The 136,439-nt window shown below is 39.6% G+C and overlaps 4 protein-coding genes across 5 annotated transcripts; 1 reads left to right on the top strand and 3 right to left on the bottom strand.

The window, feature by feature from the left end:
• The first annotated feature begins 18,586 nt into the window (after window positions 1-18,586).
• Window positions 18,587-68,950, top strand: OGDHL (oxoglutarate dehydrogenase L). Of its 2 annotated transcripts, XM_062579887.1 has the most exons (22): window positions 18,587-18,793; window positions 25,366-25,545; window positions 30,076-30,178; window positions 34,499-34,614; window positions 36,059-36,213; window positions 38,878-39,024; window positions 39,624-39,714; window positions 40,253-40,432; window positions 40,799-40,927; window positions 41,336-41,515; window positions 41,745-41,897; window positions 43,377-43,479; window positions 43,905-44,033; window positions 46,524-46,674; window positions 50,004-50,131; window positions 59,249-59,427; window positions 62,040-62,111; window positions 63,434-63,559; window positions 64,707-64,779; window positions 67,023-67,186; window positions 67,805-67,959; window positions 68,696-68,950. In XM_062579887.1, exons 1-22 carry the CDS (start codon window positions 18,587-18,589, stop codon window positions 68,817-68,819), a joined length of 3,045 nt encoding a protein of 1,014 aa, XP_062435871.1. In that variant the 3' UTR covers window positions 68,820-68,950. The 2 variants fall into 2 exon arrangements, with proteins under 2 accessions (XP_062435871.1, XP_062435872.1); XM_062579888.1 differs by lacking the exons at window positions 18,587-18,793; window positions 25,366-25,545; window positions 30,076-30,178; window positions 34,499-34,614; window positions 41,336-41,515 and having other exon boundaries at window positions 36,077-36,213.
• A 12,624-nt stretch (window positions 68,951-81,574) lies between these two features.
• On the bottom strand, window positions 81,575-84,822 carry C7H10orf53 (chromosome 7 C10orf53 homolog). Its single transcript, XM_062580462.1, has 3 exons — window positions 84,726-84,822; window positions 82,605-82,724; window positions 81,575-81,645 (listed from the first exon to the last, which is right to left on the bottom strand). The coding sequence occupies exons 1-3, from the start codon at window positions 84,820-84,822 to the stop codon at window positions 81,581-81,583; spliced, it is 282 nt and encodes a 93-aa protein (XP_062436446.1). The 3' UTR covers window positions 81,575-81,580.
• A 3,888-nt stretch (window positions 84,823-88,710) lies between these two features.
• CHAT (choline O-acetyltransferase) lies at window positions 88,711-122,133 on the bottom strand. The gene is made up of 15 exons (XM_062580461.1): window positions 122,061-122,133; window positions 118,968-119,112; window positions 117,563-117,754; window positions 115,206-115,324; window positions 113,714-113,767; window positions 110,842-111,022; window positions 109,681-109,858; window positions 103,508-103,677; window positions 101,319-101,419; window positions 100,991-101,119; window positions 99,735-99,857; window positions 98,136-98,277; window positions 94,942-95,004; window positions 90,710-90,847; window positions 88,711-88,980 (listed from the first exon to the last, which is right to left on the bottom strand). Exons 2-15 carry the CDS (start codon window positions 119,028-119,030, stop codon window positions 88,711-88,713), a joined length of 1,923 nt encoding a protein of 640 aa, XP_062436445.1. The 5' UTR covers window positions 119,031-119,112; window positions 122,061-122,133.
• Window positions 122,134-123,903: 1,770 nt separating this feature from the next.
• SLC18A3 (solute carrier family 18 member A3) lies at window positions 123,904-126,031 on the bottom strand. The gene has a single exon (XM_062580278.1). It carries the CDS (start codon window positions 126,029-126,031, stop codon window positions 124,442-124,444), a length of 1,590 nt encoding a protein of 529 aa, XP_062436262.1. The 3' UTR covers window positions 123,904-124,441.
• Between the last annotated feature and the right edge of the window lie 10,408 nt (window positions 126,032-136,439).

The following is a 136,439-nucleotide window of genomic DNA, read 5'->3' as shown; positions in this document are numbered from 1 at the left end:
TCACTGAAAACATTTTCCATAGCTAATTTGCCTAACAAAAAACATAAACCCTTAATTTTCTAATGTAAAGCAAACATTATTTTTTTTTGGAATATGTAAGTGCACCGCTTTGCTATTCAAGTTTTCAGGGCAATGGAGTATAATGAAGGCCTTCTTTCATTGGGGGTAACTGACTATATAGATGTTACTGAAAATCCATAGATATCTTCTTGCCACAAGCAGTAAATGTTGGATTGTATAAAGCTCATCTTGGAGAGCTCCTGTAACTGCAAAGGAGGCAACTGCTTTGTACGAACTTTCTGCAGATACTTTTTCTACTCTGTTTTCAGGTATATTCCTGTGGGAAGTTCAGTTCAATGACATATTTTTTTCTTCATTATGTAACTACTTGACGTTTTTATTGGTATTATAGCAATTACTCCTTTTGCCATAATTATTATCAAAATAGGATTCTGCACAGATGAAAATGATGTTCTCTAAATGGAAGGAGAGCAAAAAAAACAGTGGAGCAGTTATTGTTTGAAGTCCATGTTTAAAGTTTACTAAGAATCATAATGTAGTGCCATATGAGATGCTTCCATTTTTGATATAACATAGTTGTCCATGTATTAGCACTTAATCATTGTACCTAGGCAAACTTTAATTCTGAAGTCTATTTTTGTAGAAAGGTTGTTATAGCTAACAAACAACGTACTGTTTCTTTTAATGGTACCTTATTTACTCACTTTTTAATCTGTCTGATCTTAGCTAAGGGTTAATGTTATTAGTAATATTTTTACCTGAAAGTGTGATGTTTGCTAAGTTTTGATTTTAACATAAGCTAGAAAAAATGTCCTGACCGCATGGGAAGTACAGCCTCTCTCAGTCTGGGCTGGATGCGCTCTTTAATAGCTATGGAGCATCTGAGAACTTTTCAGTGTGTTGTATGTTAAGAGAGGTAAAAAGGGAAAGCTTTAATCCTCTCACTAGCTCAATCCTCTCACATTAAACCTAATTTCACCTAGCATTTTCCCCTTTTAGTCTCCTTTTACAGAGCTAGAAATTATGTTGTTGGAGAAAGGTTAAATTTATTCTCAGAAATAGTTAGAATTGTTCAATAGTATGGAAACAAAGCAGGGGGAACCAAGGTTAAATTTCAGCACTTCCAGATTACTTTAATTTGCTGTGATTATATTTCCAAAATATAATGCTTAGATTTCTCTCAGCAACCATTATCAAGACTAATTTTGGGCTGTGAGGTGTGTGTCTGTTTGTTTGTTTTCCTCAAATCAACCTTTACTTTGCCAAGATTTGCAGAGAGGGCAGAGTATACTTCAGGGAGGCAACTGAGTTTTGTTTCTGTGTTCCCATTTCTGGATTGTCATCACCAGCATGTTGGTGTCCAAGAATGAGTACCTGTATCAGTTACCTTAAGTGCCTGTCTGATGAATGTTTCTGTTTCTGAAAGACTGTCCTGATTGCCTGTTTTAGTCTGGCTTAGTTTATAAGAAGAAAAACAAAATAAAACAGAAAAGGGGATATTTTTCTGCAAACAGAAATCTGAGCTCTGACCAGATCCAGGTAAGTCACACTCATTTTGGAGTTCAATGAGGAAACAACAAGGATAAGCACCTTATGTGGACATGACATAAGGTACATGTGCTGCCTTCTAATTAGCAATCAGATTCATGGCAAATTTTCTCTAGGCTGGCTTGTTACGGTAATTTTTTTTTCAGTTTTGTGTATCTGGAATACAAAAAGAACCAGGTTCCTAGTGAGGTATTTTCACCTCCTTGTGCATCTTCATGAGTAACAAATGTTCCGATGTTAAATCAGTCCCGAGTAGCTTTATAATCTTCAGCAGCTCTGCTGGTAAGAAATTGTACAGAGAACCCAGAGTGTTTCCTCTTGCAGGCACTGGCTTTGCAGGACTGAATATAAAAATCTTCTCCCATTGCAGGAGTCTGAGGAGCTGCTCCACTCAGATAGGAGATTCATCTGTTGAATTCAGCTGTTTCACTATTTTCACATTACGTGTACTTACACAGGAACATTCAGGCAAGTTAATTCTCTTCAACTGTGACATTTATGTGGGTTATACCTAAACAGAATGCAACTTTGTTTACTTCCCATTGGAAGTGAAGGAAGCCAAACCAAATCAAATTTGAAGCATGTCCACTTAGGATTTAGATGTAGTTTATCTAATCTGCTTTAGAGATGCATTTAGGAAACCTTTCTGTATGTCCTTATATGGATGAGGACGTCACTCTTTTTCAGAGGAACACTGTGCTTTAAGCTGGAAGTCAATGGGCAGTGCTAAACGTGTCCATTTCTTTCATTCATCAGATCATCTTGGCACACCAGATACAATAAAGATACTGTATAAATCAAAGTGTTTGGCCATGGCAAGAAATTCACTGTGCTAAGATTTGAAGACTTACATTTCCAAAATTGAATGTTAAGAAAACTGCTTTGAATAGCTGAATTCTGCTATTGAATGATGACACGATTTTCCTTAATGTACTAGGAATTGATTGGATCTAAACCAAAATGTCATGGAAATAAATTAAGATAATTGTAAATGTTTTGCATCCTTTTCTATAAATGACAAGGTCCTAACAAATTGTATTTTCAAATTCAGAGCTAACTCCATCTTCAAAATGCCTGCATTGTAAGGTAATTAGCCTGTTCAAGTTTTAAGTCATTATTTTGCCTGTTGCCTGAGGAATTTTATGGCAGAACAGTATTAATAAGATGCCAAGAGTACAGATTTCTTAAGTTAATCTCTGTCATGAACAGAAATCATACAAGCAAATTGGCATTTTCATTCATAATTACTTGACCTACTATAAATATGGGTCAGGAATGAAAATATGCTTGATTTTATGTTTTATGAAAAATGAAAACTCTTACATTTTCAGGAAAAAGACAAAAATTCATTGTTTCCTGAGAAAGGATTGAACATACAATTTTGAGTAAAGGAGACTTCTAATTCTTCCACCTTGTAAATCTCAGCTAAGTGGCATTTGGACTTTAATGTTGGTGATGACAATTCCTTCAGCATTTGTGATGAAAGAAAGACCTACTGATTGGGGCTGTGTGCGCCTCATTCCACCAACCCCACGTATACCAAAATAACAGCCAAAACTAGGAGGTTAAATTTAAAATGCAACAGATCAAGAGGTTTTTTTGCTATCTGAAATTCAAACATTTTGATTGCAGGCAATCAAGAGGACTAGTTTTTTTTTTTTTTTTAATGAAAACTAAGTGCCTCATAAAGTCATTTGACTTCAGCATCTGGGCTTTAAATCTTTTGACTTATTTCTTCCTAAGTTTTTGAAGGCTCTAAATCATTTATCAGTCACTGGCATGTGAGATTTGAAAACAATTAGATGATCTTGCACCTTCTGCATGTCGTTTTCAAAGCTGTTATTTTTAATATCTGGCAGCAGGAACCTCCTGTGCCTGCTAGGAAGGCTTTTGGCCCCAATAGTTTCAAGGCTGATCAAATTCTGTTTCCTTTAAACAAGCATCCACCTCTTTTTGCTTCAAATCTTGATTACATGTGGCCTTCAGATAACCTCAAAATGTTAATAAATCACTTCTAGATTGGTTTCTGCTACAATCCAGTAAAAGCTCCTGTGTAAAACTGTACCCATGAAAGATGCATAGTCTGTGACCAAAGTAATGCATTTATATACTTAAATGAATAGTATACGGCTTTGCTGTTCTGAAAATTCATATGGTCATGACATGATAGAACTATGACTTAAGGAAGTTAAAGCCAAATTTAAATTCTTATCTCTAATAAAGTTAAGTTAATGCTTTACTGAATGATATGCATAGAAATGGCTGGATCGCAGGGACCAGCATCTTGAAAGAATGAATCCTGCTAGATATTCTCTGTTTTCTTGGTATTTCTTTAGGGCTCAGAGACATGATGCAATCAGTAACTATCAGCCAAAGTGTCATAATGATATTTAATAGGTCATATATTAAAGCATTTACAAAAATGAATGTCCAAGTCATCCCCATGTACTGGAAATTAAAGCAGGCTGAGTGAGAGAACAAGGCAGAAGGAGGTAAGGGACTTAGGCTGGTCACTTGATGAGTCAGTGTTAACAAGGCACAGGTAGTGTCTTTTTCTTACAGAAGTAAAACATGTGAGAGGCACAAAATGAGACTTCATGGATGACACCCACAGGTGTTTTGCCCATGCTTGAGAAAGTGTAAATCGCTTGTTCACAGAAGTGCTTTCTTTGTCTCTGTGCTCTGTACGATGGCCTTGTGTGCCCGCTCCTCCGCAGCGTCTAGCCAGTGATCTCAGCTCTGTGGCCTCAGCAGTTCACTCTGTCTACAGGAGGATTCGTAATTCAGTCTCCCCGCTCACTCCCCCTAAGCCTCCACCGCCAGTGGTGACAGCATGTGCCAGCTACACTTAGTGGCTTTACAGTAGTGGGTGAACTGTCAGCTTCAAACTTATTTACTTAAGACCTGAGCTAATCACAGTCCCCGAAATGATGTACAATCCTTGTTCTTCAGCGCTAGATCTTTCTCTGGCTACAATGTGCAAGGGTGGTAATGAGCGAGTATCATGGTTTGCTACGTGGATTGAGTAAGAAATGACAAGTAGGATTTATTTCTGACTTTCCAAGCAGCTTTACAGAGTTTTCACATTTTTTTTTCGTAATTGACTTCAGTGACAACCTTCCACAGGCATGGTGCAAATCCAAGGGAACTGGTACTATGCAGGAAAGGTCTTCTATTCTTTAAGGCAAGGTCTGTAAATGGCTTAGACTGACATAGGAGTAGGACTAAAAATCCAAACCTAACATTGTTATGATCCAAAACTCATCCCACTGTGGCTCCTGCCTTTTGCTTAATGTTCTTCTTCCTCATGTAGTACATTGAAAGCAATAATATGATTAATCAGTCTAGATCTTCACACACAAGCAACTCAAAATGCTTTAAAATGGAACTGCAGTAGAAGTATTTTCATGTTACTGAAATAAATGTCAGAAAGGCATCCATTGTTAGCTGGCCTGAAGAGAAGACCAGAGAACTGAAAACCACTGCAGTTCTGTATCTCCAGCACCACAACTGCCTCATGTTAATAAGCACTAATATAATACAATGAGCGCAGCACTGATGGATGAAGAATTTGCAAAACAGGAGAACTTCTGTAATGAGGCGGCTTGAACTGTGGAGCAATTTAGTCTGGAAGAAACTTAGAGCAAACTTAGAGCAATTTAGTCTGAGTTGATAAAGCAAGCATAAAAGAACATGATTGCATAAGTTTTGGGTGAGTTGTTGCATTTTTTCTAAAACATCAACCTTATTTTTCCTAAAAACTATTCAATATATGGTGGCTGCCAATGGATCTGTAATTCATATGAACAGTAAACTCACCTTGATAACTAAGATACACAACCTATTCCCAGTTCTATGGGAGAAGAATTTTACAGTAAAATATAGGCAACAAACATTAAAGAAAGCATAGAACTGTTTCAGCTGTGAGTAAGAATCACTCTCTAATATTGTCTAGCAACTTTCAGCCCTGTGAACATAATGTTCTCAGATGGCCACTGTCGGGAAATAAGAAATGATTGTTACTCTGCTTGAAATAGATTTGATATTTACACCTCACCCTTGAACCCCTGGATGTTTTACATTAACGCTTACTAGAGGTCCCTTTGGCTCAAGCAACTGAGGAGAAAGGTTGGGGGTTGCAAGAGGAAAGCACTAGAAAGAAATTATGAAGTCTTAACTGTACAACAGGCTTGGAGAGCAGCTTCAAAGGATTCCATTAAAAAAAACAGATTTGGTGCCAGAACAAAAGTAAACAGAAAAGGCTGTTTAGTTATTGCAGAATAACTCAGTAGGGACTGTGCATCTAAGAGAACTCTAGCTTTGAGGCACAACATGGTGTTGATTAGTGCAAATAAACCTCATCAAGAGTCACCTTTCAGCAATTACAATCAGACACTGCCACTGGGGCTTCAAAAGCTTCATTAGCAAACTCTCATCCCAATGACAGCTACAAATCTCAGGTACCCTAGAAGTTTTAACTGATCGGGAACTGTCTTGCCTTATTTATTTTCCTCCAAATGAAAGAAATAGCAAGATAATTACACATCCCCTAATTAGGATAAATAGCATTAAAAATCAAAATAGACACTCTGGGATAAAATGCAGCCAGTGCTATAGAATAAGAGATGAGGGTGTTTTTTTTTTTTTTTTTTTTTTTTTGCCAATGACAAAAAAAAAGGCGTTTTATTTTCATCTAAAGGGACAATCTAAGAAAAATGCAGTACAATTTGGATGTAGCTGAAATAAAGCTAATCAACAAATAAATAATGTTTCTTGTTTTATTAGGATTTTCTTATGAAATACCTGCAAATATTGAAAACATTTTTCTAGCAATTTTCTCCTCATCCTTTGGTAAAATAGAAAAAATATTTGCAATCCTTTCCTGGCTAAGAAAAAGGCAGTTGACACTGCTTACTGCATTATCAACATGTCAAATGCTGGTAGGCTTTTTTGCAACACCAGTGTTGATCTATTTCCATGGTAAGTGGGAATACTTCTTGCCATTTCCCCTGCTAACTTACATACTCACTAATAAAATATTAGGACTAGTTAAGTTTAGTGCTCTTGCCTATTTTAACATGAATTCACATTTGGTAGTTAAAATGATGTACTTCCCTAACCTATACCTTTTTATTGACTTGCTGCTTTGTATACAATGTTGTTACATGTTTATTCTCATATCTTAATGATAATATAGTGAGATACTAGAGAAATAATTAGAGCAATGGCTGTTTTTGTTCTTCAAAGAAATAGGCAGTAGGAAGCTACATTTTGCTTATTTTCACTCAATTCCACTGCCTAGCATGTCTCTCTCTAACAGATCCATGACCAGATTGACCAGGATTCCTACAGCATGATTCTATCTAGAAATTCATTTGGAGAATAAAGTTACTTAAAAATAACCTGTTGGCAAGGATCAGTTGGGGAGCAGTCTTCCAGATCTGTCTATTTGGTCTTCCAATAAAACACTCTGTACTTTTAAGATACTGTTTCCCCTGAAGTAATACAGCCTGAAATTTTAGAATAGAGAATAATTACAAACAAATACACGCAGCATCTCTATAAAGCTACTGATACGAGTTTAACTCTTGAACATCTTGAGCACCTAATGACCTTGGATCTCTCGTGACTTGTGGAGTGTAATTTGTATGAATCATAGCATCTTCACTGAGGTTTGGAGGAACGTTGGCAGTCACCCAGCGCAAACTGCTGCTCCAAGCAGGGTCAGCACTGAGGTCAGGCCAGGCTGTGCTGCGTTTTGACCAGCTGAGTCTTGAAACCTCTGAGGGTGGAGACTGCACACCCTCTCCAGGTCCCTAGTCTAGTGCTTGTTTATCCTCAGAGCAAAAAAATGTTTTGCTTTTTCAGCGAAACAGTGGCTCCTGTTTCATTGTCCTTCATCCTCCACTTTCAACTCAATGAAGAGCCTGACATCTTGGTGACATCCTCACTGGTAAGGGAAGTTAGCTCTTAGTTCCCCCAAAGCTGTCCCCTCCCCAGGCTGTGTGGCTGACATGCTTTTAATCTACTGCATACATGAAGCAGAGCAGAATTCGGACCAATTTCTGTGTCCACCAGGCATCTGGCAGACCACGTCTCCTTTACTACAGGAAGTTTATTCTGGGAATTTAGGGATGTTATGTTTGTGGCAAACAAAGCCAGGCTTTATGCAAGCAAATGGAATGAAAACAACCAATATGTGAAATTCATCACATAAACTTATCTTCTGGAGGGGTCAGAGGCAATTAAGATGCTCCTCACATGTTAGATAGAGGAGGGAGAAAAGCTTGATAAACAATACCACTTGACCTAAAAGGAAGATAAAAGCAGCTGGGGGAAATCAGTGAAGCAAACGGGAATCTGTTACTGATTCATCAGGGTCACGGTTTCACTTGCTGACTTTTGTCTTAGTGAACAAAGTCTGCTGAACTTGGCTGTGTACCTGTTACAGCAAGAAACAGCAAGGGGTGATCCCATATACGGGAATCCACTTGAACACACAATCTAAAGCATTAGTATGAAATGTGCTATTTCGAACAAGTGTTCCGACAGTATCTAAGCATGTGTCATTTTAGGGAGTATGATAAAATCACAAAGAAATGTAGTACTGTTACAGCAGTTGCATATCGGTACAAAGCAGATCTGTATTTGTGCTATTGAGAAAGAAACTTTTCTCACTTAATGTAGATATGTCTGCTAGAATAAAAGTAATAGCTGTGGAGCAAAACCAGAGAAGTTCAGATTAGGAATCTGCCAGAGAAAGTGCCTAGTAGCAAGAGGCAGTTGTCAGTTGCTGCTAAATGTAATTTGATAACATGGTATGAACTCCAGGCTGAAAAGTATGTTTACAATTAATATCTTTTCACACTAATGGACATAAATGGAGCACTGACAGCACAGGGTGCTTAGCAGCAAGCACAGCACTGAGCACTGCACAGGGAAAACATGGCAAATGATGACAGTGTGGAGTACTGGATCAGGGATGGAAGACGAAAGGCTCATGTTAAAATACATTTGATTTTAAATGAGACTTTGTGGTTAGCGTCCTGTGTGAGCTGCTCAAGACACACTGCAGTTCCGGGAGGGGAAGGGGCCAAAGCAGCTATGAATAGCCCAACTAAGGTACCTTGTCCAGGGAAAGCTCTCGTCACATCTTAATTTCAAATATCCCAACTGGGAGGGCTGCAGACAAGGGGGAGAAATGTGGTCCAAAAAAATGGTGCAAATCCCAACTGACAGAATGAGTACCCTTTCTCTGCTTACAGGTATTGAAGAAGCTTTTTTAGCCCTTATCTGAAACATCTACATACGATAAGCAGCATGAAACAAAAAAGTTAGCTTTGAAAACAAGGGAGTGAATCATTCTTTGGAGCTGTTTAGTCTAGAACATTCAAGTATTTTAAGCCTCAAATTTAAATATTAAACCAGCCTAATGTCCACATTCCTGTAAGATATTCACTGTTTTTTATTGTTCGGTTCAATGTGAGAATGTGCTTCACCATTTCCAAATTGCTTTATTTTAAGAAGAGGTGCAACTCTAGATTTTCATCTATGTTAGACCGTATTCTTAATGCGCAATAAACACATTGGGAAATAAAAAAGTAAAATGGAGTCTCTGTGCTTAGTCAAGGAGAACTTCTGGTAAGCATTGTTTCTAGCAGAATTATATTATAAATAACAAGGAAGAGTTGCCAAAAATGTATAAATATATCTATCTCAGGAGGGGGAGTTATTAATGAGATTGTCCTTCTATAAGTAATCCTGTGCCCAGACCACCTCCTATGAGATTACCCCTTGAAGAAACAAGCCTACTGAGAAGTCATGCTGTGTTATAGAGAGAGTTGTGTGAAGCAATTAACCACGGGAACTATGATGCTGATTGCAAGTAGCTGCTGATCCAGCAAGGAAAACCGATGTACCAAAAAACTAGCAAGGACACAGGTAAGACATTACAGGAGTGGCACAGTATTACATGGTAGGACAAATGATGGATCAAGTTGCACCCTTTATTGTTTGAGTGAACAGATGGGTGATGTGGTGTATTTCAAAAAACGCTCTGATCTTAGTTTTGTTAAATTACATGCCTGAGAGAAGACATAAAAGAGACAGAAATGAATAAGGAAGCATATCAGCTTAAAACTGACATGCTACAGAAAATAAGGATAAATTTCAAACTAAATCACGATGAGAAATTGTGTCCTTCCACACGTCAGACAATGACACATTTGGCTTCCATTTCAGGGGTACTCTCATGGCTGCCCTAGGTTACATATTTTATCCAATGTCTCCTGTGTTCTCAGTATTGAGCTGGTGTGACAGCAATGCTAAGCAAGCTTGCTCACTGGGCTCTGTGTCTGCTGTGAGTTGCAGTTTCTGCAAGTTTTCTTTCTACTGATGGACTTCCATTCCAGCCAATTTCAAAGTGTGATAGTTTAACAGGAAGCAAACACAAGATATTTATCTTTTTAGGGGTTGGGAGAGGAAGTTAAGGGTTTAAGTGGATACATAAACAGGCAGGTAAACCGAGAATTGTAATTGGAAAATGTAAGAATTAAAATTTAAATTATAAGAAAACAGCTCATCAGCTGTCACAGGGGCTCGCTAGAGAGCAAACAGATCAGTCACCAAGGCTTAGAAGGTCCAGAATGGTGGAAAAGTGACAAAAAACAAATAAAGGAAAAGAAGTAGCAGTAATGCAGTTTCTTAGAAATTAAGAGAAGATGTAGGTAGGTGCTGAAATTTGATTCTTACAACAGTGATGTGTGGGGGAGATGTGAGGGAAATCAATATTTAAATATTGGAGAATTTGTAAGATGATCCAAAGCACATTAAAACAATTAGAAGTTTGCTGTTCAAGCACACAAATACCTTCTGTGTGAAGAATAAAAAAAAAGGTGAAAGACAAACAAAAATGTTCTGAAATTATAAAGGCTTCAGGGAGCAAAACATGCACTCAAAACATACTGTAAGACCTTAATGCCTATTCAAGCATATTTACCCTGTTCAGTGCAATGGTATTCAAAGTCAGATTTGACATGTGTGTTTCCCTCTGAGTAGATGGGAGGTCTGCTTGTCCTCACTGTAATTTTTAATTGAGTTTATGTTCACTTAGCATAACATGATTGCTCTAAAGATGGCTTCTGTCTGTTCATAATGAGGTTAAAACTCAATTAGTAGCTGTAGCATCTAACAATATTTCACCTCTTGCCAGAAGGCTCAACTAGCATATGGCTAGCTGCATGTAACCTGTTCAGCATGCATTTCATGGAAGAATAACAGAGCTCAGAGTTGTGATCAACACCACAGAGTCTAGCTGGAGGCCTGTAGCTAGTGGTGTCCCTCAGAGGTCAGTACTGGGTCCAGTCTTGTTCAACTTCTTCATCAATGACCTGGATGAGGGGACAGAGTGCCTCCTCAGCAAGTTTGCTGATGATACAAAACTGGGAGGAGTGGCTGTGATACCAGCAGGCTGTGCTGCCATTCAGAGGGACCTGGACAGGATCGAGAGCTGGGTGGAGAGGAACCTCATGAAGTTCAACAAGGGCAAGTGCAGGGTCCTGCACCTAGGGAGGAATAACCCCATGCACCAGTACAGGCCAGGGGCTGACCTTCTGGAGAGCAGCTCTGCAGAGAAGGACCTGGGAGTGCTGGTGGATGACAAGTTGACCATGAGCCAGCAATGTGCCCTTGTGGCCAGGAGAGCCAGTGGTATCCTGGGGTGCATTGGGAAGGGTGTTGCCAGCAGGTCAAGGGAGGTAATCCTGCCCCTCTACTCAGCCCTGGTGAGGCCACATCTGGAGTCTTGTGTCCAGTTCTGGGCTCCCCAGTACAAGAGAGACATGGAGCTACTGGAGGGAGTCCAGTAAAGGGCTACAAAGATGACTAAGGGACTGGAGCATTTCTTATGAAGAAAGGCTGCAAGAGCTGGGCCTGCTCAGCCTGGAGGAGATTGAGAGGGGATCTTATCAATGTCTACAAATACCTTAAGGGAGGGTGTAAAGAGGACTGGGCCAGACTCTTTTCAGTGGTACCCAGTGACAGGCCAAGAAGTAACGAGCCCAAGCTGAAACACAGGCAGTTCCACCTGAACACGAGGAAAAACTTCTTTCCTGTGAGAGTGACAGAGCCCTGGAACAGTTTGCCCAGAGAGGCTGTGGAGTCTCCTTCTCTGGAGATACCCAAAACCCATCTGGACGTGATCCTGTCTAATGTGTTCTAGCTGACCCTGCTTGAGCAGGGGGGCTGGACTAGATGATCTCGAGAGGCCCCTTCTAACCTCAACCAATCTGTGATTCTGTGATTCATTTTGCAGTAATGACAGGTTCCCCTCACCAGCGTGGCAGCTGCCTTCCCTTGTAGCTCTGTGTCTTGGCCTGTCCCACAATGCCTTGTGTGCAGCTTCCTGGGCAATCTAAATACCGTATCACAAGAAACATTAACACAAAAAATTATTCACATCTTCACTTTGCAGTATTTATCAATTTCTTGAAGATACACAACTGCTAAGAAAACGGCTAAGATGATAAAGACTTTGATTTGAGGACTAAGATTTCCTTTCCAGAAGAAAGAATTTTTATTCAAATTAGCTAAATTTCATCAATCAACAGGCCTCATGAAAAGCTAGGTGATCATTATGCTACAAAGCTATCATTAAAAACCATTGTGCTCCTTTTTAAGGTTTTTACTTGTCATTTCTGCCTAGCTGACCCTGATAAAATCATTTTTGTAGCATATCCTTTGCACAAAATGAATGATAGCTCTCTTCCACTTCGCCTTCCTTTTAAGGCAAGTCCAGTTTTCCCATTATTCACATCTTCACCTATAAAATTATCAAGTATGTTGATATTTATGGGATAGTGCCAATATTTACCTGAAATACCAGTTTCAGTGGCAGTACAGACAATTGACCTTGGTTATATGTACAGTGTATCTTGTTGAAGAGTAGGTAAACAACAAATCTGTCATGTTCTGAATTGTCATAGGAAATTCAGGTATTTGTAATTTGAAGATATTCAAGGGAAAAGTTGCCTTAGAACATATAAATAAATACACTGGCAGCAGGAGGTAAATTGTGAATTGTATTGTCTTGTATGTTAGAACATAATCTGGGATAATAATTCTCTGAAATAAAAACGGCTTAAACACAGTTCCAATCATTTTGTCACTTTATACACTAATTTTGGATAGAAAGTATAAACGTCCTTGAAAATTTTGTATCTCCTTTATGAAACTCCCAGTCATTCCTGTACAACAGCTGTGTAAGCCGTGCAACTTGTATAAACAACTTGTATTTTAGATCTTTACACTGCTGTTTTCCTTCCATGGTCAATTTAGTTATTCATCTGGTCAGTCCACTTTTATATCCTATCTTTAATGAAAAAACTGTTGGGAAGGGATCATCAAAGGACTCCACCGTGTACCTGTTAGTTTAATGGTGTCCTCTGTCACTAATGTCAAGGGCAATTATTTTTTTGTTGTGCTGTTATCTTTATAGGTCTGCAGATAAGTAATGCTAGGAAGGCGTAGCATGCCATCTCCAAGGATGGGATAATCTTTATGTCCTCAGGATGCCTAATACTGTGCAGCCGCAAGGGTGTCCACTTTACTGCCAATTTTCTTGATAACCCCCACAGAATCTCAAGGGTGAATGTCACTGTTTTTCCTTACTTTCCTTCTTGCCAGGTAGTTCTTCTGTTGTGAGACATTTTGATACAGACTGCCTTTACTGACACTATTGCTTATTCCAGGTGAACCGCCGGATGTCCCATGTGAGCACTGCACCAGTTCTGCCCTGTTCCCTTCATGACATCTGAGCATGACACTGCCCAGTGCCATATGCTCTCATCTTGCACCAAAAAGCAGATAGCTGGTGCCAATGCATGGGTTTTTCAGAAATTCCTGATCTACAGTTGGAGCAAACCAACATATGCCAGCTGGTCACGGGCCCGGAAAGCGCTTGCCCTTGAGAGGGCTCACCGGGCCCCAGAAGCACTCCTCGCGATCCTCCAAGTTTGCCCGTGTGGTTGGTGCGGAGCCAGCAGCGCAGGTATGGTGCAGCTCACAGAGATGCACGTTGCCCCGCGAGGCACCACTTCTGCCGGCCCGGCCACCCCGCGCACCCTCCCGCCGGAGGCCCCGACCCCTCGCGCGTCGTACCGCGCTGCCGCTCGGCCCTCACCTCGCGGAGGCCGCGCCGGCGCGGCGCCGAGCGTCGCCCGCAAAATGGCGCCGCGGCGCCGAGGGCCGTTGTGGGCGGGGCGCCGCGGGCGGGGCGAGCGCGCCTGCTCCAGCACGGCCGGGCGGACAGCGCCCCGCGGCCCCGCCCCGCCCCGCCCGTGACATCCGCGCGCGCACCGGGCGCCGCGGCCGTTGCGGCGCGCGCGCCTCACGTGACGCAGGTAGCGGTCCCTCGCCCGGGCTGCCCTGCTCCCCCTCCCCCGCCGGCGCGGCCCGGCCCGGCCCCAGGCCCCAGCCCCCGGGCGGCGGCGGCGGCGGCGCTGTGCGCGGCGGGCCGGAGCCTCCCTGCCCCGCAGGTCTGTGTCGTCCTGGCAGCGGGCGGGGGAGCGGGAGGCGCTGAGGGGCGGGCGGCGGGGCCCGGCGGCGGCGGCGGCGGCGGGCGACCCCTCCCGTGCCGGCGGCCCGTCTCGACCCGGGTGAGCGGGGCGCCGCGGTGGCCAGGGGAGGCGGCAGAGGCCCAACGACCCCTTCTGTCCGCCAGGGTTTCCCCTGTGCTGCGGGAACTTTCCGAGAGCCCGCGCACGTCACCTCTCTGCAGCTGCCGCCCGCTCCCTTTCTCTCAATCTCTGTCTCTCTCTTCTTTTCTTTTCTTTTTTTTTTTTTTTTTTTTGTAGTTTAATTTATTGTTATTGAGACTTGCGATGAACTGTGGTGAGTGCATAGCCTGTGAACTTCTCCCAGCCCACCTTTGTGGGTGGAAAATGACGCATCTTTGTATCTTTATGCAGGATGGCACCCCTGCTGGAGGGAAAAGAAACGTTTAGCGTGTAGGTGTATATTCTGGAAGCAGCCTTATTTGCTAAGGCTACTTCACCACCACTTTGGTTTCAATTATCTGAAATTTCAGTTATCTGAAACTTCTTCTGAAGGTCCTTTATTACCTTTGCCCGTTTTTCATTTCCTGAATTACTCTATCTTGAGATGAGAATTATTCTGTCTTAAGAACTTTAGGAGGGAGTTGTATGAGGTATACAGGAGAAAATGGCCATGATAGTGGATAAATGAGGTTTTTGTGAAGTATGGATGAGGCTTACTGATGACTTCCTCTGCACAGCATAGGAAGTACTTATTAGCATTGATATCAGGACTCCATATGTGTCTGAGAAAGTCAGTAAGGATACTGGCAATACCCAAAGAATATTGATTCGTGTGAGACTTTACAATGTAATTATGTTTAATGTGATCTTGAAAACATAATTGGATATGATAAACATGCATAAACACTTCTAACATCAGAAGTGTCTTGCTGTTATTTTTTTCTTGTGCTTTCATACCTCTGGAAACTAGGGTAGAATAATTTACAAGACTGTCCATCACATTAGCTCACTTCTTGAGCTGAAAGTGCTAAGGTAAAAGCTACCTCATGGCTCAAGACACACACACGATACTGTAAAACAACTGTAGAGGTTTTCAACTGCTTCACTTGCTTTCAATGTTTTAATGCTGCTTTGGTGCGTTAACTGTCAGGATCTCCTGGTTCACTGCTGCTTTCTTATTTTTGACTTCTGGTAGAGATTTAATTAATTCAATTAATCTTTTGGTTGCTTTTAGCCCAGCTTCATTCCTTGCCAGTTGCTGTTTTCATTTCAAGGTTGATTTAGGAAACATACTGGAATGGAACAATCCTATTTCTTTCTTCTGTCTGCTGTCCTTCATGCAGTTTTTTTGACTGATAGTCTCAAGACCGAGTAGGTTGGAGTGGTCTGTGATCATGCTGGTGGTTAGTGTTGATGCTGACATCTGTGCTGAAGAGCTGCAAGCACAAAAGGAAGAACCAGGAAGAAGATGATTTTATTGACTTAAATTAATCTGTAGTTGAAATATAACTGTAACTACATCAATGATGGCTTTGTCCATTCTGTTTTATATATGCACAAGTTGAGGCACTACTTTTTCTTGAGGTAACACCTCAAGAAATAACACCTGTGGTACAAGTTTTCTTCACCAGGGGTCTTTAGATCTTCACAGGAGTGAAGCAATCCATATCTGATTTTACAGATCATGTATTTAATAGTTATCATTTTCAAATGGGACCCTAACCCCATTTTGGAATTTAAACGGAATTGTAGGGAAGTAGCAGGTACCACTTACGAGCTCTTCATTTCAGTTATATGGATATAAGTATTATACAGTTTTTGCATCTGTTTTCAAATCTCCCTGACAAACTATTGTTTTCCTGTTGGTTCTTCTCTAACTGCTGGAAGAAAGAGCTACACATCCTTCAGGGAAGAAACTTATGCAAGAGACAATGTGGAAATTATCTGCGCTTAAGAAGCTTGCCACTGTAGCATGATAAACTAAGATAAATGTTCTTCTTATTCTTTTCTCTTCAGCCTCTTGCACTTCAAACAAGCGCTTTGAACAAAGGTTGGTAACCATTTAGAAAAGATCTGGCAGTGCATATCCAGCTGCTGAAGTATGTGTACAGAAGTTTGGAAGTAGAGAGTGAGATTCACATGGAATAAGATGCTAGATAATCATTTTTAGCAGAAACAGGGTGAGGTATAGAGTCCTAGGTGCCGTTGTGACATCTCAGTTTTTACTGTTCCAATGCATTAAAATCTTATGAAGTTGTGAGAAATGCCACGATGCATATGTATAGTGTTTTTGGTGTCATTCTGTCTTAAAGAATGTAATATGTATAGACAACGTATTTTTAACACTGCCAGTGTTGCCCCAGTTGCTCTGAGTTTGAAGAGGACTTAATCTGTTTTCAAAATAGTGCTGGTAGCATTTATATTCCTATAGCTACCTAGGAGCCCTAATCACAGATGAGGTGTTAACACAGGAGGAAGTCAGTGTTGTAATAAGCTTTGAATCTGTAAAATGAGAAATGACAAGTGAATATAGATAGATAAGGAAATAATTCTGATCAGCAAAATACATTGGGGATTCAACAAAGCCTAACCATTGCCAAATAGCTGAAAACACCAAATGGGTAGAGAAGAGTGTAGGAGGGCATTGGAGAGTTGGTTGAGTTTCTTTTTTTTTTTTTTTTTTTTTTTGCTGATTTGAAGGAGCATTATGTACTAGTTTTGGTGATACTCCCTTTGCAGAATACTTCCCATATACATGGACACTGTGGAGAATGTGTGCAAGTACTTGTTTGGAAAAATCAACAAATGGATGATGACATTAAGAGCTAGGAATCACTTATGATAGTGGATGAGAGCTGAAAGGCTGCAGAAGTCTTGAAAGAGGAGACAAGCAAATCTGGTGTGATAAAGGAGGAGAGTTGGCTGCTGGGATGGTTACAGTCAGTGACTTGGAAAGTGGCCCTGTCAGCAGCTTTCAAAATAGATGCCAGTGGGTCAGAAATGGCTTTGTGATGGCCAGAGAGGAGTGTGCAGTGATGTGATTTTTAACAGTTAAATCATAGTTATCTGACTTCTGGGCTTTTTTTTTAAAAAAGAAAAAAAACCCCAATGATATTTATGCTAAACTCAGAGGATGAACAAATAATTTTTCCCGTTCCTTACCAGTTTAGATTATGATAAGGGTTATGATAAGTTTCCTATTTTATATTTCCTGATTTTTTAAAAAATGCTTGTGTTTTGGGGTGAAAGAGAAAAAGAAGGAAGTATTTATCTATTGCTTCTTTTATTAGCGATAAAATAATCTTTGCATATAATAGGTAAAATAGAATTAGATCTATAACTTAAATTGACAGCATTGTTTCTAAAACACTTTAAAGTTAATATGACAGTTCAGTACTTTTGTTTTTAGGAATTGTTTAACTGGTCACATTAAACAACAAATAATTTGTATTTTTGCCATCTGATCAAAGAAATTATTTCTTGTAATAGACAAATGAGGAATGCATGTATGAGTTAACTCTTAATTTTTCGTATTTTTAATTTGTATCTTATCCTTTATATTCTTTCCCAGATAGCTCTAAAGTATAAACAAAATTAATAATTTCACATTATCGGTATTCTTTTTGCTATTGTAGCATTTAGAGGATTGAGGTTTAGAAGGTCTAATTGCAAGCTACTTTTGTGAAATTTATTTTGAGAGTGAACTTTGATTCCTGTTAATAGCACCAGAGCTGATGTTATTCAGTGTACCCAAGATTCATTTTTTTTCCTGATATGAGGAATATACTCACCTTGTAAAACAAGTAGGAGGCCATTATTTCCAGTTTTTGGTAACAGAAGGGCAAGATAAATGTTGCTAGTACAAATTAAACCGAGCCTCCTCTTAATGAAACCCTAACTGATTCAAGGCTAATGTCAATGTGAAGGCTTGACTAACACTCTTAATAATTATTTTGTCAGCTCCATTATACAGGGCACCATAATTTTGAGGCAGTGGGTTGTTTTCAACCATTGCATGTGCAGGTTGAAGCTGTTCATTGAACCTACCCCGCTTGGGCTTTATAAAAAGCCACTGTTTTCTTCAACTGTAAGACAGTGGATAGAGTTGCCAAGAGCTCCAGAAGAGCAACTGGTTAGCAATCTCATGTGCTCCCAGGGAAGCAGGACTCAGGGATTGTGTGGTACAAGGGGTGTCATGATTGCTGTGGAAACCTGTGGATGTGGTGGTGACCATCAGCAACACTTCCACTGTGGTGAGTACAACTCTACAGGCAATCATGGAACGTCCTCTGTCCTGAAGATAACTTCATGCCAAGGCCTGAGTGTTGTTAAAGAGTTCTCTAGCCAGAAGCCTCAATTTTGACTTAGACACTGAAATGTGCCTGTAATTTAATGACCGTTTTTCTGATTAGATTTGCTTTTTCCTTATTAATAGACTTGGATCTTCTGTCTAATAAACAAACATGAGTCACCTGAAGTTGCTTGCAACTACACTGAAGTGGCATGGCATTAAACTTCTAGAAAAGCATGATATAGCCAGAAAGGTATTTTTCCGTGGCCAACGATATGTTTCGTCAGGAATCTCAGAACCATTCCTGAATGGGAGTAATTCCAATTATGTGGAGGAAATGTATTATGCATGGCTTGAAAACCCTAAAAGTGTACATAAGGTAAGTCTTAAAGCTAACTGAATATTGTATTATTAGGTTGAGTGGAATTGATTTTTTTTTCTATTTTTAACTTTTTTTATAAAAAGTCCAGAAAAAGCTTTTGTATGAAATGAAAAATATGAAACTAATTTCCCATGTATTGATTGTTATAAGATGTGATGTTATAGCAAAGCAAAAGTACAGAGTAGCCACAGGCATGGTGAACTCAGGTAAAAGAGCGAGAAGTCCAGACCAGAAGTAGTAAGCTGCTGAATAACTTTCAGAGTTCTTATGTTGAATAGGCATTGAAGAAGTCTGTTAAAATGCTTTGAACATTTTGGTTTACTTATTGTAATATGGTTGTATTATGGGATATGTTATAATCAACCAGTATATATTGTTCTAAACTGCTTAAAGGTGAATGTTCAGTTCCCTTCTCTTAAGAAGGTGTAAGCTTTAAACTGACTCTAAAGTTGTCAGGAAAGCCTGAATTATTCTGAAAAGTGTTTTGTTCATTGTCTCTCTCTAGGCTTTTTTTTTTTTTTTTTTTTTTTTTTTTTTTTTTTTTTTAAAAAAAAAAAGCTTTAAATCATTTTTTCTAACCTTTCTTGTGGGAAAAACACATAGACTTTTTTATTTCTAACAAGTTTTCTGCTGACAATAAAGACTCTCTTATGGTGCTACTTATGTATTAGGAAGTTGATGAAAAGTCCAGTAAAGTCTAAGACAGATAAGACAGTCATTTTCTATAGAAGTAATGCAAATTATGCCCCAGTTGTTATAGCAAATTTGTTGTGTAGTCCTTTATTCTTGGGGTAAGTATATCAAAATGTCACTTAGAAGTTGATTTTTTAAATCTGATAATCTATCTAGAGAGTGAGAAAGTGATGCACATTGAGGGGGAAAAGGACAACTTTGAAGAGTGCATGTTGCTCACACAAGAGGTACCATGCCTTTTGTGTTACGTCTTAGCTTAAAACAGAAGAGACCTTTTCTGGGAGTGGCTCCTTTTCTCACCTTAGCTTTGATTTCTCTTCACGACCCTGTCAAGTTTCCAAATAGTGTAGAGCAAGGCAGCATGTTGCATGAATGCTTTGAATTAGTTTGAGAAGTCCTCAGCACATGCTTGTTCTGAAAGTTGATATTAACACTTTATTGTAAGGGCACTGAAGGAATGAACTAGTGTTTAGTAGCGTGTGGGACGGCACCTTGTTTTTGCTCTTTAAAGTTATGTGGACTTGGGACAACCTTTTTTTCCTTTAGGAAGAAGGGTATTTCTTGTTCAGTTCCTTTACAGCTGAATGAGTTTTGCTGCTGTTCTGTTTTTGCTCTAATGGGGCATAAACCTTAATAAGTAACATAAACGTTGTGCCTTTAAGTGAATCATAAGGCAGTAGGTCGAGACTGCTAGAGTCAGGATGTCTGCAGGCAGGAAGCTCGAAGACTTCCTTCAGAGACCACAGGGAGGGAAAAGGGAAGGGGAAGGGGAAAGGAAGAGCAGCCTCTGTCTGGAGCTGACCGTGGTGCTCCAGGCGACGCTCCACTGCCCGCGCTGAGCTCCTGTCCTCCACTGAGGCAGGAAATGTTCCCGACACAGCTGCCCTAGGGAAGGAGACTGTTCTGCTAAATAGTCGGTTATTTGGGCTTGTTATTTTGCTAATACTCGGAGATGAATGGACGTGGTAAAAATCCTGCTGATGGACTGTCCAAATTATCTGACGGGTCTAGCACAGTTAAGGAGCAGATTCTGAGGAGGGAATAGAGTTTGTAGTTTGAATAGCAACTGATGAATTAACAGAAGTGAATTCAGGGGAAAGTAGACATCCTGGCTGACTAGTGTGTGGCCTAGAGAATGTATCTCAAATATTTCTAAAATACATTTGAATTGTGTGAATTCTTTTCCAGGTTAAGCATATCCCAGCATAATAAATTGAAGTGAATTCATTATGTGTCTGTTTTATGAGACTTAAAAGGAAATGAATAATTATGCACTTCTTTACAAGTATCCTTGCCTAAATATTGCGTTTGTTCCAGTCTAAAAACAGGGTAAAGGGGAGGCAGCCGTGATTAATTTGGCTTTGTTTCATCAGTTAATTTCATTTTTAGTTTCTTTAAAGCCACCTCCTTTTTTCAGCTAAAAACTGTAAGTACTCTTGAAAGATTTTTAATGGACAGAAATTGTTCAACTTGGGCTTAAAATAATAGTAAAAAAAAAAAAAAAAAAAAAAGGCAAAAAGTTCTGAGAATTCAAGTAATCCTGTATATTCTTAAATATACAGAAAAATGCATATCATAGTTTCGTGGCTCCAGAGGAAGTTGTGAATTCATCCTTCTACTACAAAAAATTGGGAATGAAGGAAGACCATGACAAGAGACCTATAGCTTGTGTGGTGTTGATTATGGTTGTTAACGTTTTCAGTCTCTCTGCATGCCACTCCTATTTTATTATGTTATCCAATATGTCCATTGTGGTTTAGATATATAATCTGTGTTAAACTTTTAGACATTACAGTAAGACAATAAATTTTGTTCTGCCTTGTTTTCCTGCTGTTTCCTCTTGGATATCTCCTGCTTATTGGAGGGAATGTGCCTCCTTCTAGTTGATGAGGGGAAGTGTTTATTTTTCTTGAGCTTTTAAAATCCTACTTTATTCAGTCTTACTTATGAACTCCAGTTAATGAAGCCTCCTCAAATTATTTCCCCCTCAGAAGATTTTTTTGGATATGTCTTTCCATAGATGCATACTTAAAGCTGCTGTATGAAACGTGGCTGCCATATTCAGATGAACACATTCAGTGTTACTAGTGTTTGTCCTGTAAAGAAAGGAGATCTATGTACCATATTTGTGTATCTAGGAGTACATATCTATATCCAGAGGAGCTTTTATTCCTTGCGTAAATCTGTTCCTACTGATTTCCTGGTTCTCCCTGTCTTTTGTATTTCCTTTCCTTAAAGTAGCCAGAATAACAGTCAGAATAAAATGACATGGGCTCTGAAAAAGGCATCATTATTTTTGCTCAGAGTATGGTGTCAGGGCCATAGATCATAACGGAGAAGTGTGACAAGGCTCTGTTATTACTATCACAAGATTAATTACAAAACTGCATGGTTGGATATTGAGTACATAATGCCTACCATTTTATACTGTATGCAACCACTCTACCGTGAGTGTGTAATCACTTCCTCGGTCTCTGTACTTGGAAAAAGTTCTCTTTTTTTATTTTGATCTTTTGTTTCTTTTTTTCACGACTAATGATGTAGCGACACTCACTTTGTGTACTCTAAGGCTTTACTATCCTCTCTATAGTTGGCATATATTGTCACTAGGAAAAGCAAACCTTCAAGATAACTAATACATTATTGTTTTTCTGTGTGTAGTGCTGTTTATTTTATGAAAGTAAAACATTGTTGCTGAATCATTTGAATTGTATTAATTCAGAAATTTAAAGCAATATTAATTACAAAATAAATTTGCTGACTAGAAGAAGAAAATAGAGGAATGTATCATGTATTGCTGTGTTATTTTATTTAATCCTTTTTTTTCCCCACAGATTTTTTTTTTTTTTAAAAAAAATCTATTGCAAGTCTCTCTTTCATACAACTCTTGTCTAACTCCCAAACTTGTGGTGCTATCCTTTTCTTAAAGAACTTTATTAATTTAGTTGAGAAGTCTCCAGATGTGCTGGACATGTGTCTGTTCAGTCACATGGCAAGTGCTGTTGCCAAAGACTGACATTGATACAAAAGACTTGAAGACTATAATCAGTTATCAATCTTGAAAGACACTACAGAAACTTTTAAAGGCTTTGATGGATGTGTGTCTAGAAAAAACTAATTTTCTGTAGCCAAATGATGTATTTTCCCTCCCCTCTGATTAAATGTCAAGCCTACCCAACAAATCAATACTTTCAAAAATACAATAGGAAAAAATGGTGTGGGTTCCTTCTGTCCCAGCTGGCTACATCTTCAGATGTAAGCATTCTGAAGCTGTTTCTTTGTGAGTTTGTCTGAAGAAAAGATGCTATGCTTATGCTCCTTAAATGTGTAGCCTGTTAGGCAAATCTATTTGAATTGTGTTAGCAGCTGTCCTAGCACACTATTTGTCCAGAAACATGTTCAGCTGTCTGTTGGCCTGTACTCTGGTAACTTTTTTTTTTTTTTTTTAATGTCTAAATCCAAAATTTTTGACACAACAAAGGAATGGTTGTATTATGATGATCATTGTCTGTGGAAAAATTGAGGAAGGAACCTTAACATAAACAAAGATATTCTTTAATAAAATTATGTATGAAAAGTGAATGTCAGATTTCTCGTGGTGAATGGCCAAATGTGTATTGAGAACTTCTTAATTTAATGGAAGTTAGTAACTGTATGCTGCGGAAATAATTCCTTCAGTCTAAGTAGCCTTAGTTGTACCACATAAAGGCTCTTGCTAGTTAGTACTGCAAACTGTCAGACTGGGTACTGTACAGGCATAGAATAAAAATACTGTTCTTAATTTAGAGTGAGAAGGTATGTACAGAGAGTATCAAAGAAAATGCAGTTATGGTTCATGTAGACCACTTACAGCATGTTGTATAAATGTAGGCTGTATCTAAGTTGGGCCGGTAAGGTGTCAAGGGAAGAATAATATAGGAAATAACCCTCAGTGGGAGAAAGAATGAACTCTTCATTGCTCCCACCCCCACCAACTTTCACAACTTAATCTTGGAAAGCTGGGCAAGGTTTAGCCCTCATAGGTTGGCACTCTTAGTGAAAGCTTGCAGAGGCTACAGTAGGAAGACTCTTTCTGTTAGTGAAAAGACAATTTTATAAACTTACTTCTGTCATGTTGGTTTTACATGATCTTTGATTCCTTTGTTGTATTTCATAATGAATAAGTTAAGTAAAGTTCTTCTAAAATCAACTATCTGGAATATTTTTTTGTCTTTTCTGGAACTGGTTCCTTGAAATCTGTTAGTTCCTGGCACATGGCGAAGGTGAATAACATGCACTGTAAAAAATGTGAGATTTAATTTACTTAGTTCTTCAGTTCCATAGTTCCATAATCAGAGGAACTGGATAAGAATACCTACAAAGCTTTGGTCTTTCTGATACTTTCTTAGGGATAGACAGAGGAGACTTACAGACTCTGTCTGTATCTAAATCAACATCTAGAGACAAACATCTATGAGTTGCTATCTGGAGTAGATGACAAGGTGAGAACTTGAACTTGGCAGGAACAAAACATTCATATATAGTTACTGGAAGCCAAGTTCTTATTGCAGCTTTTTTCTTCTTGCAATATTCTTAAAATGAGATGAGCCAGTTTGCTACAGGTATTGCATGTGGGCCTGTCTCAGAGGGAAAGTATCTTCCACAATTACCAGGATGGTGAAACATGAGGTGAAAGAATTGGGGAAGACTGATTGTAACACTTCCATAGAGGATTGGGGTCTTTAATAGATATTGCTGTTTGAAGGGACAGGACCCTGCCAAATCAGTCTGCGCTAATTTAAAGGTAATTCCAGTAGTTTTCCAGGCATGTGTATGTAGTGTGTTGCACAAATATTTATGTCTCTTTAATAGACAGACTTTCTGCTTCTCATTTGAACCCTACATATGCTTCAAAAGGAAATAATTCAAATGTAAAGGAATGTCATGCTATGGCACTTAACATGCATTATGACAAATCTAAAAGCTTCTCTGTGTAAACATGGAGGCTGTCTGTTGTAGTAATACTATCTGATAGTAATACTTTCTTTTATTTTTTTAATTGGACAACAACTTGTGGAGTGGTTCTGTCTCCAGCATTTGCTTTGAATGTGATGGGTGATACTCTACTCTGCTGTAAGACTTCTCTCAGAGGGTATTGTGACTGGTTATCTGTAAGGCTCTGAATTCCATACCGTCATATGGAATGCTACTTAAATATTTTGCGGGTTTTTTTCAGTCGTGAAATAAACCGGGGGAAGTATTTAATGACGTTTCATGACTTTTTATGGAAAATGTAGACTAAGCATTAGACCACTACTGATACAGGCTTTCTTCTTCATTGAGTGTAATAATCCCATGTGTTTTGTTCCCTGCTGCTGCTGCTGTCTATTGGTATCGATGTATTTAGTGTTGTTTTAGCTTGAGACAGTGGCTACCAATTAAAATAGAAACCATTTAGGAAAGAATGGATTTGGGCATATGTGAAGAAAGCGGCTTGTGTAAAAGTGCAGGTGGAAATAAAAAATCTTTGATCTGTTGTGATTTGATTTCTAAAATACTTATTTGTTGCTAGTTTTTGTCACAGGTTTTAACTTTGGACATAATTTCTTTCATAGTAAGATAACCTGAGGAAGGGATCCTAGACCAAACACTTCCCTCAGCAAAGCCGTAATTGTTTTTAAACTGTTTCTTCAAGAAAGTCTGTTCAGGACTGACTGTGAATTAGCATATCTTGAAGTAGCATGAATTCTTTAAATATGATTAAAGGAATGGATTCATTTTATTTGTTAAGATTTTCAGTTTTTCAATACCTACAGCATAATATTGCTTTTTTTGGTTGTAACTTTTCTTTGAGATAATTTTCTTCCTTCCTTCCTTCCTTCTCCATACACGTCTAGTCCTGGGATTTGTTTTTCCGAAATGCTAATGTTGGCCAAGCACATGACACACGCTTACCAGATCAGTTAGAAAGGAAGGCATCGTTTCTTCAGAGCCATGGCCTGGCCCAGACTCCAGGTAAAGCTGAGAAACTTGTTGAAGATCACCTTGCTGTGCAGTCTTTGATAAGAGCATACCAAGTAAGTATACTTCCAGCAGTTCTGGGAAGGCATCTCCTTTGCAAATGACCTACTTTTTTCCCCTTTTATGTCCTTGTTTATCTTCTGTTCTTAACTTCTGCCTCTTGTTTTGCTCCGGATTTTAAATATCTTGAACTAGACAATCTTGTGCCCTCCCTGCAGGGTCTGAACACTGAGGTCCTGGATTCAGACTGGGATCCCAAAGTGTTATTGCACCTCTGGCCTAGCAAACTGAGGATTCTGGTTATGTCTCATGCTGGTCATTGGACCTAACCTGGTACAGCTGCTTCAGCTGAACAACTGGAGCCATGGGGTGCCGACCACTTGGGCTAACTCCTCCACATTCTTACACTCTTTACGGAGCTAGAGTGGCATGCAAAAGGAATGTCAATCTATTGGCTTCTGCCCGTTGACTGAGTGCATGAGCCTAATGTGTCACATCTTGGCCATTGCTGCTCTTTTGGCTCACTTGACTGTAGTTAAGATGCTTTTTTCTTTGATCTCTAATTAAGTAAGTTATGTGACCAAAATGGAAAACTAGATAATAGTTATTGGAAATAATTTTGCTTCATATGAAGAGAGTTTTCCTGGATATACAGTGATACTGTCTGAAGCAGTGAAATCTAATGAATGTTCTGATGTGTGCAGTGAATTATGAACTTTTCCTTGTCTTCAACAGTGAGCTTTTCCTTGATCCAAATCTGGGAAAGCTTGTGTTATCGTTCTAAATGTGCTACCTTTTTGAAGAAAGGAGGAGATGTGTTTGCCTTCTCATGTCAAGTTAGTGTAATTTCTTGAGAATCCTGATTTTGGTAGGGTTATAGATAGAAGAGAGAAGAAATGATGAATTGATCAGAAGGTGAATTTTAGGAGGCTAAAAGTATGAATTTGGGTCAACTTTGAATTTCTTCTAGAGAAATTGTTCATCAAAGTTGACTTTGTTTCACACTCTTACACTCTTTTTTTTAAACCCTTCTATTGAATTAAGAAATTAAAGTTTAATTTCCTTCTCCACCCTCCCCCCCCCCCCAAAAAAAAAAAAAAAAAAGATGTTGGAAGCATTAGTGTTTTTTGGCTTAATGTTTTCTAAATTGTAAAACAAATTTGAACATTTTTCATAGACTCACAGAATCGGTAAGGTTGGAAGGGACCTCTGGAGATCATCTAGTCCAACCCCTCTGCTTAAGCAGGGTCACCTAGAGCATGGTAGACAGGGTTGCATCCAGGCAGGCTTTGAATATCTCCAGAGAAGGAGACTCCAGAACCTCTCTAGGCAACCTGTTCCAGTGCTCTGTCACTCTCGCAGGAAAGAAATTCTTCCTCATATAATTCCTCCTCATATCTCTTCTCACACTGTGGTTGGTGAAATGGTACACAATACCCACTTAAGAATGGTACCGTGTTGTATGAAGTGATGTCTATATCAAAACATTAAGAGACAAACCCCTTCAATTTTGGAAGTGTAAAACTGGAAAAAATCTAAATTGATTTTGGGCTTTCGTTAGTTGGAAAATAGAGGAGACTTCAACTTGAGAATATTAAAATAATTATAGGAAATGTTAATGCACAAACTGCTGCAATGGCCTGCAAAACATCAATTTTGTTTGCAAGGCATTATTAATTTTTGTTCTTCACTGTGTGTTAATTTCTAGTAACTGATTTTTATTCAGAGTAGTAATATATTTATATAATAAATCAGGTTACCCAGAGAGATTGTGGATTCTCCATCCTTGGAGATATTTGAAAGCTGTCTGGGATGGGTCCTGGGCAACGTGCTGTAGGTGACCCTGCTTTGAGCAGGTGGATTGGACTAGGTGATCTCCAGAGGCCCTTCTGGAGGGGACCATTCTCAACCATTCTGTGATATTTCTCTTCATATTAAGTGATCTGTCAAACCAGGAGCAGTGTAAAACGTGGTTCACATGCATCCCTAAAATATTCTGCTCTGAAACAAGAAAGAAAAATAATGCAACTGTTTTCTCAGGAGCTGCGTATTGCTTTCCAAACGATGAATTGACCTGTGATAATAGAGAAATACAGTAAATTTCTTTCGATGGCCATGCTTTCTGCATATAACTCTTTTTTTTCAGCCAGATAGCTTTGTGATGCTTTGCAAGTTACCTGTCAGGTGTAATACTAATACAGTATTTAATTAATTATATTTTAGAAAGATTGACAGTGAACAAACTGTCACTTCCATTTGCTTGTTCTGCCTGGTGTTGTTCAGTCCAATTAGATGAAGTCTGCAAACCGCATAAAATTGATAGCACTATGGAGTGTGTATACCAGAGCACAGTCTCTCAAACTGTACTGGCAGGATATGCTATCCTTAACGGTAAATACTAGGATAGTCAGAAGGTGAATAAAAATGAGTCTTTCAGACTAACTCCTGATTGGAACTTAAGCTGTGATAGATCTCAACAGCATCAGTGTTTAGCACTTCATTACCTTTAAAAATCTGGGAGTCACTTGTGTGAATCCTTTTGCCTTGTTGAGTCCCCCGTGGAGATGTGTCTTTTCCTGACTGAACAATGGTACGATGCAGCGGAAGGGAAGTTCCCCAGCCTCGGCCCGGGAGCGTGTACAGGCTGTCTTATCTGACACCCCCTTGCTTTCCTGCAGCTGACCGTTCAGAGGGTATATAGCTTCATCCGTGTGTGTTAAATTTGTGTTAAACATACTTTACACAGGAATTCTTTTCCATGGACTAGCTTTGGCAGAGATATCTCTGAAAGTATGGAAAATGCTTCCAGTACTAGATCGTTGTAGTAACAGTCTCTAAGTATTGTTACTTGTTACGAGTTTTGTCATCTCTGTGATATGTGTAACCTCCATTAGACTAGTGATAAGAAATCGTAGAGCTTTGGGACTTTTAAAATTGCCTGCTCCCCACCCCAGCTTGACGAGTGTAACCTCTCTTGTGAAGATCAATTTCTCCCCACACAGCAGCTTCCTTTTGGCTTTGTTCATCGTTGACAATAATGACTGTTCTGAAATTAGAGCATGGCTTTTATTATCTAGCTTGCTGGTAAGGATACATGGGTAGAAAAGAGGATAGTTTTGATTTTCCCTAGCCTGCGCTATTGAATCTTATACTTGTTTTTGTATTGTGTAAACAAATCAAATAAGTGAACGGTAGAGAACTAGATTATTGTGTAAATTTTCATGACACTACAGTGCTTAGTGTTAGCTTACACATATCTGTTGCAGAAATTGTTTGCTAAGTTTCCCTTTTCAGAGTATAGAGTTATTAGAAAGTGACTTGAGATTATGGGATATACGGTATTTTAATTAAAACACAGCCAGTTCTGGTGTGTAATATGTACGTTTTTTTTATAGGCTTGCTCTTTTGGGTTTTGGAGTTCTTACTAACACTTTTTTCCTCTTGATATACTGCAGAGCAGAGGTAGCTTAGGGAGGTGAGTTCTTTCCTGTTGATGATGCTTGAGACAGAATTGTTTGCTTAGTTCCAGTCAGATACACTTCATGCTGCTGTAAACAATGAGGTGGCACGGATGTTGCCAAGGGCATCGTTTGGCCTGTTGAAGCTTTATTACTGGTGATTCATAAGACGTAAAGAATCTCAGGCCAGGCTGAATTTACAGCACCGGTGTGTGTGGGTTTATTTTTATTTTTATTTTTTATTTTTTAAGTCTTATTTCACGAGAACATTTGAAAATCACTTCTAATATATGTCACACTTCTACACACTAATGAGCAAGATTATCATTATGAGCAATGAAGCTGCAGTTTATTAGTATTTTTTGCAGAGACAAAATGGAGAGAACAGTCATATTTACCTACATAAAAACTATATAAAAAGCTTTTAATGACCTAATGTGGTATATAAGAAGCATACACAAGGGGAATTAAAAAAAAAAAACTTTTATTTGTGTCTCTGTTGGACCAACTAGTTCTTCCTGCTGTAGCAATGTTACACGTTAATATAAAGCACTAGTATATAGCAATCTATGGCTTGTATTGACACCAGTATTGTTAAGTGACAATTGACTAAATTCCCCATTGAGTTAGTGTTCTTTGATGTCTTCAGCTTCATACATACTATACACATGAAATTCCCAAACTTTCTTGAATGAAAACTAGGTTGACTGTATTATGGAGGTTACTATCTGATGGGGAATGGAGCTCATGCAGATTGATCCCTTCACTTGCAATAGAAATCTCTGTCACCAGTGTGTGTTTTAGGTTAGCAGTGCTGTATGTTGGTAATCTGCACCTACTGAAAGGAGGATTCAGGCAAAAATATGAGACAACTGAAGTAGCAAATGATAGAATCTATAGATTAATCACACTTACATAATTTTACCCAGAAAGTTGAGTACAATCTTCAAATTTAAAATTTTCCTTTATTTAGACTTTAATGTAATTCTGCTTTAAATTGCATGCCTGTGTCTACTTATTTTTGACTTTATGGCTGATCTACATGCTGTAGAAAGAGATCAGTCCTCTTTTAATCTTTGTCTGACTCTCATTAGCCTGATTGTGTTTTTCACTCAATTTCCTCTTCAGATTCGTGGTCATCATGTGGCTCAGTTAGACCCTCTTGGAATTCTGGATGCAGACTTGGATTCATTTGTTCCATCTGACTTAATCACTACAATTGATAAACTCGGTGAGTAAACAATACTGTGTCTGAAGAGAGGGGAAAAAAACTGTTGTCTTCATTATTCTATCCTATAGGAAAAAACTGGTTTTAATGAAGTGATCCTTAACCTTAAATGATTTTATAGTGAACTGGTTGCTTTCGTTTTACTCATATTTTGATTTGAGTAACCACTGATGACTACAGAAGAAATGACTATAACATTCTTTTGTTCTTGCCGCATTTGGGTGGTACACATTTTTTTTGTTTGTCTGTTTGTTTGAAAGAAACAGCTGCAATTTGCTTGTACTAATGTCCTGAGCTTGGGAACTCCTATAAGTTAGGTGCTGTTTGGCTAGAAAGATGGTTATTTGCAATGTTTTGGGTTTTTTTTTTTTCTTCTTCATTGGGCTGAGGTGATTGAATGAGGGAGGCTTTTGGGGGAGCTTTTTCCTTTTCAGCTTGATGATAACACTTAACTTCTTCTTTGTGCTCCTGTAAGGAGGCTCAAATTTTCAGGACAATGGTATTTCTACTCTGAAATCAGGAAAGGTTCCTGTGAATCAACCTTCTGATAAATGATGATTGTAAACAATTTTTAAAGAATACAAAATTTTTGTTTTTTTCTTTTTGAACCACACGAATTAATACTAATGAGTGTATTAAACCAAGATCTGATGGTCAAAATTACTTCGTACCTTTTTGCTTCATATTTATTCTTGACTGAGGATGTCTGAAAGCTAGTCAATAGGAAACACAAGCAACAGATAAATTCTGGATGGAGGAATTTGGTATAAATTTCATACCAAATTTGAAGTCTAGTCTCTGATACTAATCCTGTTTGTAGTGCTCGAAGTCTGTTTGGAGGTATCAGAAGAAAATATGGAAAATGTAGAATTCTTGAACTGTGTATAATCCAATGATCACTTTGCTTTATCGTTGCAAGGTTATAATACACTGTAGTCTGCTTTTGCAAGGGTTATTCTGGTTGCACTGACCCTGACCTTTTTTTTTTTTTTCCTCCTGCTACAACAAAGAAATATCATATTGATTTTTTCCCCCCTTCCACCACCCCCACTATTCAATCTGCCTTGTTTGTTTAAAAGGTAATATACTATTTGATAAAGATGCTGCATCAATTCATCTTTGGTAGGTAGGGAAGCTTTTTGGACCAAACATAAAACACAGTACAAGTAGTAGATAAAATGCATTCTGCTTGATTTTATTGTAATTGCATCTATTGCCTCTTTGCGTCTTTGTTTTCTATTTCTGGTGATACGGAAAGAAGCAGTTCTGGCACTCGATCATAGAAAGGCAGTCAAGCACTTAAGTCTGTAGATAGAGAGGTGTTTACAGAAATTAGAGGTTCACTTTGAAGTGTTATTGGTTTTAATTAGAAGAAATATCTACTAGAAAATACAATGGACGTTTACTGAATAAATGTAATTTGTTCTCAGATACTGACATCCTTGTAAGTAAGGCTAATGAAATAAATTCTTGAGTTAAGCAAGACAGAAATAGCATATGTTATTCTGAGACAGGTGAAATTTAGAACTGCATTTTGTAACCCTCCATGCCTTTGGTATTTTTGATCTGTAATATTCTGATCACTGTATGTAATTTTGATAAAGCTCATTAGAAAATCTTGTAGTTAAATCGTCCTTAACTAAAAGCTTTTGATTCAAAGGGACTATGCAATGCTTCAGGAATGCTCACCTCCCCGGAGAGGGACATTCTGTTCCCTTCCTTCTGTAGAAACAAAAATTCCTCAATTTAAAGGTAGTGATTAACACTATTTCTGATGCTAACAGTTACTGGCCCTGAAATCAAGCTGTGTTAAATGTGGTTAAGTTGAATCCAATAGGCAGAATGCTTGCTCTCAGTATGGCTTTCTTCATAAGCTGACTTCTACACAGAAAGTTTACTTGGAACCCAAGTGTATTTTCTTCACTTTACTTGCAAGAATCAAGCAAGAAGGCTTTACCAGCAGTAAACGGTGTCATACTAGAGTATTAAAAGTGGTGGAACCTGCTGGAGAAGAGAAGGCAAGGAGATGCTGTTAGATGTTCAGAGCGTGGGTGATTGTTGGCATGTCAGTACAAATTTCCTTAAACTTTAAAGTTTAGTTCAGAGTGTTGTGACTGGCCAGAAGGGATGACACTGACCCTCAGGTGCATAGGAAAAAGATACCAGAATGCTGAATCAGAGGATATATCTGAGAATGTACCTGGGGTGAAATTCGAATTTGTGATGGAAACGAAATTTCTAACACAGGATTTGTGCTGTTGTCACAGCAAAAAGAGACAGGGATCTTAAATGTTGTCTGCTCTCAAAAATCCAGACCATGATAGCTTGAGTGTTCCAGGCAGGAAATGTGCGAAAGGCCTCTGATAGTACAGAAAATATTTTGTTATTTGACCTTCCTGTGTGTTTTTTCTGACCTGGTTTCATCTAGAAATCTTCTGGTAGGAAATTTCTTTTGGCAGTTGCTTCTAAAATGCAGCTCTAAGTGTGCATACTGCACAATAGGACTTCCAGAATTGTTTTCAGGAGCTCTTGGAGTTCAAGAAGACTTTCTCTTTAAACATGAAATGGTGCTTCAGTAAATAAGCAGTGCTGGAGTACAAAGCACAGATGTTCTGTTTGTGCCTAAATAACTTGTACATGTCCTATTTTTTGCATGACAGCACATGATGAGCCTGCAAAGTGTGAAAGAAAGCAAGGAGAAAAAATATATAGGATAGTAGTACTGCTTTGTTTAAACTGACATTCAGAAAACCTGTTTTTTTGCGTTATAGAAAACAGAAATAACTTGGTTCTGGAAAAACCTATTAAAATAGGAAAAAATAGTGGTACACAGTGGTGTGTGTACACTGACGCAATAGTGGTACACAGACAGCTGTTATGGTCACTTCAGATCTGTCATTTAAAATATAGTATATTTAAATATAATGTATTTAAAACACAAAATAATGTTATTACTGATAGTGGTGTGTAGTAATAGTGGTTGCAACACACTCTATGACCTGGCTTCTGTCTGTCTATCTATCTATTGGCTTCTATCTATCTATATGCTAAGTTCTGTGGTTCTTTAATCTTTGAATTGCTTTTTTTCTCTTTTATTTTCAGGAAATCAATTTAAACAGGAATACAGAGCACTCCTCTACATTAAGTAATGTACAGGCTGTCAAATCAGTGTTAAATATGTGTGTGCAATATATCCAGAATTAAGATAGAAGTCAAAATTAAAAATAGAGACACTGTTTTTAGTTTTTAAAATATTTTAGCATGCGCCTGTGCGCAAACACACACACACACACACACACACATGATTTTTATCTAATTTCTATAATCATAGATACTGTATACTTATGCACTTTGTGTATAGTAATAAGACTTTTTTTTTAACATTGAAAGAAGCTATTTTTCCTTTGTCCATTAACAGGTCAAAATTAAACTTTGTCCTGCAAAGCCTTTAATGTGCATTGACATCAATCTAGTTGGTTTTATATTTTTGCTCATAAATCTATTGTATTTAAGTTAAATTTCTTTTCTTAAATCAAATTTGCAGCCAGAGTGAGTTTAGGGATCTCTAAATCAAGGTGGGATGGTATGCTTAAGTAAGTCCTTGTTTTATGGAGCGAAAAAAAAGTCTGTATGTGTTATAAGGTGCAGCTGATACAGGAAATAGTACTGTACTGCTAGTTACATTGCTGTTTCATATCAACTTTCCTATATATTCCCACATAGCCAACTGTCCATGAGGAAGAGAAAATGGATGAGGAGAGGTGCCTTGAAAATTCTACCAATGTGTTAGCACAGAAACACATTGAGCTGTTCTGTGTTTTCTCTTAGTCTAGCTACTAAATTTTCGTAAGTTAATCTAGTATATATCCAACCAACTGTGTCTGTCTGTGGAAAGTTGGTTTTTGTGTTTGTTTCTCATGATAGAGCAAGGAAGAAACCAGTTCAGTTAGTTATTTCACTTAACAGTGAAGTATAAGATATAATATATTGAATTGATGGCATGTATGCTGAAATAATGAAATGTAAAAATATTTGGATTAACTTAATTTTTCTATCTGTGCATTTTACAAAGAATTATTTGTTTCCTCTAGTCAAATAAAAAGGATTTAATGAAAACATTTTTCTTTTTTAAATCCATATTGAATTACATTATATGAATGGATGCATCCAAAATATTCACACATTAAATCCTTAATCTACTTCCTTCTTTCTTAACATTGCTTTATTAAATTTCAGTTGGTGGGTCTTTAAAAAAAAACATGATGCTGATTTGTTTTTTTGTCTCCTGCCCTGCTTCTCAAACTAATTATGCACATGTTGCAGGGTTTTATGGTTTGCATGAATCAGATTTGGACAAAGTCTTTCAGCTGCCCACAACCACCTTCATAGGAGGAAGTGAGACCAGTCTTTCTTTACGAGAGATCATCAGACGGCTGGAGGTCAGTGTGACGTTTCTGGTTTGTGACTGTCCAAACAGAAGTGAACTTTTTCCAGAAGCTGTCCGCCACAAAACTTACTGTTAGTTGTTAATAGAGCATATAAAGACTTCAGATGGCATTAAAAAGAGCCATTGCACTGTTACCAGAGATGGCAGCAGCACTGGTTTCTTCTACTGGATGTCCCAGATACATTGTTTGGATGAGTATAAAAGAGGAGAATATGGTAGACTTAATAGTTTTGCAACAATATTTGTGCTATTTAAGAGCGGTAGAACTTGGAACTCTTGTTGTTGTTTTGTTTCCTGTGACAGACAAATTTCCTTTGCCTACTGTACTCAAGATGTGCAGGGTTTGGTCTTGCCACCGTAGCTCTAGTGGGACTTTTACCTGAATGTGAGGGTTGAGTACCAAATTCATGAAAACCCATTTCTAGCTTTTACCTACTAATGGTCCTTGCCCATTCCCTTCCTAGAGTCTGGGTCTCTGACAGGTGGTACAGTTATACCATGTGAGGTCATCAAAGCTTGTAGACATTTAAAAGAATAATTATAATTGGAAGGGAATGCCAAACAGCAAGTAGTGCTAATAATGAATTTGTGAAGTGCTGAAGTACTTACTAAATATTCAATATTCCCAAAAGTGGTTTGTTTAGGATTTTGTAGTACAAAACTTGTGAAGATTTTGGTGACATGGTAATAGAATCCATTGCAGTAAAAGGGATTAGGAGTAAGGAGGATGAATTACAGAAGTGAATTGTGAGAATGAAAATGAATTACTGAGAATATAGGAGTCCTTGGCTTTGACCTATTATAAGTATGAGAAATATGTTGACTTGCGCATTTGACCCACTTTTATTGAGACTAAAATATCTAAAGATTCTTGGTGTTCTTTCCCCTTCCACCTTCTGCTCTCAGCTGCTTGGGTTCATTTTCAGATTTCCAACTTTCTCAGACTTGCCAGTTATCAGATAATGTGCATGAGACTTCATAACAATCTTCTGACTGTCTTTATTACTTACCTCAGGTGACATTTAAAAAAGATTGGATAGATTTTGGTAAATGACTTGAAATCTGCTTATGCATCCAAAGTAAAGACTGTATTTTGCCCATAAGAACAGTTGTGAGTTAGGTGAAATACGCCAGTCAGTTTAAGGCAGGTGTTTTGGCCTACTTTAAATGTAATACCAAATGAGAATCTTCCAGATTCAAAATTCTGAAATGTTACTTTTATAAAGAAAACTGTTTATTTACTGTCAGAAAAAGTAAAGGTTCAGTGAAATAATTTAATTACTTTATAGGATTAATGTAAGGAAAATATAGGGCAAGAGGGAAAAGACAACATAGCTTTCAGAAAAGTAATGGAAAGTTTACTTTTAAAAATACGTTTTGTTTCTTCATAGTCCATTAATTCCTAAAGCTTCTATATTGGTGGTGTTATCTCCTAGAATACCTACTGCCAACACATTGGCCTAGAATTTATGTTCATCAATGATGTGGAGCAATGCCAGTGGATCCGACAGAAGTTTGAGACACCAGGTGTTATGAAATTTACTAATGAGGAAAAAAGGACTTTGCTGGCGAGGCTGGTGCGCTCAATGAGGTATGCTGGGGTGGTGCTGGGAGACTGCTCTGCTCAGCAATAACCGAGTGTAAGCTGACGTGGGAAGTTGGTGTGCTCAGTAAGCTCCGCTGGGTGGAAGTGAAATCTGGACTACAAGTGGGTATAGTTAATCTGGTTGCAATATCAAAGGAAGTTGTGTGCTGTGGGCTATGTCAGGGTTTGTCTAGTGACATTTTGTATTCTCTTTTCTTTAGAAGGAAGGCTGTGTTCTTTATTACTTGCACAGCTTTAGTGGCATATCTGGCAATGTTTTCATTGGCTTGTGGTGGAAAAATAAGGAAGAAATTTGTTTCAGCAGACTAGTGATGTTAATCTGTGTTAAAAAAACATATTTGTTTCTGAAAATAAGTGTCAGAACAACTCTAGATACCAATCTTCTGCTATATTCTACTTTACATCTTTCTGGTAACATATGATCAAAAGAAGCCATCTTAATTGTCAAATCGAGGAAGACTTTTAGATGGATGAAATGTTGACGTAGTCTTTGTCTGGCCCACTGCGAGGTAAACCACCTTTTTGAAACACTGTGCCAGAACGAGACCAAATTTTGGTGTCGTAATGCGATTTCAAATCATGTTTTTGCCTTTTTCTTTTGAGGCATGCCAGAAGGTGCTGTCCTGTTGCATTACCTGACAGCAAGAGTTTTTTCTGCCATGTGTGGAAGAATGTCCAGAAACAGCTGACTTACTGCTGCAGTTCTGGCTATCTGTACAGGGATACTGTGATCCCAGAGCTGTCTCTCCCCACTAGAGCAGGAATCCCTGCTCAGGCACAGTATTTGTTCCAGTTCTCACAGCCTGAAACATTGTGCATATCCTTCAGTAAACACAAGAGTTAGAGATTTATAAAGAAACATACTTTTCATAAAACTTCTCTGTTCAAAACTGTTGAAAATCAAGTTCCCGTAGGAGATGCCAAAGATATTGTTGCTATGTGTTTTGTTTGCCAATATTATAGCAAGATCATTTATCTAGTTAAAAATTTAATTTAAATAGAAATAAAAAAGGCACTTCATGGTTAAGTAATATGGCACTTCTGTAAGTTTCTTTAACAAGCCCTCACTATGAAGCATCTCCATCTATCTTGAGACATGAATTTATGCTATTACTTCTGCTTATCTAAGCTGTGGAAAGATGTGGAGTTTCTAGTACCATGAAAGAGCCAAGCACTCATCTTCTGCCAAATTAATTGTCCATTGAAAATGGATTTACAGAAATTTCTATTCATCTACCTTTGACACGTTTTTTTTCTGAAAAGTGTTCAAAGAAGAATCTTTTGTGAAAAACTAGCTGTGTTGTTGAGATTTGTGGTTTTATAAAGCAGATGGACATCATTTTGCAAAAGAACTGTTTTTTTTCAGAAAATGTTAATTCCAACTACTACATACGTCAGGTAACTCAAGCTCAAGTAACTCGGACTGAGTTTTAAAGTAGGATTTCTCCTCCTTTGTGGTATATTTACTGACAGATTATTGAACAAGATCATTTTTAAGTCTTCCCCACATAAAGTACTCATTGTATATCTATATGTTTCTATGTGTATGTATTACTAAACATGTCAATGTTAGACCCTGTTTATGTAGTCTGATCCATGTGGGCATCTTAGGCCTGTGCAGGGTCAAGCCTTTCTAGCTTCTCCCTTCTATAAGCAGCTCTCTCTCCTAAGACTTGCTTCTCATTGGGCACTGAGTACCTGCAGCCCTTGTGAACTGTGGCATGTGGACTTGCAAGATGTGAATGTGAAATACTGTAATTCTACATGCTTAGTGGCAATTCACCCCAGATGTTAAATATTCTGCTTGTGCAGTACAGGGTCAACTTGCAGCTACAAAGAGAAAACTGTGTGTACAACCACAACTTTGATTTGCCCTGTGGGGTATGTTTGAAATGGGACACCCCCCCCTTCCATTCATACAAGCTGGCGTAGCCCCACTAACTTTAGAGGAGCTGTGGCAGCTTATTTTAGCTGAGAATCTGACTTGGTGCTAAAATGCATGAGCTGTAAAGGTATTGTTGGGTGAGCCAAGGTGGCGTTGTTGTCTTTTGGCAACATTTCATTTCATTACTTCTAAGACTTCAATCTAAAGAGGTAAATGTCAGCATCTGAAGTGAGGAGTAAACCTGCATCTTAATAGATTATGGCTGTGTTATCAGCCCAGACATTACATAAATGATGTAACCAATAGTTATGTTCATGAAGATTTATTTTCCTTTGCATTCCACATCTCCAGGCTTTACAACAAATAATCCTTTCAGTGTTTGTTAAAAGGCACTTTCTAACCACTCGCGTTGCCTCTGGCACAAATGCATTAAAGAGAGAAACAACATAGAACTGTCAAGTATTGACATCTTTCTCTTGCTCTAGCTGAGGCAGATTCCAGTGTCCTTGTTCTTGGCAAGGTACCAACTGTTACATCACATCGTCTGAGGAGCTGTCCCATTACAAAGGGCATGTGAAATAGGCTCATCTCCAGAGGTCTAAAAACACGTGTTGGCAGATGTTTTAAAACAGCCTAAAGCTGTTTGATTTGCTAAAAGATTTTGATAACAAAATTTGCTACATTTTCTTATTTCTTAATACGAATGTGTGCTCTCTCTCTCTCTCTCTTTTTTTTTTTTTTTTTTTTTTTTTTTTTTTGCAAAGATTTGAAGACTTCCTTGCTCGCAAGTGGTCTTCAGAAAAGCGATTTGGTTTGGAAGGATGTGAAGTAATGATTCCAGCACTTAAGACCATCATTGATAAATCCAGTGAAATGGGAATTGAATATGTTATAATGGGAATGCCTCATAGGTAATGTTAGTTGAAACCCCCCAATGAATGATCTCACTGTCTTAAGACAAGTTTTGGATTGTAGAATTTTATTAATAAAAGTCACTATTGGAGAAGCTAGGGAAGCAAAAGTCAGTTGTAGTGAGTAACAGGAACACAGAACTGTAACAAAGATACTTGTCAATGAGAGGTTAAAGGCACTGCTGGTGAAAACTAGTGAAAGTCACTTCAACATACTTTGAAGCAGCAAGCATATATGGCAGTAGCTATGTTATTTACCCCATTGCATGAATGTCTAGAACTCAGAAAGGAGCAGGAGATAGTATCACACTTACTAATGCAGTCTACATTAATAATTGATGTTGTCGTGTTGTAACTATTAGATAGCTTTAAAATTCATTACTCACATTTGGATAATTAGGTTTTATAACGTGTTAGTGGGAATGCATTGGAGGAAATTTGCAGTTGAAGGGAGAAAGGGAGAATAAAGTGTTTAAAAGTTTAAAGTGAACTTCTTAACTGCAAACTTCTGAAATAGATGGCTTGCCAGTTTTATAAGTTTCATGCTATTAACACAGATTACCCTGACTGAGCCATAACTGTGTCTGAATTTTTCTTAGAGGTAGGCTGAATGTATTGGCTAACGTCATCCGAAAAGAGCTGGAGCAAATCTTCTGTCAGTTTGATCCCAAACTTGAAGCAGCTGATGAGGTAAGATGCTTTGTCATTTAATCTGTACAGAGAGGTCAACATTCAAAGTAATTATTTAGATTTTAGTGGTTTTTTTTTTTTTTTTTTTTTTGTCATGGTCATTATCACTGCAGCATTATCATCTGCTGAAAAGCACCATCTTTTTTTCTGGTTTGAGAGATACAATTTTATGAATTTTGATACGGAGTTTAAAGACTATGCCTGACTTCTAACATGCAGGAAGCATCTCATTTTTGAAGTCTAAAAAATGACTGTAGGCATATAAGTTCCTGGTTATTTGACTGAGTTTGTACTCCCAGCTATCTTTCTTTGTTTCATATAAATGAAATGAGTATCAATATTCTGTAAATATTAATCAAGTGTTCGATAGGGACACTGAGATAGGAACAGTGTTCGAATGTGAGAAACCTAGAGTGTGTATTGATGCATAACTAGCTAGATCCATTTTTCAGAATGATGGATAAATTTTAGACATACTGATTTGGAAGCAATTTGTGTGAATGACATGCCTGAACCTTAACAACCTCTTGCACGTTAGGGATCTGGGGATGTAAAATATCATCTGGGAATGTACCATGAGAGGATCAACCGAGCAACAAATAAGAAAATCACTCTGTCCCTGATGGCTAACCCTTCTCATTTGGAAGCAGTGGATCCAGTTGTGCAGGGAAAGACTAAAGCTGAACAGTTTTATCGAGGGGATACAGCAGGAAAAAAGGTAGAAATGGTTTAATGTTGTGATAATGCTTCCTGGTAGGGTTTTATAGTATTTTTAATAAAGTAGTTTACCAAGAATTTTGTATTGTGGAGAAATTTTCCTCTTTTCCTGCTCCACAAAATGGTTATACCGCTCATTGAACTAGATAAATTGTTTGACCTCTAGGGTAGCTTCAGGAAGTGGGTTTATAACTTTCATTTGAATATTGACCAAGGCAGGCAGAATGCAGACCATTCTATGGTTTATGATAAAAGTACAATTCTATTCTGTAATCACTACAGAAACATAGAGCAAAGAGATCCTTCTAAGGAGCTTAAATTGCAGTTTTTGATTGCTAATATATGTGTATATAATCCTTCCTCTTAGGTTATGTCCATATTATTACATGGGGATGCTGCATTTGCAGGACAGGGAGTGGTTTATGAGACATTTCATCTTAGTGACCTCCCATCTTACACGACCAATGGCACAATTCATGTTGTGGTCAATAACCAGGTAATAAGTGTAGCATTTTCTAATCAATTTATCTGCTTAATAGCTGCTGGCATATTTCTTTCTTTCTTTTTTTTTTTTTTTTTCTGTTCTTGTTGTTTATTAGCTGGGTATGCTGTCCCGTTTTTAGAATGATTAAGATGTTCCTGCAAATGGTCCTAGTATCTAGCAATTCTGAATAGGCAGTATTCTATCACCTACATTTATTTATTTTATTCACTTGGTAACATTTAATTGGATTTGATTTGCTTTGTTTGTTTTTAAGGAAGCAAAAAGAAGCTCATATAGCTGCTAAAATGAAAAGCTCAGACTACTGCCATGTAGATGACTATTAAATGAAAACCTCAAGCATTCAAAGCAAAGTAGAGGGAGATGCCCACATAATTTTAATGTAATTTCTGGGGTTTTTAGATTGGCTTCACCACAGACCCCCGAATGGCCCGTTCATCTCCATACCCTACTGATGTTGCTCGTGTGGTAAATGCTCCCATTTTTCATGTGAATGCTGATGACCCTGAAGCAGTGATGTATGTGTGCAGTGTAGCTGCAGAATGGCGAAACACATTCAATAAAGATGTTGTTGTTGACTTGGTAAGTCTTGAGTTTCTTAATTCTTTGCATTGTATACTACTCTCATTTTTGTGTAACTTAGAAGATCTGGTCAAGGAGCGTATGTTCTTCATTTAAAAAATCAAATGCCCTACAAAAATCCATAAGCATTTCTATACTATAAACTTTTTAAACCTCTGTAAGACCATAACATTGAAAGATTTTATTTGGCATCTTTCCTTACCAACAGAAACAAACTTTTCCTTTGTAGGTTTGTTACCGTAGGAGGGGGCACAATGAAATGGATGAACCAATGTTCACCCAGCCTCTAATGTACAAGCAGATTCATAAGCAGGTGCCAGTGCTGAAGAAGTATGCTGACAAACTGATTGCAGATGGGACTGTAACACTACAGGAGTTTGAGGTACAATACATCAACAGAATTAAAAGCTACTTATGGAACTATTTGCAGGAAGAAATAACTGTGTCCATTACATGCTGTCTGCTTAATAACCTTTCTTCATTACTGTGATTGTCTTCCCTCTTTGACACTTTCTGATTCAATTCAGTTTTGATTTTTGTTTAAAATAGAAATTTTTAAAGCTTGCCTTATTGGAGGTCATACTACAGTAATTTTCATAAATTTAATCCTTGCTTTATGACCTAGTGAGGAATGAATTCCACATAAATGCATATTGTTGAAACAAAAGGACTGGAAGTGCTACGGGGTACTGAGATTAGGAATATAGATGTAGTATACACAGAAAAAAGTTCACCTCAGTTTTGAGTTTCTTAAAAAGTGTTCAGATCTGAATATTGGAGATTGAAGAATTTGGTAACTATTCTTCATCTCTAGAATCTTGATTGAGCAGTAAGACAGTATTTGAATGCTTATAATTATGGTTGTGGTTTAGTGTTGATCACCTAAAAGTGGCAGGTGTATCCAACAGCTTGTTGTGGACATTTAAAGCAAGAAAAATGATTTAACCTTGTTATTTTCTTAAAATAATTCAACTGAGTTCAGAGATCACTTAAAATATTCCAGAAGGATGAAATCTGCAGAGTCTGGTGCCTGTATTGAACTAGTTAGATCTTTACCTTAATCTTTTGAGAGGAAATGTATAGAAGACATACATATAAAACAAAGCTTTTTCTGAGAAAGTGTGGCTAACTGTGTAGCAACACAGTATTGCAGATCAACCAAAAAGCAGTTAGTGCGGGTGCGTGCTGTTATCCACAGGAATGATTGCAGCTCCTGACGAATTAGCTGTTCTGAAAAGTTGTAACAGTGTGCCAGTGATTGCATGGACTTTAACTGGATCCAGGATCCTGGATGGATGTTTGGCTGCTCACTGAGCTCCATGTTGCTGTTGTACTTCTGAAATCAGCTAGCTTAGCTTGGGTGTGGTTTTTGACTGAAATGTAGGTGTTGTAAAGACATTTTACTTCAGATTGTGGCTTTGCACTTGTAGCCTTTGAACCATGTAAATAGTAAGTTTTTAGAATCTACAGCTCGATAGTTGTCTAGGAGGATCTGTTCTAGTTTTTCATGACTTCTACAGCCTGAAGTATGGCAGGTGGATAATTCTGATCTTACGACTATAAGTTGTTTGTAGCTCTTCAGTTCTTTTTGATATTTGGAGTGTGGCAGCTCTTGGTCCTCTCCTCTGTAACACTTGTCTAGTAAAATAAAGAAATTATAATTATAGAAATCCTAGCATGTTTCTAAAACACAGTTTTATTCTAGATTAAAATAGGATTGTTTACATAATTTTAATTAAATTCTGTTATGACATTACTGTTAACTGTTTTTATCATACTGAATGGTAGGTTCCATCTGTAGGATGCAAGGGTATAGTGTTTACTCGTTTTGTTTGTTTGTTTGTTTTTTTTTTTCCTACAGGAAGAAATTGCAAAGTATGACAGAATATGTGAAGAAGCATATACTAGATCTAAGGATAACAAGATTCTACATATTAAGCACTGGCTTGATTCACCTTGGCCTGGTAGGAAGTGTCCTTGTTAAAGTTACTGTTTTTTCATTTTGAGTCTATGGAAAAAGCAGAGAATGCTAGATTGCTACATTTGTTTATTCCTTCAGGAAGAAGGAAAATGTCTTTTTTTTTTTTTTTTTTTTTTTGAGGGATTGAGGTGCCATTTGCATTATACTGGCTGCCTCTGCCCACAAACTTGGATTTCATTCACAGGGAGTGAATATGGAAACAAAACAGATCATTGTGCGCCTGTAAGATCAAGTGCTGTTGTCATGCAGACAGTGGAAGTGATTGTGCCTCTCTTCTGAAAGGTGAAAAACTAGATTAGGGAGCCGCCTAGAATGTCTTAAAGAGCTGTGGATTTTAAAATAAATTGCAGATAGTGTATAAATATCTTAATCAGTCCTAGAACAGCTCACCAAACCTTTTACTTCCAGGCTTCTTTAATGTGGATGGAGAACCCAAGAGCATGTCATGTCCCCCAACTGGCATTTCAGAAGATCTACTGACTCACATTGGCAATGTAGCTAGTTCTGTGCCGATCAAAGACTTCAAAATACATGCAGGTCAGCTGGAGTCCTTGTTTCTTTCAGTGGCTACATTTCTTGCTCAAATTTTGTATTTCTGCACGTGAGTTGTTGATGGGCCATTTCCTGAAGGGGAAAATGGCGTTGACTTCTTTTGGAGAATGTGGTAGATGGGATTCGGCTGCTTATTCAGTTGAATATTCTTTCAATATCATACCACTTCTGTTCCATACTGCATTAAAGGAGTTTTGTTTGTTTGTTTGTTTGTTTTCGCTCTGAGGGAGGTTGTAGTCTCTTTGTAACATTAAGTTAATACAATCCTTTTTACCAATCCTAGTGTAAAATGCTGCCTCTATGTGGTGTGTTCATGGGACTTGATAGAAAGTAAGGCACCCATCTTATGGAGCACTGTTATTAATGGATTTTTCTAATGTTGAGACTGGTGGTAATTTGGGATCTACTTAAGACACTTTTCTTATTCTTCTCTTGTAACATTCTGCTTAGGAATCTAGCTTAGCCTTTTCAGACAAGGCAACACATCTGATATGAAATGAGTCTAGTTTTAGTATGGTAGAATAGACTCTGTGCAAGTAAACTTAACCAGTTTTTCTTTTGGTGTAGCCATTTAGTGTTGATGATAACACAAATTCAGAATTTTCACAAAATGTCTTAGCTTTTGATCTGAAGAGATTCGATTCTGAATCTAGCAACTGTTAAGATAAAAAATTAAATGTGTATGTCTCAGTAAGGAGTACCTGACACTGGGTCAAAGTTCTGAGTTAATTCTTTTACTGATTGGAGTCTAGCATCCTTACAGGGAGCAATAATTGCTTGTTCCATGGGAACAGATGGAGCCACTTTACTTAGGGATCTGTCTGCTTTTACTGACTTGTAGGAATTTACTTAGGACCTATGGAAAGAGTAATTTTTGTGGGTAAAATCTCTAGATAATCTTTCTTCTCCACAGTTGTCAATCGAGGAGTAAAACACGTCTAGTATAGCTGTTGTATGTGTGTTGTGTTCCTTTGGGTCAATTAAACACTGTTACAAGTAATGATGAAAGGGCATTCCTAATTACCACTTGCAAGCTTATTGAGCAGATATAAGAACAGATTACTTTAAAACCCTTCTACGCATTTGTGCAATTTGTTGTGCCACTGATAAGTTTGAAATTACGGTCAGCCAATAAAATTTAAAATTACACATTCTGATTGGAAAGATGAAACAGTCTTCCTTTAATTTGATTAACCCTTGACTCTTTAAGTAGTGCTTGGCAGTATATAAGATAGATTTGTGCTTCTTGGAAGGAAAGTGTTCCTCTGGGCAGTAGTTCTCAAACTGTGGTGTGCTAGATTCTTATGTCATCTAAAAGGCCATTCTGACCCACCAATTCTGGTGGGAGTTAATACAGGAAGAGCACTTTTGAAGTGCTTTGTGTTCTTCCAGTAGAACAAAACAACTTAATATCTGTCTTTCAGCAAATAATTGGAAGCTGATTTTTTTTTAATTAAGTATTTAGTATATTCTAAATGAGCCACTTGTTCTAGATTTTCTTACTTAAAATGAAACAACTTTGACCAGAGAATAATTTTTTGTGGAATGAAAGCAGGGTGATATTCGCAAAGGTGGGGAAGATAGCACAGGTGAAAAGGGGAAAATCACAAATCGAACAGCAAAAGCATCCATGCAGGTGTGAAAAGAAGCTGATATCAAATGACACTGAATTCACTAGGCTTATAGCCTCAAAAGCTGGACTCACCTTGAAGTGTGTGCAGCTTCAAAGAGTTTTTTTTTTTTTTTTTTTTTTTTTTTTTGGCTTTAAAAGCCACAGTGTTACGAGTTGTGTTTTGGCTCATCAAGCTCTAAAACTTTCTCTGTAAAACAAACAAACAAACAAATAAAAAAAAACAGCTGTTGCTTGTCAACTGAAAATCCACTGGTAGTTACTGTAATTTCCTCTTTGTAAATTGCTTGATACTAATGCTATTGATTGATTAATTCTGTTTCTCTCTTTGTGACTTCTTCAGAAGTCCAATATGACAAGTGCCAGGAGAAAATGCGCGAGAGAGAAGTAGAGAAGAAGAAACTACTAACCCAGTATCTGACTTGTTTTCAGTCTTTTACGAATTAGTATTTGGTAGCAGAAATGTGAAAATAAATCTGTAGAGAGAAATACTGGACCATGAATCTTTTTGCCCATGTCAGAACTGAGGACAATTAATCTTACTTGCTTTTGCTAAAATAAGATGTGAACAATATGCAGCCCTTTACCTGGGAAAAGTTATTTTGCTTTGCTTGCAGTTCAGGTCTAGACAAACAATTTGTAGAATGTATTAGGATTTGTTTAATTTTGCTGCAGCTGTGCTGCCTTTGATGAAGACTGTGGATCAGCAACTAAAAGTAGCAACTCAGACTTGATGGGTTTCCTGTCCTAGTGTATTTTATCTAGTGGGGACAAAGGTGAACGTACCATGAACGTGGATGTCTTTCAAGTAAGTTCACTGGTTTCTGATCTTTATTCCAATATAGGACTCTCTCGGATTTTGAGAGCCCGCCTGGAAATGACCAAAAACAGGGTTGTTGACTGGGCTTTAGCAGAATACATGGCTTTTGGCTCTTTTCTGAAAGAAGGGATCCACGTCCGACTAAGCGGACAGGATGTGGAAAGGGGTACTTTTAGGTGAGTACTAAAATAACTATTAAACGCTGGCCCATACTTAAACACTTTAGCCTGTTTTTAAACAGTATAGTATTTTGAGGGAAAGGGGAGTTTGAGACTATTTGGCATGAATCTGAATTTAATAGGTACTGGTGGTCAAGCGGAATCCAATCTCCTGCTTGTTTGTAGAGAGAATATTTCAAAGAATTGCATTTAATGAAGAACAAATACTCTTAGGTATTTTCTTCCTTCTCTTGCTAAAAAGCAGAAATACTTTTTTTTCTGCTTTTTGAGTAAAAATTCAGCTGCAAGCCATCTAATTACTGAGGAGTAAGATGGGGAGTTTTACTGCTGCAGATTCTCAGGTCTTTAAATAGCATTCCGGTGGTAGCTGCTTCAAACTCTAGTATCCTTTGAAATAAACATTTTTACTGTTGGCAAGGCTCTTTTAAGAGAAACAAGATCTTTTGTACTGAGACTCTTAATGACCAAGAGCATGAATGAATGCAGAATCTTATCATTTGGTCAAATAGTGCTGCTGCTTTTCCTTACCTGATTCTCCACGGAGTAAAATGTTAATGGTGTATTTAATTGAACCCTTTGGTGTGAAACCCATTGCTGGGGGTGGATGGAGCAGCTGCCCTAGGCTTCATAGTGAATGCTTGCAGAAGAGAATGAAGTATGTTGGTGCCTGCCTTCTGTGATGCAGCGCTCTGCTTTTGTGCTGAATTTTTTCATTTGGTATCCAGTCTTTTTGATATCCCATTCTAGTGGAAATTTAACAAAATCATTCAGATGTGACCTCACAAAAGTGAGAATCAAGAGATTTCTCCCAGATTTCTCCTCCTCCTCCTTGATTTCAGGAATATGGGTCTTGTAAAGTGGTAAGAACCTCCTGGGAGAGGAACACATGTGTATGTTGTTCAGCAAACTAGCCATGTATTTCAAGCGACTGCTTAGTCATGTCCAACATTCTCATGCAGACTTGCAATGAGAATACTGATTCCGGAACAGGTGGAAGAGGGTGTTTCAGAACTATTGGCTAGACTTTCTTGATGTGTGTCCAAGAGGAAAATAATTACTGTGTACATCAACATAGGGAAGATAAAAAAAAAAAAAAAAAAAAAAAAAAAAAAAACTATTCAGACTGGCAAAGATTAGTTAAGGATTTTGTACAATCTGATTTCTATTATTCAGCCTTTTAGGAAAGGAGTAAAAATGCTTGTGAACTTGGGACTGAAACCAGTACTGTAGGTGTTTGATTTATAGTATGATTATGAATTTTAATTATGAGTGTGATAGGGTAGTAGAACAGTAAAGGATGAGGTTAAAAAAATGCTTCAGACCTGCGGAAGTCAGAGAATATTAAACTATTCTGTTAAACAGAACATAGCACTGTAGGAAAGTGCAAGGCATGAACTGTATTACTATGTTCAGACTCATTTCATCAGAGGAATAGGTGAAACTGTTAACTTATGCTGCAAGCACCTCTAAAATACAAGCACCTCTAAAATATGCTGCAGTTCTAAATGGAGCTGCTTTTTTTTCAGTTGTGGTTGGGCTTTTCTGCCATTTATAATAAAGTGAACAACTCCCCTAGCAGCTGAAGACTCTTGCAAATGCCTGTGTATTGTTTGTGGGGAAAAAATACTTGCAAGCACATGGGGAGTGTATGTCAGTGTGTTCTCTCTCAAACTGTGTATTAAAAAGACACTTCCTCACACCCCTCAAAATCTTTGAAGTAAATAAAATTTGAAATACCTAGGTCTAGTTGAAGAGGGAGCATCAGCTATTATTTGGGGAGAAATGGAGATACTGCATTGTCATAATGAAAAAAATGTTATGGGAGCACACTCACTATTTTGGAGTTTCTGGAGTGCTGGTTATAATATTATACCTTCTCTCAGGTTCAAATAATCTCAGTATGCAGCAAGATGAATGCATTGCAAGTTGATTGAGGATATAATAGTGCTAGTCAGAAGAGTCTCCTCAAGCAAACCGTAGGATATCGTCTAGATCCCAGAACCTCTGTCTTCTCACTCCAGAGCCTTTATCCTGTGGAACCCAGAATATTATAGATATAAGTGACTTCTGCCATCTGAAGAGTGTTAAATGTATAAGCTTTCTTTCTTCCTTTTTCAATACTTCACTTATCCATCTTCCTTCTATTAATAATGTTAATGCTGTGGAAAAAAGGTCTTGCCCCTTTCTCATTTTGGAGCCACACTTTGGAGAAGGGTGGGGGGGGAGACTGGGTTCTGTACTAGTTTCATGCCCATAAACCTGACAACTGTGCAGCAGAAAAATCTGGCTTGCATGGCTATATAATTCTGGCTGTCCATTCATGTTCATTGTAACTGCCTTTTATTTGTGGTTTATAACTCAAACTCAAAAAGCTTACCATCTATTTAGGCCTTTTATCTTTGGTTGAATGCCAAAAATAAAATGACAGTATCAAAAACAATTTCTGCCTTACAGCTGGTCTTCCTGTGCATATTTTCCCCTTTCTGCCTGCCTCCCTGTGCTGTTCTTCAAGGTTATGTCTTTTCCTGGTCTTATATTGTAGACTTCTAAATAGATTTCAGAGCTTTTTTGCTAGCATTCGTTATACCAAATGGAAATATAGAAGAGTCAGGCTTTAGTTCAGTGTTGGCAGCTATACAACACAAAGTAGTTGTTACCAGCATGATAGCTGTCCTTATGTTAGCAGTTGTAAAGCTGGACATATTGGTGTGATTCACTCAGTCTGCTCAAAGAGTTAATGGATTACAGTAATTACTTCAGTCATCTCTATTTTGATAGTGTTCCTTGGTGCACTATTCTAATGCTGATTAATGGTGGGCTAGAGAGCTGTAAATGGTATGAATGGAAATGGCAGGAAGGAGGATACTACTTCATTGTTGGTGCTGAGGGAAGCTCCTTCGATTTTTTTTTTTTTTTTTGCGTAAAGCACAAACAGTTATTGTCTTAAGGAAAAGAGCAATAAAACTTGCCAGGGAGACACAGTGAAATGGTTTTAATAACAGCTTAAGCTTCTGAAATTTGACTCTATCAGTCTAAAATATTTTATAACCACCTCCACCTTTTCCAAATTTCAGTAGTGATGATGTATTTTCAGGTTTCCTGAGTGTGTAAGAACAAGCCTGGAAAGTCTGGATAGTCCTTAGAGTGTAGCAATTGTATTAAAGTTATGATAGTATCTCTGTTTCACCCAGCCAGGGTGTTGTATGTACCAGAGGTAACTATGTTGCTTTTGTTCTTTCTAGAACAAAATCTTATCTTTTAAAGTGGTGCTATTGCAGCTCTAAGTTGCTCTTAGCTGATAGATTTCTTTAAACAACTGTTTGCAGCCATCGCCATCATGTGCTTCATGATCAAGAAGTGGACAAGAGGACATGCGTTCCCATGAATCACCTCTGGGAGCAGCAGGCCCCCTATACTGTGTGCAACAGCTCCCTTTCGGAATACGGCGTCTTAGGTAGGTCTCTGCATAACTAATTAAGGGATTTGATAATGGTCTAACAGGTCTCAAACAAAATGTAGGAATTGATGGCAGAAAGAATTGATAGGAGGCAATCTTTCAGATTTTTCTTTAATGTGGTTGGGCTTCCTGGCTTACAAAGTTTTGGTTTGTTACTTGAGTTTGCCAAGCTTCACGTGCATACTGCTGCTAGTTGCATTTAAAAATAAACAAACTCTGCCTATATTGTATTCTGACACTATTGCTTTTGTAACAATTTTACATCAGTTGGAAGCCAGGAAGTGCAGAACAATACAATCAGAATGCCTGAACTGTCCTCCCACCCCAAAGCAGTCTAACGAGGATATTCAGTAAACTTACCCTGGTCATGATAAGATTTGTACTTTGTTTTCTTATCTTGAAGTGTTTTTAAAAATTGTTGTAATATAAACTTTACACCAAATTCTGTTTTTCTGTGGCATGCTATGATTGGTGTAATTTTTATCATGTATATTTTTTTAACATTTTAGCATAAATTAAAATCAAGAAGGGAAGACTTCAATTGTTCTTTAATTTTTGTGTGTGTTGCCTGTAGCATCCAGCATATAAATCTGCGCAGGTTTTAGTGTACTTGTAGGACAAAAGTTACTTTTTACACTCTCCCTATGGCATCCCTGTTTGTATAGGCTGCTTAGAACCTGCCTATACTGAAAACTGATTTGAGAAAGTGAAATAGCTTTCAGTGGAGAAGCTACAGAATATGCCAGCATTTGTCTTATTAGTCTTATTAGTTCAGCAGCAAATTACATAGTAATGACATAATACTTGAAGTTTAGAGACTAAGATAGGCATAGTAGAGACAGAGCTCAGCAAGCAGGAGAGCATAGAAAAAGCTGTGGAGCAGTTGCACATGAAACTGATACCAAAGCAGTCTCTTTCAGATGCTGACATCACTTAAACAGGTGTCTCCCCATTTTACAACTGTGGGATTCAGTTGAAAGAATCTATTTGTTGTAGTTGATACTGGCAAGGCCAGAGCATGCAGCTAATGCCTTAACAAAAGGGGAGGAACTGTCAGCTAAATCAGGGACACTTTGGGATATAGATATAAAAAGACATCCTAGCCTTATATGAACTGAGTGCTAGTCTGAATGTGCTATTTCAAGAACACAAATCTGTGTTATTTGTAGCATTAATCATTGTGAATTATATTTTTGGAACTGGACAGACATTTTATGTTCAGCAGCAGTGAATGGATAACATCACTCTGACGTGCTAAGGGTGGCAAACGGGATGTGGAACACGAAACAAATGCATCTGGTAATTTTTCAAGAATGTTACTGATCCTTTGGGTGAATAATGAAGAATTATATCCATTTTGTAGCTTGTATTAAGTGAAAAAATGAAACTTGATAGGTAAACATGGTAATTGGGAACTGCTTGCCTGAAGATTCCAGAAATATTTGGATGTGTAATCAGCTGTGCATATGATACATATTGCTAATAATAAAATCTAAATGGTACAAAACTGTATAGCTGGAGCATGAGCTGAAGAGCTGAGATTTTGGGTATTTTTGTTGGTTCTGTGGCAGAATTGGTATAAGCAAAATTAAGACACTTCCTTTGTATCTCTTTAAGCTGGTAGATAATGCTTCTATATGATCTCTAAATAGAACAGAAGATACGTATAAACATAAGAAAAATTATTTACTGTAAATAAAAGAGCAGGAATTCAATTTCAGAGAATGATTTTAGTTTTTTGTTTCTGATTTGTACCATTTTTCAAAGTTTTGGTTTGGATTTTCTTACACTGGGCATGTTTACAGTGTACACATGCTCAAGCAGCAGAAATGTAAAAGTTGATGTAACATCTGATCCTTTGAGTGAATTCAAATTTGATTTTTTTCAAAGCTAATAATACTGATATTTTTAATTATTCAGAAAGAACTCTAAATCCCCCATATCTGAGGCATTTTCTAACAGTAAAGGAGATTAAATTGATGGGAATAGTTGATGAGTTCTTTTTTTTAATTAAAATGCCATGTTATGTTGAAATGATTTTTATAATTAAGTCTTTTACTCTCTTAGCTTTTACTTACTGTGTTCTCTGGTATGTTTACTTTTTGTATATTGTATCCATAGAGAGAAACAGTGATGAGGTAAGGAGCCATTGTGTGAATATGTCTGTTGTAGTTGAGAATGTTAGTCAAAGAGAACCTATAACAATTTTATCTGTTTGAGTGGTAACATCATCTCTGGGGTCCTTTTTAACATATGGACGTAAAAGTGAACATTTTCAGCTCAAGGAGTTGTTTCAAGAATAGGAAAACAGGGAAAAGATGCAAAGTTTGTTTTTCTCTATATGCTAATTCTATTGTGCAAGCCTATTGCAGAGGAACAATTTGAGATTAGTGTCCTAAAATACTTGGGAGTGGAGGGTTGTGAGAGGAAATAAAGGTAAAAAAAATTAATTTGTAGCTGTGTAAACATGCAACACCTCAGAATCATTTTGGAAATTCCTTTAGTTCCTGTGAATTAGAGCTAAGTGAAAAATGGATTGAACAGCTCTTCATGATAGAACCACAGATTATTTCCTTGGCAGGTGCAGAAGCCAAGAGCTGGCACCTGTTCAGAGCTGTGAGCTTTGCACCAAGTTTATTGCTGAGCTGGTAAGGAGCCTGTGTTGTAACTTCTCCATTAAAATGTTACTCTGACAAGATCAATTTCCCTTAGAGATAGAACAAAGGCAGTCTGGTTATCTTACAGTTCAAACAGTTGCTTATGTTTGATACAGGGTAGTAGTAAGGTTGGGGCATTAAATCAGAGTATTTAACAATCCCTAATTTTCTTGTCTCAACTGTGATATCCTATGTCTACTATTTTTAGCTATATCCAGACTATTACAATTTAGTGTGCATCCACTTGTCTAAGCTATGAATTTTCCCTTTTAATGAAAATAAATGTCTGGGAATGTAACTACTTGCTGAGTGAAGTCACTTAAAAAGAAAAAATCTCCCTAGTTTATTTGCTGTTCAAGGCAGAGAAGAAAAGCAGAACTATCTTAAAAACACTTTATGATGCCTCTTCAGCATTTTTTTAAATACTTTAAAGAATCTTCTGTCTTTCTGTATCACTCTCAGAAGGATCATGTAGTGTTGATTCTCCATCCGGGAAGAGTGATTTTTTTTTTTCCTGTCAGATTCAATGCTGGCTTTGAGAGGTCTTGGATTGTAACATCCCATACTGGGAACTTCCAGGAAACTTCCAAGCATGACAGACTTGGAGTTAGTACATAGTCCAGCAAAGTTCTGAACTTCAAGAGACCTAGAGTACAACTGTTTTTGGTGAGGAAGATGATGTTTAAATGGAAGGGCAAGGGAAAAAAGACAGGTATTGATTTCAGCTTTTTCACAAAGGAAAAATCCATTCTTCAGATGGACTATGTAAAGTTATTGCTCATTCAGAAAGGTATATTTCTTGTAAGGTTACAATTAGGAAATGCTATTGTTTGACTAAAGTTGCATTAGGAAACAGAACAGACTATAGTATGGGCCGGGCTCCTACATACATGTAGCTCTAGAAGTCATCGGTCTTTCTGTTTCTATAGAGTCAGCCATCAGATAGGTGCTAACTTCCCTCTCTCCTGGGCTGTACTTGGGTTTGTGAAAGGGTGTGTGTCCCTGCAGTTAGATTTTTTCGATTAAATATGGCACAAATCTGTCTTTTGATTTTCCTCAATCTGATGTTATATTCCTGTACTGATAAACCATTTATGGCCATAATTTAACATTCATGCCTTAAGTCACTTAGAAATCATATTCAGTTAAGCTGTAGCCTTACTTATATTGACTGAAAACTATAGTTCTTACAACAATCATGCAAAGTGCTGTGCATAAAAATACAGTATAATGTGCCATGTAAGCTGCCACTTTGCTTGACAACAACACCTTCTCTATCACAGTGACAAAAAAACAGTAAGGGAGCACAGCAGGAACTGGACTAATAAGAACAAACACTTCTACTATGCCTGTCATCTGGGGGCCTTAATGGACTCTCACAATCAAAACATTAGTTTTGCAACCTTAGTCAAGTGCCTGATATTTTTCTTTCTTCCCTCAGTTTGGAAGTTTACTGCACTGTTGCTTTACATCCTGGTCCCTCAGGCCCTGATGTGCTCTCAGCCCCAGGGGCTGCAAGGAGTTCAGGAGCTTGTTGGGGCTGTCTTCCACCCGTCTGGTGTGCAGATTCTTCACCTTTCATTCTTTGAGAGCTATGTCTTGCAGCCAGGTTGTCTCAGCACTAGATCTTTCCACGGTTTGAACATGTTCTCCAGGTCTCTAGCTATGTAAGAATTAATTGTTCAAGTTCATAAGCTTTGCACAGCATTCTGAAACAACATTGTTCAGTTCTGGTTTCTGGAGACAAAAGCAATAAAAGTTTGCAAGGCCCTGCTGAGGCCTCTGGTCTGAGGTCAAACGCTAATATGGGTCTGGGTAGGATCTTGCTCCCCTGCAGTTTGTGTCATCTCTAGAAACATAGTCTTTCCAACCTGGGTCATCTTCCGTGACCTTGACTGACCTGGTGCCTGAACAAATGCCTTTCAGGAAAAGCTCTGCCTCCTCTTGCATCTGTTTAGACATCTTTCCACTAACAACTGGAGACTTTTTATTAAGTATTTCAGGTCCAGCTCTTCAAACACTTTTCCCCACAAGCAGGTAGGAGTAGTAATTCTAGGCAGACTCCCTAGCAATTGCTGTAATTGCTGGTGATTAAAAAAAAAAAAAAAAAGTTAAAAAGTTAAAGTTGTGAACTCTCATAGTCACTTGCCTGGTGGAAAATGAGTTCTGGAGACTGATTAGAAAAAGAGGGATATACCACAGACACATGTTCCATGATACAGTAGTCTTCGTCATGTTAATTTAAAAATATTAATTGGCATGTATAGATTGCACTTGAATATATTTCCCCAAATAGTTATATATCTGTCAGAAAGCTTGCAGAAGGTACCTGTGTTAAAACCACCCTTTTCAATGCAGCTTCTCCTGGGACAATCACGTTGGGGTGACTATTAGCATGAAGTAAGTAACAAGATAGGAAGTGAAAAATGATACCCTTTTTTCCTTTGTGAAACTTCAAGGGAAAGGTATGCAAAACAGAATTATGTGTGTGCTCTGAGCAAGTTTTAAATCCACATAAAGCTCCATACTCTCTGAAAAGGACTATATGATTATTGGTAATTCCAAGTGGTCAGAAGCTCAGTTTCTTCTTCTCCAAAAGCTAGATTATCCCATCCTTATAGAGAGCAGCATATGTGCAAATAAGCCTTGAACATATTGCATATTTTCTCAACCATGTCACCTAATCAGTAGAAATGGTCTCTCAATGCTTGTGTAAAATTAGAATGGGAATCAAGCCTATCTAGGGAAATCTATTTTTCAAATACCTTCGGGAACATGCATTGAAGGAGTTGTATAGATTTTTTCCACTGTTTGCCTGATGTTTAAAAGCAATGGAATTGCACAAATAAGGAGAGTAGAGATTTAAACCATGTTCTAAAAGAAAGCACGTACAAAGAGTTGGACCAAACGAATGATCGGCAAGAGCCATCCTCTTTGGAAAATGGACTGTTATAATGACTCAAAGGTGAAAGACAGTCTCTCTAATTTAACAGTCTCCTGTTGGCCTCGTAACTTATTGGTCTCATTTTGGTGAGAGCATAAGCATCTGCTGGAGTCATGAATGGACTCTTTAGAGTTCAGCACTCTAGTTTTTTTACCACCTCCATTGCAAGAAATCTTTGAATCAGTTGACTTCTAAACAAAACTAAGCTGGAATTACCAAGGAGTAGACTATGGAGACACAGTAGGAAAACAGGATGTAAACTAGCTGTCTCCATAAATAAATGGTTTTGCTTGAGGTTCCTTTTGTTATTTTTCTCATGCAGTTAAGTTTTCCTGAAGTTGTCTATCTGCTAACCTTTCAGGAAATTCTGTATACTGACATTGTCTGAAGAGACTTTTCCCTGGAGTAGAAGAGAGAGATCCTGTAATCCCAATTGACCTGTGGTCCGTGAGTCAAGCTAGAGCAATTTCAGTGTTGTGCGTAGACGACCTGTGTAAAAACATCATATAAGCTGCTGAAAGGATGTTCTTGTAGTTAGTGTTACACAGGGACTTGTTTGCTGCAAGCCTAGGTCTCACTAGTTTCCCTGTGGGTTTTCCTCATGGCATTGGAAAAGCTACTTCAAACTTTCTGTAACTATAGAAACAATCTTTATCAACTAACAATCATTAGTTCTCAAATTTATGAGGTGTAAATGCTTGCTACTCACCTTTTTATTTATTTATTTATTTATTCTTTGTTTCAAATTGATAGTAAAACTTTCAGGAAAGGTAGTACTTGGGTATGTTTGCAGTACCCAGCATATGAAGACCTCAGTCTTAGCTCAGAGCTCTGAGCATCTCCCTGAAAGCAGACATAAAGTAAAAATTGAGCAAAAGCTGAAAACAGCAAAGAAGGTGTGAACAGGAGTTGATCCTAAAATCCTCCTCTGTATGTAAGTCCATAACCTGGCACTGATAACCTTAAAATAACTCATATGCTGTATGTGGCACACATTGCTTTCTTCAGCCTCTTAGTATATTGTTATATTTTCTCTTATTCTTGGTATGTCAGGTCATCTTAAAGGTAGTTTAGCAGCAACAAAATCTTTTAATGCTTGTGGACTTTCTTGGTTTTATAGTTCTATTTGAAGAAATTCCCTTATGCACTGAATTCCCTGAAGAGAGGTTGTGTTAGGGGGACTGTGGCCTCTAGTCACCAGCGTATAAATCACGAATGACAAGTGTATGAGACATGTCTGCTTTCACCCTCTGATGAGTTTGAAGCAGTAGCCTACAATGTGGAAAGAATATTGAAATGCTAAGTTCCTCTCTGCCAGGAGGTCTGAGGTTTTCCAGAGTTCCTGAAACTTTTCTGATTAGAAGAAGACTTGTGTGATGGGGTTGACCAGAATCAGAAGCTATAGTTCCAATGACTGTTTTATCACTGATTCCAAATAGATTAGTTTACTAAATACTACTGGTCACAAAACAGTTTCTCTTGGATTTTTATTAGTACAGAATATGTAGGAGGCTTATTAGGTGTCTGACTTGTGCTTGGATTTGGGCTCATAGCCACATTTGGGTACAGGAAGTATTATGTATAGTATTAGGTCTTACAGAGTGTATTGTGACACTCTTGTCCAATACTCCTGAGATTGGAGTGGCTTGTAAATAGCATAAATACAAAGCAGAGGAGTTCAGTATAGGTTAACTTTACTGGGATGGGACTCTCTCTGCAAACTAATTACACAATTGGATCTTAAAGTCGTTTTACAAAAATGAGAAATCCTCATTGGTCTGTTAGCTTATTATCGCCTTTTTGAGAATGTTGCAGTTACTCAGGAAAGAGTTACAACTTAGCCCAGTTGGTCAGAGCCTGGTGCTGCTAATGCCAAGGTCATGGGTTCAGTCCCTGTATGGGCTACACTGAGGGTTGGACTGGATGGTCTCCAGAGGTCCCTTCCAACCGTATGATTCTATGATTATCCTAGGCTTTTAAATAAAATTTTAGAACAGAAGAGCCTTACTTTGTTCGAGTAACCTTCAGTCAGAGTATTCCCATGTTACAATTCTGTGTTTGAAAATAGATCTTTAGATTTTGTTCAGAACTTATAAACCTCAATATAAAACATTTATCAATTAAATATTTATTTTCTTCATGTATTGAATCAGTCTTCCCTCCGTCAGAATCTCTACGTATAGAGGTTCTGTATAATGTGAGTGCAGATAGTAAATCAGCACTCCAGACTCAGTTGTGTGGAAGTAACAAGGGAAAACATTAGCAGAGATTACATAGGTATTTTTAGCGAACACATTTAGCTGGTCACTGTGGAACATGGTGTAGAAAAATACCTAAAATTTAAGGATAGCCATTAAACTGGGGTAAGTGCACTATATGTAGTTAGGTTTTCATGGTCTAACTTGCCATGAAATTCTGCTTTGTTTAAAGGTGCGTAACCATAGCCATGTAGCACGTGCAAACACCCTCATAGTTTTCTATTCTGTTGCATTAGTAGAGCTGCTAGGCATCAATTGCAGTGCTAGCTTATATTGTGGTAGCAGTTTGCTTTTTCTTTTTCTCCTTTTGCTGTTCATCTCCACAAATCTGGCCATGAAGCTGTACTGTATTGCTAAAGATCTCTTTGTGAGAGAAATTTTTTTTTTCTGCCTTTAAGTGATATCCATGGAGCCTGTTGAGAGACTGCAGTTGCAGTTGGAACTGATAAGTTTTAAGAGCAGACAACAAACTGCCTGGTCTGTTCTGTGCAGAATACCTGCACTGCTGTGAACGAGACTGCTGTCTGTACGTTTGTCCTACTGTGTTAACCTGATGTGTTGGAGTAAGCGCAAATGTGTGGTTCTTCTGTAAGGAATTGTTTGAATTTACTGTTCAAGCAGCATGAGTTTAGGAAAAATCTCCAAACTGACTTGCTACTGTAAACCCCCTGGAACTGGAGTTGAGATGTTTGACAAGGACTCGGGAGAGAGAAGCTTGTGCCTTCCTGACTTCATTAGCCGAAGTCACGATGTCCTCCCCATGAAGAGAATTTCTGGTCTGCTCTCTGTCACTGAGGCAGAGACCCTTAACACTGCCAAAGAAATGGCTGTCCAAAGAACTGTCCAAAGACAGATATTCCGGAGGTGTCTCATGTACCTGTAGTGTTCAAGCTTATTTCAAACTCTGAAGACTGCGGTCCTGCCTATGGACTGAAGATTGATTGTTACAAATAACGCTATTCAGTGTCTGCAAGGGGAGTGGGTGGGAAATCAGCAGTATTGGGCAGGACTGTGCAAGTCAGAAAATGAGCAAGTAGCTTTTTGAACTAGTCCTGAATTGTAAGTGTGCTTTTACAAGAAAAAATGGGAACTATCTCAGTGTGCTCTCTTGAAAACCTCACACTGCATGATTTACAACAAGGCTAAAAAAAATCGATTCATACTCTTAATCATGTTATTTTTCTTTTTAATTTATTTTTTGAGAAATGAACAGAATTCTCAGCAAGTCTGTTTCTTCTGCCTGTTTGTTTTTTAGGTTTTGAACTTGGCTTTGCTATGGCAAGTCCTAACGCCCTGGTGTGCTGGGAGGCCCAGTTTGGTGACTTTCACAACACAGCCCAGTGTATAATAGACCAGTTCATCAGCTCAGGCCAGGCTAAGTGGGTTCGGCACAATGGGATTGTTCTGCTCTTGCCGCATGGGATGGAAGGAATGGTAAGCGTTGCCGACTGGTGCCAATGGAAATGTGTAAAAGTGTAGCACCTTGCTCCCCGTCCCTACAATCCAAAGGTATCTTGGGAATTTCACAGTGATACTAGGAGAAGGGGGGAAATATTAGTGTGTTGGACTGCTTCAGTGCTATAGAAGGGAATGTGTGTAAATTAGTCAGTGAGAACAGGCAAAAATTGAGAAATGTTTCTGAGCACTTGGCTTTGTGTTCTTCTTAGGGGCCTGTACGACTTTTTCTTTATTAGATGGAAGATTAAATGCCTTGCTGAGTAACTGCAAGGGAATGCAAAAGAACTCCATCTTTTTTCCTGATCTTTTTTTTTTTTTTGGTTGTGCCTTTTTTTTTCTATTTGTTTTTTTTTCTTTACCTAAGACACTACTTTCTTTCCCTAAGAAGCTGGATTTACAGCGTGCAATTTAAAAAAAATTGTCCATGTCTAGCAGTATTTGTTTGGTTTCATTTTTGCATGAAGCATGTCTCTGTAAACTCTGCACTGAATTTTGTTACAGTGAGTTGATATGAAACTTTAAAAGAAAAGTTCTTCAAAAAATAGTAGACATCGGATAACTCTAATATAATAAAAAATTCCTCATTTCCTAGGAAGAACTATCTTTCCACTGGCTGTTGCACTCTTTTCTTTGCTAGCTAATGGGAAGAACTAGACAGTGCCTTAGGAGGAAAGGGCGTGGACGAACTCTGGGTGCAATGTTCATGAAGATCACATTGTCAGTAGAATTATTCTTCAAATCTTATAAATTATATTCAAAGGTTACATGAATATCGTATCGTGCGAGCTTCGTTTTCTCCTTTTCGTATTCACTGACAGTCATGAAGTGATGCATGCTTATTTCTAGGTTTCTCTTAAGAAAAGCATAATATGGCAATCTCCATCTCTACAAATGCTAAAGACTCTTTCACTGCAAACAAGTAGTCATTACCATTCTTCCAAATAATTTAGTTTATTTCCATTCAGTTATAATCCTGTTCTGATACACTGATGTACATTCATATCTTATGAATGACTTTCTATACTATGTTCTGTGTAAAGAATAAAGGGTCTAATGCTGTTCACAAAAGTTTTGATAAATTAATTTTTTTAGGTAAGGACTGCAGGGCTGGACTCCAAATAAATCCTGAGTAATAGCCTGAACAGGCTCTCAAGAGGAAGCGTGACCCTCTGTGGGGAAACACTCGAGTGAAGGGAGCTAGATCTCTGCTGTTTGTAATACTGTTAATCTTTCTTTTCTCTTAGCCTTTTGGCAGCTAGGATTTGCCTAGATGTTCTGAAACACACTTATTTTACTGCTGGTGTCAGATGTTTTCTGAATATTTAAGAATCCCGCATGGCTATTGAAATCCATTATCTTCCTGGAGGAGCTTTCCATTACAGGGGAGTTATTTTCTCTAACTGCAGCATTGGGGACAGAATGATTTGGGGAAGGATTTGTAATGGGATATGGATCTTTTCACCTCCAGGTCATGCATTCACAGGCAGGTTGACTGTGATCGAAAGACTCTGCTATCTTATGGCTCCTTGGTGACCCATTTGAAAGTAGCTAATGGACTCAGTGTAGGTCTCACTGGATAGGTGGTCACAATAGAAATAAACCCAGCACCATCCCACACAGCAGTCACTGGCAGTCTGACTGGCAGCGTCAGCAGAGTACTCAGATGGATGTGGTCACGGAGGCCTTGGACTGAGGTTGTTGCTGGGGCAACATATGTGTGTATAGGGAAGCCTCACATGTGTCTCTTGTAACTGCTTGCTAGTGACATCTCTATTTCCAGCCTATTGCGTTCAGTGTGCTTGTGGAGTGCTGTATTCGTTTAATCTCTGTGTAAAGATTATGCTCAGTGTAGGGTTTGATTTACGGCGAACAGATGCATACAGCAGTGCTATTGTACTATTAGACTCCTACTGTGCACCATAGTTTCACTTGGCTTTGCCTCTTACTTCCACACCCTTACGTACTTAGGACCAGCATATCTGGCACCTTAAAAGTGGAGATAGGCTTCAAAGGAATACTTGCTTGAGGGACAAATTCTTGGCTGTTTGTGTTTTTCTTTTCTTGTCAGTGAAGAAAATGAGTGTTTTTTCCTTTGAGTACCCTTAGTCCACAGAGTAGACTGGATCCTGCAGATAAAAGCAGAGAGTACCTTGTGTTGTCTCAAGTTAGACTACTAACTGTCAAAATAATGAGAAATTTGGAGATCATGCATAAGGTTTCAATGCAGGAAGTTATAATGAGAGAAGCAAGACTTCTTTATAAACATCATTAACATAAGAGCTCTGGAGAGATAACGAATTCTGTTACTTTCCTTTTTCCTGATCTTGCCTCTGCCCAGCACTCCGTGTGAAAGCTAATCGTCTCCTGTGAAAACAGCCCATGGAAGGAAGACTGAGAATGTCAGTTCTGTAGCCAGTTCTCTTCTTTCTGTGCAAAAACATCTCATGGTTTTGACTGGGGGACCGAGTGTGCTGCCTGGTGCAGAGCTGCAAGGGTGAGAGGGAACTGCTTATGCAGTGAGTGACCTAGACTGATGTCTAATTGCTGCTTTGGCTTTTTAATGTTGTTTTAAATGATATAATTACCAGGGTCCAGAGCATTCATCGGCGAGGCCTGAGAGGTTTCTGCAGATGAGCAATGATGATTCTGATGCTTATCCAGTAAGTAGATTTGTCAAGGGCCATGTCCTTTTTCCTGCTCTTCACTTGTTGGAGATTTATTTTAACGTGGGTTTTGTTGGCTTTATCATCTGAGAAATCAGTTTATTGACACAAGTAGCATACAATAATTTACCATGAAAGAAAAAAATTCAAGTGTTTCTTCTTCTTTTTCTTTCTTTTAGTCCTTCTAGCTAGGTATAGTGGGTTTAGATTCAGCTTAAAGAGCTGATGTGACATTAACTTGGTCCTAGTAAAAATGATCAAAGCGTGCAGCTGTGCTGCTTCATTTCAAAGCGGAGGTCATATGCAATTAATCTCTGAGAGCATGATCTCTTTATGGCTATTCCTCAGGGTCAGTGATTCTGCCTGGTTATATTGCTGTGCATATTACAAATTAGTATCTCTAAAGGAAGCCAAGTAAAACCACACCTGGCTTTTGCAGTGGAGCTAAGTTGTACTGCTGAGAGCATGAAAATTAGGATGATGTACAAAAATTCTATTTCCGTAAAAAATATGAGAGAATCATCCTCGAATTCCCTGATAAACTTAAATGAATCAAACTTAGAAATTAGTCTAAGAGCTTCAGAGGTTGATCAGTCATGTGTGCAGAAGAAATACTAAGCTCTAGAGGATATTGGGCAGTAGAACATGCCCTTTCCGACTGCAGCATTTGTGTTAATTTAGTTTTAATAAAACACTATTATGTGTAAGTTGAAAGTCTCATCAATTAAAAAAAATAAAAAGTTTATTTCAGTTTTGAGTCTGTTACCACTGGGGTGAGAATGGTTTCAGGACATCATTGTTTCAGATGCTGTACTAGTCTGTGATGAGATTATTGTATTTATACGTGCCTATGTCCACCTATGTATTACTTATATAAAAAACTTATAAAATATATCAATATAAAACTAATATATAAAAGATAGTAGAAGAGAAATGGACACCTACAAAACAAAAGTAGAGAGAGTTAACTATATACACAAAGAATAAATTGTAATCTTAAGATTCTTTCAAAGAGTTCCTTTTTTTTTTTTTTTTTTTGTCTTCCACCTACTGAAGCCTGCTGAAATTAATGGGAGCTTTTTTCTTTTATTTGCATACAGTTTTAGGAAGAGGTAGAAACAGAGGAGAACTATTTGTCAGGATACTTCTCTAGCTAATAATATAATCGCAGCAGAAATCTGTTAACAAAGTTTTGAGGAAGGAGGTTGCTAAGAGTCAGAAAGAGAAGGATGGCTTTCAAGCCTTTTCTTTTTTTTTTTTCCTTGTAGTTTAATTTTTTTCTTCAGCTATTTTTCTAATGCCTGTAATGTTTCTCTCAGGAGTTCACTGAACAGTTTGAAGTTTCCCAACTGTACGAATGCAACTGGATTGTGGTGAATTGTTCAACTCCAGCCAATTACTTTCATGTCCTCAGAAGACAGATCTTGCTGCCATTCAGAAAACCGGTAAAGTTACTGTAGTTGAATTGAATATTCTAGGTACGTTAACTCATCGCTTACATTAAAAGGGGATCTTTTTTATTCAGCAGTGTGTTATATACAAAAAAAGAATCCTTGGTGAAAAGCCTTAAATGAATATAGATTAAAGATGACTGATTTGATAAAATGAAACTCAGCTTTCATTTACCAGAATTCTACAGTTTGGTTTTCAGCTTCCTTCTAGCTATGCCGACCACCAGGTGAGCTTGTCAAGATACTGTATAGCTAATAGGTTGCATACGTATAATCTGTATGCTTAACTGCTAGAACTTCAAAAATGTGTGTATATTTGCATAGGAAGTAACTGCTGCCTTTGAGTCAGGCTCTTTAGGTCTGGACTTTGATGCTAGCTCTGCTCCAGGGTCAGACCCTTCCCCTGTCCTCTGCAGAGATCTTCTCTGATAGTATGAAGAATTCCGTAGTGTAGGTTAGTTTATCCTAGCTTAAACATGAACTATATAACATAAGACATGGACATTTTTATTACTGCATTGAGGCATTTGCTGTAGTGGTGGCTAATTTCCAAGCAAAATATGAAAACTCAGCCTGGATTTCCCTCAAGTGCAAACACCTACAGTCAGTCTCTTGTTGGCAGAGCTGAGCAAAGTGCTCCATTGGTTTTAGACATTTATCATTTCTAGATCTTGTTTAAAGCTAAACTTAGATGCCATTACTGTTCTTTCTCTCTCTTTCTCTCATCTTCTTTTCCAAAGCAATTGCTTTGAATTCCTCCAGAGACTAGCCAACTTCAAACACAGATACTAAAACGGAAAAATATTTTTGAGTAAGCTCCATATTTATCTTTGAAACTGTATGACTTCTTTATAATTTAAAGACTAAGATACAGCTGTTGAATGTTTTACTGATTCAAAGGCTGTGATTTTATTTTGTTCTGGAAGGGAATTATAAGCAATTGTAGTTGAGAGCACTTAGTTTTTACATAAATCTTCTGAATAATTTTTAAACTACTTAGGTTTTCAAAACATGCAAAATCCGTTTACTGTGTCTAGGTAATATTTACTGTCTGGTTTTTGTATGAACAGTGTTTTAAATATTGTGTATAGTAATATCGATGAAGCAGCTCCCGAATGTTGGAAAAATCTCTGTCTTACAGCTGATCATCCTGACGCCCAAGTCACTACTGAGGCATCCAGAAGCTAAATCCAGTTTTGATGAAATGGTATCTGGTAGGTTGACTTAAAGTATTATGGACGGATAATCAACTAGGCAAAGTCACATGTCAGATTGTAAATGTGAGAAGAGAATATATTCTGGAGAGCTTGTCATCCTTTGGCTTAATTTTTATGGACCTATTGTGAAGAGATCTGACATGGATTTTGGCTGAAGAGTGAGTGTGCATTCAATTAAGAATTTTTAATTTTAACTAATTTATCACGTAACCAACTATTAATCTTAAAGGCAGTGGAAAGTACATTTTCTTCCATGTAGAGGTGTTCCCTTCAATAGGCTGTTAGGTCCCTCCTCTCTTTTTCCTGCCACTAAAAAATGTGATTATTCTTTGTCCTACCCTCATACGCAGGAGGGACAGATTGCAACTGTGCTGTACCCATTCTGAAGAACGATGGGCCCATTTCTTCTTATTGTGCTCATTTCTGGAGTTGCCACATCACACTGCTGTAAAGCAAGATCAGTGAACCTGCTTTGCACTGCCACCCATGGCTGCTGTTGGCGTGCTCTTCAGCACCAAGAGATAATGTTGCAGCTACCAGTGTAATACCAAAAAAACTCGATGTGCTATGCACAGGCTGAGATGTATAGAGCAGCACAGAAGTGTAGTGAAATATAGCAAGTGAATATAGCAGTTGTTCACCACTAAGGGGAGAGAGAGAGAGAGTGAGTGTGTGTGTGTGTGTGTGTCTGTGGTGGTTCAAATTCTAGCTGATATCCAGACTGCTGCCAGGAAAGAGTAACTGCTTAGACTTCTCTTTTTTTTTTTTTCTTTAAAGATATCTTCTCAGGCAAAGAATGTTGCTGGTTTTGATTTCTGATTTAAAAGCTTATAGAATGATTAGATTAGAAAACATGACAACAGTGTGTGTGCATATGTGATTACATGATTACAGTTGTATTTCTTGGCACTAGAAAGAATGATTACAGATTAGAAATTCTGTAAGAATTATGAGGTGTCCTTTTGATTAAGTCTTGGGGTGTCCCTCTGCTTCAGGAAAACTCACAGCAGTGGCCAAAACTCTTAATTAACATCTAATTTTGGTTTTAATATTTCTGCTGAAGATGATGGCAAGTGAGGTGTTGCTGACTTTCAGCTAACTCTGCTCTGTTTTTAACTGAAAACTGAGAAGGAGGAGGAGACTGACACGAGCTGACCCAATAAAGCAAAGATTCAGTCATCTTTAATGATAAATTCTGCTTTTGAGTGAGACAGGATAATTCTGACATAAATTAGTTTTTCTTTCATACATTTGTGCTGCTGCTTTTGTCTCCCCCGCCGCCAAGAAAAACAATTCAAACAGGAGCTTATTCTCCTGGTAAGTGAGTGTGCTGATTCAGACTGGGAGGTATGCCACTTTCTGCTACTTTGAAGGTGGTTGATGTGGGAGTAGTTCTAATCAATCACAGAAGGGAGCAGTGGAAAGAATCTTCTAGACCATCAAGTCCCTCCTTGTGCCAACACAAGCTTACTGCCTTTCATACATTCCAGTTTTGTGTATCCCAAGCAAGTTGTTCTCCTGGGAGGTGATATCACAGGGGGAAAGATATCTAGCAGTCAGGATATGCAGCTGAAACTATCCCATCGCTCATACATGCAGCTTAGTACTATGCTAATTCTTCCTTTGGCTAATTCCATTTTAGCTCTCAAACAGAGGTTTGAAACCCATAAGTATATAGTAGTAATGTGTGTGCTTGTGTAAATATTTTTGCAGTTACCAGATGTAGTTACATTAAAAGTTCTTGCTGCTAACTGTTCTGTAATACCTTTACCAAGAACATGTGCTGTGCTATGCTATGTTTTTGTATCACATTTCATGTAGAAAATATTCCAACACTTTCTAAAAATATGTATTGTTGCATGATTGAGATCATCTTGGAAAGAAGAAACTATTTCTGGTGGATCTCTGAATAAAACAGTCAGCAAGGGTGAGCTATCATATCAATTAAAAATTAGAGGTATAAAGCACAAAATAAAACTAAAAGAATTCTCTTTCAATATGTTTCTCCTTATTAAGTGCAAAAGAGTAGTTTACTGAAAATCTTTTCACCTCTTGAAGCTAAACTCCTGCAGTCTGTTTCAGCAGAATTGCTGGTCTGAAAAGCCATAGGAGTAAAGAGGCAGCAAAGCCCTGTGACCATTACACCCAGCTGATTGCTCAGCAAATGACTGTTTCTTGAGGCTGTTTTGTTATAGAGTCAGTTCAATTGAGAGAAGTCTTCTAATTTCTGCTGTGACTAGGTACCACTTTCCAACGTGTGATTCCTGAGAATGGGCTAGCAGCTCATGCACCACATGAGGTCAGGCGAGTGATTTTCTGTACAGGGAAAGTATACTACGATCTTGTGAAAGAGAGAAAGAATCAAGACTTGGAGAAACAAGTGGCTATAACTAGGCTGGAACAGGTGAGCTCCTGGATCCTCAAAAACCAGAGTCTTTGGGGAGGCTTTCAGCAAGGGGTTATGCTTTTACGTTTGTGAGGAAAAGATGATGATACTTAGCATTCTTAGAATACTTTGATCTTACAACAACTATCTAAACCTCATAGTCTTGTGAAGTAGGAACACATCAGTGAAACACTGGACAGTGTGATTTGGAACAATATAAAAAACTGAAGCTTACAATTTGATGGCATCTTAAATTTGTACCTCTCATTTTCTAGGCTTAAATGTTGTGAATAGTACCCTTAAAACTCCAATAATTCTGCCCAAGCAAATGGATTTAATTGTGCCAGCTACTTAACCATAAAATTGCAGAAATGTAGAGGTGTAGACTGTGACTACTTCCGTTTGTACTTGTGTTGATATAAAGCATGTGTGATTCATAACTTGACGGTCATTTCTGACACTGTGAAAATGAATAAAGAAATAGGAGTCACTTTCAGAACAAATAACAGTTATATTAGTTTGATACTAAATGGTTAATTACAATGGCTGCATATAACACCTGACAGGTAAAAACCTTTCCTACCAGAGACTAACACCACGTAAGAGAGTAATTTGCCAATTATTACCTCTTTCCAGATCTCACCATTCCCTTTTGACCTGCTGAAAGAAGAGCTTGAGAAGTACCCAGGGGCTGATCTAGTTTGGTGTCAGGAAGAACATAAGAACAGTGGATATTATGATTATGTCAAACCTCGTTTCCGCACTATTGTGAACCACATTCGACCTATATGGTATAAGACTTTAAACAATTGCTTTATCTCCTGAGATAATTTTTTTGCCAGGTTTTTGATTTGAGGATGTTATTTGTGGGGAAGTCAGGTTCTTCACAAATCAAAAGCCCTTAGTTTGACTCCTTAGGGGAAGGAGAGAAAAGTCTGTGCAGCTTTTTCTTAAATATACAATTCTTAATCTTGTTCCTCTTTGTAGTTCTGAAAGAAAGTCAGTAGCAACTAGGTCTGTATTTATTACCACTTAATCCAGAGATTGGCCCACCTGGATTTTTATCTCTTCTTGTCTAGGATTCTGTCTTTTCTTTTCTAAAAATTTCACTCCAGATTTTAGGTTTCTGAAGAAAACAGTAGTTATAAAAGCTCAGTCCAGTCAGATGGGTTGGCACTTATTTTAGATGACTGGCTCTTGAGTCAGCATAGGCAGTTGTTGAAGGAATTAGTCCCCATCACCAAGAGCAGCTTATCTAAGGATGAGGTGCTGTAGCTGGTGGCTGTGGGGGGGGCGGAGAAGAAGAGGCAGCTCAGAACTGAAGGGAGGGAGAAAGAGATGGAGACTGACTAGAAGATGTAACTGATGGCACAACTTCAATTTGATTTATTTATTTTTTTCAAAAAGGTTGATGATTAAATGCCTGACTCTACCAAGCTGACTTGAATGCATTTAGCAGCATGTTTCCCTGCTTGTTAGTGTCAAAATTGCCTCTCTTCTCACCTGTCTGTCCAATTTGTCACAAAGGTATGTTGGCCGAGAGCCTGCTGCTGCTGCTGCCACAGGCAACAAGAACACTCATCTGGTGTCGCTCAGAAGATTCTTGGATACAGCTTTCAACCTGGAGGCCTTTGAGGGAAAGACATTCTAACTGCAGGGAACTAGCTCATTTCCATCCAGTAGTGTTACAAATCGCTGCATCTGAAAGAGGGAATAAGATTGAATGGAAAAAATACTGGAAAACTTTATTTTTTGCTTTATGAGTTTAAAGGATCCACCAGCTGACGTCATTACTTTGTCTTGTTCCTCAGTTTGTTTAAAAAACAAAAAAAAGGCGGGTGGGGGGGAACTAGGGTAACCGAAACAGTCCTACTTATCTTCCATTGTTTTTTTGTCACTTGTCTATTTAGATTCAGTGCTCTTTGGAACAATGAGTGTCTCCTATCCACGGATCCAGTGTTTTTGGGCACTGTTTAATTACTGTAAGTAGAGCAAGCATGGACAGTATGATGTAATTATGCAGATCACTGAAAAAGTGGAGGATGAGTTTAGGAGCTGCTAAAGAAACAAGATCTGTTGTTCTAGGGAAAAATGTTGAGAGTTAGTTATTTCTAGATGTGTTGGAGAGGAGTAATGAAGCCAAAAAGTAAAGGGTGCTACCATCAAGCTCATAGATGACTTTGGAGAAATGTGGCTGTCAGGATTGAAAAGAGGTGGCAAGGTAGCGTGGTGATGAGAAAAGAGGTTGGGAATAGGCAGATACATTACAAAGTCGGTAGTCTATGGGTGATAACAAAAGCAGTGTGAACCACTTACAAGTGAGGAGGAGGAGGGTGAAGGAGGGAGAACCAGAAAGGGACCAAGAACAGCACTGTAGGGGATAGACAGCTGAGGAAGGAAGAAGTCTGCAGAAGACCACAGCTTACAGCAGTGAGTAATCAGCAGGAGACTCCAGCAGCAAAGTGCTGGACAAATGACTTCAAAAGGAAGAAGATGACAATGCCAGCTGCTTTTATTCTATGGGTTGCCTGCTTTGATGTACTGTGTGGTATGTAGAGAACTGTGAGGTCCTCCTGTGGACATCATCTCTTTGGATGGACTCTTCTTCCCTTCCCCAGACTTCCCTTCTCCAGCTGCTTTTCTTTGACCGGGTAGCACCTGTACAAAGGCTGTCTCTTGATGGAAATTCTGTATTTGCTTAGCAAGTGGTGGGCTCACTTCTTTGTCCAGTGCTAATTTCTGTCTCAAATCTCCCTGCTGATGTTAATTTAACTCTGTAGTGGCAATTCCTTGTTTAACTGCCCTTTTTTATTTTAAGAGGAAGGTAGGCAGGGAGCAGTTGCTGATTGACCAAAGGTTCATGCTGTGTTTTTGTACATGTAGCAATTCATATTTTTCCTTTGTTTTTACCTGTCTATTAGGATACCAATTGCCATATATTTTTCTATATGGAGATAGAAGTGTACTGCTTCTAAGAACTACCTTTGTGTAAAACAATCATTGTGTGGCAGGTCCATGAACTGAAGGTCTGTGACTGGGAACAGCGGGGGCTGTTTCTCTTCAGGGAGGTAGTGGTTGCTTGGCTTTGTTGCAGAGGTAGTGTAGTAGGGTGGCCTCCGAGCACTTTGACAGCGCTCTGTCTGCAGTGCAAGAAGGCAGGTAGGCACAGCTTTCCTTTCCCTTCTTAGTGTAAGATCTAATGTTGTCAGAAGTCTGGGGTTTTTTTTGGATCTGGTTAACCTTGTGACTGTAGGTTTCTGCAGTGCTCTAGACTGTTTAGTAGGAAGAGATGTTTTCCTTTCTGCTGGCTGGCAGAAGGAACGACACGTTTAACAGAACAAGCGGTGCAGCAGGAAGCAGAGGAATGGCTGTGTCTGTATCGAAGTAAGAAATGGTAATGCCCTGCACAAGGGCTCTGTTCTGCTCTGGTGTCTGGAGGGCTGCGATAGATGAGGTGAGCTGCTGCTTTGGTACACCATAGTGAGTGACTGGAAAAAACAAGGATGAGATTTTCACCCCCGTCCCCAGTTCTCTGTACTGAGTGTTCTCTTGGGACATTCCTAAGTTCTTGGCAGTAAGCTTTGCCCTCCTGTTGCTATTGCTATTTTGGCTGTGATACAGCAAGGTTTGACGGTTTGTCTGATTCAGAGTCTGGTGATACTGAAAAGCTTCTTGTCTTATCAAAATGAAAAGCTTTGTTAAAACCTTTCAACTATGATCATCCACTAGTAGTATAAGTGGGATACCAAAAGGGGTGCGTGTCTCATGCTGTCGCTTCGTTTGGCCTGGAGACAGCATGATCGTAAAAAGTCTTTTTGTTAGAACAGAAAATTGATGTGGCAAGGTACTTACCATGGGCTCCAGAACCAAACTTAGCCTGATGTTTGTGAACCTCAGGAGCATCCTTTTAAATTAGACTGGTTGCCTTGGGCTTTTTCTCTCACTGAAACATTGAAATTAATTCAGTTTTTTGAAACCTAATGAACTTAGAAAGTACGGCAGCTGACAGCAGCACAGATTGTTTCCTGTCCATTTCCATAGCTCAAAACATTAGGCTAGTAGGCATTAACTGTCACCCAAAGTATTTTTATGCTTTTATGAATGTATGTTTATGTGGCAAGAATGTGTGCAGCTAAATATTGTTGGCACCGTTTATTGTATTCTCCACTTGCATAAGGCAGGTCAGTGCTACATGAAATATGATAAACACACTTACCTCACAGTATGTGTGGAGGTAGAAAACAACAATAAAAGAAATAGAAATATAAGTGGTAAATGGCAGGTTTCCACTTTCATTGTGTATAACAATGTGGCATAGCAGTTGCATAAAAATTCTGTCAAAGAATGTGATAAATAAAATACATAAGAACTAAATTTTCTGTTATGGCTTGATTTTTTTTTTTTTTGGACAGTATCTTCTTTGAGTGTTGGCATTAGTATCCCATTCGTACGAATGCTAGGGCAGCTCATTTTTCTGCTTGCTGTTTGTTTGCTGAGTAGTGATTTATTTAAATTTAGTAGCAAAGAGAAAAAGCATTTAGAAAAAATCATCTAGAAAAAGATGATTTTTCAAAACCATTGAGTTAGAAGGAGTAATAAAGGAAGTGGGGTTATATTAGAATATTTTATTTTATCCTAATTTTTTTAAAGAAATTGAGTGAACATATTTCTTTCAAACAAATGGCTTTTTTTCAAAATATTGGAGTCAGGTATCTAAGATACTCATTTCTCTAAGCATGTTGGCTCAACTTACGTTTCTATTGAATTACTTTTCCTGTTGTCTGCACTACAGACGGTGAATGTTCAGAAGCCATTAAAACATCATAAGTTGCAAAATGCGCAGGTTATACTTATTTATAGAATTCTTCTGCTTTCCTTTAATAAGACTCTTTGAATTAAAAATAAATAAATAAATAAAATTTTTAAATAGGTGCATGTTTAATAGGTGCATTATCAAAAATGAATGCAAATTCTATAATGGCATCTTTAAACTAGGTTGAGAGTATTTCTCTGATCTCACAGAGGGCAAATGTTTTAGAACTAACTGACAAATACATTTGCATACTAAATAAAAATCTTTTAATCTTTTTACAGTGTTTGAAAAGGACTGAAATACTATATAGGCCTCCTCTGTAAATAGTCTACACTGAAATTCAAACCATAGCTTTGTAACTTGGAAGGAAGAATAGAGTTGGTGATGCAAGAATCAATTGGCTTCATTGTATTTGTGGGTGACGTATCACATGATGGAGGTCTGCAAAGGCAGACAAATTGCTTGAACGATTGTCACAAGATTATTTTTGTTTCCCAGTAGTTAGCTGATGAAATGCCGTAGCCGCAGAGGTGTGTTTGAGAACCTTTTCTGCTCTGCCTTTGCTACAGTTGGAATCATGCATCTGCTCTAGCAGTAGAGAAAGTCTCTGGTGGTGGAACCGCTCTGCTTGTTTTAGGAGGTAAAAATAAGTGTCTGAGACTAGACGAGGACAGGAATGTGAATTTGTTTGAATCAATTCTCTTTCCACAGATGAAGGCAAAGAATGACCTGCCTCTGCCAGGCTCTAATGATGCTCCCTGTTGGGCAAGGCCTGTCAGGAGGCGCAGGCACTGGATGTTGCTGTTCCTGCTCTCCATGTTCTGCAGGCAGGATTGCACCACTTGGAGCTGTGATCGCTACCTTTTTTAGAGCCTCTCTGTGTTCACAGGGAAAAAAAAAAAAAAAAAAAGAAAAAGACCATACCACATCAAAAGATCTCTGCCAATAAGGCTAATTTTGCCCTATATCGTTTTGCCGCTGTCCCTGTATAGTAAAGGTTGTTGAGGAGAATAATTACAATGTAGAACTTTAAATGATAAGCCAGAAGTATTCAAGGTTTCTGTTCACTTCAATCAAAGAGTCTTGGGTATTTTTTGTATGCTTTGGCCATTTAGCAGTTCTGTAAAGTCTAATTGTGTAGCAACAGGAGTCTTGACTTGATGGACTCTGCTGGTGAAGCAATGATTATTGAAAGATTTTCTTGAGGCTTACGCAGACCAAGAACAGAGATTACATGTTTACTTTTTCTTAATCATCAGTGTAAGATATTAGCAAACTGCATACAGACTGAAATAGAAATTCAACATATTTGCAAGGAGGAGACGGAGGAATATTGCCCATTCTGTAATTCTTGCTTTTTCTTACTATTCAAGCTATTTCTGATTTTAAATACTACTTAACAGTTATTTCAGGTTGTGCATTAATTTTTCTTAATGCCATTATTTAAAATTTGACCTATTGTCTAAAAAAGAATAAAAGAACAAGAGAAAAATTTTACAGGAAACAGATGTTTGAAATTTATTAGCTTTGATTGAAAATGTTTCACAGATTTCTCCAAAGTTTTCAATTATTAATAAGCGCACCAGGCGGTTCCTTTGTGATATTTAAGTGATGCAGTCATTAATGGCAAATGGAGATATAATTTATTTAGAGAAGGAAACAACTGTAGTCATCGCTAAAAATGCTGTGTGAAATACTGAAATATAATTTCTGTTGCAGAAATCTTTACCCCCTATTCAGTTGCCCATAAATGCACTGACATTCTCATAAAAGAGTGTGGAAAAAACTTCCTGCCAGCGTCGTACCCAACCAGCTTTATGCTCTCTCCCCTTTTGGAAGGGAGGTGCTACTCAGACTATCACAGGGAAAGACCAGGAAGCGCTAGCCCAGCTCCTGGTTATTTTCTTTGGATGGACTTTAAGCATTATCAGTATGGTGGGTTCGTCTGAGCAGTAGTTCAAATGACCACAGTGTAATTGGCCTTGCAATGGAACAAAAGCTGACAGCTGAAGGACATAGTGTTTTATTACTCTCACAAATTCCTCTGTGCACCTATGACACTACCCTGTGTAGAGTCCCTGCACAGAGAGAACGTGTAGGAGAGCAGCCCTCGGTGGCCCTGGGCTGCTGGCCTGATCCACATGCCTGGGACCAACTTAAGGAGTGATTGCCTTAGTTCAATGTGCTGCTGTGTGATTTGCAGATCAGTGTATGTGACATCTGCTGCCTACATTTTTGTTTCCTCAGCTGACTAACACAAGGCAGAATAAAATGTTGATGAATTGTTTATGTAACACTTATAATTTTTATTTGGCCTTGCAATGGACACTCTGGGGTGATGCTGGTTTGCCTTAATGGATGTCTACAGCACAAAAAAAAAAAAAAAAAAAAAAAAAAAACAGTAAGTCTGTCACAGTTCCTAAAAGGTAAATTGGACTTTATTGTCAGGAAGCAGTAATTTCAAACTGGGAAGGAGGAAACAGAGCTGGGAAAGTGTTCCAGTGTTCCTGTAAAAAGGTCTTATGCCATGGCAATATGCATAATCTTCAAGCCTTGTTGTTTACTAAACATAAATTTGGAAAAAAAATATGACTGCTATCCTTGTTATTGTTTTATCAGTTCAATTTAGGTGGCTTCTGCATGGGAATGCTAATACACATTGACTAGAAAAGCTCTCTACAATAAAATTACATTTTACAGTTCAAATAATTACAACAATAGAAAAAACTACAGTGTGGATTTGGGCATCTTTTAGCAACTTGGTAAGACTACATGAATCCAGACTTTAAAGTTCTACAATATCTCTTTATTTTTAAATGCCTCCTGTTGGATGGACAGGCCGAGAACCCTCTCTCTGTGGGGCTGCTCGAGGCGCGCAGCGCAGCCCGCGCCAGCCTTGCTGCCAGCCCATGCTGCCTGCCTGTCTCCTGCAGCAGCAGGAGCAGCTGTGTCTGTGCAGTGCAGCCGAGTTACTGCTTCTGCATGAATCTCTGCCCCCTATTTTGTAGCACTCCATTTTAAGGCTGCTTTCTCCTGACTGTGTCTGAAGAGAAGCTGGTGAGTTTTGAAGAGCCTCAGCTGAGAAGCACCTGCAGGTCCCTGAGCGATCCTTCAATGAACTGTTTCGTGAGACGCTCGTGCGCCCTCCCCCGTAGGAGAGGTGCGTGTGCGGTCGCGTGGGTAGGTGATGGGCACACGGACAATGTTTCTTCTGATTCACGGTGTGGAAATACGCAACTTGTGGAGTCTTGGGGATGGCCAAAGACGGGCTCCAGGACTGCGAGGTTACTTGTGCCGTGACCCTCTGGGTAACATGGCTGAGCTTCTTGGTGAAGTTCCCCAATCTGTAGCAAGTCAGTTCCACAGGACAGGCAGGCAAGTAGATACATACTCTTACTGTATGGTAACCAGGACTTTGCAAGGGTAAACTTAATTAGCAAAACACATTTGTTTCCAGAGTATACTACTTTCTCAAATGAGCATCTTCACTACTGTGGCTATCAAAGAGATGAAATAAAACTGCCTAATACATAACAGAATGATAGTACATAATTCCCCCTGACTAGAAATAAATGTTTAACAAACTGCTCCCAACAGGCTTGTTAAAGATGAAATATTTATTACTATATGTTAATTACACGTTTCAAGCAGTTACTTAAGTAATCTGAAAGCAAGACTTAGCCAATCTCTTTAAGAATTTTATGTGATAAAATCTTTCTTCATCAGTGTTCTTTGTGCTAGCGCAGTTTGCTCAAACATATTTTTAATTAAACAGTGTTTGCAATGTTGTATAGGATGAATACTGGACAGTTACATCTGTGAATTTCATGGCCCAAGCAAAATCAGATTGCATCAGGCTTAGTATTTGTTTGTCTGGCCTGAAACACAAGAGCTTTTCATGTCTGGAAAAGTCTTATGAATACAGTAAAGTTAGATGTTACCCCTGGGATATTAGTATCTGACACTAACAATCAGTTTTGAAGAAGTCTGTGTGTGCATTTTTTTTTTTGGGGGGGGGGGGGCAATATATCTGACAAATGCATATACATAAAATACACTGTAAGACTACTTCTGTCCCCTGTGCTGCTAGAGAAATAAAAACCCACAAATACTTTGCAACTTTGCATCTTAAATTCTATTTTATGCCAGCATACAGAAAATTATGTTGAGGAAAATTATTGGATTATCAGAATTTCAAACTATTGACAAAACTTTCTCATTTTAGAGTTGATTGAGAGCTGAAATTGTGTGTGGCTTTGGGATTCTCTCTTCTTCTGAATAGGTAATAGGTTGTTACCAATGAAGAGGTAAAGCAACTTAATTTTTAGAAATTCTGAACGGTAACTAGTTACACAAATACATAATTAACTTCCATTATACTGTGTTCATTTAAAAGCAATCTGGTCATATGTGACTATGCTTATTTAAAGTACTCTGCAATATTTATGCCATGATGTACCCTGCTTATTATGAAACAGACATTTTTTAATATATAAATTCTGGAGCTCTTGCTTAAACAATACTCCACAGGCTTCAGGAAGATATATCTGAGTATGCACATCAGTATATGACTACACATAAATAGTTTTCACAGGGGCAGTCAACAAAAACTCAGATATTTCTCCTCTTCAGCATCACTGTTCTGATATTCACAAGCATTTAAGAAAAATAGGACATGCTACCCTAAGTATGATTATTCTTAGGCCTATATCAAAGCCCTCAAGCCTCTTATTAGACTTGGCAGTAAAACTGTTTTTTGTAGTGAGCACAATATTGTGCAGCTCAATTGGTTTATGTAGGATGTGCTAACTTTGTAGTACCTGTCTAACAAACCTCAAAGGAGAGTAAGCTGAGATTTTTCTAGCATAGGCCATACCTTAGAATTAATCCCAAAGTCCATGCAAAGCCACTAATCTGTGACTATATTTCATATGACCTTGCTGGACACTGCCTTGGGTATGTTCACATAACATGTATATGTAAGTAAATATTCATATATATGAATAGTGCCTGTGTGTGGGTGCAGAGCAGTCTTGTCTCTTCTTAAAGCTACCTTACAAAATTGTTCAAAACTGAAATCTCTGGCACGTAAATTCAAATTAATCTTAAAGTAGTAATGCATCTTGCCTCTCCCTTGAATGACCTCTACTGAGTAATGATTCTTGTAAATATGTGCCTCAACAGAAGAATTTTGTGTGCATTTTAGGCTATTTTCTGCTTGCAATGCATATGGGTTTTGATATGGAACATTCTAAATATTTTAAACAAAAATATCTTAAAATAACCAAAAGCAATCTGGACAGTTGAGAGGACTGTCGAAATTGGAAATGTCTGAATTATATTTTTTTCAGTTTTAAAAAAAGACAATTTTTTTGTTTTAAGAATGCATGTATTAGAATAAAACATTCCCTTGCACTACTTGTGGAATGCAATACAAGTAGTTATTTAGCACTTTTTTAAGCAGAGAATTGGAAAATACTTGAGGGAACACAAGATCTCAGTGACTCACAGCAGTTAGCTCCATTTCAGATGAAGGGGAAAGAGAAGCGATTTCATCCAGACCACAAAGCAAATGTGTAACAGATTCTCTCTCAATATGTAAAAATGATACACAGAAATTCCTAGTGCTGCCATTTGGCCGTGTTTAATACTACCTTGCTGAATGGCTAACATGCAAAATGAAGAGAATGGAAATTAATTCAACATTGTCCTGCTAATAAACTTTAAACTCTTTTTAAGAACCATACTGACATCAGCTATATACGGTTTTATTTTTCCAAATACATGATCGTAAGTGCACCCATGGGATGTTGGTGATTTACCATCATACTCTTAACTTTTAAAGAAGCAGTAAATGGTTGAGAATAAATAGGATCTTTTCTGTTTTTCTTGAGTATATGTATGGAGTGAATTCCTTCCTATGCATCATGTCATCTCCATGAAACAGTTCCTAGGTCTTTGCAAGGTTTTTGATCAGACTGAACACCGTGAAATTATATCTCTCTCCTGGCAATAGCTGTGCCACTTCTGCCTTAGACTTCTGAGAATAAGCTGTTTGAAAACTAAGTGGCTGCTGTTTTTAACGTAATATATGGGATAAACATCTGTAACTCTTGCAAGGGGAAATGTTTTGCTGCAATGTACAGTTTGTGCAGCCACTGTGAGTGATGGCCAAGAGCGAAATCTTCCTGTTTGCAAATAGTGTAAACATCATGTCAGTAGTATGGCAAATAATGCCACCTTGTTCCTTTTTAAGCCTGCTCCTCAGATGAAGAGAAGCATCTTCTTTTTTTTTTTTTTTTTTTTTTTTGCTTGATTCCATACAATAAGTGCCTAAATGAGAAGACTAGTGGTCCTACTGTCACTGTAGAGAGTAGAGATGTGAGTTGCTCTGCAGAGATGCCTCTCTTAATCAGTTATAGAAGTAGCCTATGGCAAGCCGTCTCCTAAATTAAGTAGCTCAATAAAGTGGCTGCAATTAGATGGGACAAACTCATGTTCTGGGGTTGCACTAAGGGGACCGGACTGGGGGCCACGCAGTATGCTGCACATGCTTGATACGGTTGTTTTCATCTTTTTTTTAATGTATCAAGTAATGTTATTTTTTTTTCTTGGTCCTGATTCTATGTTTTTTATTATCCCCTCCCCTTTTGAAGAAATTACTGGAAAATTGTCAGATTTTTTTAGAGCAATTTGCGAAACACGACAAAACAGGCATGACAGAGTTTAATCATGTTATAAGAGACTGTTACTCTAAAAGGCAAACTATTCTAGTTATATTGTATTATTGTGCCATTAGTACCATTTGACAGCCAACTGTGCAGCAGTGGGGCTCCAATCAACAGGGCCCTTTGTGCGCTTTCCATTGCAAATAGCGCTGAGGATAGGAGGGAGAGGCTCTTTACGGTACAATTTTTTCAGTGATTAAAAATACTTGAGATCCATTTCAGTGATCAGAAATGTGTCTTAATGAGACAATTAGTCAAACCATAAAGGCTGCACAGCAATTTAGCTGGAGCTACTACTGGAATAATTTGCTGCTACTGCTTTCTTCCTCCTGATTTAACTTCTTCACAATAGCTTGGGTGAAAGTCACTGTAGAGAGGATCTGCAGGCTAGTTCAGTCGTTCTCAAATGGCCATGATTATCTGTGGGGCAGATACTTAAACATGGGGGATACTTCCAGAGAAGTGTAGTTATTTAACGTATAAAAAGATATTAAATGTCTTTGTCCAAGTGGCTACTACATTGCCTTCAAACATCCAGCTGCCTGTTAATGCCATGGCAACTAATTGCAGGTAATGTTTAGGGTACCAAACTGAATGGGCTACTTCAAATTTGTATTTTTCCCTTTTGTAACAAAAGCTCAGCAACAGGATCTCAGATCTCTTATGCCTTTTAGCCAGCCTTGTTCAAAATGTCTGATGGCGCTAATATTCTACCTTACTGGATGGACATAGCCTGTCATATTAAAAAGGTGTTCCATTTGTCTCTGATCTTCAACAATTTGGTCACAATATTACTCTAAAACAAAATCAGAGCAGTTGCTCTCAACCCATACTTAGAATCACAGACTCATAGAATCAGTAAAGTTGGAAGGGACCTCTGGAGATCATCTAGTCCAACCCCCCTGCTCAGTAGGGTCACGCAGAGCATGGTAGACAGGGTTGCATCCAGGCAGGATTTGAAGACCTCCAGAGAAGGAGACTCCACAACCTCTCTGGGCAACCTGTCCCAGTGCTCCATCACTCTCACAGTGAAGAAATTCCCCCTCACGCTCAGGCAGAACTGCCTGTGCTTCAATTTCTGCCCATTGCCTCTTGTCCTGTCACATGGGACAACTGAAAAGAGTTTGTCCCTGTCCCCTTGACACCCTCCCTTCAGGTACTTATCCACATTAAGATCCCCCCTACTTGCCTTGAAATCTCCTGCTTCTCTTTCAGAACTGAAGCCTTGTGTTCCTCAAAGCTTACATTTTACTTGTTTAGCTCCAGCTAAACAAGTTGATCCATTAAAACTTAACATCTCCCTAAAAAACTTCTCTCATTCTGACTTGGAGGTATACCAGAAATATTCTCAGGTTGATATTACACAGACCCTGTACACTGTAAAATTTCTAAACTTATTTTTAAAAATAAATTAGTCACATTTGTGAGTTCTTTTGCCTGGAGCATTTGCATTGGTGTTCATGTTGTTTGATACTCAAGAACTTTAGGGAGCTTAGTCTCTTATCTTTTGGAGTAAATCCTGCTCAAGAATTAATATTATTTAAACTAACATAGTCTAATTAATTTGCATTTACCTAAGAGGCCAATAAACAATTTACTGCCAGAGGGAGAGGGAGCAGCAATCCATTCTAGCACAGTTGTTGTGATCTGGGGCTTTAGGAGCACGAATATACCTTTGCTCTGAAAACTGCTGCCACAAGGAGCTCCGTGCACAGCTCCTGTGCCAGTGGTTAAGTGGCCACTGCTGCAGCACCCCTTGCACCCTCTGGAGAAATGCAGTAGTTGTGGGGTTTTATGTCTGTTTGTATGTTTTTTTAAAACCTCTCTGTGCTGTGGGTTACAGCTGGAAGCTGGAGTTAGATTCTGGCGGATGAGAGTTTGTTCAGTGATTATTTTGGGTCAGAATCAGGGTGAGGAGTGAACTCAGTGCTGCCTCTGCAGTGCAGAACGAGAGTGGGGCAAATGGCTAAATCCAGCCTTGCATCTTTGCGAGTGCCTGCTGCAGAATGCTTCTTCCTCTGTGTAACAGTTAATTTTATTCAACTCAGCATGGTTTCATCTGAATGTTTTCAATTTCTCTCATTTTATCAGAGTTGCAGAAAGCAAAAATGTTTCGGTCTTCTACGGGGACACTACAGTTTCTGCTTCATTCAGCTGTAACTACTAGTATTTTTTTCTCACTTAAGGATAGATTCTTCAATGCTTCTGGCATCTTTAAGTTTTTGTAAGATACTGTATTTGGCATAGCAGTAGCATTATTTTGACAGCACTGTTTTGTATCCGTACTGCAGTAAATATGGTTCATTTGTAACTGAAACTCTCTGCAGGTTGCAGCTGACAGGCAATATTGTAAGTGGTAGGATTTGCTCATCTTTGGTTTTATAATGGTCAGCCTGTCTCTCCTGCTGCCACATTAGAAACTATAGCTGTGCAGCCTAAAAATTAGAGATAATAGAGCATCTCTTTATTACACTTCCATAAAGTCAAATGTTTGGGTTGATTTTCACGTGTGAATGACTTTCAAATGGTGTCTTTAACATAGGAAACTTCCTAAAAGTTGAAAGAATGCAAAATATTCAGGAGTTTGATTCTTCTTATCAAAATCAAATTACTAGAATTACATGTGACTCAGTTCTACACAAATCTATAACATTCAGGTTGGTAACATATGACTGGTTTTGGAAAAGTTAGTATATTGATACTTGGTTGACAAATGGATCCAACAAATAAGATTATCTAGAGGCTTAATAAAAGACATAGAAGTGTAAGGAACCATTGTATCCTGACATTTCTAGTACATTTGTAATGTAAATAAATTGCCTGACAAAAAAAAAAAAAAAAAAAGAGTAAAAGAGAATGTGTCCCTGTAAATCAGTAAGCATTCAATACTGCTTTTCTGGCTTCTTCACAGAGTGGATCCAACTTGCCATCACCTCCTAAAGGAGAAAAACACAACTTATACGCAAGTAAATTTATTCTTATTTTGCATTAGTATTCATTATTGTAGCATCCACATTTCTTTGCATTCTCCCTTATGGTGCTTTGACCCAGATTGGCTCTATCCTTTTTAGCTGCATAATCTGAGATTGTTTCAGCATTGATTTGGATTGGAAGCAGAGCAAGAAGTGGATGCAGCACTGCAGGTGATTCAATAAACAAGAGAAAGAGAGGGAGAGAGAGAACACATATGCACACTAGTATACACTGTCTTGAGCTGTGACCAAAAAGTTGTATTTTTTTGGCAGAAATTTCCAGAAAGACAACAAATGGAACCTTTCAGTTGCTGGTCTGTCTAGTTTCTTTGCAAGAAGGTGAAACCAATCAAGCTGTGCTGTTGGAAATGCCTTTATAGTCAGTCAATTTTCTGCTTTCCCTCCACAAGTCCTCCTTTCCTGGCCCTAAACAGGCTCTTGAACAGTGAGGAGGGGAGAAGCAGTGGCTGTCAGCCTTTCTTTGGCTGCCAGTAGAATAGAAAATGCGAAAACTTAAGCCCTCAAGCTTCTTGTCTCTCCTGCAGCAAAAATTTTAATTAAAAAACTGCTGTCAGTGAAGCACCAAAATAAGGAGGCTGAAAAAACAAAGAAGCTAAAGCCCAAGCATAGAAAGGTATTTGTTATTTTGAATGGAGAATAGTGCCCTAATATGCCTGTGGGCTGAAACGTAAGTGGCTTGCTTGTGATTGTACACTGGAGCCTGGGGAAAGGTGCTGAGTAGTGGCATCTCAAGTTCCAAGCACTGCCTTGTGCACTTCAAAAACCTCAAATAGAAAGTACTGCAGAACTGTGAAGTGACAATGTTGACAAAAGTCGGACTGTTTATGTCTTAGGAAATACTCATTTCAAAATCTAAGTGTTTTCAGAGAGAGAGAGTGGTCTGATTAAACCTTTGTACTCACCAAAGTCCAGGTCATTGATGTTGCAGCAAAATACAGTCTCCCCATTTACTGTAAGTTCCACAGTATTCCAGTCTGGTATTTCTTCTAGAGTAAGTTCATGTCCATCTGCTTCCAAAACAGCTGCAAAAGAGCAGGGAAGCAGTGAGATGTACTATCATTTGCTTGGTTTGCTGTGAACTCATCAGTTTTAGAGCTTACGAGACCACAGAGCAAATAATAGTGTCAGCATTGTTAAGTGCTGTACAAAACTCCCTACAATCCTATCAGCTCTAATTTCTGACTTCACTATTATTACATTAATGGATCTCCTTTGAATTAAACCTCCACCCTCTGTCATTTCTAGTTCTAGCGGTTTCATAAAAGGCAAGAAATTCATTATGCACTTGTATTTGCTATTAACTGGCACAGCAGCTATAAGACACACAGTGTATTTATTTATAAATACCAGGGAATAAAATGAAATTCAAAAGAAATCTCCCATAAAGGTTAGGATGGTGCTATAGAACAGCTGGAACAACCTTGATAACCCACTTGTTCATTGACGCATAATTCATTTCACTTCTCCTTGAAGAGTAATTCCTCAGTACAGTTAAAGGCTCGAGACTTTGTGAAGCTTTCTGAGAATCAAACTAAAAGGGACAAAATCCTCTCTTAAACTATGTATCTGTTTAGGTACATTAGACTTGTTTGGGGTTTCTTACAGTACTTGTATAGCATTGCTGTAAATTAATCAGAACGGGGGAAGTAGATGAACTGGCTGATAATGCAACTCCAGCAGCACATAAATACCATAGGGGTCTGCTTGGGCCCCATAGGTTTAAATTTCTTTTTGAGTCATCTTATTCCATAGACTTGTTTTACAAGGCAGAAGAAGATTTCTGTATTTCTTTCACCTTTTCAGGTTCTTATCAATTATTTGTCAAGGCTGAGTCCATGTGCTGACAATACAGATCAGTTATTTTGGCCCATCTTTTAAAAGAAACGTAGGTAGAAGCACCACTTTCATTATCCTAGCTCATTGTAGTTGTATGATAGGTAAGGGTGGGCATTTCCCCACTGGAACTTGCATGGCTCAAACATACAGCCTGACTGCATCCCCCTGTGAAAACTGATTGCAGTATTTTAATTTAACTCACTGAAAAACTACAGAAAATGACTCAGAAAGGAGTCCAGTAGCATTCCTTGAATTTCCAGTGTTTTTTTGACAGATGAGCAGAACCTTCATTAGACAATTCTAACTGCTTTCTAGGAAATTTTAATGCCAACCTCTGATAATTAATTCATATCTTTAAAATGGATGAGAGAGATGAAATCTTTGTACTGCTAGTTCTAAATTCATCCTTAAGAGGGATGGCTCACCAAGACACTGGTTTCAATAGTTTAAGGCCTGTTCTTCCCTAATCCGTATCACATGTGTATTTAAATGACTGAGTAATCTCAGGCAGATGTTTTGAATGAATTGTCAGTAGTATATACATATTGTATTACAGTATACTACTGTATTATTGTATTATGTTAGCTTCCGTTATCAAGCCAACAGTGATCTGTCTGATACTGCGTTTGCTTACCTTTTTGTTATATGCACGTGGTCTAAAGCACTTGTAATCATAGAATTTAACTTACCGGAACACTTTAGATCCCATACATACAATTCTCTTGAGCTGGCAACTTTTGATGGGTTTTGTTAGGCAGAAATTTTTATTGTGTATCCTCATACAGAAGGAAAGCATTAAGATGGAGATCTAATACTCATTCCCTAATAAACATAAAATAGACTACAGAAATTCTTGATTCATGATGAATAAGGCAAAAATAGGGTATTAAAGTACTTCTTACTTCATTTTCCTTTTTTAAAAAAAAAAATGAATGGGCTGCTCACACGGCTTCCACGGTATCCACCAGCCCCGTGAGTGGCCCTCCACCACTGCAGCCCTTCGGTAAGGCCTTTCCCAGCCAAAGCGCTGAGAGCGGCACGTCCCGCTCAGCTCCCGGCCGGAGACTCGCCGCGGCGCCGGGCACCGCCGCAGCAGCGCCCGCTCCTCCTCCGCGCTGACCCGCGACCCCCGCGCCGGGGGGAACCCAACTCCCCCGCCCCCGCCGGCTGCAAGCGGCTCCGCGCACCTCGCAGGCCCTGCAGGCGGCAGCCGCCGTGTCGCGGCGCCCCGCCGCGGCCCCGCGCCGGCCCGTGCCGCACCGTCACCTGCGCGCGCCGCGGCATGGGGCTGAGGCGAGGCGAGGCGAGGCGCGCGCCGCGACCGTTAGCGACCGTTAGGCGCGGCGCGAGCGGCACGCCCCCCCCCCCCTCAGCGCCTTCCCTGCGGCGAGCCCCGGCCGCCGCGGGGCTCCTCCCAGCCTGGTGACCTGCGGGACAGGAAGCGGCAACGAGACCTTTCTGCGACGGTTTTTATTTGCTCTGAACCTGTGTCTTTAAGGTGAATTCATAGTACCAGGGTATCCTTCACTTCAAGTTACACATATATATATATATGAATATAGAGGCAGATAAATACCATATTCAGTAAAGCACAAAACAAAGCCGTGTGCGCTATGAATACACATTTACATTTATCGTAAATCTACACTATTTTACAAAAATAAAATATCACTAAAATATTTTTATGTCCTCTGTAACTTATACACCAGAAGTTCAGCTATATTGTCATAATATGTCCTATTTTATTTACAGATAGCATAAGGTCTTCGACAATGCTCAAAATGAATGCTATGAGGTACTTAGACCCTTAATACACAGCACTGTTCTGAAGTCAAGTTTCTTTTGCTTTTGTTCACTGTGAATACTGACATTCACAAAAATCTGCTTTAAGTCCTGTATCCCAGTGTTGTATGTACGCATGTGTATACCAGTGTATAGCATGAAATAATTACCATCTTAAAACTCTTGCAGTGAATTTGTCTCAAGCAAAAGGTTTAAATCATTGCCACTTGGTACATTAACATAATTACACTTGGTTAATTGAGATTTTCTACCATTTTAAATATCCATTCCATAGTTTTCCAATTAGAAACATTTTTAAAACTTCCTGTTTGATTTCCCTATATATACAGATTGTATATTTTAAAACCTCAGCAGAGAACTTCATTTATCTAATATCATTAATTTTGAAAAGGTACCTAAGAAAACTATTTCCTGATATCCTTAACATAGGCAGCTGCAGCATGGGATTGTACCACACAGGTGCAGGTGACTGGGGTAGCTGAGAAGAAGCACAGTCCCGTTACAAAGCTCCTGCTGACATGCGGAGGGTAAGTTTGTAATGCTCTGCACTGTGAATTTTATCTATCTTGAATTTATTCAACACTCTCTCGTTTCATCATACCTGAGCTGTGTCTGAAGTAAGGTGCTTTGCATATATTACTTTTACCATGAGTAACAACTAAGGTTAAGCACGTAGTTGAATGTTTTCCTCTGGAGTGACTAAGTTCAGTGAGTTGAGTGACTTATTTCAATGGAATGATATGAAAACTAAAGCAAATACTAAAACCAGCAAATCTCTATGTATGGAATGGTTAGCTAAATAAATAGGACATATGGGTGCTCCCTGCTTTTTCACCCAAGTGAAAAACATGACGTCAGTATTTTTCACCGCTAATAACAGCATCTAAAACACTTGTTATTGCAGCTGTAGACAAAAAATGGTCTTTTCTACTTAGTGATAAACTGGTATAATATTTCATATGTAGTCTTGAGTTTCAGCCTAAATTTTCAGTGATTGTTTGTTGAGTACAGTGTGTGAGCTAATTTTAAAATTCCAGCTAGAGAGGTAAAATAAAAATATACCAGTAATATTTGCAAATAATATTAATATCTGTCAAAGTAGAATATAAAAAAACTATTTCAGTAGAAGTAAATTAATAATCAAATAACTACTCACAATATTTTTATACACATAAAGTGTGGTCATCATTTCACACTTATAGTTCTGTGAACAAAATCCTGAGATTGTAGTGCTACACATGTGTTAAAAGTGCAGAATGCCTTTGTAGTGACATAATAAAAACCAAAGCAAAATTACTGGGAATATTTCAAAATAAGTTTCAGAATTACAGTATAGAAGCAGAATTTAAAGTCATAATTTGAACAGTATATTCATTAAGTGAACACTTGGTTTGACTAACATACTACTTTTTAAAAAATTCTATTTTTAGGACAGATTTTATACCTTTTTTACATAATCTAAAAATAGATTCTGTATTTACTATTGCTTGAACGATATTTAAGGGAATAATGAAATATACATATTTTAAATTAACACATTAACTTTAAAAGTGTAAGTCCAGCCCTCAGTCACTGTAAATCAACATACTTGGTTTACTCCAATGTAGCTGACTTGTTCCAACTGATTATCAGGCCCGCTGTGCTTTAATATAAGGGCTTGTGGCTATACTTTATCCAGCAGACAATTGCATGTATATGACTCCAAAGAGGCATTAAAATAAGCAAGGACATATATACGGTACTGAATCACTATCTAGACTTTGTGGACAGAAAAGATCTCTGCATCTCTCTAACCAGTTTATTGTAATAAATATACTGTCTTGCTTTTAGGCCCGTGAGTACTTAAGCATGTGATTATTCAATCTGCAGGTGGAATTAAAAAGAAAGTCTCTGCTTTTCTATAGGCAAGTAAACAGTCCCTGGCTGGACTACTGAGTGTGTTCCAGCTTGCCTTATAAAGGGTCTGCACCAAATTTAGTTAGTAAGTGTGTATAGTTAGTGACTAAATTCTAACAAGTAGGACTGAAAATCTCTAAGCAAGCCAGCATATTTCAGCTTGAGAAAAGGTAACTGAAAATATCAGTTCTTAGAGGGATTGTTGGGAATTAGATAATGAGAGAAGCCTCAAGATAACACTCCCAGAATATAGAAAGTATTCAGGTGCTATATTATTTTTCCTGTTTAATTTACTCTATCTTGCAGAATATGATACACTATATCTAATATTAAAAAATATAAAATATAAACTCCTCTCAAGTGGGATGATCCAAAGCTGAAATAAGTACTGGTACTCTTGAACTGTTATCTATAGTTCTAGCTTAGAGACTTCCATATCTTGCAAGCATCTCTATCTGCTTGCCTCTGGATTCTAGTTACTTACTGCTCTTTGATTTTGTGTGGTTGCATACAGTTCTTGTTAGTCACAGTGACTAAATTCATTCCTGTGCAGATGAAGAGCTCTTAAGTGGGATTGAATTGCACTTACGCTTTGTGCTTTGCCTCTCTGTCAGACTGAATTTTGCCCACTTATTGAAAGAAATAATTAAGTCAATTTATTATGAACAAAAAACTTGCAGCTGTCTTTGATGGGTCTTATCTCCAGTATGCTGTTTTCTGCATGGACCTCTTCTAGTGTAAGTAGAGCATACATGTGAAGGTGCTTGGTTTGGGGCCAGCACCAACTAGAATAAAGGTTAACTGTTTCTGCATCATTTTTGAGCTGGGGAAACATGCAGACATGCCTGTAATTTTCCTAAAATCTGTTGCTGTTTGTGGAAATGTACAGTAGCCACGTTAAAAATGATCTGCTTTTTTAGGTGACATTACCAGAGTACATCTTTTGGATGTAGGAAATAGCATACAGTATTAAATACTCTTCATGCAAAATTTTTAGATTTAATGGCATCAGCCTATTACTTACATATTATGCTCAACATTCTTGATAGAGGGGATTCTTTTTTTCTTTACATGCAAACTTTGCAAGAATAGATGTGAATGTTTTAGAACTACTTGTAGGGGATGTTAAGTCAGTGTGCCTTAATATTTTATTCATGACATATACAAACTTATTCAATTTCTTTTAGATGGTAAAATGGCCAGATTAGATGGTCAGTGATGATTAGAAATGGTTGTACCACACACACTCATGTTACTGCCTTCTTCATTTTGGCAGATGAAACAAACCTTTTTACTGACTCTTAAGCAAGAAATGGAAGCTTTAGCATTTTGTAAGGTTTAAATGTTGGTAACAATGTAAAAGAAATTATATTTTGGCTGTACACTAATATATTACTTGTATTATCTTGCTTTTGAACAACTGTGTCTTGTTTTCTCATGAGGCGGGTTCAGGAGAATAACTCTCACAGCCTGCTAGGGTTTGCGGTCACTCTGTGACTGTGGGATTGCTTCCTGTTTAGTGAGTGGCTTTGCCATAGTGGAGTTGCATTTACTACACAGATCTCTGATTTCTAGCAGACTTTCTTCCACAGCTTTTGCAAACATGTCAGAGGAGGTTTCTTTACAGTCTTTAAAGCTTGAGATGCAAAATAGTATATGCTCTGGCTGAGGGTTATAACATGCTCCGTAACCATTGGGCACCACGGGCCCGTAGCAGCAGAACATTTCCGTGGTAGTTGGAACCTGGTTGCAGGGAAAAGGTAAGGAATGATTTCTGATTAATCAAGGCATCTGAGATGCTGGTTAGGAATGAGACAAAACAAACAAACAAATACCTTCCTCTTCCCCCCCCCCCCAGCAATGCTACCAGAATTTGAAATGTGGCAAATCAACCTGGAGCTGACACTTGGAACGTAAAAGCTGATCTCAGTATAGAATTTGGTTGTTTGCATTAGAGAACTGGAATAATTTGAAGCAGGTGTAATGCATTTTTTTGCTCACTCTATATAGATCTTTAAAAGCTATGAGCTTTGTTTACTGATTGCTATGGAATTTGTAAGGCTGTATGTAATTATGTTACCTAAAACTTCTGTAAGGTTTTCCTTAATTTATCTTAAACTTGTTATGTTAAACTGGTAATGTGACGGCTGTAATAAATTTCAGAATGTAGTTTTTCTGTTTTTAATAATCATTTATAATTATGATGCTGTCTAAAAATATATTTTAATGCATCTAGGTACCAGCTAAAATTACTTTTCTATTACAGTTCAGTTTAATTATGGCATAATTTCACTGGAGTGACACACTTTCTACTAGAGAAAATAAAGATGTGTTAGAAGTCTATATGTTTCAGACTTGGTGTACATGGGCCTTCAGAAATGACATTTGTTTTTTTTAATGGTGTAGAACAAGTCATTAGTCCTGCTAATAGAGCCATAGAATTGTCAGATAAATTTGCTGTGCAACAGCCGAAGGCCATATAGCTATTCAGGAGCACTCTATACTCATGGTTAGTTTCTTGGAGAATTTATGTAGTAGTATGTTGGTTACATTCACTCATGTCTGAAAGCCTACAAACATTATGACAATATCAAATTACTTATTAAGGTTTTATGCTTCAGCACAATATTATAAGTCTTTTTTGGTTGCATCGTTCCAACTATGTTGAGTTAGTGTTTCCATAAATGAATTCCTATATAGATTTCTCCTTTCATTAGGACTGCTCCTATATGCAAAAAAAAAAAAAAAAAAAAAAAAAAAAAAAAAAAAAAAGAGTTTAATTTTTAAGCTATTTGCTACAAAGGACCTTTCCTTTTTGAGAACATTGAATATAGAAAGCGTTGACTCTTAGAGTATCTTAGTACAGTTGTACATAACTGTAAATCTATAAATGTCTGTAAATTTGAATGTTTCTAAGTGTCTGATATGTCTGTAAATCCAGATGCATGCCTGCACGGGCTGCAGTCTGACAGTGAATAAGTAAGGCTCTGGAAGATTTTAGACATAGCTACTTTTGAGAAGAAAATTTGCTCACAGCTCTTGGCTTTTCTGTCTCAGAATGGCAGCCTGTCTGGCTTGTGGCTGTACTGTCACTGGAGAGAATTCCCAACAGAGCTGGTGCCTGGGGGGAAGGAGGAAAAGATAGAAAACAGGAGGATATGTAGTAGAGAAAGTGAGGAAGGACAGGGCCCTCATAAAAATTTTGCTGAATTTGTATGTGTGCATTTCCAGAATTTCTAGGAAAGGCTTTGAGACATTGCAAGGGAAGTAATAATTTCAGTCAGTAGTTACTGTGCTAATTTTGGGAAATGAATGAAAACTGGAAAAAAAATCTGGAGAATTTTGCAGACCACTTGATGTATCTTTTTTTTTTTTTCCCCTAATCTGTCATTCTCACTGTGAACTGCAAGATCTAAAGAACAAGAATGAATTAGCCTTTGCATAGCAAGACCAGTGAATATGAAAAACTCACCTGGCTGGTTGAGAGGATGAATCGATTGCTTGTCAAATATGTCTCATCCGTAAATATCTCTGGCAGTTCCTTGAAGTGTTCCCGTGCCACCTCTCTCAACCCTAGCAGATGGTTGTCTATTGCCATTCCAGTAATAGCCTGTGTACAACGTGATATATATATACATCACCATTTGACTAAGCATGGGTGTTCATTCCAGTTGCTGTTGCTGCCTAGTTTTATGGTTGGAGTTGATGAACTCTGAGTGGTGTAATGCCTTACCTCAATTCAGATATTACTCTAGGTATGTACTCTGCTGATTAATAACTAGAAGTCCATCTGGTGCTTTGAAGTTGCAAACATTAGGAAAAAGCTTGGTCTTGGGATGTGTCATGCTGATATTATCAGCAGTTCTGGATGCTCATCATTTCTCAGAGCTGAATATCATGGATTAGTCTTTCGAAGCTGCTGAAGGGAGCATATGGGGCACTAGATTTCTCTAAGTACATTTGGAATTGCTGGTGCATCACTGGAATTATATTACAAGGAGGCTCCAAAACACATGCAGGTTGGAATTAATCTTCTATTGCATTGCTGCCTGGGTCTTAGTTCTGGTGGGTAAAATGCATGTGATTCCATAGAATTTAGATCCAAAGATTCACCAGAGGTCTACTATGGATCTACTAGTGATCACAGAATAACTTAAGTCAGAAGGGACCTCTGGAAGTCATCTTTCTGGTCGAGGTACCTCTCAGAGCAGGGTCATCTTTCAAGTTAAAGTATAGAACAGATCGATCTATCATGATCTACTAGCATTCTTCACTACTTGAGAAGACTGGGATTAGGGATGCGGATGCCTTCTCTGTTTAATTCACTGCCTAAACACCCCAGTGTCTGTCCATCCCTGCCCACGTGCTGGCTTCACTGAAGAGTCGGATTGTCTCAGAGGCAGCCATTGTTTCTAATAAGGCATTTAAAAACAGCAAGTGTAGGACAACATAGCTGGATGCATTCCCCAGGCCCAGCACCATGAATCTAGAATTAAATTAAACAGGGCTTTACAAGATTAAAAAAAAAAAAAAGGTGTTTGGCAAGCAAGAGACCTAGAGCAATCCACTTTCCATCCTGCTGTCTGGTTTCTCTGCTCACTGCAATCACAGTACACAGTGAGCTGTGCTTGCCTCCTAGACCCTGCTCTGGAATGTCTCTGTTTTCCTGCTGTGTCCTGTGGCTGCAGGAGGTCAATCAGCAGCATATGTGCCATGACTGGCTGATTAACAGCATAGACATGCTAATGACCAGCTTGCCAGCTAACAAGAACTAACTGCTACTGAGCCTGTAATAAGTTTTTTTTTTCACTCTGGCCTTGCTATGCTTAGTCCTTCTGCTCTAACCAGCTACCTAACTCCATAGACTTAAGGAATTTCATTAGGTTTAAGATCTTTGACCTGCTAGTATAGGTGATTGAAGATGGCTCACAGAATCAAAAGTCAGTAGAGGGAGTAGGCAGACAAATGGACAGACAGCATAATTACAGGTGTTTTGTTTCTTTAGGAAACCAATCAAAATTTTGGCAGCTGAAGAACGGGGCTGAGCTATTCTGAATGGGCAGAAGTTGCCTCAAATGAAAAGATGCATTTAAAGCCCCTTTTTCCACATGTTTATTCTCCAGAAGTAGCACAAAAGCTTGTTAGATTCTTTCTAGGTGGTGACTGCATTGATTACAGGAGAAGAGGGTAGAGGAAGGGAATGCTGAACAAGGAATTTTGGATTACATTGAAATATTCTCTATGGCGTGACACAGGCCCTTCATGACGAGGGAAACAAAGCAATCTAAGAGAGAAGGTAGGATTTAAAGAAGAACACAAGCTCGTTTTTCCTCTTAGGAGCAGAATCATTCTAACCATTATTAAATGCCTGAGGCAAGGGGCAAGGAATGTATAATTTGGTTTCGCATATTAAGGAATAGACACCCATTGGTAAAAGGGCTATTTGTTCATCAAGCCAGATGGAGCAGGGAAGATGCAAAAAGGAGCATACATCAGGGTAGCATTTACGTGTTTTTCTTGTAGAGGGAAACTGACTTGATAATCAAGGAAATATTTTGCTATCACACAAGATTTATAAGGCTGTTAGCAATGACATTTTTGCAACATAGATCAATGTCATGTCTGAAGAGAGGCCGAGACAGGCTAACGAAATAAACTGTGAGTCAACACGTAGGAAAAAACTGTGCTAAATTAAATTTTAGGGCTCCACATTTAAGATAGCAATGCTACTAGTAAGCCCTAACAAGGGGAAATAAAATCATTAGATTGCTTTTTGTTTTATGAAGTAGACTTTTCGGTTTTCTTAGGGGCTATTACACTGTAGTCTGTTACACATATGATTTAGTCAGACCATGCAGGTATTATCCATAATTTAAAGGCACATCAGATAAATTCATTTTTCTGTAGTGATTTTAATTTTTTTCCATGAGCTACACCAGAGGCTAAGTTTTGTAACATTTTCTTTGACTGAAATGACTTGGGGAGGGAGTTAATAAAAAAAATATTTATATAGAAACTCCACTAGCTGTGACCCAGTAAACTGGCAGTACGTTGTCTTCACTGAGGGACTGCCCTGAGATAGCTCAGGTGAAGCATTTTCTCTGAGGTATGATTTACCTTTGCTTTAAAGATGAAATTCAGTCTCAGCTTATGCATATCTCAGCATGATGCTTGAAATATAAAACTTTCTGCTTCTTTTGTTTCACAAACTTAAGAACAAATCCTGCCTAAACACAATACTTCACCTCTCCTATGCTCTGAGTTTACCTTGGAAATAACCACTAGAAGTGAATAATTTCTTGAGTATGAGTATTTAAACAGTGATCAGCAATTATTATATGTAATGGTTTTTAGTGGGTTTGTTAGGCAATAGTCTGAGGCAAGGCCATGGGCAGCAAATTCTCTTAACATAGCTAGTTATTAACATTTATTAATTTCATGAGTGATTTGAGAAAGTTGTTAGTAGATTAAGTCAGTGCTTTATCTTGACACAGTGGGATGCGGAGTGTTACTCAGTCTGAATTGTCTCAATTTTATTCAACAGAAAATGAGTTGTATTTAACCCCCAAATTATTTTTTTTTTCACTGGGAGCAATCCCCTTTTTTAGAAATTGCATTCAGGCCTTTAAAAGGGTCCTTTCCTCATTGTTAGTTACCTCTATTTCATGGTACTCTGGATGAATTTTTTGGAATGCCTGTCTATCTAAGGAGCTAACTTCTCAGCTGCTGGCCACAGACTTAATGAAACTATGACTGCTGCTGTCAGCTGAGGATCAGCTCCCAGATAAGGACCCCTCCCCCTAGGGGAAGAAGAACATAAGAAAATATACCAATGATCAGTTTTAGGGGGGAAAAAAGATTCCTGTGATTACAGATCACATGAGCTTATCTGTAACATGATATCTTATAGATCTAAATACTTGAAAACTTTGGGAATCTAGACTTTCCAGTTTGAGTTCTATCCCTCATACATGTTACAAGACAGCTACCTTGATTTTTTTGCTTGATTGTTTTTTAAGCCTTGCTTGCTTCTTTTGCTGTTAAGGCACTCAATTGTCAACTTGCCACTTAATCTTAGAATACCCCATTTTCCCATTTCTTGGCTCTCTGCATGACTAACATTTCATGATGAACACAAAGGGCACAGAATAAAGGGTTATGGACTCTTGCTAGTGTTCTGCTTTGCAAACCTTTCCTGCAAATATTTAAAAACCCCCAAACCTTCATTATATTTTCACTGCAAGCACTTTAAGCAGAGAACATTTTGGAATTGTTAGTTTGTACACCACCAAGCTTACCAGAATCTTAACTTGTGGCTGGGACTCCTAATTAATGACAATGATACAAGTCATAGATGTTTCACAGAGGCACGTTCCATATGAATACATTGTTTACAATGTCATGTTCCATGACAGTTCTAGATGAGAGAGGTAATGCCCGAGAGTGATGGTCTTTCCACTGATGTCTTATGCAGAATTTTGTCATTTTGTTTTCAGGAAAGTATTTTTCTTAATTGGAATTAGTTGAATAGGGCTATTTAAAGGGTGTTCGGGTCATCAGAAATTTTCTTAAATGTGTCACAGTGGATATTTCCCTATTTAGAGATGGCTACATTTTATAATGCTCAAATACTTAACAACTGTATCTTCATAGTTTTGGAAAAACTAACTAGTTCTTATCTAGATGAAGCAATATTTTACTTACCAAAATAGTGTAATTAGTCTGAGCTGCAATTGCATCCTTAAATCTCTGCATCTTCTCAGAATCCTGTTGAAGAATACAAATATATCTATAATTGAAATATCTTTCAGAGAAATAGCATTTTCCATCAATTAACCAGAAATCAAATAGGAAGGATGCTCAAATGCCCTTTTCTTCTTGCTCTGGTGTAAGCACTCTGAATAAATGTATCAGTGAAAAGCCATAAGGATTCAGTGTCATGATCAGCTACAACACTTGTTTGTGTGAGGGTTGAACAGGCTCGTTGGTCATGTTCTATTTGAAGACCAGGAAAGATCTGCAGTTCTTTCCATGGGTTTTTGGGGGTGTAGTTTATTACTAATTGAATCACTTTATTTGAAGTAGGGAAAATAATTGCCAAGTGTAACTTAGCCTTCCAAAACAGGTAAAATATCTTCTCTGGAGTGGTTTATCTGGATAATGACAGCGGTATTAACGAAAACCATTACTGATGTTTTAGTAGCTGGTCAAAAAATTACTTCCCTGTGTGAAAGGGCATCTAGAATTTTCCATGGCTTATCTCCCCTTCATAGATGCCACACATTTCAAACAACAAACTAGGAAATTTTGAGTCCTGTAAAATGTCAGCTTTTTACATCAAAGGAGCGATCCTAGGAAGTGGTGCCTTGCTGTGCATCAAGTCAGACATGTCAGCTTTGGGAGACCCTGAAACAACCAAGAATGACTAGGTCTCCAGATGAACAGGAAACCTTCAGCTCCAGTGGCTGATGAATGACCTTTAACAGAATCCTTTTAGAAGCAATTCAAGGCCATCATCAGGGACCCTCAGAGTCTGATATTTTTTCACAAGGCTAGAGCCAGGCTTTAGTTCCCTTACACAGATTAAATTATCAAGTGCAGTCTTTAAATCTGATTAATTTACAGCTATTCAAGCAATCTCTGCAGTGTCAGGTGCTGCTTCTTTTACAGCAAGTGTCAAATGCGTGAGATATTTCTTCCAGTAGAGAATCAATCTGACTTGATCAATCTTTGGTGACTGTTCAAGCTCTATCTTGAAAATGACTTTTATCGGCATCAGATAGATTTTTTTTTTAATTTGATTTGGATTAATCGCTATTAACAAACAATATTTTGGGGACTTCTAGGCTACTTAAGTCAAATGATGCATCTCTTTGTCAAAAAAAATAGAATTAACTTCTTCATATCCACAGGCAATCAGTGGGTCTAAGGAAATCACCTTGGAAGAGAGTTCTGTTAAGTGAATTCTATTTCTAACTGATTCTGTGATTACAATATATATACAGTTTTTGACTGAAAGCTGTTCAAATCTAAACAAACATTTTGTAACTTTAAAAGTTTGTCTCAAAGACAGCCATGGATTTGTTTAGATGTCCTTTGCATCTCTCAGTGGACAAGAAGCCACGAAAATTAGCTGTGGAGGAGTTTGAATTCTGCTTGCAGTCTTTTCAGAGGGAATAAAAACATTCTCCCTACTTGGTATTGCCAAGGCATGTGATAGTAATACTTTGGGATGGGGGCATGGCATTCTGCTTGTTCATGTGAAGCAGTACAATTCAGGGTACTGTTAAGATAGGCACAATCTCAGATCTAAGTCATTAAGAAATGAGAAATGTGGAAGCTTTTGTAGAGCTGGAGAAGACAAAGTGCTGGACTTGGGAAGGTGGAAAGAGACTGTTGGAAGGAGCAAGGGGAATATGGCCAGACAATGTACTGGGAGCAGGCTGGCTCTTCCTAGGATCGGCCCAAGCCTGTGGGAACATGTGTTGGGACTGGGGGTATGGCAAGTGCCCATGTCAAGAGGGGAGGGTTGCATGGATGACTCTGGCTTCTAATGAAATACTGCTAAGAGCTGTGCAATGGGCAGTTGGACAGGGCATTGTGACAGCAGATAACAAAGGCATCTTCCTGTCTAATGTATGGTAGTTACTAGTGTATATAGTAGTAGGGTCATAATCTGCCTTGAATTACTCACACCAGGTAGGAAATTACCTCAGCTTTCCTTTGAGCTATTGTTTTTAATATTGAACTTGTTCAAATCTTGTTCATCATGAGGTAAGTTCTGGACTTGGTAGCTTAAGGGGATTGAATAAGCGGTGGACAAACAGAGACTACTTCTTCTCTGGGCAAATTTTTCCTCATCCTCTGATTTTAGAGCCCATTTTACAATGTTTCATTAATTTACACTTAATTTACAGCCCAGCAATACTTCTGACAATCCTATGCTAGATGCTAAGGAACATCTCTGTGGGCTGTTGACACTATAGTAGACTTTTTGTGTGAAATAATCTATACGATGGCAGCGTGTTGCAGCTAAACAACCACCAGGAAATTGCTCATACAGCAGTGAAGAGCAGTGGGTGGAAGTGGGACACAGAGACGTGTTAAGGGAAGTGCTCTGGAAAGGCGAGAGGGACAATGGTACAGATTTGTTTGGATTTGTTTGTGCAAATACTATCTCAGCTCTGTCAGCTGTACTTCTTCCCATCACCATTTACTATGCAGAGCACTCACACTTCTGGCAAATAGATGGTGGTGTCGCAAAAAAGGCAACAAAATTTTTCGTTTTTGCAAGATGGCTGTCAGGACAGTTTGGAGAGCTGTTTTATTAGCTAGGTGATATCTTTTTATCATTAAATTTCAGCTCCCTTGGGGATCCCGTGAAAAATAATTATATTTTGCAGAAGCACACCTTTAAAACCAAAAAGATCAGTCAGAACATTTCCACCAAAATCAAGGCATGTGAATTTGATCACACATTGCAATCTGCAGCATAGCTATGTGTCGTAGGGACTTGCCAGGCAGTTCCCCTGGCGTGACAGTATAATGATCCTGAACTTTCCATTTTCAGCCTAGATCTCTCCAGGGAGCAGAATTTCTCTCTGATGATGGATCATACAGAAGATGATACTAGGCCTAAACTCAGATGTTTTGTTTCTTATAATGTCACATTCAGGCACCTGTGAATCTTTTGGATGCTTAAGAAAAAATAAAAAAACCCCAAATATTTAGCATAATGTCTGGTTTGCATAAAGAGCAAAATCCTGTAAAGCCTGTTATCCTGCCCTACACCTTTGTGTTCTTGGTTAATAGTTAACAACTGAGAGATTGGGGATTGTGAATGTATTTATTTGCCTAGGTTTTTATCAGAGAAGGTAGAGGGAGCCAGACCAACATACCGATAGAGCTGACTTATCATCAATCATTGCTTTTACAAAAGCTAATGCTTCTGATGTAGCAGACCTAATATTGTCGACTCTGCCCTCATCAAATCGCCGTGTGGAAGCACTTTCATAGGTAGGGACAAGTCTCCTGTGGCATCTAAGAAAATGAAATAAGAAAAAGAATGGTTATTTTCAAGGAATCATAAAGACAAAAAGAAATACGAGCTCAGTCTGTTTCATTGTTACAGCCCTGATTTTATTTTTTTGCATAGTATTCATCTTAATGTTAGAATTCTGTAAGAAACTTAAAAAAGATGGATGCTCACTCCTTTCTAATATGAGGAGCTGCACATGGTTGTACACGTTTCAGTTATGCAGCACCAGTAAAAATGACTTGCTGTGTAAAAACAAGGCTAGTAAAACTAGAATTTACTGAAAGATCTAAAGGAATATTTTATTTGTACTGCATCATAAAATAATTGTGTAATTAATCATATACTTACAGGAGTGAAAGATGTTTTATTTAAAAGGAAAAAAATGCTCTCTGTGCGTATGTGTGAATGAAAAACAAAAATAAAAGAGGAAAAGAGTACCACTTGAGACTATGAAGTGGACAGAAGACCCACATTGCAAATAGAACAGAGCATGTAGATTATTGTTTTAATTTGTATTCAGGTATTTATAGCTACAACCTCTGTTTCAGGAAACCTACTTTGCCTTAGCTACTTCCAATTTAATCAGGGATCTGGGTTATAACATAACAGTTCCTTAAACTTTTTGTTGCATAAATGGGATTTGTATGATGGCTGAGATCCAGATGAAAATCTTGGACCAGGTCATTGTTGGCCCTGATTAACGGAGTATGCAAAATGTGTTAGGCATCTGTTGGTTTTGGCTAGATATAGACCACTTCAGGATTTAATTTGACATGATACAGGTTAAGAATTATTGGTGTAATAGGCTATTCTGCAGGAAACCATGCAGCTGATCTCTATCCTGGAGCATTAACTGTTCTGACAATGTAAAAAGGAGCTTTTAACGTTGATAATACCATGGAAATTGGAGGGTATTATCAAATCTTGAGGTTCCTTGAGAAGAAGGCAACAGCTGTCGTTATTATCCTGTATAGGAACTCTGATTTGATATGCTGCTGTAGTATCTGTGTTGTTCCCTGCAGCACAGGGCACACGTGTGGGAAGCTCTAGCTTATTGCTGCAGTGCCCCCAAGTTACACCCTAAGGGGCGAAGGAGCTTTTTTGCCCCATGTACACAGACCCCCTCACTGCTTTGGCTGCTGTGGGTGACAGGATTGTCTGCCAGTCTCTGCCATGTCCCCTCAGCCTCTGGTGAGGTTCGCAGAGGGCTGGCAGGGAAAAGTGCATGTGGAAACAGGGAGCAGGTCAGTACAGAAAAACATGAGAAAGGGGGTGAGTGAAAGGAGTACTCTGTCTTAGTCCCAGAGGCAATTGGCTTCCTTGCAGTCTTTAGGTAAGATAACTCATTTCCACGCAGAAGGTATTTGGTGCTGAGGAAAATCTCAGCCATCTGTTTAAACAACTAATTGAGAATCTCCTCTTGTGCTACCTTGATCCTTGTGTTTTGAATTAACCTTACCTGTAAAATGCTAGCTGAAGTGCTACTTGAATGTAGGCATCTGGGCTAGTCTTTTGTTTCTTGATAAATTCTTTTCCATAGTTCTCAAACTTGTAGGCAATAAAGTCCAGATTTTGTACTAACCTGGAAAACATGCAGAGGCAGTTACTGTGAGGGGCAAAGCTAAATTCCCATTCTACAGGTTGATTTGCAAATAAAATCCAGAGAATATTTCATGCCTATACCCATTCTGAGATGAGCAGGGCTCCTATTCTGCCAATGGTCCTGACATTTGGCAACTTGTTCCACTAACTTTTATTCATATAGGTTCTAGAGTGGGCTTGTAATCTGAAGCCCTGGCATGAGCTCTGGCACTGAAATCATTCAATTCCTTTCAGTAAAACACCTTTTTCTCTCTGGTGTTTCCTCTTCCGAGGCCTAAAATAGGGCCTCCTTTGTTCTGGACAATTTTCTGAGAGATTTACAAGTGCAAGAAATAAGTGAAGAAAATAAGCTCCTTTCAGTGTTTCTATTTAAAAGAAATGGTACCTTTATTTAAAAAAGCAAATAATTGCTCTGTATCCTGAGTATTTTTATACTCTCATAAATGCTTTTAGTCATTTTAAGGCCTTGTTCAGCGTGATCACACTGGACAGACTTAGAGTTGATCATATATATATTGTTAATTCTTCACAGAGAGTTATAACAAAGGCCTGAATATTGAGATGAAATCGTTTGGAAGAAAATCTCTCATTGCCATGACCTCCATCCCCAAAATCATGCAAATCTTTTATAGTGTGGAAACACAATCAGAAGAATGAACCTTTGTAGCAGCAACGTGGATGTAAACAAATTAAATAACTGAATTCAAATTGTTTATTCAAACCAGCCATATTCTACTTGTCCTATATATGCATTTCCATTAGCCTGGCTTCTGCTTTAATTGGGTCAAACCATGCACCCATAAAAACAGAGGACAGGCAGTGTTTGCATCCTGTGCAAATAGGGAAGGTCTTTTCAACTGTTTTTCCAATGATCTTTAGCTTTCCTAATATCTACACAAAAGGAACACAGTGCCAGTGCAATTCCTGAATACTTTGTATTAAATCCAGAAGGGCTTCATCTTGCAAAAAGATGTTAAGTAACTCCAGCTTTGGGAAGAGGGGGAGTGAGAGGTCAAGGAAAGCACTATAGGAGGAAACCCCTTCTTGAACACACAGTGCTGAGTGGTTCCCAGTTTACATTCATCCTTCAGAAAAATGAGGAATCTGTGCTACCTTTGGAGTTTTTCTGCTGATGATGCCAAGTGTGCCTGAATTTCAGGGCAACATTTCCATCTTAGTCTCCGTGGAGCAGGAAGCTCACTCACTGAATCAGCTCGGACTAACTTCTTGGAGCTTTCTTTCCTATTAGTATGTGAGAGAAAATGTATTAAGGTCACAGTAATAATCTGTTTGTTACATGGTGCTTTCTTAGCAATTTGTTGGTCAGTTACTGATTTCTAATACGGCTTAGTGTGGCCTGTGCCACTGAAGGAATTTGATGCTGTTAGAGGATTCCCAGGGCTCAGAGTGGGCACAGTAGCTGTAATGAAAGAGGACTCACATGTGCTTGAGCAAGTGTTCAGTGCACTGCACCAGGACGATGCCATCGAAAGGGGAATGCTCACACACTGTACCGCAGACTCCATCTCTTCCAACTACAAACTAAGTGAGGAAAAGAGCAAGCACAAGGTATTGTAGTGAATATGTCAGTGTTCTGGAAAGCTACCTATGGCAGCAGCAACCCAACGTGACAAGAGATGATGTCATTCTCCTGTGGTTTTCTTATTGCTTACATCACGAACTTCCTTGACTTATAGATCCAAATGTGTAGATACAAATGACAGTGGGAGATATACAGTGCTGGATCCCTTTTATGTTATTTTGGGCCCACTCCTGGGAGGATGTGAACTTCACTAATTCCCATTGCCCAATGTGGAAATTGGATTTAGCATCTTTCCTTATGGTAGAGAAGATTCCTGTCACTAGATAGGCAGGGAGGGCTTCTCCTTCAACATTTGTGAGGCAATGGAAGACTTTTATATCTGTCAAGTTCCATAAGCTCACATTTTATTGCAAGTGTCATATCAAATGATAAAGCTGATCCTTATTAAATAGCTTTCTCATGGCTTGTTTAACTGTCCTGCTTCCTCTTTTCCTTTTGGTGGTAGTTTCTTTACTTGCCTCTTACTTGCTTCCTTCCTGATTTCATTGCATATGCACTGGTATAATTGGTTTCACCTAACGGTTCAGTGATATGCCCTGTCCAGTTGGTTATTTTTGCATCTCAAACACCAGCAGATACCCCAGACCAAACTTCATTTTATCTCACGTTTCTTTTACTTTCTTAGGTATTCTTTTTCCACTTCTTTTAAAATGTCTTTGAATGGGCTTCTCCCACTCAGCGCACTGTGATTTGTATCACTCTGACACATCCTGCCTCCCTGGTTTCCAGTAGTTCTCATGAAGGTTTTTAGAGAGGACAAGTTGTATGTGGTGCAAAATGTTTTACCAGGACATTTTGCATTCTGGTGCCTCACTGCAAAGTTGGAGAAGAATGTGGAGGGAAAAAACAAGTCTTGCTGTGGGAATACAAGTTTTGCTGTGGGAAATTCCTATATAATCTGCATTTGCATGGAGGAAAATACAATCTTTTTTCCCCTAAGAATTTCTCTTTGTCTTTGGTATACTTCTAGCCTGAATGCATCTGGCCAGCTGAAGCCCTCATATATACTGCTATGCAAATCTATTTGCTTTCCACTACTTTTTGGTGGTGAATAACAAGAAAATGTTTACTGCCATCTGTTTGAAACCACACTGCTAGTGGCCTGCAAATAACAGAGGAGTCTAATTAAAGACAAAGGTTCGTTCTTTAAAAACATAACATTTGAGTCTGCTAATAATGTTATTTATAGTGGCATAAATCAGGAATGACTACTGAAATAGATTTGCACTGGGGTAACTGGTACAAGTGAAATTAGTTTAGCAATCTCTCTTTTCGTGTTGATGCTTTTAGATAAGGCAAGAGCAAAAAGCACTGCATGAGCAATGTATCAGTGTTTTTTTCAATTTTTCATGAGGTGTCACCAGTGTTGACAGTTAGAGATTAATACATTGTTTCACCCTGGATCTATAGCAAAATGTGAAAATAACAGTGTGACACTTTCAAATATGACAATCAAAACCTGATTGGGAAAGAGGCTTGAGAAATCAACGCTTCTAGGAAAGCTTTGACAAGAATGTCATTAAATGAATAAATTGTCTGTTAAATAGAACCTAATACTAGTTTAAGCACATGCTAGATTGTAAATAGTAGTATTTCTAGGACCCCAGGAAATGGTATGAGGAGAGAAAACAGAGAATACTATTCTGCTTTTCTTCTTTGTTTTAGGTTCCTAATACATCTTTTTTCTTTTTACTTGAGCAGAATTAAATGCCTGCTGTTATTTATCAGCTGTCTACCTGTCTGTCTGTATATCTACCTCCTCATGCACAAGGTTAAATTCATGGAAGGTGGAGGTGCACCTATTTTGGAAAAGACCCCCCACTGCTAGTGAAGCAGTGGGTCTACTTCTCCTGCCTACTTCTGGCTGGTAGGGGACAAACAGCTCTGCTCTCAACACCAACTCTTCCTTGACTAATCCTCGTGCCACTTTCCTCTGTTTCTCTCACTTGATTCACAGTGGACCCTGCCCCAAGGGCAACAGAAGTCCTTTGTCACATGCAAGTAATATAGCAGTGTAAGGTTTTTACCTGCATAGGTTTGTCATACCAGCGATTGGCCCCGTTTTTGTGGTAGCCTCCCCCATGTAGCAGTTGCAATGCCATGTTTGTATCATCGAGTTCCGCCCCGCTTGGGCTATCCAGGCACACCAGGCATATGCACCGCTCAATCATGTCCAGAGAGTCGCGGTTAGTAGAGTCTGGGAATAAAACAGTGAGGTGTTCACATCCTGTTATCTGTACTGGAGCCCTGCCGGGGAACCCTGCTATCTTGAATAACCTTTAAGGTCAGATCCTAACTCTGCAATGAGCTGCTATCTCTGCAGAGCTCTGTAGAGTCGCGGTTAGTAGAGTCTGGGAATAAAACAGTGAGATGTTCACATCCTGTTATCTGTACTGGAGCCCTGCCCAGGGAACCCTGCTATCTTGAATAACCTTTAAGGTCAGATCCTAACTCTGCAATGAGCTGCTATCTCTGCAGAGCTCTGTCAAGAGCAGAAAACCTAGGTGCAAGGAAACGTTACCCCAAGGAATGTGCGTGTTAACTTTTGTAATACATCTGACTTGCTCATGTGATTCAGTAATATCCACTTTCTTGTTCTGCCTTTAATTTCTCAAAGTAATTATATTACAAAGTAGATCCATGTTACTGTTAAAACAAGAAATACCTAGTTTACATGCAACAGAGAAAGGACATGGGGAAAACAGTGTTTCAGAGCTCATGTTTTGGTGCACTGCAGCAGTATTCCTCTGTGAAACAGCAAAGCTGATACTTGTTTTGCGCTGTTCTTTCAGTAAAGCTGCTTTGTGGACAAGGAACTCTGCCCCATCACTGATCATTTCTTGTATTTTTGAGAAATAACCCCTGGACTGTCATGTTGTCTATTTCTCATTAGGAAGGAAACATCAGTGGAAAATGTTGTGAGATTTCATTTTTTTTAACATGGTATTGCCAAAACTGTAGGTTGCTCTGTTCCACTTCCTTTCTGCCACTAATGCACTTGTGAATAAATGGTGCTTTTTCTGGCTCTCTGTCCAGGCTTTTTTTCCCTATCCTATCTCTCCTGCTCTTACAAGTGGACTCCTAAGGCTATTTTTACACTGATCTCAGCACTTTCCCCCTTAGTTGTGATGTATTTATGAGTTATTTTGTCTCAGTTTCTTTAACTCAGAAATATTGAGAAGGTAAAGGTTTGTTGTGCTTTTGAGGGTCTGTTTGAGGAGTGAGAAATATTTCATTATGAGCATTTAATATAGGAGAAAAGTGTAGAACCTGTAACAAAGACTTCTCTATTAAAATTATCATTATTTGATAATCAAATCATGATTATCATTAATTACTGGTAAACGATTGTTAAAAAGATCAAAGAAAAAAGGACTTTCAAACACTAACTTAAAATTCCTTCCATTCTTAAGAGATCAGATTTCATCTGTTGGTTTTGCTAGAATTTGGTAAAAATGTTTGTGTTTGAAAATGTAATTAACTAAAGATGTGTATTCAGATTGATCAAAACTACTTTCAAGTCTACACTAAGTTCCACAAATCTGTATGGAATTTGGAAGATGATTTTAGCTGAAGGAATATAAAATATATTTAAAATTAAACAATTCAAATTCGCATTTGAAGTATGGAGTCTTTTCAAATTCGCATTTGAAGTATGGAGTCTTTTCAAAATGTGTATGTTTTTAGTTTTTGCAAATATGAAGAGCAGTTTCTTCCTCTGAAAAAGCAAAGTTTTTCCTTTTTGTCTGTATTTTTAAACTAAGAAAAAACGTACCTCCTAGAAATCAGTAAAATAAGTTAATGAGGAGCTAGAAATATTAGATATTTGATATCATCCAGACTAATTCTCCAGGTGCTTTGCAGGAAAAAAAAAAAAAGTGCAAGTACACAAGAAGCAAAAAAGAAGGCAAGAGAAGGAAAGGGAAGTGATAGAACTGGTGGAGAAAGAAGGGAGCTGCGATCTTTTGCAGGTTATGGTAAGGTGCTGTTTGTTTTTGTCCAGTGGCTCCTGCAAGGGAGTGTTGGCAGCTGGGAAGCCGAAGTGACAGATGTGCTAGACTGGCTTCTTGTAGGGCTGAGCAGGAACCTGCTGGAGCAAGTGGTGCGTTATCTTCCCGTGCCCACAGGAACAGAGGCTGCAACTTACCAGTCCCCAGGAAAGCACTTGGTGTTCCTGCCGGTTCCCACAAAGACTTGAGCCTGGAGGATGTAATCGATAGTGCATGTAGATAGGATGAGCTTTAGAAGCCACCTTCTGTACCAGTGATCTGTATCTCTCTACAGCATGTGAAACACTATCTCTGAGAATTATATTCAAGGGCTTTCAGGAGCTTTATAAGGGAGAAGAAATGTCCCTGTCTCCTTGGCCATAAAACTCTTTCAGTGTATGCCCCTTACAGGGTTGACAGTAATTGTGGTATTTATTGCTGTGGGTACATCAGCACAAAGTATGAAGAGATACTCAAGGATGGAAATAGCCACATACTCATTGGCTGCTGGTACTTGTGGATGGGCATCTTCAAGGAAAAACTGGTTGAATGGTGATTTACAAACTGCTTCAGTTTGCTTAGTGTTCTGCTTTATGCTATCAGATTTCTATATTTTTCATTGTGGCTGCTGCCCACACGTCTTTGACAGATATGAAGCCCATATTCTGACAGATGGATTCAGGGTAGCCTGAATCTTTGTATTAGAGTGAATAAAATTAAGCTCTACTAGAAACAGAAGAGTAGCAGAAAGATGCCCTTACAGGAAAAGAACAGAAGTGTCCAGAGAGCTGATCAAACACTGACAAGGATATCATGTAAAGCAGACAATGAACTGCAGAAGGACTTACGAACCATGACTTGGGATGAGAAACAAACATTTCCAGAAGGAGTTGAAACAGAGAGAGGAGTACCAGAAAAAGGCTGAAGTCCTACAAGATGATTTCTTTTTCCTTCTTTCTTTGAAATGCACACAGCTGCATTGAACTGGCAGTCTGTTTTTGGTTAGTTGCTGTTTTTTTAATAGCAAAACATGCGAAGAAAGCCCTGGGACAAATTCAGATACAGTGTGCCTAGTATGAGACCCCTTATATCAGCAGAAACTCAGTTCCTTACACAGTTCCTCTATTTGGAAGAATGAATTACTTCTGCGGTTAAAACACTTATAAATCAGTTATGGCTGGGATTGTTACAATTAATTTGAAATCTTTTCACCTAAAGGACTTATCTTCTACATATGGATCTATGCAAGCCCATGTATATACCGTCTTCATAACATTTGCAGAGCACAGTATGGTTCTCCTCCTTCCCAAACTCTCCTTTCTTTTCCCCTCCAGTACAGAACAATTGTAGATTAACTCCTTCCATCTCACATTGCTCCACTAGACCCTTTTCTTTCTGCTTCTTATTGTCACAAGAACATTTCACCACAGACTTTTTAAAAAGAGTGTGTAAATATTCATGTATCCGTGTGGAATAGTGTCATACTATATAGAGGATCTTTGCTAATCTGAGTGGTCCAGGATGGGATCTCTACTTAGATTATGGAAGACTCATATCACTGTGCTGTGATACTTGCTAGTGCAGGATTTGGGTTTTTTTTAGGTGTACAACCGAGTTGGTCCTTTTCATTAAAATGAGTATTTTGACAAATGCCAAGTAATCTAGAAACATCCATCACAGAGCTATTTCTGCTAGTTTTGTCTATTTTTCTTTTTGCCTTTAAGATGATCTAGGATTACGAATGCAATTTTGCTGCAAGTCTCAAGGCATTCACTGCTTTACTTAAAGGTATGGCCTGAAAAGAGATGATTAAGTATGTATCTCAGTTTTCATTAAAATACATGAATCTGTTTCTTTCCTGTTGTACAAAATGAACGGGGGGGGGGGGGTAAGAAGCCTAAAAATGAGATGGTGTCATCATGTACAGGCTTAGAGAGTGAAAAGCAAATAACAGTATTGTCATATTTTGTGCTTTCTGCATGTTGAGATTGAGAATGACTTGTAGAATTTGTATCAAGTTAGAGAAGTTTCCAACTCAAAGTAACTGTTAAGAAAGTGGTATGGTTTAACGGAATGATGGTCTGAAAATATCATTACTCTTTTTGGCATTGGATCTGCTCTGTTGAATTCACTGACTCACAAAATTGAGTTCACTGACTGCAAATCTAGTGTTGTTTATAACAGCTAGTAATTTTATTGTCCTATTGGAAGCACACTGTGATCAAAGAATGAGTTGTTTGTTGTGGGTGGGGAGCAATAAGAATGGATGAAATGATAGGTGCGTGAAAGACTATCCTCTGCAAATATGCAAAAGGAAAGTACTATTTTCTTTTAAGCCAGGTGATGTATGTACTGTGAGTGGAAATTAAAAGCCAAGTGAGAAATGGATACAGGAACAAAAAAGAACAAACAGAAAATGAAGTAAAAGTGTTCATGATTTAAATCAAACATGCTTTTTTAATAGAAGAGTATGATTTTGAACAAACATTCTCTTTTTAATGATATTTTCTAAGTCCGTGAATAGAGGTTCTTTGAACCTCTTCCATGATATTTCCATGATACTTTCAATGAATTCCACAGAATATAGTGATCAGATCTTTAATGATGATTGATTTTTCCACCCCCAAAATAAACTGTTTAGGTATTCAGTGTTAAATATCTATTCATTAGAATATGAGCACATTTCTACTGAGACAAACCCTTTCTTTGCCAAGCGTTTTGAGAAATAGTGTCCAGTGCCAGCGTGGGAGATAAGATTCTTGAACACAAGTAGATATTAGCACTGATGAATTACGTCAAACCTGACAGTTCCAGAATATCTGATTTCCCTATTCACAGAGTAGATCTCATTGTTTTAAGAGAGGTTAGCTAGGAGGTTCCTTCAAGAAGGTTCTCTCTTACGAAGGCCATGTTTCTGAGCAGTTTTAACTGTGTGAAAGTACAATGTACCGGAATACTTCAATACAAATATTAATTTGTTTAGGAGTGTCATCTGCTGCAAACTGCATTGGGTTGGGAGCTTGTCGTTTTACTGGAATAACCGTAATATTTCCTCAGTTAATTTCCTTTGAAGTTGCTGCTGTATAAACTGATTCAGCATGAGGAAAGTGCTATGGGATATGTGCTATGCAGATTTTAGGAAAGCCAGAGAATCCTCACGTTTATGCCTTGCAGTATCTTTAATCAGTGGGAGGTTTAATACACCCTCACTGTTTATAGACTAAGCAGCCTTGTAGAAAAGGTAATATTATATTCAGTGACTACTGTTAAACTGTAATAATGGCCAGAACTGGATATGTGTGAAGTATGTATAAAGACATTATATGCAGAGATAAATTTGAATGAGAAAAGCAAAGAACTTCTTTGGGATGCTGAAAATATTTTGAAACTATTTTGAGATAGCTCGTGTATATCCCAGGGCATTGGTAAAACAGCAGTATTTTCTATAGCATAGTGAGTTTGGCATAAAGAGATGAAATAACATTTTTCAGAGGAAAAATTAATACCTAGGTCATCTAAAATGGCGTAAAAGAGGGCGTTTACATCACTTAGCTTCAAGGTGAAATATATAAGATACAAAGTGATAGAGGAGAAAAATCCCACTCATTATTGTCACCTGTCTCAGTCAAGCATCCAAGACAGCTAAATGCTGCTTGTTGTCAAAAGAGAGAGGTTGCTATCCTCAGATAATGATGGGTTTCACCTTTCTTAGATACTCATTTATGATTTGGATGAATCAGTTTTTGTCTTTCTCCATTTATTACAGAGAGTACATAACTAGCTTCAATAGATGCTTAATTTTGAGATACCTTAAATGAGATGAAAAATATCTGATAGTTGCTAAAAGCTAAGAGGATGCATCATTCCCATTGGTACATAATGGATATGAAGAAAGAGTCAAATCACAAAATCTGATGTAATGTAATTTATGTGATGAAAAACAGAATGGAGCAAGAGGTATTTACATGGCATAACACTTAAGCATATACAGCCAAAGGGTCAAAGCATATATGTTACTTCTTCTCTGGTAAGCTACATCTGAACATTTACAGGTATTGAGTTTCCTCCTGCTAGAAGAATTAAGCAGTGAGACTGCACTTTCAGTCATATATTTGCTGTAAAGCTCACTGCCAGCCAAAAAGGGCAATGATGGTGAGGAGGAAGAGGAGGAAGAAGATGAAGAAGAGAAAGCTGGGATTACTGCTGCTAACCTTTCATAAGGATCGTCCTGGCCTGTGCCCATTCTGTCCTTCCGTCTGTTGTCAGTAGGCCAATTGGAGGCAACATTTCCTCTTCATTCTCTGCCATTTTGGCTATCTTTCGTAACTGAGTAAAAAGGTCTCCCTCACTGAGACGACGGAAATTAATGACAACATCCAAAACAAAAAACTGCAAAGAAACAATAGAAGTCAGAAGAACAGTCACAAATGGGTAGACTGGAACCCTTACTAGTCCAGTATCTTGCCTTAGTCTGGGTGTTCTCGAGGTATTGAAGTCCTGCTCAGAGAGCCAGGCCTGAGGGCGATGGAGAACAAAAACACTGGGACTGGCTTAGGGCTGACCTCCACTGGATTTTTACACCAGTGGCTGTAGAGGATTTACGCTGGGTATCAGAGTCAAATAAAGCATGTTATTTGAATAAGTTAAAAATACCTGAGGAGATGAAATCGGGAAGCGTATAAATAATTTCTGTGGTATTTTTTGTTTAAAAATAACCTAGAGAACTTCCCATTAATATGAAGAAGAGGACTTTGTGGAAAAGAGACTTACCAGAATCTTCAAAGGAGGTCTGTAGGCGCTGCTCAAGTACTGCAAGTCGTAGAGCTGTTGTACATGTACTCTGCCCAGCCAACACGCTCTGCTGCTTGGCAGCATTAACCATTAGTCTGGGCGGACTGCCCCTCTAATGCTTCAGCATTTCTACCTGTACCTGTGTGAACTTGTCCCAACATAGCTTAGGGTCCCCTGCAAGGGATGGTGCTATATATGCCTTGCACCGTATGTCAATGCCTAACTGTCAAGAGATGAGCATTTCCAGTAAATGCACTCTAATACAATTTTTTTCCTCTGTGGTTTCCTCTCTGTTTAATAAACATTTTTGTTTGAATGAGAAAGCAGATGAATTCTGCCACATTCCTCCTTTCTGCATCAGTGTACTTAGAACATAATGTGGGCTACGGACAAAAATGCTGCAGAAGCATCTTTGGGAAATATTGACAGTGAATCGTTGGTAAGAACCAAATAAGGCTCCAGTGAGCTCATATGTAGCACGCTAATTGTGTTCCTGAGCAGTGATTGGATTAGGCTGTTCTTGAGTGAATTTAAGCCAACTAAGAAACATAGGAAGGTATAAAAAAAGAGCATCCATTTACCTGATTGTTACAAGCAACAATGATATGCTCAGGTTCTGGCATTACACTGCTTTTCTGGGCCACAAGAGTGTCTTTGGTATGTCCTGGAAGACGATAGGAAGAAAAGAGTCCATAGTATTGCTTCATACAGAGAGGATGACCAGACAGCTGTCCACGAGCAAAATCAACAGGTAAAGCATGGCTGGAGAGAGAGAAGGAGAAAAACAAAGCCAGAGGAAAACAGGGGAGAGAGAGACAGAAAGGAAAAGAAATCTAATCTGTCCTTTGTTCTATTACAATTAGATCAGGTATAACACAAATTGAATAATAAAACAAGATTACAGTTATAAGGGAAATAGATGAATTCCCATACCAAAGCTAAATACATCATTCCTGGCAGCCTCATGCATATTCATTAAGCAATTGCATTATCATCTAGTGGAAATGGAAAGAACAGCAGGTCATGAACTGCAGTGTGAGTGGGAAGGCTGCCTGGAAGGGACCCCTGAAACTTAGCAGGATGGAAATCAGCAGAACAGCTGGAAAAGATGTAGCACTTAGGAAAAAGTGCTGAAGAAATTAAGTACAAATCACAGAAGACTTGCAATGCCGAGGATGGTTAGAGTGCTGCGTAAGAGGGTCTTCTCTCTGGGACCTGAGGATCCTGCCTGATGAATGGGAACACCCTGGACAATACAAAAGTCTTTTCCTTTTTTTTTCCCGAACAGCTTCACTTAGGTGCTAATCCTTCCTTAGATCTATGGGAAAATAAGTGCTGAAAACTTGATCCCTTTTATTGGAAGCCAGGTGGAAACAATACCCCCTAAAAGGCTTCTTCAGTGATCAGGAAAAGAAAAAGTGTTATTGCAGCTATGATTATGGATTGTAAAATATCCTACTGACATTGCAGCAGGAAATAATGCAGCTGTCACTTGGGAGAGGCTGCAGGGACCACAGATAGAAGAAGATCTTGTGGTGAAGTTTTCCTTCAGCAAAAAAGGGCTAAGCTTCCAGCCTACCAGAGAAGGGACAGGAGCAAAGAGGCCTGCCTGGTAACCCAGGAGGGTTACTGTGAAACGGCTGATGCAGGTTATCTTGTTAAACTGCAAAAGTTCAGGAATATTTACTCAGTTCCTGGCCCTGTGGAGCTCTCTGTATCACCTCATTTTACTGTAGTTCAATTTTTTGTTGCTCATCAACAAAATAGGGGTATTAGTGTTTTCTTCCTCCCACATTTTATGTAATGCAGACATCCCCTTATGTTTAACACATTGTTTAGCACATGGCTCCCTGATCATAGCTGGGAAACATTGCTACAGGAGTGGTAAAGATCATCTGAGATGATTGGAAGTAGTGAATTAGCAGGATGGATTTAGATAAAACAGTCTATGATTATAGCAGTCAAGGAATGGGTTATTAACCCTAGTGGGACGCCCAAAATTGGCAGTGATTTAGCATATGAGTGTCTAAGTTCTTACGACTCTTATGTGAGTAAGTTCGGCTTTGCTTGGATACTTAGTCCTGGCAACTATATGAAGTATCTGCAAAATTAAAGTTGGAATTTTGTGTGTACTGCATGTTGAATGATTTGGGAGAAGCTAGGAGTACAGTAACTGTTAGAAGACTTCAACAGTGATGTAAGGAATCAAAAATGTAATTATAATGTAATTATAAGCAAACATTAGTAACAATACGAGCACACTGCAGTGAGGAGTTAAATGACTACTGATCTAAGGCAGACAGATCTAATCAGAGGAGTCTTTGGATCTAGATGAGTGAGGTCAAAATAATAAGAATTTAAATTATCCTTTGGTCAACTAATGTTGTTTCTTATCTTGGATACTGTCATATAAAGATGCAGTGAATGACATTAGTATGCAGTAGCACATCACAGTACGTCTGTGATGGTCTATGCAGTTCCATGGCATTTCTTGGACAAAAGCACATACTCTTGAATAAGTACCTCTTCTATATTTTGTGAGTAACTGTCGGACTTTGAACTGAAAAGTTTAACAGCCCATCCCTATTTATTATCTAATTCATAAATTATCTATTATCTAATTCATAAATGGTAAAAGCTATGTTATTTAATATGGATTTTGTTTTCATCATCCAAATAAGTGTTGGCTATAGCATATGATGTAGGTATTTCCAGATGGGAAAATGACCTTCTCCTCTATGGTGCAGTCTGTTATACCTAGCACTCCTGCTATTTTTATTCTTCAGACAGCAGTGATTTTAGCAGTAATTTTGGAAAATAGTAAGTGAAGCTTCTTAGATGCTATTACGAGCTATGTTATGTAGGCCCTAAAGAATAATAGAGCGCTCCTTCCTGCCCCATTTATGCCCAGAAAGAGAATAATCAACTTTTTATTATTATTATTATTATTTTTACTAGCCACTGAACCAGAGTGCCTGTGATGAGGGTTCTTCCTTCTGGTCGGATGTATTAGTCTTTTTTTTCTGGAGTGGAGGGGAGCTAATATTCAAAATGTAGGGTGGAATACCTGTGAGGGAGTGCCCCATCCTGGCAGTTCTCAGGTACCTGGGGGCACTGGCAGGCTGTGTTACGGCATGTTGTTTGGGGCCAGGGAACACTGGCTTCTTGATATATTCTCAATAGGTTTGTTAGGCAATTGTTTGTACTTCAAGCTGAACTGTACATTTGAAAATGATGACTAGCACACATCAAAAAGGATCCTTTTCTGACCCGCTAGATTGCAGTAATAAAGTAGAAAGCACATGAAAAAATGCTGAAGCAGCGATGCTGGAGCCCTGTTCCTTCCAAATGTTGGAGCAGTCCAATGCAGCCTGACCTAGTGCATGTCAGAGCACCTCTGAATCAGAAGCCTCGCTGAAACTCAAACAGCAGCTCTCCTTCCAAGCTACTTACGTGTCCAGTAAAGCTTTATAGTCTTGCACTCCTGAAATGAGATTGGCAGCAAACCTGCAAGCAGAAGAGAGAAGTAACATCAGTTTTCTGTCATTCGGCAGCACTGGGCGATTTCTGAGAGACAGAGGAGAGCCTGGATGATTGATTATACAACATAAAGAGAGAAAATCTTCAGTCTCAGCAAGAAAAGCCCCCTTTACCCTTCCACCCAAAACCAAAATTAATTTACGTCAAGAGAAATACGAAATCCTAGAAATTATCCTAGCAAATGGTTAAACCAAACTACCACAGGAGGAAGCCTGAAAGCAGTTATTTAGAGAATGGGAGCAGAATCTGAATATTTAATAGGATCCTTAACATGGGTTTCAGTATCAACACTCATAAGCTGTCCCATTTATTAGAGTACTTCCTGTCCTAAGCAGATATTCTTTCTGCAGGGCTGTGGACAGGTGTATTATTTCCTGACATTGCCCATTTGCACTGTGTCTGAATGGGAGGCTGTGAGAAAAATGTTTCCTTGTTATAGTATATGCATTAGAAAATGCAAAGCAGAGGTTTTTAGAAAGACATGTGACAATAAATTTAGTCAGTAATGAATAGAAGCATTTATAGTTATGTTTAAAGTAAAGATCCATTGACTGTCTATGCAAAATGTTAAAATAACACATATTGGCTTCAAGGTTCTGGCTGTTTTATAATAGCATAAATTCATATGCAGTTAATTCTTTCAGTAATGAGCAGCTAGAGAGTGCTAAAAGCCAAGAGAAAATTGCACTATATGCAGGTAAATTTGATCTGGTTTACTGCTTAAAAGAAGAAAATGTTTCAGCAAAGGTCAAAAAATGGAATCCTTTTTTAAGGGTATCTGGAGAGGTGTATTATGTACTTGGCTACCTAGTTACCTTCTCACTTTTTAAGTGATTGTAGCCACCCATAACAGTTCAAAGTAAAAATATTGACCCAGGCTGTGAAGAAGGGGCCTGAAGAAAGCCATGTTGTTAGGGAGGAATAATTTCTGAATTCTCATTCTTAACCCCCTATGTTGTTTCTAGTGTCCTTTTGGGCATCCAAAAGAGACAAATCAATGCTACTGTGAACTTCTTGGTTTGCAAGGTGGGTAGGAGTCATAGTGATTGAATGTTAAAGATTGTTTTTCTTTAAACAATGTGCCAGGAATGTGCATTTCTTTTTCCCAGCAAGAAATGATTTACTTGAATTATACAATGGATTGCTTTGCAAATATTCATTTAAAAATGATAAATAAGTTGGCATTTATTTTTTTCTAATGCAATAAATGTAATAGTAATGACACTTTTATTTCTGAATCTCAGTATAAGAGAGAAACACTGCTGTCAGCCAGTTGGCCTACCAGGAAATTATTTAATGGTAACAGCCCTTATTTTTTAATGAAAGTTGATTTGTCTCTTTGCCAAAGCGATGTATTTAAAATATTCTTTCATTTAGCAAAAGCTGCAAAGTCTTATTACATTACCTCAGCTGGTCATTTACATCCTTGAAATACTGACGAGCAAAAATAATTGCTGGGCTAGAATTGACTGGAAGAGCTAGCCGGTTGTTGAGGTACATGTCATCCAGCCAGTAGTTAAATACCTGAGGGAAGGGGACAGAAAATCTTACAGCCAAGAAGAACAAGCAGAAAGGCAGCTGGGGGAGGGGGGGGGAAGGACTTGGTGCACCCTGCATCAGGCCTGGGCTCTGATTAATGGAGCCACTGAGCTTTTTCAGGCTAGGCTTTCTGACCTGAGCTGAAATCAGCTGCAATTCCATAATCCTATTTTTCAATCAATGGCAATTTACATTGTGTTCCATTAAAAAGGAAGCAACTCCCATAGTGTGGTGGTTTTAGTATTTTTTTATTTTTATCTCTCTACAACAAGAAAATCTTTGAGTGCAACATGTTAACTACTGACTCCTGAATAGCCTTTGAGATACATTCAAGAAATGGATAGATAGATAGCCACTGGTGGTGGCTTTCCTCATGGGGCTACAAATATTTATCAATAATGCTGAGATGCTCTGTTGTTACCCCTCAAATACCATCCCAGTGTAGCTGAATACAGAGTGAGAAAAGAATTTCCTAATGGGTTTTGCAGATACAGACATGTAGATAGGGTGGATAGGGACACTTTTATGGCCATTGGTGCAAATGCAAATTACTGATGCTTAACCCAGGCAGACACACATTAAATTTCTAACCATTTTTATTGAAAACATAGAGGAATAGTAAAAGTAGTTTTGTATGTCTGAGCAGAGTTTGAGGAATCATTGTGGGGAAAATGGAGGATTTCTTAAAAACATCAAGTAGTCTGTCTGAGTTTAGCAGGCAAGCTTTGCATGTAGTAACTATAAACAACAACCAAATTATGCAAAATAATTATGAATGCAGGCATCTGTTGAAAAAGTTTTCCTCTGAGGTACTTCATTGCTGTTAGAACAGATGCTTCCCCCACATTCTCTGGAGTCTTCAAGAGAACAGAATAGAGCTGTATTCTTGACGAGTTAAATTCCAAGTTATAACATTTACAGTTTATCTTAAGAAGCAGGTATTTAATTTTAATGACCAGAATTTGAAGTTGAGATGTTTCAGAAAAACCTTATACCTGCTTCCTCTATGATTTTTATGCTGTAAGCAGTTAAATATACATTTCTCTCTTGGTGGTGGTGATCAGGGACTCTATTTTTTTTAAGAAACGTTTAATTTAGTCACCAAAACCATGAAGTTCTACGACCTGAATAACACAAACAGATTTGGTGGTATTTAGTAGGTCCTCAGACTGCAGCAGCAAGTAGTTTATAAAATAAGCACTACTTTTAAAATAAGAGCTATCCTGCAAACACTGTAGACTTTTTTTCTGACTATAGCAAAAATTTGATTGTTTAAAGAGTTAAAGGAGGGCTATGCTTCGGTAGCAAGCCTGCAACATTTCAGTGAATCCATTAAACCACTCAGTGTGTCTCTTCCTTGCTGGGATAGGAGGACTTCAATAAAATCACAGTGTTTCTAACTTTCAGCTGCTATATTCTAACATGGTCAATACAGGCAGGATGGATTGTGACTGGAATAATCAGATCTGTTTTATGTATAGATACTTAATTTCCCTGTCTTTGGAAGCAGAAATCTGGCCTTTTTTTAAAGACTGAGCTCTTGGCATGAAGTATGTTACATATTTTATATATAGTATATGTATGCTTTATATATAGCACACGCACACACACACACATATATATGCTTTGTATATAGCATATTTTATATATAGTATATAGCATATATATATGTTCTGCAAAGAGAATACTTTTGGGAAACCATATGGTATATTGTGACACTGAATGTCAAGTGATAGTCTTATTTCAAAAAAATAGTTCCTACTTTAAAATATTCTATTCCAGAATAATTTTACTGGATCAAAGATTTGGCTAGATGTATATGCAGAGCACTTTTTGCAGTCCTATCAGAATGTATTTTTCTTTTCAAAAAAAAAAATCATGTAATTTAAGGGAAAATCTGGAATTACATCCAAAGGATCTAATATAGTGCTTCTTACAGATAAACTGATACTTGAGTCTGAGATGCATGAATTCCCTTGTTTATCTCCATAAATTATTGACCTGACTTAATAATGATGTGGATTTTGACATTGTTTGCAAAGTCTGGCCTAGTGAGTATGAAATATTCATTCCCTTAGGAAGAATCTGATATGACCCCTGTTTTATAGTGACCCATTGAAAAATTACTGCAAAAAGTAGTGATCACATATAGAACACCACAAGTAGCTTGTAAATAGCATCCTCCAACACAAATGATTATTTTTCTAATCTGTATTTGCTTACCCAGTTTGCTGTCTTTTCCCTTCTTTCCTCGAGGATTTGCTGCAAGGATTCCCCTAGGCCTCCTGCAATTCCAAATTGCTCCACAATGACCTTGGTCTTTCTAAATTGCTCCTCTGGCACCAAGTGTTTCATGCAATGTAGGTACATGTGTAAGGTCTGTTGCAGTGGTGGGACTGGAAGTTTTGGCACTGTCTAATCATAGAAACAAAACAAAACAAGAGATTAGTAAATAATTCTATCTATTCCCCAAATGTCCTTTTTCTTTTTTCTTTTTTTTATTTTTAGATAGGCAGAGGGAATATTATCAATACAGTATCTTGGAGTAATATACCGGTTTCAGATTGGGTGCTGATTTTGAGAGTGGCATGTCACAGCCAGTGTGTATAAAAATGGATGTCCTGGAGGAAACCAAAGTCCACGTAGTCCAGCAGTCTTTTACAGCAATCAGTACTAGATACTTAGGAAAACAGCAGAGGAATCAAGGCGGGTTCAGAGCTGGTTTCCACTCCCCAGGACAAGGACAAGGGAGAAGTGCTTTGGACAAATATTTCCTTTGAGGAACAGGCTCTCTCTGAGCTCAGATTCCTCGTAGCTCAAATTCCAGCTCTGCTTTTGGCATCTATGGAAAAGTCAGTGCTGCATTACGTTTTCCTATTTGGACACTGAAGATCACAGATACTCATAAGAAGTGTTGTAGGATTAAGTACCTGTTATTAATGAAGATGCAAATCCAGGTTAGCTTGTAATACATCTTAAATCTCAGAAATAAAAAAAATGGTTACTTTGCAATTTCAGACTATGTTTAATCAGGACATATCTCTTCTGTCATTGATTTCTTGGTCAGTGGAAATAGATGTAACAAAAAGTATTTCTTATTGATATCTTGTTTTGACCCTACCTTTCTGGGTACATTGCTAAACTGCTAAGGACAAAAGCTTTAAATCCAAGGGATTTAGATGACTAACTTTAGGTATATACACCTGGTATCTTTTAAATGAGCTTGTAAATGAATCCTGTGTTATAGTCTGATACTTCCACACTGTTAAGAAGCAATTATGTGCTATCTCTGACTACCTAGTAATGCGTCTGTTGTTGTATGATAGTATTTCACTTACAGGATGTTAGGAGGATAAATTAATGTATTCAGATATGAGAAGTATTAATGTATTCAGATATGAGAAGTACTAACATGAGATCAAAGTTCCTGAATTTAAACTGCTGCAAAATAACTGATGTTCCCTGAAAAAAAGTATTTAGCTCTGGAACAGAGCTTGTTTTACAAGTAACTTTTAAATTAATTTACATTAAGTTTACATCATTAATCTTACTGCCAGCAGTCAAAAGTCATTTATCTTCAGTCATTTTTGTTTTCTTATTTTTTCTTTTCCCTGAAACAGTCACTTACTGTCTCATTTTTACTGCATGTGTCTTCCTTCTTCTTCTGCATGGGCTTTTCTAGGACAGGCATTCCTGCATTTCGTTTGATATCTTTTGTTGAAGACAGAAATTGAAGCCACTTGGGAGCACTTATGGAGCCTCACACCTCAGTTCTGGAAAAAGAAAAGATTTAAAGTCCAGTCAGTAGCCATTATTTACAATCAAAATGTACACAGGGAATATTCCCTGCGCAAGCATACACAGAAGATTCAGAACGCAAAACTGAAGAGAAATAGAAATATTGCTTTCGAAACTACTGAACTAAGCCCTGTGGAGATTACTCTGACATTCTATTTGTCTTATTTTGCTATAAATTTCTTTATCCAGAACTATCTGATGCACATAAATGGTCCCTTCTCAACATGGTTTATTTTGTCCCTCTAATTTACTTTGCAATGTATCTTGCTGTGATCTGCACATACGTTTGTGTTACTACTGTTCATTAGCTGGAAGAAGGAGGTAACTTTTCTTTGGATGCACTTACATCAGCATAGGTCATAGTAAGGCTGCAGTTATCTGTCTAAGGTTCTTACGTGCCATCCTCATACCATTTTATCTCAGAGCACCAGTCTTTAAATGTATTTATTACTGCGCAGTTCTACGCAGTGAAGTTCTACGCAGACACAGTGAAATGCTGTTGTCTCTACTTTAAAGATGCAAGAGCTATGAAACAGGGGCTTAATGGAGATGTGCCTTCTGCCCAGCACATGCTAGAAGCTTGCAGGGTGCAGGTGCTCGTGGGGCCTGGGGCCACAGCAGCTCCAGGCAGGTGGGTGGGCTGAGTGCAGCTCGTCAGCAGCAGGGTGACTGGGAGAGGTGCCATGTGCTGTGCTTCTGCTACTCCGCGGAGTAGTCTTTCCAAATGGCAGAGACCTATCCAGGGAGACTACTTAATCTGCCAAAAGTCACTTAAGTTGCCCATGACAGAGCAAATAATTCCACTTGTGTCTCCTAGGTACTGTGCTTATCCTTGTTTTCACCTCTGCAAATGCCTCTTATTCCTTTTTAGTACAAGAATAAGCTGTACTGGCACACACATTTCTTCTGGTGTGGTAGTGCCCACACCAAGAAATTATCCTTCAATTTCAGTGGTACAGTTAAAGCAGAATAACTTCCATGTGTCCAGACAGATGTTTTTGTTTTTAATTACTTTGCACTGTGGATATGCAAAATATAAAAGCAAACATCTGTTGGCTAAGTAGAAAAGAATGTTATATTTCTGTTATGAAACCTTTGGGACTATAAATGCAGGGCACTTGAATTATTTCTGCAACGTTTTTAAAAATGGTTTGTATGAAAATGTACGATGTGTGAAAGTGAGATGAACAGTCCTGGTTAGAGCTGCACACGGGGGATTGTGCATTATTCCTTTCCCAAGGAACCACCCCAAGGTAGTTTCAGTCTTTCGGACTTGGCACAGCTCTGCAAATAGGTACATGATCACTGAACATCCTGTGTTGCTCCTGTCCTGATCTGGCTGCAAGTGGTGCCATGTGTTGTGAAGTAGATTGTATAAGATTGAGAGATGTCCCCAGGCACTGCAATGAGGCACATACCAAACTCGTGTTGATCTGTCATCTGCTCAGGGTTTTGGCACAGGTGAGAGACTATTTCCCTTGCTGAAAGGCCACATTAACCCGCTGCGCTGCTCAACTCCCTCTCGTGTACTGCACAAATCTCATCACATATCAGTGAATTCCTAACAACACAGATTCAAAACATTTCAAATAAAGGACCGGTCCTCTAACTCCTAGAAGACTGTGGCTTGCCAAGTTGTTTAGGTGCTAGACGCAGCTCTGACCTGTGTTCAAATACAGAGAAGCCATTTTGTCTTCAGAGTCCCAAAAGCCTTTTTCCCCTAAAGGAATAATCTTGCTTGGTATTTTTTTCACTTGCGCTTTTGTTCTTTCTTTCCCTATTTCTTATTTCTTTATTCTTATCTCCTTCTTTCCTTACATTTCTTGTCACACTGCAATAATTCCCACATTAACTCAAAGTCCATATTGGCTCTGTTTTTCTGGGAAATGTTATTAATAAAACAACCTCGCATATCTGTAAAATCAAAACCAAAGAGAGTTTGGTGGTAGTGTCAGCCTAAACTGTACTTGTCTGTCATGTGGATGAACTGAAGCTTTGTCTCTGGTTTAAGCACTGCCAGCTTAGTACCATGCCCAATCCTAAATTTGCTTAATATTGAACAGGGAAAAAACTGACACAGAGAAAATCCCGGAGAAATTCAAGATGACTTCAAAGTTGCTCACTCGGATAGCTGTGAGGTGCATTGTCAAAGTTATTAGGCAAAAAAAGAAATAATCCTAGCTGCTTTTATTTACAGCTGGCTTAGCTGAAGGGCTGTGGTGAGCAGCTTAGTGCGGTGGCTGTGCATCGCTGCAGGCAAGGGAGCCGGGGGCCTTCTCCGCAGCTCAAAGCGGCGAAGCGGCGGCGAAATCCACAACAAAGGGGGCTGATCTCTGCTGTGGCAGGCGGCGGGAGAGGCTCGCAGAACCAGCCCACGTGCTTGTGGCTGAGTTCTCCGTACAGTCGGGGATCGGGAGGCGACTTGCAATATATAATGGCATTGCAGCGTTACGCTTAGCCCCCGTCTATTCATTCACAATCTCGATGTTATCAGGAAAATAAAGTTATCAGGAAGCTGTGCTCAGAGCGCGCGCTGCTACGGCCTTGTGCGTTGCTGCGGAAGCCGGAGCCGCCTTAGCGCCTCGTGTCAGCTCCCCGCCGGCTGCAGGGCGGCACGGCTCCCGGGCAGCGCTCAGCTCTCCGCCTGCGCCCGGCTCTCTCGCCCCGACACGTCCGCACGCGTTACCGCCGGGACAGCCCCTCTCGCAAGCGAGACCCGCGGGCGGCGGCGACGGGGCGGCCCCGGGGCTGCCGCCGGCCCCGAGGGACAAGGGCCGCGGACCGGCCGGCCGAGCCCGCGGGAACCGCCGCCGCCCCGCGCCGCTGCCGCTCCCGGCCGGCGGCTCCCCGCGCCGGCGCTTCGTGCCGCGCCCGGGGCGGCGGGCGAGCCGCGCCGGCGGGGCGCGCAGCCGCCCGCCCCTACCTGCTCGGCGACGGAGCTCCGCGGCGGCGTCCCGGCGGCTCTGTCCAAGGTACCGCGGCCGCCGCCTCCGTCCCCGGCCAAGTCCCCTCTGGGGCGGGGGGCGTGCGGAGCGCGGCTCGTCCCCCGCCGCTGCAGCCTGGCTCCTCCCCGCCCGGCGCCGCCCGGCCTGGGAACGCCCCACGCCCCGGGAGTGTGTGCAACAGGCGCTGCCGCCCGCCCTCCGCGCCCGCGGGCGGGAAGGCGTCGGGCCGAGCCTCTCGGCTTGCAGTGCCCCGCGCTTACTTTGTGACCAGCAGTACAACTGCTCCTAACTCGCTGCGTGCGGCCGCTCCCAGGAAGGATGGAGGAGCTGCCACGGAGCCCACGCTCCCCGCGCCCCTTTTACCGCAGGTCGGGGTTAGCCGCTGCCTCTCGGGCTGCCCGGCGGCGCCGGCGTGGGGGTCCCCCGGAGGGCGAGGTGCTAAGCTGTCAGTGACCATTTTAGCCCAGACTCGGGCAAATAGCAGGGATTTACCTTCCGTGCCAATCTGTGTCGCGGCGGGACACCTGCGGCTTCTGAAAGCAGCTCTCGCACCGCGCCCGAAAAGGGCGGACAGCCCTGCCCGCGGGCTGCCCGCCGGCCGCGGCGGCAGCGGTCCCGGGAGCGGCGGGGAGGGGTCGAGGGGCGGTGGCAGCGGCCCCGGGCTGCCGGGAGAGGCGCGGGGCGGCCCTGGAAGCGGAGCGGGTGGCGGCGGAGCCGGCGCCCCGCGCAGAGCCGCCGCTCGAATAACGCGGCCGGGGGAAACGCCGCGGCCGGGGGACACGGCGGACGGCCGCTGTGCCGCGCTCCTGGTCATCACAAGGAGAGGCTGTATTTTAGGAAAACGGGATTCAAGTCTTACCCGCATTCGTTATTGCTTTTCTTTTGGTAAACCTGCCGTGCCATTTCTTAGTAGCTTTTTCATTAGTTTTGCACCCTTTGAGCAGCGATTCGAGTGTCCCCGAAAGCGACTATAGCAGCGCAAGGTCAGTCAGTCTGTCGCAGTTAAAATAGGATTGATGAACGATTTCTCTGTTCCTCCTTCGCAGCGCTCATTTCCCTAGAGAACTGGTGAAAACTGTTTTAATAGTTGCTGTTGCCGTTTGTGTCTTTTTTTCCACTTGAGAAAATAAGCCATTTAATTATTTTTCTAATGCAGTGGGAATTTAAATAAACGATTTTATTTTATATCAGGGGAAACTTCCAGGGCAAAACATGAGCTGTTTTTCCAATATGTGGTTTGATCAAGGTTTCTGCTTTTTGTAAAGGTTTGAATGAAGCACCTCACCCATCTTTTCTTTGTTTTGTTTAATCCCTATCGGCTATATTGTGGCAGACGCTGTGATTGGGACAGCATTAAGGACCAGAAAGGCGTTTTGCAGTATTTGCTGTAATTTGCTCACATGCTGTAAATGTAATTTCTGGAATACGTGAAAAATTAAATTCGCGATTGAGAAGTATGAAAATACGAGTTAGCATCAAGATGCCGTTTTTAGGTAGTGTATCGATAGTGTATTTGCAATACCATGTTGTTTACTCGAATTTATTAACACAGTTTTCGAAGAATAATACAAAAAAAAATCATATTCGGGTTTTCTCTTGAGTGATTTTGGCAAATGATGAGGTTGAGGTTATGAGGAGTTCTCACCACATGGGTTACACGGAGCACAACAGTCTCCCTCCCTAAAGCAACTCACATCAATGAAACAAAGACAATCGATCCCCTTTGATTCCATTTATTCAAGTCATATTATTCTTGTAGTTTGGACTTCAATGTAATACAGCATATTGCACTTACTGGAGAGAAGCACAAAAGAAAAAAAAATGAGTACAATGCTTCAGTTTATTCCCAGAGAAGAATAACACGTTGTGATAGTTGTTGCTCTTCTTAAATACATGAAAACAACTGAAATCTAAGTATATGTACACAAGATTTATTAAGTCCTTGAATATGCTGTTTGAAATTTATTACACAGACTTTTTTGCTTTTCTTATATTTTTACAGAGATATACAGTATGTCTCACACAGTTTGAGCTCAAGAAAACTTTGCACAATTAGATCTCAGCTATGAGGTTGGGTTTTGGTTTTGTTTTTTTGGAAGGACCACCACAGATTTATGCCAATGATCACTCAGATAATCTTCTTTGGGATTGAATCCCTGCCCCCACCCACCTTGCCAGAATGCTGAAGGAAATACAGATTAAAAATAAGTCTAGGAGAAAGCCATTATATCATGACAAAGGTTAAAATGTATATATTGCACATTGGTACATAAATGTATGGCAATAACACTTTCATCCCCTTTTTCCTCCCTTCCACATGCCACTTCTTGTTACCGGGAGGTGGACAGCTCGGAGTAACCTAACTGTATTCATAATCTGAACAGTCCTCCTCAGACGCCCCTGTCAGGTCTCTGTGGTAAGAGTCCACATTGTTCTCCTCTGTTTCACCTGCCGCATGGAGGCCTTTGCCCTTGCCTTTGCACTCCTCCATTTTAATGGTGTCATAGAGTCCTTTAGGTGCTTCTTCCAGGAGGATGTTCCTCTCCGAGTGGGAGGGCTTCATCTGGCAGACATTTTTGAGGAAGAGGAGAACAGGGGCATAAAGCACATTGGCGAGACCCATTCCTAGGTTAAGCTGCACAAAGCCCATGGTGTGCACGATCTGGCCAGCCACGATGGGCCCCAGGGCATATGCCACGGAGTAGGAGATGTCTGCGATGGCGTAGATGCTGCCATAGACAGATACGTGGCGTACATCCACCAGGAAGGCCAGGGTGGGCAGCAGGGCTGTGTCCACCAGGGCGATCCCGAAGCAGATGCCACAAAGGGGGATAACGACCTGCCCGAAATTCCTACAGGCTGGCACCACACAGGAGCTAGCGCCAATGATGGCCATGCCGAGGGCCCCGTAAAACCACTGGAGGTGGGGGTACTTGGCAGCCAGCCGGACGGTGACGTAGACACCCAGCACGTGGGGGAAGAAGGCGGGCAGCCAGGTGAGGCCCATCTCCCACTCCGTGGCCCCCATGGACTCCTTCATCCAGTTGGCAATGGTGGGCTCCAGGAAGGCGAGGGGGATGTTGCAGGTGGTGAGGGCGCCGGCCACCACGGCGATGTAGGGGTCGGCCATGAGGCGGTGGATGGGGGTGCCGACGGGCATGTTGGCCCGCGCCCCGCCGGCGCAGGGCGGCACCAGGACGAGCAGCAGCAGCCCGTCGAGGAGGCAGACGCAGGCCAGCACCAGGAAGGGCACCCGCTTGCCGGCGAACTCGTAGAGGACGCCGCCGAAGGGCGGCGCCGCCAGGCTGCCGAAGGAGATGAAGGCCAGCGCCGTGCCCAGGGCGCGGCTGCGCGCCGGCTCCTCGGCGTAGCGGTCGGCGATCATGGCGATGCCCGCCGTGTCGGCGAAGGCCGAGCCCAGCCCCTGCAGGCTGCGCGCCGCGAACAGCGTCGCGTAGTTCTCCGCGAAGGCGAAGGTGGCCGTGGAGAGGAACATGACGGCCAGGCCGATGAGCAGCGGCACGTCGTAGCCCACGCGGTCGATGAAGGTGCCGCTGAGAGGGTTCACCAGCAGCTGCAGGATGGCCTTGGAGGCGAAGAGCACCCCGATCTGCACGTCCTCGTTGCCCGCCGCCGCCGCCGCCGCCGGGTACCGCGCGAAGAGGCGGCTCCGGTTGCCGCCGCCGCTCTCGTTGCCCCTCGCGGCGGCGGCGGGCGCGGCGCCCCCCCCGCCGCGCATCACCGCGATGTAGTTGGGGATGATGGGCACGATGACCATGTAGAGCATGTTGTCCAGCAGCAGCGCCACGCACACGATGACCAGCAGCAGCCGCCGCTGCCGCCGCGCGTCCTGCATCGCCGTGCCCAGCCGCCGCCGCCGCTCGCCCACGGCGTCCGAGAGCCGCGCCACGGCGGCCCGCGCCCGCCCCGCGTCCCCCGCGCCCGCCATCGCCCGCGCCGCCGCCGCTTCAGCGCCGCCGCCGCGCCGCCCGCATGGGGCACGGCGGGGGCGGCCCCGCCGCCGCCTCCCCCGCCGCCGCCGCGAGAGCCGCCCGCGCCGGCCGCTCACCTCCCGGCGGCCGCCAGCAGCCCTCGCCGCCGCTCTGAGGCGGATCCGAGGGGCCGGCCCTCCATCATGACACTAATAAGCGCCGCGGAGAGAAACCCCACCCGCCCCCACGCACCGCGCCGGCCCCGCTCCCTCCCTCCCGCCTCCCTCCGCCCTCCCTCCGCGCCGCCCCGCGCCGAGGCAACGCGCCGGCGGGCGCCCAAAGCGGGGCCTGCTCCGGGGGCAGCGGTAGCGGCCGCGGCCCACCGGCAGCCCGCGTCCCCCGACGGCGCGGCCGCCCGCAGCCCCCGGCACGCCCGCCGGAGCCCGGCGGCCGCCCCGCCGCCTGCTCGCCCGTTTCGACACCGTTTCCCGCTGGTGCGGGGAGCGCGCCGCGCCGGGCGCACGCCGCAGCCTGCGGCAGCGCTCCCTGGCCCCGGACGGGCGGTGCGGGGCCGCGCTCGCCGGCGGCAGCGGCGCAGGGCTTGCTGAGACGGGGGTCGGTGCCCGGCGAGGAGCGCGGCGGCCGCTGCGCCGTGCGAGCCCCGAGTGCCCCCTCCCGCCTTCTCTCCCCCGCCGGGGCCGCGGGGAAGCGGCTGCTTCCTCCCCGGACCGCCGCAGTCACTGTGGCTGCGCGGAGCGGCTGCGGCGCCCCGGGGCTGCCGTCCCACCGGAGAGCTGCTCGCCGGGACTCCCGCCTGGGCCCGGGGCCGCGGGGAGACGACCCCGCCGACCCCGGGGCTGGCGGCCGTCCGCGGCTCGCCACGGGCCTGCCCCGAGCCCTGGCGTGTCCGAGCCGGGCACAGGAGACTGCGGGGGCTGGGCGCTTCCCGGGACGGGACCACCACAACCCCGGGTTTGAGCCCGCACATCCACAGGCAGTGTGAGGTGATCGTGTCTGCCCTGGGAAAGTGGTCCGACCTTCAGACGTGGTTTAAGATAGAGTAGAAAGCAGAGACTAGTACAGTTAGCACCGTTGTGTGTGTGCATAACACTCAATTAGACAAATATCCAGAAAAAAAAATCAAATGTACAGGTATTTTGCCACATTTTGTCTGGCCAGCTGCTCCAGCTGTAAGCCTTGCAGAACAGAGACGTTGCTCAGTTCAGATGCATCGGTATTAGGAAGATACTCTTGGCACAAAATAAAGGGTAAAAACCATTACGCCTATAGCAGAAATGACACGTGGACTGATCCGAAGAATATTTTTGCAAAATGATGTATGAAATAACCAGATCTCAGAGCTGAACCATCACTCAGAGGATGCGATGTTCAGGCTCCTTCATTTGCTTGCGTAGCACTCTGCTGGGCTTCTGTGGCCAAAAGGAAAGTGATTTATTCTGTCAGTTGCTGTATCTTGCTCTGTTGAAAGAAAACTGTCCAGATGACCAGAAAGACTTCAAGACAGATCTCTGCGTAGAGTGGCATACAGATCAGATTGCACTTACACGAAAGTGTAGTCTTAAAACACACTTAAAATAATAATACCCCTAGGCATCCATATTGTCATTAATAACATTATTTGTTATTTATTTATTACCCATGATGTAAAACTGAAGAAATACACCACCAGCAGTAGGGATAAAGCTCTCAAGCTGGGACACAAAAGAGGACAATATTCTAAATGCTCAGAAAGACTATTTCAGAGTCTGGACAGAAAATATCCAAGAGAAGAGAAGACTCTTAACTTAAAGGGTTCTAAGATAAGGCTATGGCTGCTGTGCTTGGCTGCATGGTCCAGGCTGCTTGTTGTCTGTGAGCATGATCTTGTTGCTAGTGGGCAAAAACAAAACAAAACAAAAAACCCCAAAGCCCAAACCCCCAAGCCCTATCCTCCTAGAGTTCCCAGAGTAGACCCAGAGGAAGCACATTAAAGAAGTGTTCCTGAAAGAAAACATGAGTGGAGGAGGAACAGCTCTTAGGATGAAAGAAAGCTGCTGATGGATGTTCATCCTGTTTGGGATGGATGTCACGTTTACAGTAGATGGTAATGGGTTGGGGGAGATATGACTTTGGATTATTGCTCTGCTGCAGTCAGGAGTATTGGAATCTTGGCTCTTGCTTGATGAGGCACTTTATTTGATTAAAGTTTCCCTTTTAATCAGAGATATGGCCATTTCCCGTCTCTAAAATGGAATCTGGCTCTGGGGGTCATGTCTGGATAATAAAGGGACTGGTTCTCTTGTCTCAGGAGAGATAATATTGAATTTATTGCCATCAAGGGAAAGCAGAATTATATTTGTAAAATGTTGCAAAATAAATTTAGCTTTCTTAGTAAATCAAATCAGCTGATACCTTTATCTGCAACAGATGCGTCATCACTACGTGAGCTTCTTTGACTGGACAGAACTAATAGGGAGAAGATGTACCTTCAAATGTAGTCGGAGTTGATGGATCCACAGTAAATTAAAATAAGACTCCTTGGTGTTTGGACTCATAATTATCTTTGGGATGGGACTTTTAGGGTGAGATGAGGTGAAATGACTTTTAACATTTTGTGCTGTTATTACAAAACCCAGAAGAGAGGATACTGAGTTTGGCTTGAGAGGGAGAATACGGACGAGGCAATGTGCTTCCTTTGTCCTGCAATGCAGAACATTCGGTTTTGGAAATCCACTTTTAATGTCAAGGAGACAGAGAAGATTTGAGGTCTGTATAAAGAGCAGAACTGACTCTGCCAGGCTTACTTACTAACTTTCTTTGTTCTGAAGGCTGTAGATGAAGGAAGATACAGCTCACAGTTCTGTCCTGTTCAGGAATTCATTCTTGTGTCCAGAAAAAAGGCTCATGGATGGAAATCACATTTTAGATCTTCAGGATTTCAGAAACAACAGATAATATATAACACGTGTAACCATATAAACCTATCCTATTTATGATATCAATTTAAGTAGAAAATGAGTGAACAGTGGGGTTTAGTACTACCTGTTAGTTCTACTTCTGACACTCACTTTGGCTTTAAAAGAAAGACCTAAGTAGCTCAGAATGAGATATGTTTCTATCCAAACATAAAAATAAACATACTCGTAGCTAAACAGAAAAAAATGACTGTTTACAGTCTTCACTTGCTTGTCCTGCTTCATACTGAATTGATAGTCCTTGTACTTTGGAATGACAGTTGTTTTAAATGTTATATGAGGGTGATCTTACAGACAGAAGTAACTACAGCTGTAACGTACACTGCTGTCAAGAATGGACTTAAGTTAACTGAGTGTCCCTAGGAATCTTTCTTGCACATGAGAAAAACTTTTTGATATAGGGAGTCCAAATGCAGTGACTCAGAGAGAGTACTTCATGTCTTCAAAATATTAATTTTCTTAATAGCCCTAGTACTTAATGTCTGTAATACAGAGCTTGTCCTCTTAAGGATATGGCAATACATTTTAGCATTTAGTGCTGAGCTATTTCTACATCATTTCTGATTAAAAGACCTTCATAGCTGATTCTATCAAATAGGAGATTCACCTTATTTAACAAATGTGTTATAACCTTTAGAGGTGCAGTGGGAGAAAAGCACTGAGATAGAATGTATTCAATAACTTCATTTCAAACACATTTTTGCATGTGAAATGGAGGTCTATAGAACAGAAACTAATGTATTATTTCTGAGAGTAGAATTACTGAGAAAATGCTGGTATTTTGCCTTAGTATGTCAATGGTAGCTGATCTTCTTGATTTTCCCATCAAGCACTAACATCTTCATATGTTTGGGAGCCGGAGACAGACAAACAGGTGTAGACGCGCACACAGACATGCATATGCACAGGTGCTTTGGAGACTGAAGGAAAGAGGGAGTCATGGCAGTGGCTAGCAAAGCTCGGTGGCCGTGACTTCCTGGGGCGGCCCTGGGGAAAGTGCAGGGCGCTCGGCAGGCCACTGCTTCCGGTGCAGGTTCTCCCGGGCAGAATTGCCCTCTCCGGCTGCCCTGCGCAACCTGGCTCCGTCACCGGTCAGGGAGATCTCGCTGCCGCCGGCTCAAGGGACCTGCGGCCCAGCAGGCCTTAAGGCAGTTCAGCAGTTCTGACCGACAGTGCCGAGGCGGTAAGCTTTAGCCCGTTCAATCAACAGCACTTCTGCCATTAGCAGTAATAGGCTACCTGCCACAGCTTCGTGTGGGAGACCTTGCCTGGTGTAATTCTTCGTCGAAACTTCAGATGGAGATGTAACTAGGGACAGGGACTGTACATGAAAGCAGGCCCATCCATTTCTGTAAAAGCTGTGTTTAATAAGCAAGACTTCTCTTTAAAAATGGCTGTCAAAGCATCTTTTTTTTTTTTTTTTTTTTTTTTTTTAAGAATAGTAAATGATCAGGTTTTTTTTACGTTGTACCTATATTTCATGTAGTTTGAAAACTGCTGTCATACTGCTTCAGTCTTTGGCAAATAATGTTTAGCGTGAGACAGAAAAATAGATGAGAAAGAAGAGAAAGACAGAAAGTAGTTTGAGGGCTTGTGTCTAAGCTTATGTTAGCTCTAGCAATAGTTGATGTTCTTGTTAGTTGTGATAGCCAGTTGTGCAGTTAGAGTTAAAAGAGAGCTATTAAATTGTATTGTGTATCTTCCAACCCTGAAAGTACAGTGTATTCTCTACAATACTCTCTTGATGTCTCTACTTTAAAATGATTGAGCCAATGGCATTTTCACTTCCCTCTGGAGAATACTTCGCTGTGCCATAAAATTCACTGCTTGAATAGTCTCCTAATTTGTTCAGCTTGACATTTCTCCTGTTGTGTTCCCTGTATGCAGAGGTCTCCTCTGTATGTCAACTTAAACTGTCCTTTTCTCTTCTTGTGTGTTTGCATCCTTCAAATGCTACAGACTAGATGGGAACTGCAAGTGCTGCATTGGTATCAGTTTTCTTTGAGATGTAAGTAGCAGCTCTAAGATCTATCAAGATCCTGCTCCTACCAACAACTACTTCTCATCTTAGAGCTTTAGCATCATTCTTGTCCTGTCATGTCTTCCTTTACTCCTTTAAGGAAGCTTGTCAAAAAGTTTTTGAGCCAACCATAAAGATATATGTTTTCAGCTTTTCAATTGTAAAAATACAGAATCTGTCCTTGTTCAATAAAACCTCAAGAAAGGTTCACCTGCACATTCATTTGTCATCTGGTTTGCAGTGAACAGGAACTAGAGAGTTGTTTTGTTGGCTTTCATTCTCAGCTTGTTTCTGCACTAGTTGGTTGTGTTTACCCTTCTGTACTTTGCTGTAGCCTAAATCAAATTCCTTGTTAGCTCTCTGTTACTTAACAGCCTCTCAAAGCTAAGACAGCAGGGTATGTATTTTCACACACTCACAAATGCCAGAGATATTTTCTGTTGCTTTAAAAGTTGTGTCAGATTGGCAGTCTGATTAGCTGACAGTTTAAATGTAGGTTTTCGTTATGCTGGGCATTCTCATCATGCTATGTAAGAATGATGTTTGGAATAAACTGTCAGATTTTCTGGTTTGGTACTATGTGAAGGGATCAACATTGTCCCAGGCAGAATGAATCTAATATGAATGTTTTACTTCTTAAACTAGGAGGCAGAATATATTGTATGTGACATGTCCTGGTGATAGGATATGAGTCAGCTTCTCTTCATACTATTTGAGTGAAATTTCACTGTCTGTTAAGAAAACCTCAGGCATCTGGAAGTTTTTTTTATGTCTTACTACGAACTTATCAGAGAAGAGGTAATTCTGAGTAAAGAATGAAATGCTAGGCAATAGTGTCATGGAAACAAAGTAATTTTGTTTTAGCTTCTGCTTTTCCATATGAATTATGAAAGTCAGAAAAGGCAAACCTAAAATAATTACTCGAGGCTTTAGATATTTACTCATGTGCATATGTTACAGGCATGTTAGATGAGTCTGTGGCAGGATTTATCACTAACTTTGCACATCTAATCTTATTGCATTCTTTTATTCATAAAAAGTTAGATTTCTGAAACTTTCATCATCTGAGTTAACATTTTGAATAGCTGTGATATTTCAAAGTATGGAAAACACTTGAGGATAGGGGGACAAAATTTTCCTTTTAAAAGTGTAGGTAAGATCAGTGGAGATTGAAGCCAGGTTGTAGATAATTGCAGGTGTGTGGGATTAGTAGCTATGCAAATTTAGGAACTGGTATCAGGTGTGTGTCAGGGCCTACTTCCTTGGGAAAGCATAAGGCTTAAGCTGACCTTTGGAGGGAGGATGGTGGTTAGGCAACAAGAGAAGTAGATGTTAAGTGAGGACAAAACAGTGCTGGTTTGGAGTTGCTGTTGACGTGAAGGGCTGGGACATACCAAGAGTAGAAGCAGAACAGTCAAGGCAGTGATTTTACTGAGCCCTGTGTCATTTAGAGTATTTGTCGATGATCTCTTCTGTCAGTGCTGCTTTGGAGCAGCATATGGTCATGAGTCTGTGCAGTCCTTGTTGGCTGGGGAGCTCTTCCTAGTGAGGTACAAAGGGCAGAGGTTCATGCTGGTTCTTTTAGATCTATCAAAACAGCCTTTGATATTTTTGTATAGAGCTGAATGAATAATTCACAATTAATAATATGTTAAATGTGGGGCTTTTTGGTTTTGTGTGTGAATTACTTGAGAGCACTCTTACAATTATTTTACCTTTTTTGGTATGAAAATGTTGTCAGTTGCGCTTGGCATGTTGGTTGTTCTCAAAGAATTTGCTGTAAATACTCCATATACACTATAAATCTGAACTGTACTGGCTTACTTTCAGGGGCCATGCACCTCCTGTTGTCTGTTTGTCTGGGCTGAAAGTGTGTTGTTCTAGTGCCAGTTTTCCACCTCCTGGTTTTGGTGACTGTAGTCTAGTATTTCTCTTCTGATGTTTGCTTTGAGGAAAGTTTGCTTTGAGTTAGTTCTCTCAGAGCTCCTTCCTGTGGCGGTGCTCCTATCTCCACCTGGGCTTTGCAGTGGTGCTCACCTGTGTGCTGGCCCCCAGGTGCTGCTGCACAAGTGCTGCTGCCTTGTCCAGGGCAGGTCCCAGTGAGTGCCTGGGTGCCCTGGGGAGGGAGAGGACTGGACCGTGTGTCCCTTGCGGCTCTGCTTGGCCACCATCTAGCCCAGTGAGTTGGGCCCTAGAGGAGCCAGCAGGGAGCTGCCTGTGGCCCATTGGCAAGGCTGCTGCTGGCAGGCTGCAGGGAGAGCTGCACAGGTGCAGAGGCACTGCTGATGGTGGTCTGGTTGTGGAGAAGTCAGGCAAGGTAGGGAAATCATGAAAGGGGAAGGTATGTTGACATTGTTTTATTCTGGAAGCGTGTTTCTGCATTATTAGCAAACGAATGGCTGTTTGTAGCTTCTTGCATAGCACTGGGAGCCTGATCCGTCTGCGGCAATGTGTGCACGGGCTCTTCCCCAGGTGGTCGCTCCTCTGCTCTTCTCCTTACCTTTGAGCTGTTGGCCATGCACAACGCAGCTCTTGTAGCTGTTCGTGAAGCTCTGTTGCACAGCAGACATTAAGTGCCTTTCTCTCCTCTCTGCAGTGCCTGTCTGCTGGGGGAGCTAACACTTTGCCTCCTGCTTCAGGAAAGGGAAGCACAACAGAGGGGAGTCTATGTGCCTTCATCTATATTTTTTTTTTCTGGTCCTCTCAGCTGTTTGCTTAATGGAGTGGCTCTTCCCACTAAAAGATAGGGAGCCTGAGGTGTTTCTTTGCTAACGGTCCTACAGTTTGACTGTTTGAATGTTCCTCCTCTCCGAAGCCTTTCAGCTGCAGGATTTGCCTCTATTGCTGTGTTGCTTTCACAACTTGTAGCATCATCTGTTCTGTTGTTGCATCTGCATTGGCTTCCCCTCTGCTGTGTTAGAGGGGCAAAGATGGGGCTGGAACAAGGTTTAAGAGAGAATTTCTGTGATTGATTTTTATATACATACATATATATATATGTATATATTTAAATTTTTTTAATTTACACAGTCTTTTTTCCCCTCCCCTATGAATCTGTGAGGACTAGACTGTAAGTGGTACAAGTTTTTAATAAGTCTTGAGGTTTGTCACCACATTCAATAACTCCTCATTTAAAAATCATACAGAAAGCTGGCTGGGGAATTTGGAAATAGGAGAAGAATGAAATCTAGTAGCTAACCAAGGCAGGGCTGACCAGGGTTGGATAGCTGGGATAATACCCAGGAGAAGCAGCTGAGAGAATTCTTACACTAAGCCCTGATGCTGGTGGGAAAATGTGTGGGACTTACTGTCAAAGTTAGGTGGGACTAGTGACATCCCTGTTGTAATGCCAAAGTGTCTGGTTATGTAGGTTAGAGCTGGAATCAGAACTTGTTTTCTTTAACAGTTTGGCAATGTGGCCTGTGTGGTGGGGGGATGTCTGTTTGTTTTGGTAGAAGCATGAAGTTAGGGGTCAAGTTCACTGTGACTTTCAATGGGATGGTGGTACCTGCAGATGAACTTTTTTTTTTCTTATTGGATATATCTAATAAATTTAATTTTGAGCATACTCAGTGATGGAATGGGAAGTAGCTTAGATCAGCAATGTCTTGTCTTTTCCTAATAGCTGTCAATTTTTTTTATTTGTACTATTAAGAGTTGTAGTATAATATTTTTTTCGACTACCTCTACAGCATAGAACGCTGTCTTCTGTGCATTGCATGACCAAAATTGCATGATTAGGAAAGAAGTCTGTTCTGTGCAGGCCTTTATACTACACACTTTGTTTAAGTGAGAGGAGACTTGCAGGGGAATGCATAGTTAAAGGATGTTGAATGCACTTTATGGAGGAGTGTCCCTTTAAACAGAGGCTGGGTCATGTTCTCAGAGATCCCTTTGTCACTGATGAAGTTCTAAGAATTCAGTGGACTCCAATAAGTTCCTATCAGTGAACTCTTAATGAGACTTTCTATTTCCTTGATTGCAGCTGTATTTAAAGAAAATGGCACTTGAGAATTAAGAGCAGGAAGTGGTGACCCTGCCTTACCTAGCAATGCTGGTGGAAGCCTTCTCAGCGCAGCATAATTCTGCTCTTGCTGTGAGGCTCCACTTAATTTCAGCGCAAGAGCCCAGAACGTCCATAGAGGAGACTCTTGTCCAGCATTTCTTGCAGAGCACCATTAACTGGAGAGCAGGCATCTGATTAACATCCATAGTGCTGTCATAAATCAATCTGTGTGTGCTTAAACAAGTTACATCAGCCTAATGGGAAAAGATGTGCTGAGACAATTAAAAGATTTAACCCAGAGCAGTGAAGGACGATACAGCGAGATGATTTATTGTTCGAGTGTTAAGATCAGGCACTTTGGTTCTGGCAGCCAGGCGCCGTAGGAACCAAACCCAAATCTCTCTCATGAGGAGGCTGATGCACTTTCAGAGGATCTGACAATGGGGCTCTAGGGCTTCCAAATGCTTGAAGGCTGATGAGGTTTAATTATTTTTATTATTAATTTTTATTGCTCCAAGTTGGAAAGCAGCTGTGTGTGAATGAGTTTGCTAGTGCGTGTGTGTGTAAAGCAGGCAGCTTGTACCTTTCATGCCAGTGGAATTGGAGCATAAGCAATAGGGTGGAATCACTTTCAGTGATACAATACAGTTTAGCTAAGCTTCTCTCCTTACCCACTGATTCAAGAAGGTTGTCGTGCAATGTACTTCATACGCTTTAGTGAGTTGCCCCAGTCTAGCAGTATAAATGAGCACCAGTGGAAAACAAACTCAGACTTTCTATTAGATTTAGATTGCAGTGGTAATTATGGTGAATTTAATCACAAAAAACCTGTGGAAAGGGACAAGTTTCTGAAAAGATGAGAAACTGGGACTGCTTTATATTTTTGCTAGTGAAAAGTCAAAATGACAATGTGTGCCCGGTAGGCTTATATCCCTAGAGCGTGCACTGTAAGCTTTTATTAAAGTTCAAGAGAATTGCACATGCATTCTTGAAAAATGAATCTTCATCTCTCACAGCCAGTATTTGTTACCTTAATCTAGTTCAATCAAGTCTTATGCAAGTAAATAACAGCCTCTGTTCTCCCTTATTTCCCTTGAGTTTGCTTGGGGCTTTCTTGAAAGATGTGTTCTATTCCTTAGAAGTTTTTTTCCCCTCTTCCTCTCTCTCTGTGGAGGCCAGACATAGCTGGAAAGCGCAGTCTGTTGGCAAGCGGAAGCAGTGTAACACAACTATGTACAGCAGGAATCTCCTTTTCTGCCATTTCTACGTAAAGAAAGGCAAACTGTGTACTGAAACTTGGTGAGCCATCTCTGTCACGTGGGTATTCTTCAAGAAAGATATGGAAGCCAGGAGATTAGTGGCTGATGCAAATGGGTGCTCCCCGTGTTGTGGTTGTGTATATGGCCCTTCCTCCACCCCACCCT

The sequence above is a fragment of the Rhea pennata genome, chromosome 7 (genome assembly GCF_028389875.1).
Source record: "Rhea pennata isolate bPtePen1 chromosome 7, bPtePen1.pri, whole genome shotgun sequence".
NCBI lineage: Eukaryota > Metazoa > Chordata > Aves > Rheiformes > Rheidae > Rhea > Rhea pennata.
This window is presented reverse-complemented; position numbering and strand designations above follow the sequence as displayed.

Bases quoted from the DNA above. Each gene is read 5' to 3' on its own strand.
- C7H10orf53 (XM_062580462.1), bottom strand. From the start codon at position 84,822: ATGCCGCGGCGCGCGCAGGTGACGGTGCGGCACGGGCCGGCGCGGGGC. The intron at 82,725-84,725 runs GTGCGCGGAGCC...GCTCTTTTGCAG, and splicing joins CCGCCTGCAGGGCCTGCGAG to CTGTTTTGGAAGCAGATGGA. The intron at 81,646-82,604 runs GTGAGTACAAAG...TTTCTCCTTTAG, and splicing joins CATCAATGACCTGGACTTTG to GAGGTGATGGCAAGTTGGAT.
- SLC18A3 (XM_062580278.1), bottom strand. From the start codon at position 126,031: ATGGCGGGCGCGGGGGACGCGGGGCGGGCGCGGGCCGCCGTGGCGCGG.
- CHAT (XM_062580461.1), bottom strand. From the start codon at position 119,030: ATGCCTGTCCTAGAAAAGCCCATGCAGAAGAAGAAGGAAGACACATGC. The intron at 109,859-110,841 runs GTAAATGGATGC...GTTTCTTTGCAG, and splicing joins TTGTTGCTTGTAACAATCAG to TTTTTTGTTTTGGATGTTGT. The intron at 98,278-99,734 runs GTAAGGTTAATT...TCATTTTCTTAG, and splicing joins CTTCAGCTAGCATTTTACAG to ATGCCACAGGAGACTTGTCC.
- OGDHL (XM_062579887.1), top strand. From the start codon at position 18,587: ATGAGTCACCTGAAGTTGCTTGCAACTACACTGAAGTGGCATGGCATT. The intron at 40,928-41,335 runs GTAATAAGTGTA...TGGGGTTTTTAG, and splicing joins ATGTTGTGGTCAATAACCAG to ATTGGCTTCACCACAGACCC. The intron at 64,780-67,022 runs GTAGGTTGACTT...TGCTGTGACTAG, and splicing joins TTTTGATGAAATGGTATCTG to GTACCACTTTCCAACGTGTG.